At 42.7% G+C, this 144,179-nt stretch overlaps 1 protein-coding gene and 1 long non-coding RNA gene across 2 annotated transcripts; both read left to right on the top strand.

The window, feature by feature from the left end:
* The first annotated feature begins 11,287 nt into the window (after positions 1-11,287).
* LOC126459685 (uncharacterized) lies at positions 11,288-23,374 on the top strand. Its single transcript, XR_007585924.1, has 3 exons — positions 11,288-11,424; positions 13,628-13,744; positions 23,224-23,374. It is a non-coding gene; the product is annotated as an uncharacterized LOC126459685 (long non-coding RNA).
* A 23,156-nt stretch (positions 23,375-46,530) lies between these two features.
* Positions 46,531-91,326, top strand: LOC126456323 (trypsin delta-like). The gene is made up of 6 exons (XM_050092076.1): positions 46,531-46,683; positions 56,739-56,827; positions 67,397-67,532; positions 75,967-76,083; positions 79,522-79,677; positions 91,177-91,326. Exons 1-6 carry the CDS (start codon positions 46,531-46,533, stop codon positions 91,324-91,326), a joined length of 801 nt encoding a protein of 266 aa, XP_049948033.1.
* The last annotated feature ends 52,853 nt before the right edge of the window (positions 91,327-144,179 follow it).

The following is a 144,179-nucleotide window of genomic DNA, read 5'->3' as shown; positions in this document are numbered from 1 at the left end:
GTGTAAAAGCGCAGTGCATTGACGGATCAATCATTTGTACTCAGGTGATACATGTAAAAAGGTTTTCCACATAATTATGACCGCACGACGGCAATTAACAGACTGAACGCGGAATAGTAGTTGCAGCTAGACATATGGGATGCTCCATTTCGAAAATCGATGGAGAATTCAATATTCCGAGATGCGGAGCGTCAAGAATGTTCCGAGTGTCAAAACTCTATGCATTACCTACCACCAAGGACTACCAAGATGGCTGACTGGTTAATTTGAGGAGCAGACCAAGCAGCGAGGTCATTGGTCCTATCGGAGTAGGGAAGGACGGGGAAGGAAGTCGGCCTTGCCCTTTTCAGAGGAACCATCCCGCGCATTTGCCTGAAGCGATTTAGGGGAATCACGTAAAACCTAAATCAGGATGGCCAGACACGGATTTGAACCGTCGTGGTCCCGAATGCCAGTCAAGTGTCCTAACCACTTCGCCAGTAACGACCGAGTGTATCTGTTGTGACGTGGCAAGACAGCCAAGCCACTAGGAGATAGCCGAAAGGCACGCGTTTAAGCTCACGCAGGCTGGCGTGAGGTCGGCAACTGTTAAAGGAGTTGAGTCTAGTAAAAAAAGTACGTAGCTTCTGGAATACTTCATTTTAATCCATAATTGGTGAACATCGGTCTGACGGTACATGCATCACAAGATTAATAGCAAATGATAATGGCGCCTTGCTAGGTCGTAGCAAACGACGTAGCTGAAGGCTATGCTAAACTATCGTCTCGGCAAATGAGAGCGCATTTTGTCAGTGAACCATCGCTAGCAAAGTCGGCTGTACAACTGGGGAGAGTGCTAGGAAGTGTCTCTAGACCTGCCGTGTGGCGGCGCTCGGTCTGCAATCACTGACAGTGGCGACACGCGGGTCCGACGTATACTAACGGACCGCGGCCGATTTAAAGGCTACCACCTAGCAAGTGTGGTGTCTGACGGTGACACCACAGTATCTGCGTTTGCATAAAGTTGCCAGTGCTAACAGACGAGCAACACTCTGTGAAACAATCTTAGAAATGAATGTGAGACGTACGACGAACGTATTCGTTAGGACAATGCGACGAAATTTGGTGGTGATGGGATATGGCTACAGACGACCTATGCGTGTGCCCTTTCTAACAGCACAACATCGCCTGCAGTGTCTCTCCTGCTCTCATCACCATTTAGATTGGACCCTAGACGTCTGGAAAACCGTGGTCTGGTCAGATGAGTCAAGATTTCAGTTGGTAAAAGCTGATTTTAGGGTTCGAGTATGGCGAAGACGCCACGAAGCTATGGACCCAAGTTGTCAACAACACACTGCGCAAGCTGGTGGTGGCTCCATAATGGTGTGGTCTGTCTTTACTTGGAATGTACTGAGTCCGCTGGTCCAATTCAATCGTTCGTTGACTGAAAATGATTATGTTAGGCTGGTTGGAGACCATCTGTAGCCATTCATGTAGGTCATGTTCCCAAACGAGCATGTAATTTTTATCGTTGATAATGCCCCTTGTGAGAGGACTGCAGTTGTTCGCGATTGATTTTAAGAACATTCTGGACAATTCTAGGGAATGGTCTGACCACCCAGATTACCCGAAATGGAACCCATCGAACAAAATTGGTTCAAATGGCTCTGAGCACTATGGGACTCAACTGCTGTGGTTATCAGTCCCCTAGAACTTAGAACTACTTAAACCTAACTAACCTAAGGACATCACACACATCCATGCCCGAGGCAGGATTCGAACCTGCGACCGTAGCAGTCGCACGGTTCCGGACTGAAGCAACTAGAACCGCGAGACCACCGCGGCCGGCGAACCCATCGAACATTTATGGGACATAATCGAGTGGTCAAATCGAGTACAAAATCCTGCACAGGCACCGCTTGAGCTATTATGAAGGGCTGTAGAGGCAGCATGGCTCAATATTTCTTCAGGAGCGTCCAACGACTTGTTGAATCCATGCCACGTGGAGTTGCTTCAGTCGGCGGAGCAAAAGGAGGTTCGACACAACAGTAGGAGTGATCCCACAACTTTTGTCACTCCAGTGTAAAGTGAGTGGCTCACGGATATAGATGAAGATTTTGAACAAAGTTGGATTCCGATGATCGTGAATATGTCCAGATATCTTACTATGTGGAGCACTGAAAGCAGCGCCTGGGGAAGAACTCTTAAATGGCAGTCTCACTACCGGGACATAGTAATCTATACAAATATACACTTAAATAACGCAGAATAAATATCCAGCGTTTGTAATGTACATAAGCGGGCGTGATATCATTGTACGAAACACACATAGTAAATGTACGATCTGTTGCAGGTGGCGCAGAGCAGCGGAAGGTTTCGGTGCTTCAGGGACGCATAGTCAATGGCGAAGAAGCAGAACCGGGCGAGTTCCCTCATATGGAGAGTACTGGTACCTAAATAGCCAGAAAAATACATAACGGATGTCAACTAAACGCACTAAAAGAGGAAGTCCACATGGTGCCGACCAGGTATCCATTACATTACAAAATTGCTATTGCTACTAATAATTATTTTAATACGTTACAACTTACCGGAAACACTCTACTCACTAAGCCGGCCGAAGTGGCCGTGCGGTTAAAGGCGCTGCAGTCTGGAACCGCAAGACCGCTACGGTCGCAGGTTCGAATCCTGCCTCGGGCATGGATGTTTGTGATGTCCTTAGGTTAGTTAGGTTTAACTAGTTCTAAGTTCTAGGGGACTAATGACCTCAGCAGTTGAGTCCCATAGTGCTCAGAGCCATTTGAACCATTTTTGAACTACTCACTAATTTGTCATAAAGGAATAAACGAGTCTTCAGATACCTGTAGCTATAAGTGTTTAACAGCAAAACTTCTTTGTAACTTCAATATCTGTCGCCATGTTTGTGTGCGCTGAAGAAGGGAACCGACTGTGTGTAGCAAAATAACTGGAAATCATCGGTAAAGACTGATATCGAACACAATCGAATCACGGTAAGCCAAAGTTCAAGGGACCAGAAATTATGCCTAGCTTACAGAAGTTTCTCACATATAGAGCTTCAGAAGGAGCTTCTATTACTTTTAGAGATTTTTGTTAAAATAGAACTCCCAGCTACTTGTCTCTTGGGGAGAGTTAAGAAGAGAACAAGTATGGAAAGAGTATGCGAGGAATTGAGAAATTGTGTACACTGCTACACCATCGGACGGCCGAGGTCCTATTATTTGCTCGACAGAATCTCTTGGACTTAATGTAAGTGAAACTAATAATGGCGATTCAGCTAACAGATGGAGATGCTAAGTGTGGTGTCACCGCCAGACACCACACTTGCTAGGTGGTAGCCTTTAAATCGCCCGCGGTCCGTTAGTATACGTCGGACCCGCGTGTCGCCACTGTCAGTGATTGCAGACCGAGCGCCACCACACGGCAGGTCTCGAGAGACGTTCTAGCACTCGCCCCAGTTGTACAGCCGACGTTAATAGCAATGGTTCACTGACAAATTACGCTCTCATTTGCCGAGACGATAGTTAGCATAGCCTTCAGCTACGTCATTTGGTACGACCTAGCAAGGCGCCATTACCAGTTAATATTGAAATTATAAAACACGTACCGTCAAGAGCGATGTTCTCCAATTATGGATTAAAGTTAAGTATTATATCAACTACGTACTTTATTTGCTACTATTAATTCCCTTAACTGTTCCAGACCTCGCGCCAGCCTGCGTGAGCTTAAGCGCGTGCCTTTCGGCTACCTCCGAGTGGCTTGGCTGTCTTGCCACGCCACTACACTAAGCACAAAAACGCCGTTAGTGTCAGGGTATATAGCAGCAAGATGGAACAAACGCCAACTAGGATCATCCAAATGACAGAGAGGCACACATCACGCTTCGTAACAGGTCAGTGGAAGGCCTGGCCAAGAAGCCACTAGTCGCGCAGCGTTCCAGAGAAAACGTCGAGTGTAACATAAATAAATCTGCTAACCACTCTGATGCAACAGGACGACCTATAAAGTGGAAGAGTCATGCGATTAACACTGGCGAGAGTGATGTGAGATTATACTGAAAATATTGTAAGAAAATTACTCAGAGGAGCTGGAGAACTTACTCTTGAGGACAACATTTCGAATTCGCTATCGTGGAGTAGGGAACCAGTGACCAATAGGCTGTGATAACATCACTGACTACAGGTGATTTGTAGAGGTCTAGGGCGTGCCTTGCAGTATGACTTGCAGTTCACTACCCTTAGTATGGTTGCGGGTTTAAGATGGTGACCCAGCATGGAAACAATACTGGTTGAATAATCCCTTTACTTCATAATAAGGAGGATAGAGAAGAAAATACTGGGAAGCGGACAGTTCCCTTTGTGACTTAGGCGGCCTCTGCCAGTGAGGTGTGCGAAGTATTGTTTACTAATACGTAGATGGTATTACTTAAACTACTTTGATAAGTGACGTAGGTTAAATTTTAAATAAGACAAATCCAGACAAAAATGGCATTATCTAATAATAACTAAGAAAGCTAACGTCCCATACTATTATGTCAACAAACGTGTTATAAGACAAATTTATACTTCACTATACTAACCAGTGGCACATAGGCCTAACACTCATGTAATTTAGATGATAGAGCGACATGAATAACAAAGTTAATAGAAAAATATCACATATGGGTATTTACTGTCCTATAAAAGGTCCACTCGAAATATTTTATTCAACCATCACATACGGGAAATCTCCTACATTAAGGGACAGTTGGTAACCCTGTTACTGGCTTCGTTTGGTAAACCCAAAAGCTTTACGCACACGAACAACAAACTTCAGTTGCAGACGTTACACACAGATTTTTAATATTTAAATTCCGCTAGCGAACGTTCCATATAAGTCGGGCAACATTACACATCTTCCCACATTTGTCCCGCGAAATGACGACAAGGAAGAAATCAGAGAAAGCTCATTGTCCTCAGTCATCAGACTTCTTACTTGTCTGATGCCACGCACTACGAATTCCTCACCAGTGCCAATCTTTTAATCTCATTGTCAGAGTAGCATCTGTAACTGACGTCCACAATTATTTTCTAGATGTACTCCAATCTCTGTCTTCCTCTACAGTTGTACCTTCAAAGCTTCCTCTAGTGGCATGGAAGTTATTCCTGATATCATAACAGATGTTCAGTCATCCTGTTCATTCCTGTTGTCAGTGTTTTCCACATATTCCTTTCTCCGTCGATTCTGCAGAAAACCTCCTCATTCCTTACCTGATCAGTTCACCTAATATTCAACGTTCTTCTGAAGCACCACATCTCATATGTTTAGATTCTCTTCTGTTCTGGTTTTCCCACAGACCATGTTTCAATACCATACAATGCTGTCCGCCAAACGCAATTTCTCAGAAATTTCTTTCTCAAGTTGAAGCCTATTTGTGACACTTTAGATTTCTCTTGGTCAGGAATGCCCTTTCTGTCAGTGATAGTCTGCTTTTGATGTCCTCCTACGCTCCGTCCTTCATTGGTTATTTTACTGCCTAGGTAACAGAATTCCAGTTTCTCGCTGTTTTCGTTTCTGCTATTTCTCATTAGTTTCGTCTTTCTTCGATTTACTGTGTCCATATTCCGTACTCAGTCCACTGTTCATTCCAATCAACAAATCTTAGAATTCTTCTTCACGTTCACTGAACATAACAATGTCATCAACTAATCTTATAATCGCTATCCTTTCACCTTGAATTTTACTTCGACTCTTAAAAATTCCTTTAATTTCCACCACTGCTTTTTCGATGTATAGATTGAATAGTAAGAGCGAAAGACTATATACTTATCATTAGACTCTTCTTAATCCGAGCACTTCGTTCTTGTTCTTCCATTCTTATTGGTCCCTCTTGGTTCTTGTACATCCCTTTAACTTAACCTGTTTTCCCAGAATTTCGAACATCTTGCACTGTTTTACATTTTCGAAGGCTTTTCCCAGTTCAACAAATCCTATGAATGTGTCTTGATTTTTTTGTAGTCTCACTTCAGCTATCAACAGCAACATCGGAATTGCGTCTCTGATGCCTTTATCTTTCTTGAGGCCAAACTGATCATTTTTTAACGGGTCCTCAATTTACTTTTGCATTCTTCAGTATATTATTGTTGTCGGAAATTTCGATACATTAACTGTTTAGCTGATTGTGAGTCAGTTCTCACAATTGTCATCTCTTGCAGTCTTCGGAATTCTGTGGATGATGTTTTTCCTAAAGTCTGATGATATATCGCTAGTCTCATAACTTCTACACAACAAAGTGAATTGTCGTTTTGTTGCCACTTCCCCAAATGATTTTAGAAATTTCGATGGAATGTTATCTATTCGTTTTGCATTGTTTGAGCTTAGGCGTCCCAAAGCTCTTTTGCATTCTATTTTGATTACTGGATCTCATATCTCCTACTAGTGGATTCCTGTTCCTTTTTCTATTACGACATCGAACAAGCCTTCGCTCTCATAGGAGCTTTCAGTGTACTCTCTCCATCTATCCGCTCTGTCCTCTGCATTAAACAGTGAATCACCATTGTACTCTTAATGCAACCTCCCTTGCTTTTAATTTCACCGAAGGTTGTTTTGACTTTACTACAGTTAGTCCTTCTAACAATAATTTCTTTTCCGATTTTTTGCATTTTTGATCTAGTCATTTCACCTTAGCTTCGATGCACTTCCTATTCATTTCATTCTTAACTGACGTGTATATGTGTATTTCTAAATTTTCCTTAACATTTTTGTACTTCCGTCTTTGGTCAATCAACGCAGGTATTTCTTCTGTTACCCCTGGTTTCGTAACAGGTACGTTCCTTATACCTATGTTTTCCTTTCCAACTTCCGTGTTTACCGTTTTTAGAGATTTTCATTCCTCTTCAACTTAACTAGCTACTGAGCTATTCATTATCGCAGTATCTATACCATCAGATAATTTTCAGTGTATATCGTCAACACCTAGTACTACCGTATCCCACTTCATTGCATTTTGATTTTTCCTGAGTAATCTCTTAAACTTCAGCCTATTCTTCGTCGCTACCGCATTGTGATCTGAGTCTATCTGCTGCTGGGCACGCCTTACAATCCAGTATCTCATTTCCGAATCTCTGTCTGACCATGTTGTAATCTAACTGAAATCTTCCCGTAGCACTCGGCCTTTTCAAAGTATACCTCCTCCTCTTGTGATTCTTGAACAGAGTATTCGCTATAGCTAGCTGAAATTTGTTACAGAACTCTACTAGTCTTTCTCGTCTCTCCTTCCTTGTCCAAAGTCCATATTCCCCTGTAACCTCTTCTTCAACTCCTGTCCCTACATCTGCATTCTAGTCCCCCATGACTATAAGATTTTCCTCCCCCTTTACATACTGTATTACCCTTTCAATGTCCTCATACACTTTCTCTATCTCTTCATCTTAAGCTTGCGGCGTCGGCATGTATAGCTGAACTATCGTTGACGGTGTTGGTTTGCTATCGATTCTGATAAGAACAACCCTGTCACTGAACTGTTCACAGTAACACACTCTCTGTCCTACCTTCCTATTCACAACGAATCCCACTATTGCTATAACATTTTCTGCTGCTGTTGATATTACCCTATACTCATCTGACCAGAAATCCTTGTGTTCTTTCTATTTCACTTCACTGACCCCTACTATATCTAGACTGAACCTTTGCATTTCCCTTTTCAGATTTTCTAGCTTCTCTACCAAGTTAAAGCTTCTGACATTCCACGCCCTGACTCGTAGAACGTTATCCTTCCGTTGATTATTCAGTGTTTTTCTCAAGGTAACCTCCCTCTTGGCAGTCCCCTTCCGGAGATCCGAATGGCGGACTATTCCGGGATCTTTTGCTAATGGAGAGATCATCATGACACTTCTTCAATTACAGGCCACATGTGCTGTAGACACACGTTACGTGTCTTTAATGCAGTGGTTTCCATTGCCTTCTGCATCCTCATGGCGCTGATCACCTCTGATTCTCCCACCTTTAGGGGCAGTTTCCCACCCCTAGGACAAGGGAGTGCCCTGAACCTCTGTCCGCTCCTCCGCCCTCTTTGACAAGGCCGTTGGCAGAATGAGGGTGGCCTCTTATGCCGGAAGTCTTCGGCCGCTAATGCTGATTATTTATCACAATTTAACCAGGGACCGAAAACGTGTTTGATCATGAATCAAAGACGTTACCCCTAGACTACCAGTGCAAATACATCTATGTATCGACAAAAAGTATAGAGTGAGCAACACAAAATTAATGAAACTGAAAAGTCTTACCAATGCAGTAGCTAGAAAAGGTGAAACGTTTAACGACAGAATCCAGAAAGTTGAGCTACATATTGATCGAAAAACCAAAAAAGATCAGAAAACCAAAAAAAGTCTTTGCAACGCTAATGGATAATCTCAGTTATAACAGTGCAATAGATGTGGCTGTTGTGTCCCATCGCCAACAGTAGTTTCAGCATATATGTAAATCGTCTACTGTTTCAAACCTCGTTTAGTTAATGACAACATGACGATAAAAAATAAAGTTATCAAGACATGGAAGGCTATTCTCCATAAATTACAGTTGCTGAAATAAGGACATTGCAACGAGATCATTTTGTCTTGGAAATATTGAAACCAGTAACTGAAAGTCTGAAAAAGTTCTTACACGCCACAGATTAAAGCAGAAGAGGTGGAGAAGAAGATGAAGGAAGCATTACTACCAATTCTTTTAACCATCACAGTGATGGTGAGCTAGACAGAACGTATAGGTTCAGCAAGGATAAACCATATGTCTTAGGTAAGCACCTTATATGTTTCAATGTGCATCCAATGCAGGCTGGGAGTAAGAAATCTGAAAGAAAACCTGGTTTTTTTAATCTAATATTGTTAAAAAATGCGAACCGAACCAAGTGTTCAACGAAAGAGATAAAAATGTATGATGAAGGATATACGAATAAAAAGCTCAAAGAATTTATATTAATTTTTGCGGATAGCACATTATACTTTAGATACCTATTCTGTTCTTTTTTTTTTTTTCATTGTCACCTCCCCCTTAGCAGTCTCATCCCAGAGATCCGGCAGTTTCTCACCCCAAGGGCAACAGAGTGTCCTTAACGTGTTTCCGCGCCTCCTGCCTCTTTGACAAGGTCGTTGGTAGAATGATGTTGACTTCTTAGGTTGAAAGTCTTCGGCCGCCATTGCTGCGATGTTCAAACACGGGACAAGGTCGTTTAGATTACTAGTCAAAGACGCTGCCCCTCGCCCAGGAGTGGATCTTGAACTCATTCGGAGATTTATTCACGGTCGTTCCTCCAACACACTAGCTATGAAAAGAACAGGGAAGTTACAAGTGATGGTTTCAAAGGAAGTTCCCTACGCCACTTACCGTAACCTGGATTGCCTGGTATATATGTAGATGCTGAAGACATCCGTCTACAACCTGCACAATAAATCTGTTCCTAGCGACAAAGTGGTGGCTATTGAAATTTAACACGATTATTTATTCGATGTTTCTTATGTCTGTAGCAACTGGGAGGGACCGCAATACTTTGCGTTTCAGGTGCTGCTGCAGTGGAATGGCGCTAAGCGGTGCGGCGCCTCCATCTTGAACGAGCAGTGGGCACTCACGTCAGCTAGCTGCGTTTACGTGTGAGTAGCTCCGTGTGTGACAGACGTTCTAATGACCGAATCGTGAAGGGATTGACAAAGAAAAAATTAATCAGACGTCTTGGTAAGTATTTTGACAAGTAGAGCCTGGGAATCTGGATGGAGACACACAGCGCTTGACACTTTCGCCAGACCAATATGAGGTCGCGGGCATCAAGGTACTGCTGATTTCAAGTTGGCTGATTCCGAACTGTGTGTAAAAAAGCGACGCGGTCACGTACCATCTGCAAGCAGGAAGCCCCAGCGCAATATAAGGAGGTCACCAATTGACAAGCAGAGCAAAGTTTAACAGTTCGAGAGCTCCTGCTAGGAGACGAGCCTCGGTTGTCCAGAAAATATGTGAGTGATAGAATCTATCCAAGTAAGCTTTTGCACTAAGAAAGAGTTGCATTCTTGCTGCACGTACCTCTGGACAGTGGGTGGTTAGTCTATCATGGCGTAGTTGTACCTATAACTGATTGTCACAGTGAGACGTGCAACGGAACCTGAGGGTTGCATCTGAGCAATAAGAAACTGGCTCCTTTTGATGATTCAAGTCAAACTGATGGGCCAGGGAAGCAATTTGTTCTACCAATTTGAGTATCTAGTAAGCCTCGTCAATAATCTACCCTTATTGAAATTATTTGAGCAATAAGGAACTGGCTCCTTTTCGTGATTCTATTCAAAGTTATAAGCTAGGGAAGCTATTTGTTCTAGTAATTTGAGTATCTGGTAAGCGTCGTCTATCACAACGTACGCTCATGGAAATTATGACCCAGTGTCTGTGCCCTTCGACATGTTCATGTAAATTGGGGAAGAAGCAATAAAATCAGACCAAGGTACCTACCCAGATGCTCGTTTCTCCATTTCTACAGCTACGTCTACATGGATACTCTGCAAATCACACTTAAGTGACTGGCAGAGGGTTCATCGAACCACCTTTACAATGCTCTATTATTTCAATCTCGTATACCGCGCGTAGAAAACGAACACCTATATCGTTCCGTTGCGAGCTTTGTTTCCCTTATTTTATTGTTATGTTCTTTCTGCCTATGTAGGTCGGTGTCAACATGCCGTGCACCCATGTTTTCTATCTTCTATGCAGTTTTCTGGGGCATTTATGTCCCACTACATACTAATTATGTAGCCAGAAGAATAACTGAGGTGTGTAGAAATGATTCAAAACAATGTCTATGATGATTTACCTTAAACTTAGGCACTGTGACACCTATAGATACACACCGCCCCATTTGATTTCTCACAGCCTTCTAAATACCCACCCAATGATCCGTAATACTCTCTCCAAGTTCAAAAAGGCAACTCGGTAAATGCCAGCACTAGACAGATATGAGATACAGACGTCCCATCGCCCAAAAGTGCACATTATTTCAGTGGGACACACGTATCTCATAAACCACGCAAGAGTCAATGTTAACAGGCGTAGGAAGGCGAGACCACATCAACTCCAATATGACCAAACCGAGCTAAAAATAATCTGTGTTGTTCAAACGAGCATTCGCGTTACAGACAGCTTAACTTTTAGTTACTGCCTAATATAACACATCTCTCTAAGCACTGTCCACCTGAAAATAGTCCTAGCTAACTGTAACAGTTGGCACCTAGTTCTCTTCTGCAAAGATGTGACGCAACCTTGATTTCTTTTGGCAGCACCTACGGCACCTATGAAGCGTTGTCTGGTACCATCAACCTGAACGAGGGGGGCACGAGACACGCGGTGACGGAGATTCATAGTCATCTGGGCTACAGTCCTGATGATTCCTGGCTCAACGACATCGCTGTTTTCAAGGTAAGCATAAAAAGTCTTTGGTAGTCTGCTTACATATCGAGAGAGGTCAGTAATATTGGACAACACTTCAACTGCACAGATTTAAAAATTAAATACACAAATAAGACCGGGATTTATGGAAAACTGAGAAAGCGGCGTTCACATACCATTGGAAACAGCTGACAGGAGGACAGTGGAACTATTGAAAGGACTCCAGAAAAACGGAAGACATAAGAAACAGCCTCGAGCAGGGTTGAAAATACACCAACATAATGAAACTGATAGTAGTAACACCATACTTATACGACTTTCCTTCCCGATAATCCGCTTCACGTGTTCATAATATGACGTGCAAGAACTTTCGACACAGTACGGTCAAATTGCGCAACTCCCTTATGTGAAATAGTTAGTGAGATCCTTGAAGTCACTGGGAGAGAAAGAAAGAGTAGTAAGGAGAAGTTGCCTATAGGATCTCAAGAGGGCCGCAGCGAATAATGTCCCTCCACATATACAGAAATCAGTAACTGCAAAACTAAAAGCCTTGTGACCTGGCCGGCCGGTGTGGCCAAGCGGTTAAAGGCGCTACAGTCTGGAACCGCGTGGCCGCTACGGTCGCAGGTTCGAATCCTGCCTCGGGCATGGATGTGTGTGATGTCCTTAGGTTAGTTAGGTTAACGTAGTTCTAAGTTCTAGGGGACTGATGACCTTAGAAGTTAAGTCCCATAGTGTTCAGAGCCATTTGAACCATTTTGAACCTTGTGACCTGGCGAAACTCCCACACTTCACATAAAAGGTGACATACATAACATTCTGACAGAGAAACGCCAGATTACGGGAAAGATTCTAGGTTCCAAACAGATTGGATGATGGCTTCAGACTAAAACCCCAAAAAGAACAGGAAAATTATGTAACCACATTTAGGTATCCGAAAAATATTATTAAATCTTTATAGACATATCCGTAGACTTCCATCAGCAGGACCTACGTAAAAAGTATTAACATGCACTGAACGACTGAAAGTTATAATCTAAACGAAACTGGACTGTAGCTGCCTGAAGGCTTATATGTGGTCCAATGACTTTAAATTGTACCTCTTTTAAATTTATGCAAATAAGGTAAGTTCATCAAGGGCCCAATGCGGCTCTTAACACACAACATATGAAGGATGTATTTCACACTGGTGGTGGTTCTGTAATATTTGGGTGGCGTTTCTCTCACCATGACTTGGATCACTCATTCAGATTACTGTGTATATCAGCATTCTCAGTGAGAGAGTGATACTCTTTCTCCCACATTTCATGTTGAGTAATCTATGGACTCTTCCGTTTGCAAAGACATTCTTGCTTTGACAAACTCGCAGGTATTACATTGCAAATCGGAAGGTCCGTCAAATCACTCAGTTTTACTCCAACAGAAAGTGTATGAAACTATTTTGAACTGGTGAACAATAGCAATCAACAGCCAAGTGATTTCTTAGCTCTACAGAATCTTTTCATGAATGAGTGGTTTCAGCTGACTATGGAGTGGATTGCGGATCCTAATCTTAACCAGACTAAGGTGTGAACAGTGCTTGTCAGGATTTGTTTCTTTCTTTTCCTGTTGCTAAAGTGTTAGTGACCAACCAGGTAGTTATTCTAACTTCGGCAGTACAATAGGAAAACTACAAGGATCTACTTCTACAATTTTTACCCTCCCCCACTTGCATCCAGTACTGAGCTAGTGATCTTTTGGTATCTCAGAATGGGTCATATCATCAGATACCTCCTTTTAGTCAAGTTTTGCCACGCACTTCCGCCTCAATTATATTCAGTACCTCTTCATTAGAGACCAGATCCTACCATCCAATGTGGAACATTGTTCTGTTGCTGCACTTTTCAAAAGCCTGTATTTTATTCTTCGCTGTAAGGTTTACTGTCCAAGTTCCATTTGTGTAAAAGGCTACACAAGACAAATACTTCTTCCTAGCAGTTAAATTTATGATAGATTAACAAGAAATTTTTCTTTTTCAGAAACGTCTTTCTTGCTTTTGCCAGTCCACATATAATACACTTTTATTCCGCAGTCGTCAGTTCTGCCCAAATAGAAAAACTCTTCTGCTACTCTTAGTGTCTAATTTTCTAATCTAGTTCTCTAAGAATCCTCTGACTTAATTCGACTGTAATCCCCTATACTTGTTTACAAAGAAACCCTTTTCAACAAACCAGATATGTTCATGCCTTTACAGGTGAGCCCAGAATTTCCAATAGATGGAGTCAACGTGGCACCCATACAGCTGCCAGAGCCGGCAGAGGAGGTTCCAGATGGAGTCAACGTCACCGTCATAGGTTGGGGAGATCTGTGGGTAAGAAACGTCTGACTAACTTCTAATTGCTGCAGCCACCTACTCACAAAGGCAAATATTCTCTACGTTTAAATTGTCGCCGGCCATAGTGGTCGAGCGGTTCTAGATGCTTCAGTCTGGAACAGCGCGACTGCTACGGTCGCAGGTTCGAATCCTGCCTCGGGCATGGATGTGTGTGATGTCCTTAGGTTAGTTAGGTTTAAGTAGTTCTAAGTTCTAGGGGACTGATGACCTGAGATGTTAAGTCCCATAGTGCTCAGAACCATTTGAACCATTTAAATTGTCAGTTTGAAGGTGTGGTTCAAAACAGTGGTTCTACAGTTTAGATACCTGTGCCATTTTTCAGACGGAAGATGCAGGTGAACAGGCACAAACTGGTTTGTAGATTAACGAAAATTGTTAGACAATCCCACCTAATAACCAACATACAATCACTCTGAGGTATGCTTAGATACGATTTTGGTTCGACTAATACCACTCACCTCTGTATATGACGCCGGATGTTGATCAGAAATCCGTGCAACGCAAGGAAACGCAATAGGACCTTTAATTTTCTGTGATCAGAAAGAGAACGCTCTGGACAAAGAAAAGGAAAGTGATGGTGTTCGATTACACGATTAGTGGTAAGCTTCTTGAGTTTATCACCTCATAATTGCAGCAGCTGGTATATTTTGTGATCTCTCAAAGGCATTTGACTGTGTAAAACACAATAGCCTTTTAAGTAAATTAGAATATTATGGTGTAACAGGAAATGCTGCAAAATGTTTCAAATCTTATATCTCTGGCAGGAAACAAAGGGTGTTATTAGGAGAGAGACATGTATTAAGCTATCAGGCATCATCCAACTGAGAACTAATTACATGTGGGGTCCCACAAGGTCCCATCTTAGGGCCCTTACCTTTTCTTGTGTATATCAATGACTTTTCATCAATAACATTACCAGATGCCAAGTTTGTTTCGTTTGCCAGTGATACAAACATTGCAACACACTACATGCATTTCAGAACTTGTAAGGGGTCTCCCACGAGTATATGCCTAACATACGATGACAAGCAGATAGAAGAAGTGGACAGTGTTTAAGTCTTTGGATTACAGCCTAATAATAAATTCAACTGGGAGGAGCACACCACAGAACTGCTGAAGCGTCTTAAAAAATCTCTATTTGCAATGCGAATTGTGTCAGGCATAGGAGATATAAAAATGAAAAAGCTTACATGGATTAAAGGTATTCTTTACACTTATTATGCAGCATCTAGCTGTTACACATCTAGGTTATTATATCGTAAAACGACAGTTTCATTTTAATTTTGAACGCATCTCTGGAAAAGTATGTATTAATTTCTGATGCATGACACGTACGCTTCGATATTTAGATCGTAACACAACTTTTCATTTTCATTTACAACAGCTGCGTGTAAAAGAACATATTAAAAGTGAATGTAAAACAAAAATCCGTTGTCTCCTACACTCTCTGCTGAATTTTTAGGCCATAAAAGAAAAGTTATTTTCCTTGTGTTCCTTTCTGTTGTCTTATAGAAGAACGTGTTAACACAATGCAATTGTAAGTTTATTTTATCCGCTGCCGTACCCCAAGTACGATTCAGGAACCATTTTACATCCTGATTGAGCGCGACTGGACCGCTGACGCGTCCTTCAGGACAACTAATAGCAGAGTACGGAAACAGCTCACAGCACTCCCACCCAAAACGGCAATTGTGAAGTGATCGGGTAATAGTTATAAAACATGTTTTTCTTTGGGGGGAGGGGGCGCATATAAGATGATGTGCCTTGGGATGTAAAATTTTTAAATCCACCACTGAATTTCACAGGCTTTCTTTTTGTACCTATCGGGTGGAATTTTTATTCGCAAATTTAAACCCAGGAATCTAGTTTTATTTGGAAATCTACAGAGATTGTACGATTTTTCAGAATGTAAAATTCAGTGCTCTAACAATCTATTTATGTATACTATTTAAAAGAACCACACAAAATTACGTGCTTTCGTGTGATAAATAGTAAAATGCTGCTGGCTTTCCTTAGTGCAATAAAATAAACTAGAAGCATTTTAAAAATACTTAAATAATTGTAAAAATAAATGTTATATGGCATAAATTAAAAATTTCAAATGATTTTCGCCTTATATTTCGGTTTAAACGTTGGGTCCCAGAGACTCTACGTCGTGATATATGATACAGAAAAGTCACCTCGCAAGTTAAGGGTGAATCTGCCAGGAAGATTCATTGTAATGAAATATTTACCTTCGTTTCACATATCAAAGTGAGTGTGCCTTTCACCTGTCAAGATGCCTAGGTGACATGGACAGCATATGTGTGATGGGTGTATAAATAATATCTCAGATATAAAAAATGATTTGGTGGACTCCCCATGAAGAAATCTGGAAAGGCTGTAGAAAGGAACTACTTTGTAATGACACGATTATGATGGCTCAGTGACTGGGACTAGCGTCACATTAAGTCGCATAGTGCTCAGAGCCATTTGAACCATTTGAACTAGCGTCACAGAAGAAGCAGGAAGTAACGGATGTTAAAATATTGCTGTCAAAACATCCACGAAGTTATAAACATATGAAATGATGAAGGATTAGACATTCATTCCCATTCAGGAACTTCAACCATGGAAACTTACTCGCCGTGAAAGCAGAGCAGCTGACAATCTCAGAAGCAGCTGCTCTCGAAGTAATATCGTGGGCAGGTTACAGCATATTACCATTAGGAACAAATGGTATTTTTCAAACTGCAAGATTGCCGCGCGGGATTAGCCGAGCGGTGGGAGGCGCTGCAGTCATGGACTGTGAGGCTGGTCCCGGCGGAGGTTCGAGTCCTCCCTCGAGCATGGGTGTGTGTGTTTGTCCTTAGGACAATTTAGGTTAAGTAGTATGTAAGCTTAGGGACTGATGACCTTAGCAGTTAAGTCCCATAAGATTTCACACACATTTGAACATTTGAACAAACTGCAAGATTGACGGGTACGGCTGCAGCTGGTGTTGCGTGGTTACGTTAGTCAAACTTCTTGGTACATCATGCAGATGGTTCTAAGACATGCTGTCACACTGTTTTGACATGGTCCCGTAGCGAAAATATACACAATGACGAATATTCTTCTGTCCTACGATTATTACTGAAGACGACTGATCAATTCCCCACTAGTGTTACAACTTCTTTTGTCTTCAGCTACATTACAGTTTTATTCAAATTAGTTGACAGTTGGCAGCGAGAGGGATGAACTGCTCCGCCAACAATGCACCAACAGCAGCTGCGCTGGCATTGTCGGCTCCTGCTATGTTGGCATTTCCTCTGTGCAAAGCCCTGTGCCTGCCACCTGTCAAGTACGACACTTTCCGGAATCCGATACGAAACATCAGACAGATCTCTCGCAGAGCGGATATTTTGGAACTCAATGAGAATAAACATTTCAGTGAGTTCAATAGTTTTTGAGATTCTGACGCGATAAGTTTTCAATAGTTGCCTGTTGGGAAAATTTCCTTGCCTTTCAATAACAGTAACCTAACTATTGTCCTGATGAAAGTTAGGAAAAGGTTTGGGCATTATTAGCGATTTTCTGTCCTACTCTGCGTAGGTAGAAACACAGTTTATGACTACTTTCACCCATGCTAACGGGAGACCGGTGGGACGAAACAGGCGGTTCCGGTGGTGACTGACTGCGGAGATGAATTAATAACCAACCAATGTCCAGAGCGTAGCCGAGTCTTCTAAGCATATAATCCATGGAAAAATCCAAATCACAAAACTTTGACCAGACAAGAAGAAAATACTCTACTATCCAATGACCCATACTTAATGAACGAGTGCTAGCGACGGAGTGACAGTAACCGCCTGGCTGTGGTATAACGATAAACGCTCGTCAGAGACATAAAATATATACGAGTATATCCAGTGCAGCCCACTGTGCATGTTCTCAACGTCAAGCCCGGCTAGTCACATGATTTTGGGACCACGCTGCTTGTCTACAATTTTTGGTAGCAGCGTAAGTTGAATATTACGTATATTCACGTTTTATGTTCGTTTCTGCGCGTTTGAGTTTTAGCAGTTGCAATGACGCAGTATCTTCGTAGCTACAGATGCTGAAAAATATCGAGGCTCGGTATTACAAAATCTTGTATTGCAGAGATGATTTCTACTGTATTATGGAATATACTTATGAGACAAGTGCTAGATATATTTGCAAGTGTGTCTGAGTAAACTGGCATTCAGTGTATATGTATACACTGTATATTAGTGCTATGTTCATATACAGATAAAATTTCTACATGACAGTCTAATTAATTTCCTCCGATTTTTGCTAGTTCTCAAACCTTTATGGGTATCTAAGTATTTCTGCATGACACAGCAGTGTCACTGTACTGTGGTTAATTAGAACAGATTCGACAATGTAATCAGTGTAATAGAAAACGTGAAAAAATATTGTTGGCTGTTACTTCTTTCATTATTTCAGAATTGGAGCATTGTATTTTTATTTTTATTTTTTGTGCGTAGTATATGGTTTTACTTTTCTGATGAGATGGCGAAAAAATGATAGGGATATTTTACTTGAATATAAATAGCAGAGGGGTGAATGAAGAAAAACTAAAAGCAATAATAGACAATCAGGTGGTGCAAATCGCTTATTGTGTTAAATTTAACAATTTCATAGTTCCAAATGCGTTGTTCTTTCTGTGACACTTCGGCGCCGTATACGATGTCATTCTAACGTAAATAAGTGGGACAGAAATTTGATAATACAAATATCTACAACAGAGAGGTTAAGAAATTACTGTGAGCTGTAAGTTCTTATTCCTTTATCAAAAAAAGTAAATAAGGTGGACTCTAAGCTATGGCAATGCGGCGAAAAAAGCAGTATACTGTTGCTCTTCACATCTTGAAGCCAGCGTCTGTTCCTGGCATTAAATTGTTAAGATGTGTGAAAAACATGTTGCACAGTACTCCTGAATGTGAGCAAAGTAACAACACTCAAAATACTCTACGCGCTATACGGTCTCAAATGTGCTGTCCCAAAATCACATGACTTGCGCTGCAGCAGATATTGCGGACAGAATCCTCGGTCAGCGCATACGAGTGCTCACTCCATAGATATTTATAGTCTTTGGTCAGAGGACCGGCGCCACCTCACGTGCTTGCAACGGTCGCTGCGCCCCGTGCGGGCTCGAGCCGCAACTGTGTCTCTGACGCGTTCTCTCCACCGATACCATGGCTAGGTATGCAATCCGAATCACACTCGGACACACACACAAAAGAAAAACACTGCGGATGAGCAGCACTACATACGCGTGTTGCAGATTGTGTACGTGATTCTTGTAGAGATTTAAAATCCATTTTTTATTGCTGTGGGGAGTGGTGCGCTTCAGTGGTTGCCTGCAGACAGTACTTGCAGCGACAATATTGCAACTACAGACCTTAAATGCCAATGACATCTAATTACAATTAGACTATAATTCATCAGTGTCTTTATTATTTCTTTCTGTAGCATGTTAAAATTTGTGGCACATTTAATATAGATGCCGTTGCAGGTGGTTCATATCATAGACAGTGATTGGACAATAAAGTGGAAACTCCATACAAATACAGGGGATAAGCAAAATAATATGAACACCTGTACTTACTTGAGAAAGGTTTATTAATAAGGGGTTCGACCCCCATTTGCCCGTAATACAGCTGCGATTCTTCTTGGAATACTGGTATATAATGAATGTACATTCCCCAGTGGAATGTCATGCCACTCTACGGTCAGAACCTTTTCTAACATCTGTAGTGACGAGGAAGGAGGAAATCTGCACCGGAATCTGATCTCCAATACCGCCCACAAGGGTTCGGTAAAGTTCAAGTCCGGGGGACTGTGATGGCCAGAGAAGACGATGCAGTTCAGTTGTGTGTTTCTCATACCACGATTGGACTGCCCTGGTTGTGTGAGTGAGTGCACTATCATCCTCAAATATCGCATCATTGTTGGGAAACAAACGTCTGAATCAAGTGGTGCACCTGATCATCTACAATGTTCGCATAATCGTTGACTATAACACGGACTTTGAGAGCGATGATGGTACCAGCAGAATACCATGATATGGGTGCTCGCACCATCACACACACACCTCCACGCTTTACCGTTGGAATCAAGTAATCAGGATTGTAGGCTTCTTTTGGCGTTCTCCAGACGTAAACCTGGCCCGATGTTGGAAATAACGAAATCGTTGAGTCGTCGGACCATATGACGTGTTTCCACTGATCAGCCGTCCAGGATTTATGCTCCTGACACCATGTTTTACGGTTCTTTGCGTTGATTGTCGTCACTAATGGTTTCGGTATAGCAGCTCGTCCATGACTATTCGGTTTCGGCGGACAGTGCCGATAGATACGGGGTCTCGAACACGGCTATTGAGCTCTGCAGTCACTTTAGCCGCCGAAGTTTCGTGTTTTTCGTCACAATTCGTGTTCGCGTACGGCGATATCTGTCATTTAGTTTCGATTTGTGCCAACTATTACGTTTACACGATGGTGTCTTTCCCTGTTTTGAGTAGGCTGTTATGACTGTTGAAACAGTTGCTCTTGAAACATTCAATAAGTTGGCAGTCTTGGTTACTGATGCTCCAGCTAATCGGGCCGCCACAATCTGCCCTCTTTGGCACTCTGTTAGATCTTTCATTGCACGTCGATGTCGGCCTCTGAATGCAAATACGAAGTGTGCGCTACTCGTAAACAACCTGCACTGTTGGCTAGTCCGTACTGAACACTCACAGTCCAGTTCGACACGTGCCTTACCTGCGTTGTTGATCTTCAAACACAACCATCCCATTACCACCACTGTTCATATTATTTTTCCTACCCCTTGTACATGCTTGAACGTAACTGCAGAAGATGCAGTGGCCAGTTGCCCGGATGTTTAATATCTCCCATACAAAGTGATCGACCTTGCGCCTTGTTGATATTCGCGAATGCTAAGCTGCATGAGAAACTGCAGCCGCTTTAAATCTAAGGACATATTTGAATCGATGGCTGTCAAGGGAATTCGGCGAATGAATACGTCTTCACGTGCATGAAAAGGTGATTATTTGTGCCGTCTGTTGATACATTTTGTGATAAGTATCACATTTTGTGTTTGAAAAATTCGTCTTCTATTGTTCCAGCACAGTTTTCACTGTTTCATGTAGGGCTGTGTTTGAGCGCGACGCGAACAATTCGAATAGTTTATGTCACAGTCTGGTAAATCTCGGGATTTGTTCGGTCTTTTGATGGCCCTGCGATCTGCTGACAACCTTTCACCTTTTTATATTTCATGCATGAGTGTTTCAAATCGTAATACGAAATATTAAATAGACAGCGATCTTCCTCTTCTCTTGAAGGTAAAGTGTGCAAATTTTCACAGAGATCGTAATAAAACTGTAGATTTGTATGAATTACAAAACAGTAAACTAACAATCAGACTCTCTTCTTTACATACATAGAGCACAGACAATTTATCATGCTGAAATAATTTTGTTGACACTGTAAAATGCTTCTGTTATTTTTATCCATTGCCGCCATGTTTTTCCAAGCATTTTTCGTAACAAGTTTTTCCAAACCAGCTGTACTTGGCTGGGTGCTCGCAACCAGTTCTTCGCTGATGACGTCACTTCATCATCGATGTGCTCACTTCCAACGTGACCTCTGAGTTCGGGGATCATGCCATGGTTCAAATGGTTCAAATGGCTCTGAGCACTATGGTACGTAACATTTATGGTCATCAGTTCCCTAGAACTTAGAACTATTAAGACCTAACTAACCTAAGAACATCACACAACACCCAGTCATCACGAGGCAGAGAAAATCCCTGACCCCGCCGGCAGATGATGTGAAAACCACTTGTGGGAAGATCTCGCATCACAACATGTCGCTATAGAGATCCTCCTTGTGTGCTCTTCGTCAGCACATCTGCACACCCTTCCACAAATTCACAAACCTTCCCTATAGGCAGAAGTTAATTCCCGATCGATATCGATAACGGTCAGTTTTTTATGAATGACAGAGCACAGCCCACAAACGCAAGCATTTTTTAGTCCTAACTCCATGCTAATTTGCGCCGTACTGTCAAGATTCTTCGGTCTGCAACGTTAGTCAGCGTGGGCGCTGTCAATACATATCAGTCGAACTCGCCAGCCCCCACATATCAGGAACACAGTTTAGTTTGCAGAAAAATAAAATAGGGAAACTTACTTGTTGGACGGCGCTCGAATATGACCATGAACAGCACCTGTGCAATGTCCTTGCCCGTGTCAGTCACATAAAAACAGTGTTATTTGTAACTGTGAATGCCTTATGGCTCAGCTAAGTGAATTCTTACGTCCACAAATTGCTGGTGTTCGTACGGTGGATTCGTCCGTACCCAAGGTGGCTGAAGTGTTTGGCATTTCAAGAGGCACCATACCGAAGATTTGCACCGTATACAGGGAAAACGGGGAAACATTATCCGTTATATCACAACGCAGACGAAAGTGCCTCTTGTATGATCACGACGGACGGTCATTGTAGCAGCTTGTGACGGAAAATAATATGACGACATTTGCAAAAGCCTCTACAAATCTGGTTACTGCAGTCACAAACCCTTTCAGAACCAAAACAATACGAAAGGAACTCCATTAGCTGCGAATTACAGGTCGATCTGGAACTGCAAAACCACTCGTCAGTGGTGCAAACGGAAATGCCGAAAAAACGGGGTTCTGAAGCTATCAAACTTGGACTACGGAGCAATGGAAGGATGTAGATTGTTCGGACGAATACTGTTCCACATTTTATCCGAGTTATGCCCAAGTGTACTTCCCAATACCGAAACATGGCAGCGGTTAGATGATGATTTGTGCAACCGTATCATGGTATTTCGTGGGCCCCATGGCTACTCCACAAAGTCAGATTATTGCCAAGGATTATGTGACTATTTTGGCTGATTAAGCCTATCCCATGGATCATTATTTGCTCCACAAAGGTGAAACCGTCTTCCAAGACGACAAGCTCGTATCGTCCAGGACTGGTTTTCTGAGACGAGGAGGAATTGTTGCATCTCCCCTGACCACCACGGTCACCTGATCTCTGTATTAATGAGTCCTTGTAGTCTATGTTGGAGAGAAGGGTGCTTGATCGTTACACACCTCCAGCACTGTTATCTTAACACTCCAGTGTTTTGCAGGAAGAATGGTATAAGATTATCTTGAAAACCACTCATGACCTCTATCTTTCCATTCCGTTACGACTGGAAGCTGCTTCGAATGGCAACGGTTTTACTATACCGTTTAGGCAAGGCAATGTGTTGTGTTTTTGATGTTTATATGTTTTTGTCAACACACTCTATTTCTTAGGAGAAGAAAATACTTCTTAGCCAAGATCGCAATAAAACACTGTATCGTGGATGACTGGCTTTGAAAATTTGCAGCGTATTAGCGTAGTTGTGGTATAAGAAAAGGTTGTTATTTTTCACAGTATGGAGGACCGCAGCCAGACAACCTGCGCAAAGTGGACTTGGGAGTAGTAAACCAAGAGGAATGCCAAGCGGTGTGGGGCGAAGATGGCTACGCCATCTATCCTACGCAGATCTGCGCTGCTCGCTTCGAGGAGAAAAACTACGACTCCTGCTACGTAAGTATAGAAAAAATTGGTGGGCAAAAGTCTGTCTCGACGAGGAACACACCTAAGACAGCTCATGGGCCGATTTGGAAATATGCCGTCATGTCTGTGTTGCTTGACTTCTTACTGAATTGCCGTTAGATTCAGTCAAGGCGTTTAAATGAGTTCACTGGACAAAATAATAGTAACCATACCTAAAAGAGCTCTCTGGTCGCTTTGGAGCTCTGTAGGTGGCATAGAACTGGTACCAGATGGTCGCGTGTCACTCTTCCGTTAACGTAAGTCGTTTCAATGAATCGGTAACGAGACAGAATTGCAGAAACCAGCTGTTGTATTTGGACGGGCCTGTGATCACATGGCGAATGAAAGTATCTGATTTGTTTGCGGTTTACTTGTGCTGTACAATGTGACTCCAAGGAATGGTGTAACACTAGAAGCTAGTGTTACATACCGTAAGAGCAATGCTTATGAATGGATCCTAACCGACAAGGAATGGAGTCAACTGCTCTCAAATTTGACAGGAATTGCTGCTGTAACTGAACGCAGGTCCCTCTTGACGGGTTTCCGATCAACACTGGGAAGGTAACTGTATGCTATAATCATTTGGGAAAGTCGCTGTAGGGCGTTGACCACAGTAGTGGACGAAGGTACGCTTCTTCAGTGGGCCAAACAATTTTGCCTCGGCTCAAATTACGCTAGGCGGCGGGTGCGGTGAGGCTCTTAACCCACAGAGTGCGTCGGGTGTAAATCACATCGGAGGTGGTCCTATGATATTTTGGTGGTGTTTTCCTTACCACGACTTCGCTCACTCAGCCAGGCTACAGTTAACATCAACGACAATCTTTTATTTTTATTCTGGGTGAAGACGTGTTCCCCTTTGTTTTCCAACTTAATGATGAGCATGCTGTGGATGCAGGCCATGGTTTGGTGAACACCCAGATGCTCCATCGAACATCGACAGCAAGTAGTTAACATTCCTGTACTTTGTTAGCTCTACAGGATCTCGCATCAACCAGTGGGTTCACCTGGAGATGTCATGCATGAAGAAACATGTGAATTACATTCCTCATTGAATTGAGGGCATTATATAGGTGACAAGTCTTGTTACACTGTAGTAATGGAAAGTCCCCAGAGCTGGGAGGATTAATCCGTCTGCCGTGTGCTTACGTGTACGTAACGTTACGTGGCGACATGAGACAAACAGTTGTTGATGTCATGTTATCCATGACGGATCTTCTTGAACTATATGGCTGTTGAGGAAGATCAACAAATACCTTTAAAAAGTCTCATTTTGTTGTCATTTCATTTAGGAGTTTCATTTTCATGAAAAGAAAGGTCTGGAAATATACATTCACACCCTCACTTCACCTCAACAAATTGTCAGTTAGTAACATTTCCTATCAACCAGTTTCTGCAGCTTGTCCTTGAGCTGTTCGCTCCAGTGGAATGGTTGGTTGGTTGGTTGGTTTGGGGAAGGAGACCAAACAGCGAGGTCATCGGTCTCATCGGATTAGGGAAGGACGGGGAAGGAAGTCGGCCGTGCCCTTTCAAAGGAACCATCCCGGCATTTGCCTGGAGCGATATACCAGTGGAATGTAATGTCCACTTATTGACGGTTGAATTCCTAGTAAGCGCATCTTTATTTTACGAAAAAGCATGTACTCCCTCCATAGCACCAGCAGTGCTTAACATCCCAATACTCTCCACAGGAGGAACTGAACATAGATGATACCGACATCAACACACTAGTCAGGGACTCTTAAAAGCCTAATAACATTTATTTCTACTTTTCAAACTTCCTATGATATACACATTGCACTCTCATCTTTGTAACATGTGTACCACACGAAATCGTACATATTCTATTTCAAGCTGGATTATTTGGTAATAACAAAAGATACACATCATTAATAGCAACACACTTTTTCAAACATACACCAATATAAGACAATTACTGCCGACCTTCTAAAGTTAAATCATAGCTTCTGGGTGTCCTTATTAATTACCACACTTAAACTGACTTCGCATATTTATAATCCCTTCTGTTCGATGTTTGGTCTCTCCACTCACATGCCTCGTTCCTCTAAACAGCTGAGCGGTCGCTATCTCTCCTTCCACTGGTCATCATTCATTCCTTGCGACTACAGTTTCTGCGAAAACGCTCTGCCGTCTCTGAAATATAACGTCTATAGCATCTTCTATCTCCAAGGTTCCCTCATCTTTCTATTCGCAGGATTCCCTCTCCCTGCCTCTCATCTCTATTTTCATGATTCCTTGACCAAACTCTAGTGCTTCCTTGGAGCAACAAAGCGATCTCCATGGGCACCATTCTTTCATGGGCGTAACTATAACAACTAAACACGCACATAAAAAGCCTTGCGATCCCTTGGTGCGACTAAATCATCATGCCCCTCAACAGACTGTTCTTTAAACCTAATGTGAAATATTCTCGAGTTCACCACTAAACGAGAAAGGCAATTTTTAAAATCCAACCTACACATACATATCTATTCCTTTTACCAGACTGAACCCAATTCTACTGAAGTTGCACGTTTCTCACTTCTGAAACACTGAGGACAAACATAAGGGCTTGCCGGTGTTCTACTCTCTGAACGATTTAACATTCAAGCTGTAATGTAATCTGTATGATTCGATCTTCTGATTAATTATCTCCTCTGTATTATTTCTCATTTCCTTAATCTGTTGTTGAGGATCAATATACACCTGGTAATCTTTGTGATAATACTCCTCTGAATTAACCAATTTCACTTCACATTTTCTCTTGTCTTTAGTACCGGTTAAAGTGCCAAAATCATCAACTTTACGAACATCCTGATCGTCACACAATAGGTTCGTCGAAGTCAGTGATGGCAATACTCCATTGGAAGGGGCAAGGAGTAAGTGCAGAGGCCAGGAGTGAGCAACCTCTATGGTGCTGGAACTGGACTGCTAGTGGTGAGGACAGCCTGTAGATCGCTATCATGGACTTGGCTGTGGGGTTGCAGCGCTTGTTGTCTGACATTCCATCATGGAAACAATACCGTCAAAAGAATCTCATTATTGAAGAATAAAGTACATCAGTGATGATGGTTCTGGGATGCGGGTAGTGCCCTCCAGGATGCAGGCTGTTTCCATCCAGTGGAAGTGTGCTCATGACAGCAGTGGTCCATCGCCAAGGACAGTGGAAGTGTGCTCATGACAGCAGTGGTCCATCGCCAAGGACAGTGCAATACTTCCCATTCAGACAGTGGTAGCGGCTGTAGAAATGCTGTGAACAGCATGGGACCCATAGTAGCTTACTCAAAACCCGGGTTGGGCTACATCCAATGGACAGTGCATTGCACCCATAGCATCTGTCTTGATCACACTGCTCAGCACGAAGAGCTCTGCAATGGACTAGACAGGACTGCAGTCCCCAGTGCAAATGGCAGCTCTTAGCAGTGATGTGTGCCTGCACATGTAGTAGTAAACAGTGGTAGCATTTTCCCACACGTGGGCATCAAATGGGTGGTGACGGCTGGGAAGCTAGAAGGCCCACAAATGAATCCGGTCCACCATGATAGGCGACCAGCAGAGGTCGCAACTTGGCCGGCAGATGGCCCGACTGTCAGAAGGTGTACATCAGCAGCAAGAAGACTTAGCACAGGCAGTACACCCACAGTCAGTGAAGACAGAGTCCATCAGTGAGAGCAGGTAGATACATATAGACTCATCTCGACACATATACTGTCACGGACCTCATACCTAGCTGCTGACGCTCGCTGTTATGCCTGTTTAAATGTGGGGCTGTACATGCAAGCCTGGTTGCTGTTGTTTCTGAAACGGTAGCGTTTCTGACCTCTAAGTCCCAACAGGAGCGAGATGCTGACATGCCCATTGAACAACGTCAACATCATTTCTCTGACTTTCCCATTGTGTAAGCAACTTTATACCCTTGGCGGTTTGGTAACATTGTGTTAATAGCGTGGCAGTCTCTCCTTTCATAAGACTTAGGTGGCGACTTCTGCATTGTCAGCATGCTGAATTCGCCTCCTTTCGCTATAACATCTACCACTAAGGTTCCTTGCGTGATTCTTCTTATGACGCCTTTTTGGTGAGACAGTCATTGGAGCTTGCCACTACAGCAGATGTAACCATGTCATAACAATCGAAAAGAAGAGAATATTTCTCATAGAGGAGATACCCTGTTTATTGTGGCATCAAAAACTTAAGATGTGTTTGACAATTCGTATTTGGTGAAAATGCTACAATTCACGACAAATCCTAGAGAGCACCATGTATGTCATTGTAGAAGTATTTTTTAAATATCATTTGTTGTTGAAAAATGTGAACATATCGAGTCTAGTAAATTAGGACAGATGGAAACTCACAGAGACGATAAATGGTATAAATCCTGGGACATTAATGTGGGAGGGGAATACTACACGAGATACGTTTGTGTGAAGTAGTTCAGTTGGTTTGGGTGATTGTTTAACCATGTTGATAAAGTATTTGTAGTGAGATTTGGTAAATTCATGAATTGAAATTTCGGAGGAATTTGGTGTTTGACATTTCATGAGCAAGAAACTTCCTGGCAGATTAAAACTGTGTGCGGACCGAGACTCGAACTCGGGACCTTTGCCTTCGGCAGGCAAGTGCTCTGCCAACTGAGATACCCAAACACGACTCACGCCCCGTCCTCATAGCTCTACTTCTGACAGTACCTCGTCTCCCACCTTCCAAACTTAACAGAAGCTCTCCTGCAGACCTTGCAGAACTAGCACTCCTGAAAGAAAGGATATTGCGGAGACATGGCTTAGCCACAGCCTGGGGGATGTTTCCAGAATGAGATTTTCACTCTGCAGCGGAGTGCGCGCTGCTCTAAGAGCTATATATACCGACTGTGATATGCAAAGCACGAAGTACTTTTCTGGAACTGAAGATATTAAACACAGTAACTGCACTATCAACTAGCGTTCTTTCTTCGACATGGGAAGACATCACTTTCAGTTTTCTTTAATTCTCTGAACCTTTGTCTCATAATTCTTTCTTCTGTTCTGTATCACAGTGAACAGTAGATTCATATGATAACCACAATCATTAGAAACGGCAAATAAGCTATGTCTGAATGACTCAGACATAACATCATTAACCCAGGCACAAAAAAGGAAGTATGCCAGTTACAATATAGCATATACAGCATTACATATCTGTGTCTCCATGTCTCCATTATTGTGTATATCAGGTTGAAATCTCCTCCAGAAGTTTGATAAACGTAATGACGTGTAGAAAAAAATTCATTTTTAATTCCATGTTTTACTTGTTTTTAGACCACCTCAGTTACTCAGGATTGAAAGAAGCCTTAGATCAATTACGCTATATGAGTTTAACAAATACCTTGAGCAATGTTAAAAAATAACAGACCACATTACATATAATTACTTATTAGATACTTTTACACATCGGAGCAAATATTTCAGGAGGCCTTTCTTATATACACTAATTGAGAGGTCAGTTACTTGATAGAGGTTCCTAATGGGAGACAAAAACACCAAAACATTCTAAAACATGAAATAAAATAATGATCTGTCACAGCAAATATGATAAACTTTATTTGGAAATGAATTTTAGCAGAAGTAAGCTCAAATAAAATTAAGAATGCACAGATTAGCAGTATTATTCGAACTATTAATATTACCTGCTTATATCTATGTGACCATACAATTTTTGATATCATTGTGTAAAATGCCGATTTATTAAATACAGTGATTAAAATATTGACATTTTATATTTGAGGATAGGAATTACAGTTGAGTCTGATATTTTTAAGTTAACTTGAAGAAAACTGAATTAGTTTAAGAATGGTCAAGAAATAACTTTCCATAAGCTGATTTTCTGCACATACCACAAGTAATTTTTTCCAATGATCTTTGCAGGGTGATTCAGGTGGTCCACTGCTCTACGAGGGAAAGATTGTAGGGATTGCATCATGGGGATACGAGTGTGCTATCCCTCCATATCCCTCAGTCGCCACCCGTGTCTCCATGTACATAAACTGGATCATTGAGAACACGAACGGAACATTGGTGCCGCACTAGCATTATTGGATTTGTGTTTGATTCAATTTTTAAATATTAATAAAAGATAATGTTATTACATTACGTTATCAATGTCAACATCTGTCTACCAAGTGACAATAAAATTTTGTTTTGCGGTAATCTTGTACTCAGTCTGTGACAGCATCAGGTTGACTTTTAGTCCGAAATCATACCCTTACATTATAGTATTTGTCATTCAATGCTCACCTTACACAGCAAGATGAGAAGATGCAATTGCTAGGGTCAGTCATCTAGTTTCAATGATTACCTCGAAAGAATGAAGCTGTGACTCTGAAAAGTGGTATCCCTCTCTCTGCACATATTCACCCTTCAGTGTGATACATTTTCTTCAACTATCGATGAGATGGCCAACACCTAAGTTGTAAAAGTTTGTGTGTGGACTGTACAGGAAACGTTTCACATCGAAAATCATACGCGTTGTCATTGTAGGAGTAACTGACACGTAATTTTTTCTCTGTCTGAGTAATGATAAGAAGGTCACTCGATACCTTGTTAAGAGAATACGGGACAAGGTCTGAGAAAAAAAATTGATAGCAAAAAAAAAAAAAAACAGCATGTTTGACTGTGCCCTGAGTAGAATAGGATTAGTCGCTGTTGTGGAGAGAAAACATCTTCTCTGAAAGGATTCCTCCACTCTTCACCCGGACAAACACCCGGAACTTCGTCAGGAGACTCGATAGAATACTCTTGTAATGGATCACGAGCATAATTCTGTAGCGCCAAACAATGACAGTCAAAAAAAATCATTATCACCTTCCTCTATGATGAGTGAGTACTCCCACCGACTCAGCGAGTATTATATCAGCATTGTTCGCCTCGAAATACAGAAAATGCTTTCCGCACCATACCTCACTTCATTATTCGGATCCGCCACTTTGTTTTGGATCCTCTAACAGCGTGATGCGGTACTTCGGCTCGGGGGTTCCGGAGTGTAGCAGAACTACCGACATATAAGCGCAAACAAAGAAAAAATTTGTTAATTACCTAGCCTTATTATTTTCTAGGTGGTAATTGAAACTTTATGACTATCTGCCATACCAGAAGTAGCATCATCCTTGGAATACATGTTGTTCTTTAAATTTATTACCTTGAATAATTGTACCAGTTTACTGAAACGCCGTGAAATTATATAAAAAATCCTTTATTGTATTTAAGTACATCTTTATATAGTTGCATATCTTCAATCTTAGCTGGCAAACGCTATAACATATACATACTTTACGGTAGCTGATGGCTGCTTGCAAAGAACAAGAATGTTGCTCATGATAAAAAGGAAGCAAGGAGAACGTAGGCCTTCCATATTTATTTCCCAATGTGCATAATAATAATTGTGCATAACAGTGAGTCGTCCACATATGACTATTACATACTGGAAAAATTCAGTGAATAACAAAAGCCAATATATTATTCAAGCAGTCGAATAATTAGAATGTTCATGTGGGACCACATTGTCACTCAATGGCTTCTGTTTCGTTCATGGTTACATACTCTCGGACGAGGATTGTTATTTTGTATAGTCTTTGAATGTGGGATTTTTATAAAACTTTAACGCAAGACTTAATGCTAGAAAAAAGAAAACACCAAAAATGTGGATAAGAAAATTAATTTTATTGTAAGAAACATTGCATATATCCAGTGGAACGGATAAGTAATTACATCATTAGAATTATTCAAGCACCTAGAAACATGGAATGGAACGATTCGGCCAACATTTAAACGAAGAATTAGTGTCTCACTAGACTCTTTGTTTCTGATATAATAATAACGTACAGTAATAACTTCAGTAAGAGCTGTACAACTTGTAATAGGCATTGCACACCACACAGTAACCCGTTGAGGGTGAAGAGACTTCTCGATTGTGAAATGCGGATTCTCAGTACCCAGATGCGCCAATTTTGCTTATTGACGAACCCATCCAAATGAAAGTAGCTTCATCGCATGTACATACTAACTCCCATCATGCCTCTTGGCCATCCGCGCCATTTGAAAGTCCTAGCGCAAAGCGTTCAGAAGGTATGATGATTTTATTTCACATAGTTCAATAAATGTCACACTGTGCATCATTTTACAACACAACACTCCATACAACTAGGAAAAATTTGATGGAAATTGACTCAGGGCACGAAAGCCTACAAACATACAATTATAACATAATTTCTCTGAAGGGATCAACTTTCATCTGTAAAATATACCTCTTTCGTATAGAGTACGTGTGTAAAAGTCGGCAGATAAAACTGCACGCGATGTGTGAAGCCAGAGACATGACGATGATCAATATTTGAATTCGGGTTTGTATTCTGTCTGTATACTCTTGTTAATTAGCAAGCGAGGTGGCGCTGTGGTTAGAACAGTGGAATCGCTTTCGGATTTTATCTGAATACCCGTCCGGGTATTCAGATATAGGTTTTTCGCGATTTCCCGAAATCGCTGCAAGCAAATGCCGAAATTCTTCCTTTCGCAGAGGGCACCCCCTATTTCCTTCCCCATTTTCTAAAATGTGAGAAATTAAGTGTTAAGTCTGTTGAAAGTCACTAAGTGCTCTCATTCTCATATACTGGATGAATACAGTGTGGGTAATTTGTGAGGTGCGTTGGTTCAAGACATGTACACAAGTTCTAGCTGTACGAGCTGCCTTTCTGTGTTAAACTTTTAACATACGACTACACGTCTTAATGAGTGGATTAAAATTTTTAAATTCAGTCAGTAACTATAAGAAATGCTGAAAATTAAATTTCTGTTTCCCCTGGAAAACGGTAGACAGGTAACATGCAACTCGGACCTTGCACCATGAGCCATGAACAGAGTCAGTCCTTTAGTGATAGAGTAGATATCTCGGTCAAGTCGGGAACTTCGATAGGCGCGACCGAATAAGAGGCTGCCAAAATGTAATTGTGCCGACATCCTCTGGAAGAGCAAGCTTTGCGCAGCTTCTGGAACTTGCATTAGAGTGTTATAGACGACCTGGTGAATAGTGGTGGCGTTTCGGTGTTGCAGCTTGCTGCTTGGTGCAACTGGATTACATTCCTGTGTGCTGTAGGCCTACGTCCTGCAATTCATAACCACATTCTGGTCATAGCTCTTGCTTTTCAAGTACACTGATCGAAAAAAAATCTAAACACCAAAAAATAATTAATGTGAGAATAATGAAATTCTGGAATTTACTTGTCTAGGTAGCGTATGTAGTTGATTAACATTGCAAGACCACAGGTTAATGTAAGCGCGAGATAAGCCATTGAAAATGTGAGATGCTGGTACATCAATACCCGGCGTAACTGCTACAACATTGGATGCAAGCATGGAAACGTCCAAGCATTGTGTTGCACAGGTGCCTGATGTCAGTTTCTGGGATGGAGTTCCCGGCGTGTTACACTTGGCTAGTCAACACAGGAATGGTTAATGTTGGTTGTGGATGACCCTGGAGTTATCATCTGATGCTGTCTCATATGTGCTCGACTGGAGACAGATCCGGTGAACGAGCAGGCCAAGTTAACATGTCTACACTCTGCAGAGCATTTTGGGCTATAACAGCGGTATGTGGGCGAGCGGTATCCTGTTTGAAAACACTGGGGAATGCTGTTGATGAATGGTAACACTACAGGTCGAATCACCAGATTGACGTACAGATTATGGGATAACCATGTGAGTGCTCCTGCAGTCATACGAAAGCGCATCTGAGAACATAAAACCAGGGGTAGGTCCAGTGTGATTAACACACAGACAGGTTAGTTGCACGTCCTCAACTAGTCTCCTTCTAAGCAGTACCTCACTGGTACCGAGGCGGAACCAGCTTCTATAAGAAAACACAGCGTACCTCCACCCTGCGCTCCGACAAGCTATCGCTTGACACCACTGAAGTTGGAAATTGAGCCGTGTTGCGGCTCGCGTTGGTGCCGTTGGTAGGTTGGCATCGTGTAATAGGGATAGTGGTGCCTCGTTTTCTTCGTCTGTATACTCGCACCACTATTAGCGTTGTCTGTCCGCGAGTGGCAGCGGCAGCGGTTATCGGTATCTATTACAGTGGTACTATCTTTGGAGGAACATCAAGTGTTTTCCGGGTAGTTCGACTGGGACGGAGCAGCAGTGAGGTACTGCAGCGTGAGGACATGCCAGGACCGCTGGCGGCACGCAGGCACTGCCAGATCGGGGGACTGTAGTAGTGATGGCCACAACCTCGTTGTCCACCGGACTCAGGACGTTTGAATTGAGCGAACATTAACCGAGTAGTGAAACCTCCACTATTTCCGCCGTTCGTTCGTGCTTTGCTGCTCGCAGGGTCACTGAAACGAAGAGCAATGAGTGGAGTGCTTCATCTACATCTACGTCTACATGATTACTCTGCAATTCACATTTAAGTGCTTGGCAGAGGGTTCATCGAACCACAATCATACTGTCTCTCTACCATTCCACTCCCGAACAGTACGCGGGAAAAACGAACACCTAAACTGTTCGAACTCTGATTTCTCTTATTTTACTTTGATGATCATTCCTACCTATGTAGGTTGGGCTCAACAAAATATTTTCGCATTGGGAAGAGAAAGTTAGTGACTGAAATTTCGTAAATACACTCCTGGAAATTGAAATAAGAACACCGTGAATTCATTGTCCCAGGAAGGGGAAACTTTATTGACACATTCCTGGGGTCAGATACATCACATGATCACACTGACAGAACCACAGGCACATAGACACAGGCAACAGAGCATGCACAATGTCGGCACTAGTACAGTGTATATCCACCTTTCGCAGCAATGCAGGCTGCTATTCTCCCATGGAGACGATCGTAGAGATGCTGGATGTAGTCCTGTGGAACGGCTTGCCACGCCATTTCCACCTGGCGCCTCAGTTGGACCAGCGTTCGTGCTGGACGTGCAGACCGCGTGAGACGACGCTTCATCCAGTCCCAAACATGCTCACTGGGGGACAGATCCGGAGATCTTGCTGGCCAGGGTAGTTGACTTACACCTTCTAGAGCACGTTGGGTGGCACGGGATACATGCAGACGTGCATTGTCCTGTTGGAACAGCAAGTTCCCTTGCCGGTCTAGGAATGGTAGAACGATGGGTTCGATGACGGTTTGGATGTACCGTGCACTATTCAGTGTCCCCTCGACGATCACCAGTGGTGTACGGCCAGTGTAGGAGATCGCTCCCCACACCATGATGCCGGGTGTTGGCCCTGTGTGCCTCGGTCGTATGCAGTCCTGATTGTGGCGCTCACCTGCACGGCGCCAAACACGCATACGACCATCATTGGCACCAAGGCAGAAGCGACTCTCATCGCTAAAGACGACACGTCTCCATTCGTCCCTCCATTCACGCCTGTCCGGACACCACTGGAGGCGGGCTGCACGATGTTGGGGCGTGAGCGGAAGACGGCCTAACGGTGTGCGGGACCGTAGCCCAGCTTCATGGAGACGGTTGCGAATGGTCCTCGCCGATACCCCAGGAGCAACAGTGTCCCTAATTTGCTGGGAAGTGGCGGTGCGGTCCCCTACGGCACTGCGTAGGATCCTACGGTCTTGGCGTGCATCCGTGCGTCGCTGCGGTCCGGTCCCAGGTCGACGGGCACGTGCACCTTCCGCCGACCACTGGCGACAACATCGATGTACTGTGGAGACCTCACGCCCCACGTGTTGAGCAATTCGGCGGTACGTCCACCCGGCCTCCCGCATGCCCACTATACGCCCTCGCTCAAAGTCCGTCAACTGCACATACGGTTCACGTCCACGCTGTCGCGGCATGCTACCAGTGTTAAAGACTGCGATGGAGCTCCGTATGCCACGGCAAACTGGCTGACACTGACGGCGGCGGTGCACAAATGCTGCGCAGCTAGCGCCATTCGACGGCCAACAACGCGGTTCCTGGTGTGTCCGCTGTGCCGTGCGTGTGATCATTGCTTGTACAGCCCTCCCGCAGTGTCCGGAGCAAGTATGGTGGGTCTGACACACCGGTGTCAATGTGTTGTTTTTTCCATTTCCAGGAGTGTAGATCTCGCCGCGACGAAAAACGTCTTTGCTTTAATGACTTCCATCCCAACTCGGGTATCATATCTGCCACACTTTCTCCCCTATTACGTGATAATACAAAACGAGCTGCCCTTTTTTGCACCCTTTCGATGTCCTCCGTCAATCCCACCTGGTAAGGATCCCACACCGCGCAGCAATATTCTAACAGAGGACGAATGAGTGTAGTGTAAGCTGTCTCTTTAGTGGACTTGTTGCATCTTCTAAGTGTCCTGCCAATGAAACGCAACCTTTGGCTCGCCTTCCCCACAATATTATCTATGTGGTCTTTCCAACTGAAGTTGTTCGTAATTTTAACACCCAGGTACTTAGTGGAATTGACAGCCTTGAGAATTGTACTATTTATCGAGTAATCGAATTCCAACGGATTTCTTTTGGAACTCATGTGGATCACCTCACACTTTTCGTTATTTAGCGTCAACTGCCACCTGCCACACCATACAGCAATCTTTTCTAAATCGCTTTGCAACTGATAGTGGTCTTCGGATGACCTTACTAGACGGTAAATTACAGCATTGTCTGCGAACAACCTAAGAGAACTGCTCAGATTCTCACCCAGGTCATTTATATAGATCAGGAACAGCAGAGGTCCCAGGACGCTTCGCTGGGGAACACCTGATATCACTTCAGTTTTACTCGATGATTTGCCGTCTATTACTACGAACTGCGACCTTCCTGACAGGAAATCACGAATCCAGTCGCACAACTGAGACGATACCCCATAGGCCCGCAGCTTGATTAGAAGTCGCTTGTGAGGAACGGTGTCAAAAGCTTTCCAGAAATCTAGAAATACGGAATCAACTTGAGATCCCCTGTCGATAGCGGCCATTAGTTCGTGCGAATAAAAAGCTAGCTGCGTTGCACAAGAACGATGTTTTCTGAAACCATGCTGATTACGTATCAATAGATCGTTCCCTTAAGGTGATTCATAATGTTTGAATACAGTATATGCTCCAAAACCCTACTGCAAACCGACGTCAATGATATAGCTCTGTAGTTCGACGGATTACTCCTTTGGAGTTGGCAAAACTAATTAGCCATCTCCACTTCTTATTATTAATTATTGAATTCCTTGTGTTTATTCATGAAGTTCAACCAGAGGTATTTTTCTGCCTAGTGGCCGCTACGCCCCAGTTACCTGCCCTGGAAGTTAGCTTATTTTCGCGGCAGTGTACTTTTCCTCGCCTTGCCACTGATGTCTGGTAAGGCGTGTAGTTCGACAGCCTCCTTGATTGTGGCTTGGATATTTTGTTCTTCTGGACTACCTTGGTCGTAGTGGTTCCTTCTGTTTGTGGATGTTCTAAACATCGGATACTGAACACGCAGTGCTGTCCGCCGATTCCGCCTTGCCTGGGTTATTCCATCGTTGTATTGGTTACCACACGTTAGGCAGATTTCGGAAGAGTGTTGGTCTGCGTTTAAACTGTCACTAGTTTGAGTTGCCATCCGTTAAGTGAATACAACTCTTGGCTGCCTGTCTCGTCAGTTACGAAGTTGAGCGACCCTTCCCAGGCCGATCCTTGGAGCACTGTCTGAGGCCCACTTCTCTCTTGGTTTGATCAGATTGTGTTTTTTTTTTAAAGAAAAAAAGAATGATTGTGTTTTTCTGTTTAAAAAATGTTTTAATATCTCTTGGAGAAATTCAACCTTTTAAGAATTTGCTATCCAGGCCTTCAGCTGTTGAATTGTTTTGGAGTTATTACTATCGGGGCCTTTAGCCAACAAATAATTTGAAAGTCTGGTCAATAAGGCCTTCAGCTATGAGTGCAAATTGCTTGAGAGCTTTTCTTAGACATTGTGTCTTAATAGGCGAATTTGATAATTGTTCCTTATTGTCAGCCTCATTTGCAATTGGTTCCTTCCCAAAGTCCCACGTCTCAGAAATGATGGTAGTTTGAGGTCAGTGGAATTAACGTAACAGGGCGTGTGGCTCGAAGCTCTCACTGAAGCAAACGATTTTCAGTGGTTAGTTATGTCACTGTGTTGGCAAATGTCCCTCAGATTGCTGCTGCAGTTGCGGTAGAATGCGACAAAGCCGTATGCCGAACACGATGGTCTTCCCTCTCGGTAGTGCCATGTAGTCATCTAGATCCCGGTCTTCTTGCGACTGTACATTCTCGTGACCACCACTGCCGGCAATGATGTATAGTGGCTGAATTCCTGCCGAGTCTTTCTGCAGTATCGCAGAAGGAACACCCAGCATCTCGTACCCCTATTACACGACCTCGTTCAAACTCAGTGAGATCCTGACAACGGCGTTAATGCCGCCTTATAGACACTCCCAACATCAACTCACCACGTCCAATCTAAAAGGTGACTCCCGGCTGTTACAGCCTGCATTTAAAACAAACCTGATTTGCGTCATCATAGCGGCTCTATTAGACCCACTCTATGCAACTGGCACGAAATTTGAACAGACGCCATCTTTCAGATGTAGAAACACGCCTACCAATATTCGCTTACGTTGCACATCTCCTTCTTGGAGCTGCGATATTTTTTTCAGTCAGTGTATATTGTCAAATATTATTTATTGAGAACAGCTTCTCATGCCACATGCTTGTCCATTTGAAATGGGATTCAGTATGCCTTTGTGAATTGTTAGAACCAACGTCCACATGTGGGTGGTACTATTCATTTACTTTATTCCATCTGTAAATATAAATATGTAGCGACATCTCTCTTTCTCTCTCTCTCTCTCTCTACGTCTCCTTTAATGAGCAGGTGAAATGTTTATTAGCTTTCATTAAGTGTTTCTTCAATTGATTATGTGACTTGCATGTTCGTGTATCACTTGCACTGATTATTTATGTTGTCGATGTAGAGCTACCACTTCTGCCCTATTATTCCTAAAAAATAACATTCATTTATCTCAGTTTTCATATACATATTTACTGCATTATAGTACTGCTTTTGTCCGTATACGTACCCATGTAGCTTTGTCCTTTGATATTGATACTACAGCGACACATGGGACCATTACTGTGTGTTGCTCGTGTCATAAATATAACAATGCGCCTTAAAGCTGAATTTTAATATTTACCTTTTCATACACAGGACCCAGGACCCACGTTCCTGAATTCCTGCCGTCTTTCTGTATTATCGCAGAAGGAACACCCGATTTATACTGACACACCTGTCAGATGTGAGTTACTCCAGATTTAGTATTTACGTGTATGTTAATATTATAATAAATTTTTTCTGTTATACGAAGGCATGCTGAATAGAAATGACTTAGAATTTTTTGATTCTGTACTCAAGATCAGCTGAGGTATTACAATTTCTACATATTACTTGGCAAATTTTCCCGCCTCGCTGACGCAAGCTACAATCCTCTGCCACCAGAGCATTGGTTCCCAACGTTTCTTAGACCATTACCCATGTGTGTGTGGTGGGTGGTTTCTGGTGCGTGTGTATGTGTGTGTGTGTATCTGGTAGAGTGAACGAAGAAGGATTTGGTGGTGCATCACAAGTGCTACTCATAACTCCTTTCCAGATAAGAAATCTATCTATCCACAATAAGTGTAGACACTTGTTACAAGACATGCTTCCCCTGCAATACTCCTCTCCAGTGCGACACTTGATTGACCTGCACACTGCAACCCCATTTAAAATCAATTGGTTGCAGCACTCCTTACTTCTGAACCAGCAGAAGTACGAAGACTTCAAGCTGTTAATGCTTTGTGTCAGACCACAGCCGCTAATAGTAATAGTAATAGCAACAACAATAATAATAGTACTGTGTACAGCACTATAGTAGCCTTATGTAGTTACTTGTGTGTCGTGCTGTCAATTAATTCATTTATCTGTCTCGAAGTGAGTAATGAAGCAATTTCTGGACTACTGCAGGTACTCTCTACAACATCGAGAAGACATTTTCTTTAGAAGTATAAAATTTGTTACGTACTAGTATGTGTCACCTTTACCATCAACGATGTACGGGACAAAGCACAACGTATGTATGTAGACGTTGGACTATGTGAGGAACATGTAACCTCCATCACGTTAATACTACTAATTGAGACAATGTAAATATCGATAACTTACATAATCAATAATAGGGTCTCACAAAATTACGATATTACACACATCAAAAATGGTTTTGCGTCGCCACGATTCCGAGAGTTCCGGAACCTGTACAGAAAATAGGAATAGAGATCAACGTATACATAATTTCCGCCCTTTTTATTGCTCATGAAAACCACACATCGCATGTTGTACCACCACACAGTGAGACCTTCAGAGGTGGTGGTCGCGACTGCTGTACACACCGGTACCTCAAATACCAAGTAGCACATGCTCTTTCATTGATGTATGCCTGTATTCGGCGTGGCATACTATCCAGAAGCTCATAAAGGCACTGTTGGTCCAGAATGTTCCAATCCTCAACTGCTATTCGGCGTAGATCCATCGGAGTAGTTGGTGATTCACGTCATCCATAAACAGTCCTTTTCACTCCATCCCAGGCATGTTCGATAGGGTTCATGTCTGAAGAACATGCTGGCCACTCTAGTCGAGCGATGTCGTTATCCTAAAGGAAGTCATTCACAACATGTGCACGATGAGGGCTTGAATTATCGTCCATGAAGACCAATGTCTCGCCAATATGCTGCCGATATGGTTGCACTATCGGTCGGCGGATGGCTTTCACATATCGTACAGCCATTACGGCGCCTTCTATGACCACCAGCGGCGTACGTCGGCCCCACGTAATGCCACTCCAAAAAGCAGGGAACCTGCACCTTCCTGCACTCGCTGGACAGTGTGTCTAAGGCGTTCAGACTGACCGGGTTACCTCCAAACACGTCTCCGACGATTGTCTGGTTGAAGGCATGTGCGACACTCATCGGTGAAGAGAACGTGATGCCAATACTGAGCAGTCCATTCGGCATGTTGTTGGGCACATCTGTACCGCGCTGCATGGCGTCGTGGTTTCAAAGATGTACCTCTCCATGGACGTCGGGAGTGAAGTTGCGCATCACGCAGCCTATTGTGCACAGTTTGAGTCGTAACGCGACGTCCTGTGGCTGCACCAAAAGCATTATTTCTGTCAGGATTCCCCCAAGCCATAATCCGTAGGTAGCGGTCATCCACTGCAGTAGTAGTCCTTGGGCGGCCTGAGCGAGGCATGTCATCGACAGTTCCTGTCTGTCTCTATGTCCTCCATGTCCGAACAACATCGCTTTAGTTCACTCCGAGACGCCTGGACACTTCCCTAGTTGAGAGCACTTCCTGGCACAAAGTAACATTTCGGACGCGATCGAACAGCGGTATTGACCGTCTAGGCATGGTTGAACTACAGACAACACGAGCCATGTACCTCGTTCCTGGTAGAATGACTGGAACTGATCGTCTGTCGGACCCCCTCCGTCCAATAGGCGCTGCTCATGCATTGTTGTTTACATCTTTGGACGGGTTTAGTGACATCTCTGAACAGTCAAACGAACTGTGTCCCTGATATAATATCCACAGTCAACGTCTATCTTCAGGCGTTAGGGGAACTGGGGGGATGCAAAATGTTTTTTGATGTATGTAGTAATGATTTTATGAAAATAATTTAGTTTCGTGACTGACACAGACGCGAATCGTTTAATTTTTACCCCTCAGAATATTTCATTTTCTCCCTCTGTAGGTAATTACGACGAGACTGCGAACCACAGCACCGGAGGGCTCCGAATAATAGCAAGTAACATGGCGGGGCGTAACGTAACTATGTCGGTATACTGCGGCACCCTCAGAAAACTGAAAGCACGAATTCGAAGATTTCGTCCCATATGGAGCAATCTCTTCTTTAGCATGATAGCGCCAGACCACACAACAGCGCTGCGACATGTGCAACAACCCGACACCTCAGGTTCAATGTCATCAGTCATCCTCCACACAGTACCGACTTGGCCCATCCGATTTTCATCTGTTTCTAAGACTTAAAGAAGAACTTCGAGGACCTCATTTTGACAGCGATGAAGCGATGTAAGCAGAGGTGAGATTGTGCCTGCATCAACAAAACAGATGTTCTACAGTGACGATATCAACGAAGTGGTCTCTCAGTGGGGGAAATGTGTTCGTCGCCAGGGTGACCATGTTGAAGAAAGATATGTAGACGTGAAGAATAAAGATACAGAATATAAACAACGTTTGTTTTATTTATAAAGTTTTACGAGATTTCACATAAAAAATCGGAGGCATTACCTTTCAAGACGCCTTCATATACGAAGCGTCGATTACAGTGTATAGCAGAAACTGAGAGCAGTGGAAGTATACGATCACAGAAGCAAATTTTTGTGCCGAATTAGATGTTTCTGTTAACAGATACTTTCATCCGTGTAAGTTTTCAGGACATATTATGATACCTCCTAGATATTAATATTGATATCCAAATGGCCGCTTGTGCCGCCTGGCCCTTGATAAGTTTTCCATGTCTCTTATAAAGTTAAGTTCTTACGGCATGCAACGTAGCAAGATTCAACAACACCGTTACATAAGAAATGGCAATGTGTGTCCACCACCTGCCTCGTCTCAAGAGAAATTTCTGCTGATGTCCATGAGTCGCTACCCACGGATGAAAGCAGATACGTCATTCTTGGATCCATAAAGTTGAGTGTGACCGGACTTAATGTTAAGGGCCCGAAGTCGCCAAAAATTTTACCGAATCAGATATATGGAGCCTAATAATCAGTAAAGCGTAAAAGCATATGTGCAACGCAATGTTTGTGTCCTCATAACTGTAATCATGTTAAAGCAGTATAAGCTCATACAGTTAGATGCCTTACCAGATACGATTACAAACATCCAGACAGAAGTGAAAAAGAAACAAAAATATCTGAGAATCTTCTTGGCTTAGGTTCAGCTTTACAATTATTAAAAGACTAGGATTAGACTGAATGCAGTTACTTTATTGGTGGAGTCTGCCTTCGACTCCGCACGTGGGTGTTTCTCAAGTAATCTGGGATGTGTTATCGAAAGACAAGTGAATGCTAGTCAGATAGCGAGGAATTAAGATATTGTTGTCGGATTAGGGGAGATGTGTGCTTCGGTATGTTCTCGCTATAAGAAGTACTCGTGTGCACAGACATTCAGAGACATCATGCTGAGGTCGGTGTGCCTACTGCTTTTCGCGACTGTGGCAGGAGTGTTCTGCACCGCAGGTGAGACCTACATATACATGTATATTCTGAAAGCCAGTGTGAGGTGGCTTCCTTCAATTACGATCGTGTATAGCGCTATGATTTGTCTGTCGTTTGCCCAGTTCCTGCAAAAGCGATACGTATCGTATGTACAGTTCGGCTTTAGAAGTCGTTTAACAACTGAAAATGCTATATTCTCTTTTCTCTGTGAGGTACTGGATGGGGTAAACAAAAAGTTTCGAACGCTTGACGTATTTTTTGATTTAACCAAGGCATTTGATTGTGTTGATCACAAAATATTCCTCCAGAAGTTGGACCATTACGGAATACGGGGAGTAGCTCACAATTGGTTCACCTCTTACTTTAGCAACAGGCAGAAAAAGGTCATTATTCACAATGTTGATAACGGCTGTGATGTGGGATCTGAGTGGGGTACTGTCATGTCGGGGGTGCCCCAGGGTTCACTGTTGGGACCGCTCCAGTTCCTTATTTATATACACTCCTGGAAATGGAAAAAAGAACACATTGACACCGGTGTGTCAGACCCACCATACTTGCTCCGGACACTGCGAGAGGGCTGTACAAGCAATGATCACACGCACGGCACAGCGGACACACCAGGAACCGCGGTGTTGGCCGTCGAATGGCGCTAGCTGCGCAGCATTTGTGCACCGCCGCCGTCAGTGTCAGCCAGTTTGCCGTGGCATACGGAGCTCCATCGCAGTCTTTAACACTGGTAGCATGCCGCGACAGCGTGGACGTGAACCGTATGTGCAGTTGACGGACTTTGAGCGAGGGCGTATAGTGGGCATGCGGGAGGGAGGGTGGACGTACCGCCTAATTGCTCAACACGTGGGGCGTGAGGTCTCCACAGTACATCGATGTTGTCGCCAGTGGTCGGCGGAAGGTGCACGTGCCCGTCGACCTGGGACCGGACCGCAGCGACGCACGGATGCACGCCAAGACCGTAGGATCCTACGCAGTGCCGTAGGGGACCGCACCGCCACTTCCCAGCAAATTAGGGACACTGTTGCTCCTGGGGTATCGGCGAGGACCATTCGCAACCGTCTTCATGAAGCTGGGCTACGGTCCCGCACACCGTTAGGCCGTCTTCCGCTCACGCCCCAACATCGTGCAGCCCGCCTCCAGTGGTGTCGCGACAGGCGTGAATGGAGGGACGAATGGAGACGTGTCGTCTTCAGCGATGAGAGTCGCTTCTGCCTTGGTGCCAGTGATGGTCGTATGCGTGTTTGGCGCCGTGCAGGTGAGCGCCACAATCAGGACTGCATACGACAGAGGCACACAGGGCCAACACCCGGCATCATGGTGTGGGGAGCGATCTCCTACACTGGCCGTACACCACTGGTGATCGTCGAGGGGACACTGAATAGTGCACGGTACATCCAAACCGTCATCGAACCCATCGTTCTACCATTCCTAGACCGGCAAGGGAACTTGCTGTTCCAACAGGACAATGCACGTCCGCATGTATCCCGTGCCACCCAACGTGCTCTAGAAGGTGCAAGTCAACTACCCTGGCCAGCAAGATCTCCGGATCTGTCCCCCATTGAGCATGTTTGGGACTGGATGAAGCGTCGTCTCACGCGGTCTGCACGTCCAACACGAACGCTGGTCCAACTGAGGCGCCAGGTGGAAATGGCATGGCAAGCCGTTCCACAGGACTACATCCAGCATCTCTACGATCGTCTCCATGGGAGAATAGCAGCCTGCATTGCTGCGAAAGGTGGATATACACTGTACTAGTGCCGACATTGTGCATGCTCTGTTGCCTGTGCCTATGTGCCTGTGGTTCTGTCAGTGTGATCATGTGATGTATCTGACCCCAGGAATGTGTCAATAAAGTTTCCCCTTCCTGGGACAATGAATTCACGGTGTTCTTATTTCAATTTCCAGGAGTGTAAATGATATGCCCTCTAGTATTAAGGGTAACTCTAAAATATTTCTGTTTGCTGATGACACTAGCTTCGTAGTAAAGGATGTTGTGTGGAACATTGACTCGGTTTCAAATAGTGCAGTACATGACCTCAGTTCATGGCTTGTAGAAAATAAACTAACGTTAAATCATAGTAAGACTCAGTTTTTACAGTTTCTAACACACAATTCAACAAAACCTGACGTTTTAATTTCACAGAACGGCATATGATTAGTGAAACTGAACAGTTCAAATTTCTAGGTGTTCAGATAGATAGTAAACTGTCGTGGAAAGCCCACGTTCAGGATCTTGTTCAAACACTTAATACTGCCATTTTTACTATTCGAACGGTATTAAATGTGAGTGATACTTCGACACGAAAAATAATCTGCTTTGCTTATTTTCATTCACTTATGTCGTATGGTATTATATTTTGGGGTCACTCTTCCCATTCTACAAGGATATTTTTGGCTCAGAAACGGGCGGTTCGGGCAATAAGTGGTGTGAGTTCACAGACCTCTTGTCGAACTCTGTTCACGAGTCTGGGTGTTTTGACATTGCTCTCTCAATATATATATTCCTTATTGTCGTTTCTTGTTGCCAATATTAGTTTATTCCAAAGAATAAGCAGCTTTCACTCGGTTAATACTCGGCAGAAATCAAACCTGCATTTGGATCGGACTTCCTTAAATCTTGTGCAAAAAGGTGTGCAGTATACTGCTGCAATCATCTTCAATAAGGTGCCAATCGAATTCAAAAATCTTAGCAGCAATCCACGCGCTTTCAAATCTAAACTGAACAGTTTCCTCATGGGTCACTCCTTCTATTCTGTCTAGGAGTTCCTTGAAAAATTAAGCTGATTATTATTGTATTCCTGATAGCGTTTACTTGAACTTATGGACTGATATTTTTTCAGGTTCATGAACATTTATTTTTATCTGTTATTACTTTTATGTTGTAATTTGATGTACTGATACGTTCCATGACCTTGGAGATTTGCTCCTCAATTTGGTCCTATGGAACTTGACGTGTAAATAAATAAGCAAATAAATGTATGAACGCGTGGGTGTTCGTTCTTTTGCACATGTCCGAAAGCACAGACACCACGCATTCATATAATTGATACGCCTAGCTGGGCTATGGATCCATCATTTTCAGTGCGCATTCACAAATACGTCCGACCTCTTTTGAGAATCTCAGAGTAGCGAACGTGGAGTCAGTGGACAGGGACTGCAGATTGTTGGCGCTCGGTGGGGATGTGGGTCGGCCGTGAGTCCGCGCAGCTACGATACGGCGGTGGCTCGGATGGCGCAGTTGTTAACGCACCTGACTAGCAATCAGGAAACCGCGTGTTCGAATCCCGATCCGGTGCACATTTTCACTCTTCGCAGTTTATACCTTACAGTAGACTATTTTCCTTATAATCCTTGTTTCCCTTTTCTGTAGTTTATACAACTCGCAACACAGTACTACGCATCCACTTGTGTATGGACATTATGGTTTCACCAATACGTTTTAGTGCTTTACGAATGCATTTTTTGGTTGTATAGCTTCCTCGTGATTCCACAAACGTTTCCTGTTTGCACACACTTTCCTCTAAAGTACTTGTTTTTGCAGAATTAGCTTGAAACATTACTCTCAAAAACAGAAATTTTATCACCTTTTCTATTTGACCCAAATCACTTACTGAAATTTTTAAAGAAGTTTTAATGTCCATGAGGAATTAGATTTCTTGTACATATACTCTTCAATTTGTTTTGATGTCTGATATCTTCAAGCGATAGACTTGCATCAGTTTATTTATTAAATTTCCAAAATGCTAGTAAATATCAGGTAATCAAGTACAACACCTTTGTCCTCTCTGCAGATTGTTATTGGTACATTTTTTTTAAAGAGATTTCATTAGTCATTTAATTCACTGTAACTTACGTGCACACCAGAACACTCAAGACGGCAGCTCAAGGAGTATCACCTGCTTCATCCTCGGGAATGTCGATGTTGACGTATGAAATGAGGACAGCGGACGAAGTGGACATTTCGATTGTTTCAGGCCGTACGGCGCGCCACGGCCCTTCAGTGTCGGTGGTCAATGGGCGAATCATCAACGGCGTGGACGCCGCTCCTGGGGAATTCCCTGCACAGGTGAGTTCCTTTGCAAGGGGCTGCACGATGTGAGTCACGTGCTTGACAAGTTTTTACTAATCGTCTCCTAGTCGTATTTTTCCCACGATTCTATATCTCATTCCTTTTGCCGGGTTCCTTGACAGAAGTTAAATAGCAGCATTCTGCTTATGTCAGACACAACCCAATTGAACAAAATTAGTAGTCACTCCCTTAAGCCAGTGGCACCTCATGACGAGTTGTACTCTCACAGTAAAAGCAAGTGAAATTGCCTGACAATGAAAGAAGTGTGGTGTCTACATTCAGAAGACTGTTTACAAGTTTACCACATCTAATAGTCATACTAGCCGAAGCGTAGGTCATATTAGCTGATACGTATTAAATCTGATTTCACAGCAACTAGTAAGATATTAAAACGTGATGTCGTAGTCCGTGTGGAGCGGTGTAGATGGTGCAGAACTGATACCAACAGGTCACGTAACCCTCCGTTGCTAATGTAAATCGAAGCAAATATGTTGTGTGTATTTGCCAGATGGTTGTATGTGCAGAGGTCCGGAAACACGCGTGACGAAGCGAAGCGATCCGTTGCAAGTAGACTTGTAAAATTGCTGTAGGCTACTGTAGATCATCGTAACTAAGCGTAGACTACAGTAGTTCTCCAAGTAGCTTTGGTCAGTTAAGAATGTAACCGTGTTACCTGTACGTTAGGTGTGTTGCGTACCTGTTGATCGTTACCTCATTTAGGACGCATTGTTTGCGTGCGCAGTCAGTGTCTTGCTAGATTCCCCTAGAAACTGAAGCGGAGAACCGTCAAGAAACTGAATGAAATATACAAAGGGCCGCGTAGACTACGGAACGTTTTGATTCTACACAGTTGTCCTCCTGTCTGTTACTTAAAAATAAGCCGGCCGGTGTGGCCGTGCGGTTAAAGGCGCTTCAGTCTGGAACCGCGTGACCGCTACGGTCGCAGGTTCGAATCCTGCCTCGGGCATGGATGTGTGTGATGTCCTTAGGTTAGTTAGGTTTAATTAGTTCTAAGTTCTAGGCGACTGATGACCTCAGAAGTTAAGTCGCATAGTGCTCAGAGCCATTTTTGAACTTAAAAATAAACAGTTACTGCCAATGCTTAATTGAGATTTTATTTGATGATTTCTAGCGAAACCGCTAAACAAATTTCGCAATTATCAGTGATAAGAGGAAACTCTTGCCTTTGATCGTGATGAAGAAAGTTCTAGTGAGTACAAAAGAACAAGAATAATTATACAGGATGGAGAAAAATTGTGTCACGAAATTTTAACCCTCTTCAGCTGATGCCAGAAGGAACCAAAATTATTAATTTTGTGTAGGTCGACAACGCACAATTTTTAAACTACGGAAAGTTGGTGCCACGCGCTCCGATTGGCCGCGGGATTTCCCTGTTTCCGGATGCTCTGGCCAACGCATGACTGCGAATGCTTTGCCTGTCTGAAATGGAGTTGCATCCAAGGCACGCTCGGTGGCAGCGCGCCAGCCTTCCACTCTGGGGGCCTGGGAGCGAATCCACTGGGGTCCCGACACATCCTTTCTAGTTTCATGATAAGACATTCCGGGAAGAAACGCGTCAACAGCTGTTAGTTCGCGTACAGAAAGTCTTTTACAACTTGTGTCGGCCCTGAAGAAGGTTTCTTTTTGGTAGCTACGACATCGTTTACTTATAGCAGGTGCTCCAACTGGCGGCCCTCTGACGCGACACAAGCTTGGTAACGTCGCACGTTGTTTTGCCGGACTCTTTCAAAGATTCCTGGCATTACCCTGATGTGATTGGCGGCATATTGAATGCGATCCATTAATTCCTCCTCGTTTCTTGGTGGTTTGCGTCCGAGTGGGCGAACTACAACCTTGAAGAATCCCCACAGGAAAAAGTCCGGTGGCGTGAGGTCTGGTGATCGTGGGGGTCATGTCCTACGAGCACCTCTGCCAATTACCCGGCCGACGAAGAGTTCATTTAAATATCCGCGCACAGCACCACTGTTATGTGCGGGTGCCCCCTCGTGTTGCAACCACATGTGTAGTCGTGTGTCCAGGTGAACATCTTCCAGCAGTCCGAGTACAGTTTCTTACAAAAAGTGAAGGTAATTTTCCCCGATAAGTCGAGGAGGTAGACGGACCGTCCCAACCACCCACAATGCCTGCCAAAATGTGGAGCGAAGATAGTTCCTGATGTACGTCGACGAACGTGAAGTTAGGATTTCCCCTGACCCAGTAATGAATGTTTCGAGTGTTGTAAAGGCCATTCCGATGGAAGGTGCACTCGTCGGTGAACAACACAACAGCAGGGACGGCGGGATCTCGCGCAACACGTCGCAGAAACCACCGGCAAAACCGTAGCCTGCGCTCATAGTTCGTCACAGGATTTATGTCTCGGGCAGAGTGGAAACTAAATGCATACTGGCCGTCATCCCTCAAAACTTCCCTGATCAACCGATGAGTGACCCCCATATCGTGTCCAACAGCTCGATTACTTGTAGGTGCTTCCTCGAAGCGCTCGAGAACAGCCTCTTCAAATGAAGCACCCTGTCGTGTTGGAGGTCTTCCAGCATCACCATGATATCCCGCAAACGAGCCTGTTCCGCCAGGTCGCCAGTGAATTGCTGTAAACGTTTGCAGGCGTGGGTGGCGTCTTGCTGGGTTCCGTTCTTCATGAAATCGTCGAGCTTCATGCGCACTACCGTCGGCTAGACCACAAACAAAAACCATATCTCGTTGTTCTTCAAACTGTGCCGCCATGCTTACTATACGACTAAATCGCAGGTGGCGTGTGTTTGCTCCGAAGCGAAGCTTATGTGTGAATGCCTCTGACGTGAGGTGGAGACAAACAGCAAGGCCTATTCGACACGTGCGCGTATCATGTTGGAGCAGTGACGGGGCTAGGGACGTTTGTACGTGTGAAGCGACAACCATAGCGCTGCCCGCCAAAAGACGAAAAGCAACAGGGCAATCCCACGGCCAATCGGAGAGCGTGGCGCCAAGTTTCTGTAGTTTAAAAACGGTGCGTTGTCAGCCTACAAAACATTGGTAATTTTGGTTCCTACTGGCATCAGCTATCTATGGTTAAAATTTCGTGACACTATTTTTCTCCATCCTGTAGAGGTTTTTTATTACTTTTTTTTTTACGCCTGTACACGTAAATTGCGCTTGCACCAAAAGTAACTGCTTTCATTACATAAAAGTGCAGACATTACGCGATGAACTAATTTTTATTACTTATAAAATGCGGTTTACATTTTGTAAGGATATATAATACAAACTAAAGCTGAATGATGTGCGATTCTAATTATGCGCAAAACAAACAAACAAACAAGAAACGAAGAGAAATCGTCGGCTCCCAGTTCATTTCTCACACATTCATGTATGCTGCTGCGCTGCCAATGCTACCGGTAATCCTACCATTTACTACGTCGTTCATGTATTGTCTCAAAACTACCGAACCTTAGTTTTTAGTTCTGTGCAACTGTAATTGCGGTCTGCAGTTGGTCGCTCGTCTTCACATAGCCACGCACAGTCACAAACGTTCACTGCATTGTAAACCACTTTCGTTCGGTCACAAAAGAAATTTTCGATGTCACCTTATGTTCTGATTTACAGCATTCGAAAACAAATACACGTTTTGCAAAGTACATGATTGTACCATGAGAGAGGAAGTCAACCATAATAACCACTTCAGAATCCCAGATGACCGTCACCGTGACTTCACTGGCTGAGGGCCCGGCTTTGAACATTTTCTTCCGACGAGAACTGGTGGAGGAGTGTTTCAGTCCTACCAGTAGAGACGTCCAGTTGAGCAGCGAGGCGTTTGATTGTGAACCGTCTAGCACCTCAGAGTGTCTGGACGTTCCAACATCGCTGAAGTCACAGCTGTGTGCGACCGGCCAGCACGCAGAAGATCGGGCAGGTTTGAGGGACCTCGTTGCGATGATGACACGTGCCTCGCCCAACGACTCACCGTGCTCTTGTTCACTGCCGCGTCTCCGTAGACATTCTACAAGCGCCAATGAATATCTGCGGTGTTCTGGTTTTCTAACAAAAGAAACTCAATGACAACTCTCTGCTTGGAACGCACCTTCGTTACAGACGCAATTTTGAAGGCTACGAATAGTACCACCAGCTATCGGAACTTCATGAAACCACAGGGGCCGAAGTGGTAGTATTCCACGATGTCTCACAACAAATTTAATTTTTTTTGAACTGAAATTTGCCGAAAAAGAAAAATGTGTTGCATTACGTATTGAACGTTCCTCTTACAAGCAGATAAAGCTGCACGTCTCCAATGGGCCAAACACAGAAAGCGGACATTAGCTGGCTAGAGGTGGGTAGTGTGGTGCGACGAGTTGCGATGAAGCCTCTTTCCAAATGATGCCAGCGACTGAATGCACCGACGGCTACATGAGGCGTTTAATACGACGTGTATGGAGGATTCATTTCAGGCCAGACTTGGTTCTGTGACGTTTTACCGATGTTTTTCGTACCGTGACTTGGGCCCACTCGTGCAAAATGCCGTGTACATGAACCACACACCTTTTAAGCATTCTTGATGACGAAGGGATGTCTTTTCCTCTACATCTTCGTGGCCATGTGCTCGGACACTCGTCTTCCAAGATGTTCGACAGAGCTGCATGCATACTTTCCTTATTTGACGAATACGTAAACACTATTCCGCACAAGGACTGACCCGCTACGTCATCCTAATCTTAATATAGTAGAAAATGTCTGGGACTACTTGGAAGAGCGGATGAAACATAGTAGTCAATATCCCAGCAACTTGGCAGCACTCTGGAATCCAGTCACCAGTAAGTGGCTTCCTCTGAAGAAAACTTGTGGACTGTCTTCCTCGCCAAGCTGAGAGCGTTATAACGGCTACAGGCTGTGTTACAATGTATTAGCGTCATGTCGTTAGCTTTTTGTTCGGTTCTCTTACGTGTCTTACAATGAAAAAGGACAATCAATTTTTTGTTGTATGAGAACAATGCGGAGAATGAAGAAATTCACATTTCTTTTTAGGCTCTCCAAACCTGTGGCTTGGAAAGTCAAAATACGAAGCTTCTCTGACAGTAATACGCTTGGAAACACAATAGGTTTGCCATCCGTCCCGTTTATGTACGGATCGTCTCTACTTTTAGATAATTGTTTCCTGTCCCCATATGCTTATTACGGGACGCCCTCTAGTCCCCACTCTTTCGGTTTATGTATGAAGATAGTAATTGTTCTCGAATGTTGATGACCGTGCATAGAGGTATATCAACAACACCTGTCGGCAGCTGAGGGTTTCAAAAAATAGTTCAAATGGCTCTGAGCACTATGGGACTTAACATCTGATGTCATCAGTCCCCTAGAAGTTAGAACTACTTAAACCTAACTAACCTAAGGACATCGCACACATCCATGCCCGAGGCAGGATTCGAACCTGCGACCGTAGCGGTCGCACGGTTCCAGCTGAGGGTTTCAATTAATTATCATTTATTCTAGAAAAGCTGCACAGTCAATAATGGTATCTGTTCTTTCGAGAACAGTTACTGTCTTCGTACATATAGTTAAAAAGGCTACCTAGCCATTGACCTTTGTCTGTGCGAATGCGCACAGGTTGCCCTAACTCTTATGGGAATAGCCACCTTAGTGTGCGAGAGTAATGAGTGGGTGGACGAATATCTATCAGGTACATTACGTATGTTGATGTGGACAATTGGGAGTGTGGGTCACACGGGAAGCGTGCAAGGGATAAGTCCCTTCAGTCGCACTGTTCATCTGTGTCCTCGGTATGCCGGCACGGTAGCTCAGCGTGTTCGGTCAGATGGTTAGCTGCCCTCTGTAATAAAAAAACTGAGTTAATCGATCAACGACGAACTTAAAACGGGTGTTTTACAACGTCCGCCCCGAGCAGATGCAACGAACGAAAACGAATAAGATGAGATTAAAAAAAATGGATAGAGCGTCTTCCGTGTAAGCAGAAGATCCTGGGTTCGAGTCCTGGTCGGGGCACACATTTTCAGCTCTCCCCATCGAGGTATATCAACAACACTTGTCGGCAGCTGAGGATTTCAATTAACTATCTTTTGGTTTATTTTAACAGTTTTACTTTTCTTCATATTGCATAATTTTTCTTGCATACTCTTACGTTTATCGTTTCACTGTTGTTAGCCAAAGCCAGTACGTGCAAAATACACAAGAGAACAACAAAACTAGGGGTATAAAATTTAATTGTTTCACCGTTGCGTTTGCATAACAGTGTTGAAGAGGCGGTGGTATTTTTTGGAATGATCGAGTGAAGGAGTATTGGGGTGTATCGTATAACTCAATAAATTGTATTCCACGTAACGTGTAAACGTGTAACGAATAGCAGAGAGCTGCAATTACGAATGAAATCCTTTAATATGAATTTGCAATTTGTAAGTTCTGAAAACAGCGATGACTGTTTCTACACCTGATAAGAGAGCTACCAAATCGTCTGTCCTATAATGTGGAAGCCTAACGTACTTTTTCCTAGTGAATCCACAAATGTTTTCAATTTCTCGACAGGTGGATCAGTCACGATGATCGACAGATATGATCTTGTAACGTTATCCAACATGGCTTACATATAGTAATACTGCTAAAGGCTGAAACCAAGTGGAAACTGCAACCGTTATTTTTTCCATGAGTGTACACCTCTGCTGTGTGGTCAAATAACGATGTCACACTGCTGGGTAAAATATTCCAGGCAGGGACTACTCAGAAAGACGTTGTCGTCAGCAATATTATAACTGACGTTCTACGCAGTGGGACATTTAATGTTAGGGCCCTTAATCGGGTAGGTAGGCTAGCGAATTTTAAAAGGTATATTGGTCGGTTGAAGTTACATAGAGAAGGCAATATAAAGTACAGTGCCAGGAAGAACAGGACTTTTGATCAGGTTAGTACTGGGTTATAGGGATAAAGTAGAAGTAGGTATAATAACGAATAAGAAAACAGGAATGATTCAATGAACAACATAGTGAAGTTTTTCTAGACGAAAATGAGTTGGGAGATGTGATACTGCTATAAGAAATTGACATAGCACTGAAAGAACTAAGCTGAAATAATGTCAATGAAGTAGACAACATTCCCTCAGAATTTGTGATATCCTTGGGAGAGTCAGATGTGACAAAATCACACGATCTGTCGTGTAAGATAGACCACACAAGAAGACTTTAAGAAGAAAGTAATGATTCGAGTTCCAAAGAAGACAACTGCTGCAAGTATGAGTGATACTGAACTTTCAGTTTAGTCACATGTAATCGTAAAATACTGACACGGACTATTTAGAGAAAAATGACAAAAATGGTATAATCTGATCTCGGGGATGGTCAGTTTGGGTTCTGGAGAAATGTAGCAACATGCGAAGACATACTGGCCTTATGACTAGCCTTAGAAAACCGGTGTAAGAAACTTCCTAGCAGATTAAAACTGTTTGCAGACCGAGACTCGAACTCGGGACCTTTGCCTTTCGCGAGCAGGTGCTCTACCATCTGAGCTACCCAAACACGACTCACGACCGACCCTCACAGCTTCAATTCTGCCAATACCTTGTCTCCTACCTTCCAAACTTCACAGAAAATAGGCAAACAAATGCTCGTAGAAATTGTAGTCATATACACACATCAAAAAAGTTTTTCATCATCCCAGTTCCCAGAACTCCTAAAGATAGACGTTGATTGTGGATATAGTGTCACAGATACAGTGTCTTTGACTGTTCAGTCACTAAACCCGTCCAAATATGTACACAACCATGCATGAGCAGCGCCCATTCGACGGAGGGGGTCCGACAGCCGATCAGTTCCAGTCATTTCCCCAAGAAGGAGGTACACGACTCGTGTTGTCTATAGTTCAACCATGCACAGACGATCAATATCGCGGTTCGGTCACGTCCACATTGTTACTTTGTGCCATAGGACGTCGTGTTACGACTCAAACTGTGCGCAATATGCTGCATGATGCGCAACTTCACTCCCGACGTCCATGGCGAAGTCCATCTTTGCAACCACGACACCATGCAGAGCGGTACAGAAAAGGCCCAACAGCATGCTGAATAGACCTCTCGGGATTGGCAACATGTTCTCTTCATCGATGAGTGTAGTATATGCCTTGAACCAGACAATCGTCGCAGACGTGTTTGGAGGCAGCCCGGTCAGGCTGAACGCCTTAGACACACCGTCCAGCGAGCGCAGCAAGGTGTAGGTTCCTTGCTGTTTTAGGGTGGCATTATGTGGGGCCGACATATGCCGCTGGTGGTCATGGAAGGCATCGTAACTGCTGTATGATACGTGAATTCCTTCCTCCGAGCGACAGTGCAACCATATCGGAAGCATAGTGGCGAGACATTCGTCTTCATGGACGACAATTCGCGCACCCATCGTACACATCTTGTGAATGACTTCCTTCAGGATAAAGACATCGCTCGACTAGAGTGGCCAGCATCTTCTCCAGGCATGAACCATCTCGAACTTGCCTTGGATAGGTTGAAAAAGGCTATTTATGGACAACCTAACTCACCAACCACTCTGAGAGTTCGACGCCGAATCGCAGTTGAGGAGTAGGACAATCTGCACCAACAGTACCTTGATGGACTTGTGGATAGTATGCCACGACGAATGCAGACATTCATCAATGCAAGAGGACATACTAGAGGTACTGGTGTCTACAGCAATCTGGACCACCCCCTCTGAAGGTCTCGCTACATGGTGGTACAACATGCAATGTGTGGTTTTCGTGAGCAATAAAAAAGTGGGAAATAATGTTGATGTTGATCTCTATTCCAATTTTCTGTACAGGTTCCGGAACCCTCGGAACCGAGGTAATGCAAAACATTTTTTGATGTGTATAGAAAACTAATGAAAATTTTGAATGGAATACATTATTTGAAATACACAAAATAGCAAGGGTAAAATACATCGAGTAAAAGCTTATTTACAATTAGTACAGAAACCAGAGTGCAGTTATAAGAGTCGAGAGGCATGATAGGGAAGCAGTGGTTGCGAAGGGTGTGAGACAGACCTATAGCATGTTATTCAATCTGCACATTGAGCAAGGAGTAAAGGAAACCAATGAAAAATTTGGAGAGGAAATTAAATTTCGGGGACAAGGAATAAAACTTTGAGATTTGTCGATGACATTATACTTCTGTCAGAGACAGTAAGACCAGCTGAATGAAATTAATAGTATCTTGAGATGTTATGAATTTGAACAAAAACGAAACAAGAGTAATGGAATGTTAAATCAAATGGCTGTGAAGGAATTCGGTTACGAAATGACACAGTGAAATTAGTAGATGAGCTTTGCTATTTGGTCAGCAAAATAACTGATGATGCGCGAAATAGAGAGGATGTGAAATTTAGACAGGCAACAGCAAGAAAAGTGTTTCTGGAAAAGAGGAATTTATTAACATTTAATGTAAATTTAAATGCCAGGAAATTTCTTCTCAACGCATTTGTCTAGATTGTAAATTTCTATGGAAGTGAAGTGTTGACGATAAACAGTTATGACAAGACGAGAATAGAAGCTGTCGAAATGTGCAGCTCCAAAAAAAATTCTGAAGATTGAATGGAAAGATCGATTAACTAATGACGAATTACTGAATCTAAATGGAGGAAAACGAAATTTATAGCAAAATTTGACTAAAATAAGGGATCGGTTGTTGCGACACATCCTGAAGCTTGAGGGGGTTGTTAATTTTGTAGTGTAGGAATTAGGTGGGGGGGGGGGGGGGTAAATATTGTATAGGGAGAACAGGAGACCAACGGATGAGTACCGTGATCAGGTTGCAATGAATTTCAGTTGCAAGTTGCGGAGATGAAAACGTTTGCACAGGATACGGTTGCACGGAGAGTCGCATCATACCAATATTTGGGCTGAAGACCACAACAACAAGGACTTGAATGGGTAAATAGCCAGCAGCTATCTAGCTAGATACCACGTGCTTTATGTGTGGTCTCGCTTTTGGATTAGAAGTGGAATGTCCCTGATTTTGTTTTATAAAAATGCTTTCTTCCAGTATGTAACTTTCCTAATATACGTTCATGGTGTTCCAGCTGTCCATGCAGACTGATGGGCGGCACTTCTGTGGAGCGTCCATCCTGAACGAGAACTGGGCCATAACTGCGGCGCATTGCTTCGACAAGTGAGTATGGTTGCAGTATAAAGAGCTTTACTAGCGCATTCACTAGTTTGTATTATCGTACAGGCACGATATCCATATTTCATACCAGTGCCTTGTTCCTCAAGCATGCACATCTATGAGGAAAAGTTAAGGTAAATATCATGTCCCAGATCGCTGTGAGATCTACATATATTTCGTTGTTTCCTCATAAAAGGCGCGCCCCCATCAGTAATTTCTTAAATCAAGAACACATTTGGATATATTCATGCTGATTTTGATTTGTATGGCCAGGATTGCAGATCCACGGTTTCACTTGTCTGAATGATACGAAATGCTTGAAACAAACAAGAACCTAGCATAATATTGTTTATCATCATTCAGCACAAAAAAGCATATTGCTGAAAGATGGCGCTATCAGTGTTATCACCACAGTATTTAATAGAATCGGATCATGTGAAACCGTTGCTCATGTTACTCTGCTAGTAACTTGACAAGCTCACTGAAAACTGTGCAGAACTTCCCACCTTCAGTGAGTGGCCGTGCTGGTTTGCGACGTCATTCTACCCTTCGTCAGGATTACAAACTCTCTAAGGAATTAATGATCACTTTCCAATTTCCAGTTTTAACTATAATTCAGTGGATCAAATTAGATTTCTCATTTTTTGTATCTGAATCATGTTTATAATACCTACATTAGTAAACAGCTAAAACAGTTCTTCGATGCCACATGCTTGTGCCTTTCTAACAGCTGTGAGTATTTCACATATTTATTGACTGAAAGTTAAACTGATGTCATAATCCACTTCTTAAGAAATGCAGCTACTTATTTCGTAAAACTTTCCCGCATGCTGCAGTGGCTCAGTCTCTTTTAGCCGAACTCTGCAGATACACCGCCGCAACAGAAGTGAAGCACCTACAATGCATGGTCAAATGTCAGCATAATCTCTTACAGCCGGCCGGGGTGACCGAGCGGTTCTAGGCGCTACAATCTGGAACCGCGCGACTGCTACGGTCGCAGGTTCGAATCCTGCCTCGGGCATGGATGTGTGTGATGTCCTTAGGTTAGTTAGGTTTAAGTAGTTCTAAGTTCTAGGGGACTGATGAACTCAGAAGTTAAGTTCCATAGTGCTCAGAACCATTTGAACCATAATCTCTTACATCTAAATAACACGTTCGCAGCACCTTTGCAACAGTCAGTATGTGCCCAAGGTTGTACCTCATCCTGAATGTAGTATCCATAGGAAAAAGTGACTTTCAATTAAATATATCACAGGTTTTAGCAACATTGCGTGTTTATTGTGTGATACTTACATAACATGACGAGCGACAAGCGGAACTTTACCAAAACCATTCACTTTTTGATTAACAAACTTATGCCGAACTTACCAGCAGATACACTGCCTGACAAAAGAAATGAAGGACCCACAGTAAATGGTTGGATGTCAATGTAACTTCTTAAACGTACACAACTCTGGTGGGAATGTAAATAAATAGAGTTGCAATTATCTGTGACAGGTTGAACGGCCATCAGGGAGCAATAGCGTTGTTACAAAACCTGACAGACTATATAAGGACCTTGAACGCTGTCACTTGGCGAGTGATCATTGTGAAGGAGACGGTGATTGCATCTACTCGTCTGAGACAGCGCAGTTAGAGACTGACAGAGCTTAAAATGGCCTCATTATTTGGTCTCCATTTGGCCAAAAAGTGCAGTACCCAGATTAGTGGGGCATTCGGCTGTGGCAGTGACCGGATGTGGACGCCTTCGGAACGTGAGAGCAGGCCTACCCGTCCTATCGATCACGTATGACTACGACAAGGAAGTATCGCCGTATTGTGTACTCAGCACACCTTAATCCCTCACATCTGCGCCTGACAACTCAGAACAAAAGTGACTCCCTTCAGTATTCTGTCATCCCACACCATTGTTGGGACACTAGCGGAACCGGACCAAAGGAACTACAGTCCCGTGTGTAGACAGCTGATAACACCAAAACACAAACGGCTACGTCTTGAGTGGTGTTGTGACCAGGAAGCATGGATTCCTGACGAATGGCGATGCATTGTCTTTAGCGATATATCGCAGCCATACTACCCTGGATGATCACTATCAGTGAGCACAGCGGTGACCTGGGAAGAAGTTCCTTTTTTAAAGGCAAGGCCCTTTTTACTCCTGGTGTTTGGATGCATGGAGCTACCCGGTATGACTTCACGTGACGGATGGTAGTGACTGAGGAAACTCTGACGTCAGAGAGGAACGTCACGTATACCCTGTGTCGTCATGTGTTGCCTTTCACGCAACAGTGTTGCAGTGCCATATTTCAACAGGATAATGCTCGTCCACTCATGGATCATGTACCTATGAACTGTCTGCGTGAAGTTGAGGTACTCCAGTGGCCGTCAAGATTCCTAGATATGTACCCAATAGAACATGGATGGGACCAGCTCCGACGTCAACACTATCGCAGTTCCAGCAATGAGGATATCAAGGAGCAGTTACAACAGTTGTGGGCCAGACAACCTTGTAGGTTGTTTTACGTATATGTTAGTTGTATGTTATATGTCATTATATGTTGCTATACGTTATGTTAAAAGTTGTTTTAGTTACGTGTTCGCCTGGAAATACGGCTTTTAGTGTCACGAAGCCTTCAATAATGAAGGACTAAATACAGCTGAAGCGGTTTATTAATGTCCAACATGAATTGTGGGCCAATGTGCCTCAGGAGAAGTACAACGTCTTTATGATATCATTCCCAACAGAATAAGTTCTTGCACAAGGCCTGAAGCGGCGCAACGTCTTACGGATAAGTGTGAACATTTGCCAGTGTCTTTGTTAATTTGACTTGATCTGGTAATCTGAAATAACTCTCAAACCGTGACGATTGATTTCGTTTTCTCCTCCACTTTTGGATGCAACTCTTTTTCTGGTAAGCGGAGTAGGTTTCAATTTATTGCCTCTAACTAAGGAACTTTCATAGCTTTTCTATTCCAACAGGCGTCGTTAGGAAAAATATGTTCAAAAATGGTTCAAATGGCTCTGAGCACTATGGGACTCAACTGCTGAGGTCATCAGTCCCCTAGAACTTAGAACCACTTAAACCTAACTAACCTAAGGACATCACACACATCCATGCCCGAGGCAGGAATCGAACCTGCGACCGTAGCAGTCGCGCGGTTCCAGACTGTAGCTCCTAGAACCGCTCGGCCACTCCGGCCGGCGAAAAATATGTAAAGAGGGCCTTTCTGAATCTGGGAAATACGAATTCAGTAACGATTATTAATACAAAGAGTATATTCCTATTTCAAACGAAGACACTCATGGCTCTAATACAGATTTATGAGCATTTTCTTTTCCATTTCTTGAAAAACATTTATGTTTCATTACAGTATATGAGAAATCAGGGAATTGATAGCAGATCTCAGGAAACCAGTTTTTGGTCGCTTGTACAGTAGTTACTCACAAACGGAGTCAGCTGTCTCTTGGTCTGTAGCTGTAATTACATAGGTACTAAGAACCGATGACGCTTCTGCTTCAAAGTATCTCACCTGCTGTTTGAACCAACACTTTAGTGGCAGTATACAAGCGAAACGCAGAGTTCCAACGAAGTCAGCGGATTTTTGTAAGTAATGTGGTCCATGCCAAGTCCGCCGGAGAGGCGGATGTAGGTAAGAGTACGACAAGAGAAGCCTAATTGGACTTAAACTGAAAGTCCCCCTATAACTTGCTGGATACATCTTTTGTAAGGTCAGAGGAACGCAATAGTATTCCACGTTTCATAGGACCATACCTACTGAAGTATTGCGGTGTTCGTAGTAGTTTTTGAGATGAGGACGTACAATGTGTTCAAAAACACGTGTCAGAAACTTTAAGGATTTGTTTTTGACATCAAAATGTTACTGAAAGTTCATGTGAACATGGGTTCAAAAATTTTTTGCTAGGTTTTCTGGAAGAATTTAATATTCATCCCACGAAAATTATTTATTTACGTAACTCTTTTACGTGTATGAATGGATTTATTATTAATGACACAAGAATGACATATTTGACAACACATTTATTAGACAGAAATTGCTCGAAGTGACCACCTTCTGCTTCCATGCAATCTCTGTGACTGCGGTCCATATTTTGTCATATAGTGTGGAAACCGCACGGTGTGTTCCGTATTTGCTCACCCTTTTTCGCTACACTGCCGTAGAACATCTACTTTCATTGCGGTAGTCGAATACACAAAGAATTTTAATTAACCCAAAGGAAAAAAATTTATTGCTTTCAAAGGTGGCAGGACAGGTCAGGCAATGGATCTTCCTCAACCAATACGCCGGTTCGGAAACTGGTTATCAAGTCATTGGCAAACCATCCGTATAAAGTGAGGTGGAGCACTATCATTCATAAACCATATTTGAAGAATTACGTCCAGAGATATTGTTGTTGTTGTGGTCTTCAGTCCTGAGACTGGTTTGATGCAGCTCTCCATGCTACTCTATCCTGTGCAAGCTTCTTCATCTCCCAGTACCTACTGCAACCTACATCCTTCTGAATCTGTTTAGTGTATTCATCTCTTGGTCTCCCCCTACGATTTTTACCCTCCACGCTGCCCTCCAATGCTAAATTTGTAATCCCTTGATGCCTCAGAACTGTCCTACCAACCGGTCCCTTCTTCTTGTCAAGTTGTGCCACAAACTCCCCCTTCTCCCCATTTCTATTCAATACCTCCTCATTAGTTATGTGGTCTACCCATCTAATCTTCAGCACTCTTCTGTAGCACCACATTTCGAAAGCTTCTATTCTCTTCTTGTCCAAAGTATTTATCGTCCATGTTTCACTTCCATACACGGCTACACTCCATACAAATACTTTCAGAAACGACTTCCTGACACTTAAATCTATACTCGATGTTAACAAATTCCTCTTCTTTAGAAACGCTTTCCTTGCCATTGCCAGTCTACATTTTATATCTTCTCTACCTCGACCACCATCAGTTATTTTGCTCCCCAAATAGCAAAACTCCTTTACTACTTTAAGTGTCTCATTTCCTGATCTAATTCCCTCAGCATCACCCGACTTAATTCGACTACATTCCATTATCCTCGTTTTGCTTTTGTTGATGTTCATATTATATCCACCTTTCAAGACACTGTTAATTCCTTTCAACTGTTCTTCCAAGTCCTTTGCTGTCTCTGACAGAATTACAATGTCATGGGCGAACCTCAAAATTTTTAGCACATGAAGGGACTCGTATCTAAGAAGCTGTAAATATATATTGGTTCGGTAAGACCTTCTGGGGGAAATGGGGGACAAATGAGATGATCATGAATCATTCAGTCCCACACGTTGAAGCTGAGTCTCTGTTGATGTATGTCAACTCGCACTTCACGAGTGAACTTAAAAACCCATACGCCAAGAAGTGATTATTACGGTAATTTTAAACCGCGTTAAGCGAAAAGTCAGCCTCAAGCAGTGAATAAGGTACCTGTTAAGAACTACACACTGCCGTAACATGCGTTGACTGAAAGTTATTCTTGGGTCGGAGTCTGCCTAGTTTAATCTTTGCACCCGTTGAAGGTTTTTCGAGTGTACAAAGAAGAGTTTCATGAAGAATTTTCGAAATCTTCATGTGATATATGCTTTCCCTTCTTGCGATTCTTCTTGACGAAGTTTCATCTACACGGCGAAGAACCTGTTCTTCAAGCCCACGCATTCGTTATCCGCGTTGCCTCCCACCATCTGAAACGGGATCCACTAGAAATATGGGCCTCCGCAATGAACTTCTGACGTCACACTAAACGTCTTGTCAGCCACACTTCGCGAACGCTCTGCTCCGTGCAGTAACCACAGGAAATCAGTACGTAACTGAAAAGGTACCCATCAAAGATCTTCTCTTTGTCGTGTGTTATCGAGAGCTTGCATGAATTAAAGAGCACAGTCAAGAATTATTAAACACATCTGACATAGTTACTCACTCCCCCTCCGGAGACTGCTGCTGGCACTCGTAAGAACTGCAGTGTCACGTGCTGAGACGTACGCGCAACAGCCAGTCTTTATCGTGGTCCTCGATCTGCAACTCTCTTCTCAAATGAGCCTGTCTCTCGCAAGCGCTGGAGGAGTCGTACAAACGTTCTTGCAAAAGGCAGCTGCTTCTCAGGGTAACGTTCAGCATGAAGTTGACATGCTGCGTCCACATTCCCACCTACTTCGCTGTATATACACTGAAGCGCCAAACGAACTGACAAGCGTATTCAGATCCATAGATATGTAAACAGGCAGAATACGGCGCTGCCGTAGGCAGCGCCTATGTATGACCAGAAGTGTCTGGCGCGATTGTTAGCTCGTTTACTGCTGCTACAATGGCGGGTTAACTAGATTAAAGTTAGTTTTATGTGGTACCGATGGGATGGGGATTATCCAATACCGCCATTTCACGAGCGTACCGTCACTATCAGGAATCCGGTAAAATATCCAATCTCCGACAACGCTGCGGCCCGAAAAAGATCCTGCAAGAACGCGGCCAAGGAGGACTGAAGAGAATCGTTCACAGAAGTGCACTCCTTTCGCAAATTGATGCCATTTCAGTTCTGGGCCATCAACAAGTGTCAGACTTCGAACTATTCAACGAAACATCATCGATACGAGCTTTCGGAACCAAAGGCCCACTCGTCTACCCTTGATGACTGCACGACACAAAGCTTTACGCCTCGCCTGGGCTCATCAACACCAATATTGGACTGTTGATGACTGGAAACATGTTGCCTGGTTGGACGAGTGTCGTTTCAAATTGTACCGATGGGATGGACGTGTACAGATATGGAGATAACCTCATGAATCCATGGACCCTGGATGGCAGCAAGGAACTGTTGGATCTGGTGGAGGCACTGTTATGGGTGGGGGCGTGTGCAGTTGCAGTGATATGAGACGCTTGATACATCTAGATACGACTCTGACAGGTAAGCATCCTGTCTGATCATGTACATCCATTCATGTCCATTGTGCATTCCGACGGACTTTGGCAATTCCTGCGGGACAATGCGACACCCCACAGATCTACAATTGCTACAGAGTGGCTCCAGGAACACTCTTCTGAGTTTAAGGATACAGGGCCCTTATATATAGTGGAAAAATCGAAATTTTTATGACTTTATTAGATTCCTGATTACACTGATATATACACTATAGGGTTTCAAATGAAAAACGACCTATATATACCAACTTTTAAAGTTACGGTCATGTATGTCGACACGCCCCCTTTATTTCTGATACAGAAACCAATATTATTTCGAAAAGAACTGTGAACTTTCTGTTTACAGCGATTAACACACGATACATTGAATATGTTGGTAACAGTGCAGGTCTGTAAATGATTATCTTTACCAGTATTTAGTTTTGTTTCGCTGAAGCAGTTTGTTCACGTGTTACTGAATGTGTCTTGCCCAAGTGCTACATAAATTTGTAGAAGTACATATCCTTTAGTATGCAATAAATACGACCTATGCCACGCAAGAAATTCAGTAGAAGTAAATTCCGTGGTAACCAGTTCACAAACAAAGCAATCCACACTGTTGAATGTAACCTATGTATCTTTTCTTCAGGGAAGAAACTCCCACATGGCACGCCTCCTTGTGATTCAAAGATTTGTGTTGACAATGACGCTTTTTGCAGTGGATTTGTTGTTGTTGATGTTGGAGAAATATAAACAATGTGATGGTGTAGGCTGTCTGGAAATAACTGAACAACAAAGTAGCAGGAAGGGTTTAGCGTCAAAATTAGTTGTTGCGTGCAGATCCTGCAATAAATTTACCTCGAAAATGACTTCGAACATTGTGCATAAGTCACATGATGTGAATTTGAAGTTAGTGTATGCAATGCGTGCAATAGGAAAAGGAAAAAAGGCTGCTCAAACGTTTTGTGGTTTGATGGACCTTCCTCTTCCTCCCTGTAGGTTCAGCAAGTACATAAAAATACTTTTAGATGCCTTGACGGTTGTGTCTAAAGCGTCTATGAAACGTGCAGTAGAAGAAACTGTAAAAATTAGTGGAACCAGGGACACTGATGTTGCACTTGATGGGACATGGCAACGTCGAGCACACCGTTCCTTGAATGGTGTTGTACGCGCTACTTCTCTGGAGTATGGAAAAGTTGTTGATGTTGAGTGCTTATCTAAGTTTGCCACACCTGACATGGTAACACTGAAGAACATATTGAACATCAGTGTTCTAAGATTTATGATGGTTACAGTGGAGGTATGGAGTGTGATGGATCTCTAAAAATATTTCAGAGGTGGTGCAGGGATGAAATAGTGAAGGCAGCAGAGGATCAAGTATGTATAAAGACGAGGACTAGTAGAAATCCTTGGGTAACAGAAGACATATTGAATTTAATTAATGAAAGGAGAAAATATAAAAATGCAGTAAATGAAGCAGGTAAAAAGGAATACAAACGTCTCAAAAATGAGATCGACAGAAAGTGCAAAATGGCGAAGAAGGATGGCTAGAGGACAAATGTAAGGATGTAGAGGCATATCTCACTAGGGGTAAGACAGATACTGCCTACAGGAAAATTAAAGAGACTTTTGGAGAAAAGAGAACCACTTGTATGGATATCAAGAGCTCAGATGGAAACACAGTTCTAAGCAAAGGAGGGAAAGCAGAAAGGTGGAAGGAGTATTTAGCGGGTCTGTACAAGGGTGATGTACTTGAGGACAATATTATGGAAATGGAAGAGGATGTAGATGAAGATGAAATGGGAGATATGATACTGCGTGAAGAGTTTGACAGTGCACTGAAAGACCTAAGCCGAAACAAGGCCCCGGGAGTAGACAAAATTCCATTAGAGCTGCTGATAGCCTTGGGAGAGCCAGCCCTGACAAAACTCTACCATCTGGTAAGAAAGATGTATGGGACAGGCGAAATACCCTCAGACTTCAAGAAGAATATAATAATTGCAATCCCAAAGAAAGCAGGTGTTGACAGATGTCTAATAAGTCACGGCTGCAAAATAGTAACATGAATTCTTTACAGATGAACAGAAAAACTGGCAGAAGCTGACCTCGGGGAAAATCAGTTTGGATTCCATAGAAATACTGGGACACTTGAGGCAATACTGACCCTACGACTTATCTTAGAAAATAGATTAATGATAGGCAAGCCTACGTTTCTAGCATTTGTAGACTTAGAGAAAGCTATTGACAATGTTGACTGGAATACTCTCTTTCAAATTCTGAAAGTGGCAGGGTAAAATGCAGGGAGCGAAAGGCTATTTACAATTTGTACAGAAACCAGATGGCAGTTATAAGAGTCGAGGGACATGAGAGGGAAGCAGTGGTTGGGAAGGGAGTGAGACAGGGTTGTAGCCTCTCCCCGATGTTATTTAATCTGTATATTGAGCAAGCAGTAAAGGAAATAAGGTTCGCCGATGACATTGTAATTCTGTCAGAGACAGCAAAGGACTTGGAAGAACAGTTGAAAGGAATTAACAGTGTCTTGAAAGGTGGATATAAGATTAACATCAACAAAAGCAAAACGAGGATAATGGAATGTAGTCGAATTAAATCTGGTGATGCTGAGGAAATTAGATTAGGAAATGAGACGTTTAAAGTAGTAAAGGAGTTTTGCTATTTGGGAAGCAAAATAACTGATGATGGTCGAAGTAGAGAAGATATCAAATGTAGGAAGGAAAGCGTTTCTGAAGAAGAGAAATTTGTTAACATCGAGTATAGATCTAAGCGTCAGGAAGTCGTTTCTGAAAGTATTTGTATGGAGTGTGGCCATGTATGGAAGTGAAATGTAGACGATAAATAGTTTGGACAAGAAGAGAATAGAAGTTTTGAAATGTGGTGCTACAGAAGAATGCTGAAGATTAGATGGGTAAATCACATAAATAATGAGGAGGTATTGATTAGAGTCGGGGAGAAGTGAAATTTGTGGCACAACTTGACTAGAAGAACGGATCGGTTGGTAGGACATCTTCTGAGGCATCAAGGGATCACTAATTTAGTATCAGAGGGCAGCGTGGAGAGTAAAATTCGTAGAGGGAGACCAAGACATGAATACACTAAGCAGATTCAGAAGGGTGTAGGTTGCAATAGGCACTGGGAGATGAAGAAGCTTGCACAGGATAGAGTAGCATGGAGAGCTGCATCAAACCAGTCTCTGGACTGAAGACCACAACAAACAACAACAATCCGTCATTCAGGCACTGAATTCACGCACTGAATGTGTTGTGACGGAAATTACTCTAAAACAGAACAAGCGTCATTCCGACAAAACAAAAATACTATGACCATCTGTGAACAAGAAAGTGAATAACAATGCACATTTGAGGGACATTAAACTAGGCGGAGTCACTACACGGAATTTTTTTCACACCTGTGTAACTAAGAATTCCCGGCCCCCTGTTCATACGTAGTTTTTCTAATATTTTGATGTAAAGAATAAATTCCTAAATTTTCTGACACCTTTTTTTGTAATTACCACATTTAAACACTTTTTGAAGGCATAAGGTAGGGTTTAAAAATACTTTACCCACATCGGGATTAAGCCAGTCACATGTGATGTTCGTAATATTTTTGTAGTCGCATTGGACCTCTCTCTGTGCAGCGGTGGTTCCGTGGAAGTTCTGGCGGGCACCACCAAGTTCGATTCGGGTGGAACTCGCCACAGCGTGGAGTTCGTCGAGGTCCACCCAAAGTACAACAGTTCAGACTCCTGGGTGAATGACGTCGCCGTCATGAGGGTAAGCTCTGCTTCCTCTTTCTGTAACTCAGAGGCATTCACACCATCGTTCCCCTAAGGATCCTACGCTTCAGTGCATGCAACGGTTATGTCAAGCTGACTTTTAAGTGTTTTAAGAACATTACAGTGGTTGGCTTTCGATCAAAAGATTTATGTAAAGCTGATTAACTTACAGAAGAGGAAATAGTTCGTGGAGCATGACAGAAGTGCGTGTAACTTAAAAGTATCTGCGATCTTTTTCGTCTTATTTAATCTGGGTTACCCATTTGAGCAATGCGATTCTGTCGTAGTGTCCCAAATACGCTTTATAGAGCGGCATGATACCACTGGATGTGTAGATTAACTGGGAGTTTTAAGCAGCCACACAGTGGCTAGAGCGGTGAGTTCTCAGAAGCTCAGTGTCTGCTGCAGAGAGGTTAGGTTGCATCAGTTCTGAAAGTTTGAAATAGAAGTCATAACAGATTACTTCAAATCACTTACACAAAAAAGGTTCGTAATACAAAGCTGCTTATTCTGTTTAACGAGATTACTGCGAGTGAAAGGATTAGTTTATTACCTTCATTTGTAATATGAAAAATATGAGACAAATTTTTTATTGTGTGGAACATTTCCTCTCTTTGTCGACGTGGTAATTCTATGGACATTTTACTGAGAAAATAAGTGAAAGTTTACAATTCCCAATCTCATGTAATATTATGGCCAAGAAGGAACAAGGATAAATTTAGGCAAAACTGTATGATGAATTGCAAACTGAAGAAGTTTTATGTACTAACATTTTCATGATATCTAGGTGTGTAGAATATTTGTCACTTTCCAGGTTATTTTATTTATTTACCACTCAGTTTTATTGTCCATAACTGACAAAATAAATGCTATGTTCTCATGAAGTACTTTGGCATTTTTTAAGCACAAACTACACTTTTTCGTGATGACTGCATTCACTTTTCAAATACAGCTGAGATTTTTTTCTTTTTCGGTTACATTTCCATTAATGTACGTTAATGTTTCCTTAATATACACAGTTATTGTCATATTTGCGTGTAAGAAAGACACTGCGCGAAATTCTAAGAAGGTTGCAACGAAAAATAGGCGTCGCTATGATTTCGCGTTTGGTGCGTATTACTTAATATGTTGCTGCGTATCAAATTTAGCTAAGATATTGAATTTTCCTTTAGACTTGGATGGAGAGCCATTCGTCATCAATCTCGAGGAAATTGATCTGATGTAACAGACTCATTTGCGATCACGCACACCAGCGATAAAGCCAGGGTGAAATATTCACAACATTCCTCATATTTCATAAACGATATCATGAGATATCATGAGATATCGAAATTGGATTTGGCAAATGATAGCCCGCAAACAGGAGAGCATTTTGACATATGGTTATAATGAAAAACTTCATTGCTTACCATGTTCTTCTGCTAACTACAGACACTCTCGGTGAAAGACTGTAATTTTTAAGAGCCTTTGATAGCTGATGCAACGAGAACTACTACGGTTTTTGGAATAAGATAAGTGAAGACATTAAAGCTTTATTTTTATTCGAAGGGTGCGCTTTATCAGCAACTATTGAAGCTACTTTTCCTCAGTTCCTCACTTAATAAACGCAACAAACCATTGTTTCAGAATTCTCTCGCAATTGCTTCTGCACAACATGTTAGTGAGGTGAGACTGTGTAAACTCCGTTGTGTTTTCGCAAAACAAAGATTTTAATATGGAAACAAGAGAAATGTAGGCTTTGTTCAAAACTGGCCGCTCATGACGATTCTCTGGAAGTTCCAAATGGTTAAGAGGCGAAAATAAATCTCTGCTTTGGTTGCTGTCCAAAGCAGAGGTGACAGATCTTTTTGAATGGTCACCATGAAAATGTGAGTGTGGAGGGCTTGTAACGTGCGCTTGGGGCACACAATACTCATTAAAGCCTGTACTATGGTAAGTGAGTGGGGTTTACCTTACGAGACAGGATTTTGGTATAGATATTGACCGCGTGTACCTGAATGGTGGCAAATCAGACTTACACCCACTCTGTAATAACAATGATACGTCAAGTAAGTCCGAAATGCAACTATACGTCAGGACGGACAAAACGCAACACAGAAGATGCTACCAATTTGTTAAGAATACGGTCGCCAGCCTAATTAGGCAATAACTGAGTTTCTTCCCTGTACAAGTTGGTGTATATTCATGCAAAACAACACGTAGTAACACTGCATAATATAGTAAATTTTAGAACCAGAAAATCTATTGAACTGATAGTTTCGCTTTCTGTACTGATATGGAAAAACAATGAATACATAACACTACACTATAATGTATACTACAAAACTTCGTATTGTCTAGTGATCTGATTAAAATCGGGCATAGGTTACCCTAGAAATAGCACTTTCGAGCCACGCACAAAATGTCAATTTTGATAAAGATAAAACACTGATAAATTATGACTTATATATTGACTTTAACTTTTGCTGGTCAAACCAATGTGGAACACTTCAGAATTCAAATGAATAAAAAGGGGGAGGGGGGGGACCCTGAAACTGTTATGATTACTATATTAAAAAATTGATTACTGAAATTATCATGCGTTCAAGATTTCCAGTATATGAGTTACTACTCTTTTTATCTTATTTACTGCTCTCGAAACAATTAAACTTCATTACTATATCAATATTAAAGTTATCTTTCAACTTGGTTAGACCTTCATTATTCATTTGCTGGTTCATTAACAAAACAGTTCTTTAAACACCATTCTAACATAGTTAGGTCTGCAAGTAATTATTATTAACACAAAATTTAATTTTTCATTTCGGGACACTCGGATTGCACAACATTTGGAAAGGACCCTATCTAGGTTAGTTGTGAGGATAAATAAATGATAGGAAAGTTCTGGTAAAATTTAAGTTGTTATTGAATAGTTCACTCTCTGGTCCATACGAATACAGTACTAAAAGTTTCAACCTGCTTGTATCGATGCGGCGGTCGGCAGGCGGCGAGATGGCGAGGTACAGAGCACACATACAACCCCAGCTATGGCTCTTAACGTATCGGCACTTTAATTCTTCTTAGCGTCGCAATACTTTTCCATTTAGTGCCTATGGAATTTTGCCATGCTGTGTGGGCGTTGGAACGGCATACCCGAGGCTCAATGAAACTACGTCTTCCAGCAGAGCCTCCTCTCTCCAGAAGGTGTTGCTCAGACCAATGCCAAACTCCAACTACTACTGCTGAGCCCGTTGTGCCGTGCAGCGCCCGTGCGCATTTTCCCGCGCTCGCCTGCCATCCACCTTTTACCGCTCCCTTACAGACAGGGTATTCACCCGAGGTTTTGCATTCTACATATCCTAACACATTGCCTACGTATGGACCAGACGCACAGTTACAATTTTAAACATCTTACAACAGTCTCAACATTTGTTACATTTCAATTCAATCACAATACTACTTGACATTTGACATAAACATTAATTTTCACATTGAAACTCGTTTACAGTTTTCTTAACACAATGGCATGAAACAAAAAAGAAATGAAAGCAGAACATCAATTACTCAAGTTTATCGAAAAATCAGAAGAAAAAAAATTACTTATTTGTACAATAGTACAGCATTGTTGTTGTTACAGGCTCCACTTAATATTTGCAATAAATGCGAGAATAGGCGTTAGTTTAGAACAGTACTTCCACTCTAGCACTCGGCATTTCCCCTACAGTGCCTGTCCACAACCCCCACCACTACTGCTCTCCCTATGTGCCCTGCTGACTGCACATCTACCAGCCACGCTATTCTGAACGCATTCTACTGACCGTGACTAGCAGCAGCGAGTGAGTGAGCAGAGCCACAGCTGACAGCGACATGGTCCTAATGACGCAAGATGGGTGGTCCGCTCTATAGTGTGGCAGCTCTACTTACAGCAGGACTGGTGTACACTGCCCGTGCCCCAAGGCAGCTGGCAGGAGCAAGGAGGGCCCCGAGTCGAACCTGGGACTCTCGGAGGCTGGCATGAGTGTCTGGCTATGGCCACAATGGCTGCCCTCGCCTCAGCGGATCCAGATCGTAGCCCAGAAACATCAGGACCAGCTGACAGTTCATGGACCAGCAGCTTCATCTAGCCGATTGTATTGCTCAGTGAGGCTGTAGCTGCTGACTGGTGACTGGCTTGTAGACTAGGCCAGACGATGCAGAGCGCCGACGGCATTCCTGGCAGCAGCTGAGCTGGGAGTATTTACACTCACTCTTTCCAGGTGTGTTACGACAGAAGGTTACTTTCCAGCATATAGATGTCTGCGACGGAATTTTTTTTGCAACCAGACTTCCACATGTCGTCGTTTCTGCGTCACAACCTTTACTCGTGCACACAGTATCTAATTCGCACACAGGGGAGGACATTTTAATTGACAGTCGCATTGTATCGATCTTCTTAACAACACAAGCACTACAATAACATATTTTTCTGCCGATGGCAGACATTACATCGTTCTTCTTAACAACACATACATGTATAGCAACACGCTGAAAACATTCATGTCAATTAGTACCAAAATCTGTATGTGTACATACCAAATATTTGCATGGTACATTTCAGGGACTTTACTAAATTTCAGCTTTACGTTTGTAGCTTATATCCAGTACTAATCAAACTGTTCATTGAGTAAGGAGAAAAGTAACCAAGGAGAAATTTGGGAAGAGAATTAAAGTTCAGGGAAAATAAATAAAATTTTTGAAGTTTGCCACTTTCACTGTAAGTCTTTCAGAGACAAAAAAAGAACTTGTGAGAGCAGTTGCACGGAATGTATAGTCTTCTGATAAGGGGTTATAAGATGAACATCGACAGACGTCAAACAAGGTTCTTGGAATTAAATCAGGTAATGCTGAGGGAATCACACTAGGAAAAGTGACACTAAAATTAATGGATTAATGTTGCTATTTGGATAGCAAAATAAATAATTATGGCCAAACTACAGAGGATAAAAATGCAGACTTACATTAGCAACAAAGGTAATTCTGAAAAAAATGGGAATTTCTTAATATCGACTAAAGGAATTAATTGTTAACAAGTATTTTCTGAACGTATTTGTTCGGAATGTATCCCCATACAGAAGTGGAATATGGACGATAAACAGTTACGACACGACGAAAATAGGAGCTTTTGAAATGTGATGCTGCAGAAAAATGTTGACGATTGGAAGATAAATCGAAAAAGAAATGAAGGAATACTGATGCGAAATGGGGAGAAAAGGAATGCATTGCGCAATTTTACTAGAAGAAGGAATCGTTTGATAGAACACTTTATGAGCCAGGAAAGAAGTTTCAGTTTCCTAGTGCAGGGAAGTGGAGGGAGTGGAAGTGGAGGGAGTGGACGAAATAAAAATTGTAGAGGGGAGGCCAGAATGTGGTACGCACATTGAAATGGATGTAGCTACTCAGAGATGGAAAGCCCTGCTGAAAATAGATTAGTGTTGAGAGGTGTATTAAACCAGTCTTCAGACTGCAGACCACAACAACTGCAACTTGTATTTATGCTTCCTCCTGTTTATTTCTTGGACTAAGAGTGAATAGAATGATTGCTATATGAGTGCTTGGACATCACGGTCTGTATTTTTTGCTAATATTTTGAAATATAACAACACAAAAGCTTTAAAATGTATTAAAACGAAAGTTAAATCAAATAATTAGTATATTGTGACCACTATGAGACACTGAGAAAGGTATTTAAATGCTACTGAATTCATAATTGAGCAGATAATTGATTTTTGTATTGAAAACTGAATTATGTATAATTTTTATTTTAGGTACACTGTAGTTTCACAGGCTATTGCAAATAAAGAGGTCAAAAATATTTTTATTCTGTTCAATATTATGTTGTTAAAAAAATAAAACACAAATTTTTACCAGTTTTTTGTACTATCTACTTAAAAAATTATCTTAGAAGTCTATATTTTCTCCTAGTAATTTAAGAACATATGATATGCTCCAGCTTAAAATATTTAATGCATTGTTGTATAATCTAGTTCACTGTGTAGGCAAGCAGTGTATTACCATACATGTAAAATTTTCTTACTGTAGCTTTAATATTGGATGATATAATCATACCTAAGTATGCAAAACCGTTTATGACGAGAAACTGAAACTAAATATTTCTATGTCAGTTTCTTCTCAATTATAACTTTTCAAAATGTTACAGCTCTATAATATAGTTGATTCTGTGTGTCATTTACACCATCTTTAGTCTTCTTTCTTTTTGTAATTCTGGCCTCCTTTGTCACTCTGGCAGCAGCTTTTACAGCTTCGATGACACGTTCTCTATCTGTTCATAGGAACCCCATTTTCTATGTTGTCCCAAGCTCTGATGCCTGTTCCGCAAATGGCTTTTAATCTGCTTGCTACTCCATCTTTAAAATATAGTATGGCATCCATCGAACCAATCTGAAAAGCTGACATGCCAACAAAAACAGTTTTTAGCAAGTGCTCCCAGATGCAGCTATTGAAACATTCATTTCGATTCTACATTTTGGCATTTGCATTCTACATTTAGCAAACATTTTTCCGGGAGTTGAGAATTTGAACGAGCTCTATACCTTCGCTTTAGTTCTACTATATTATTTTCTAGCATGGTGTCTCCACGTGAATGTTTTTGTCCATTTTGTTCACACCCATTGCACTTCCACTACGAAGTACATCCTTCTGGGTACAGGCCATGCTGTGGATGCTCATCCGTAGGTATTCTACGACACAGAATGACCCAGATATCTTTTCTCATCTCACTGTCTTTTTCATTGTTTTCCTATTCTATGAGGTTTTCTATTTCTGATTTGATGAGTCTGTCTTGTACACCAGTTGCTTTCCCACTGGAAAGTTCCTTTCCAGATATATTCCGGCAGTGTTTCCTTCGTTTTGGGCCCATTCGCTTCCGATAGTGCCCTGTACACTACGTATTCTTTAAATTCAGTTTCACCACATTGCGTAGCAGCCACAACTGCCTTTAGAGGCACCATCACCATGGCACCGAGTGTATGATGTGCCGTGTCTAGCAAATGATATATTTATTTAGAGACTGCCAACTTGCTTTCCATTCCACCACTGGAACCTTCAAAGTTCTTGTCATATTTGTGTCCATTTACGTTCTAGACACAACTTTGGCAGTGTTTTGTCAGACGCTCACAGTCTAGCGCCTTGCTGGGGTAACTGCAACAACTACACTGCCAGATGTATGGCCCCGTTTCTGTCAGAAACCGCCCAATGCAACAACAACGTCAGTATATTGACAAATGTCTACAGTTTCGTTTGCTGCCCTCTGCATAGAAGAGTCACTGACTTCTGACTTCTGTTACGGGATTATGCAAACGTTTATAATACCTCTCAAGTTTGACATGTGACGATAGAGAATTCATCATGTCAGAGAATACCTGAGCTACTTTTCTTCCCTTTCCAATACACCTCATGAAACAAGCGAGGCGGATATTCACTTCACAATATTCTGTGTTCATTACATGAGACGTCATTGCAGTTAACGTAACTTCACACATTTAGCATTCCACTTCAAACTGACCGGTTTTTCACTATTACAGCATACATTTAGCAACAGACAGTAGCAGTTCTGGAAGTTTGCCATTATTGTCACTGTTTTCAGCGACAGCATCTTGTTAATTTTCGGTAAGATGTTTCAACTTGTGTTTCGAAGCACTGCCTGGAGACCTTCCAGGCCTAATCTCACTTCACTATAGCGTAACAATTTCTTCATTGTTAATACGATTTCCAACAACATGCTTGTGCTATTTACCGTAAAATTTACGATTGTAATTAATTTGGTTTTCGGGATTTTGCAATGCAGAATTGTTGAAATACATCACAACAACAAGTTCACAAAACGTACGTGCGCGATTAACGTGAGTAAACTGAAGTAAACGTATTGACGAAAAGATCGACTGCCATAAATCTCTGCTCGCATTACAGTCCATAGGGTCTTTACGGATATTACACATACAAGTAGCTATGAAAGTATAGGTGACAAAATTTAATAGAGAGACATTTTAGGCAAGGCTTTGTGTTTGGCAATAGTGTGACAGCTAGACAGTTGAAAAGAACGATCCACATCTGCTTTAAAAAGCCATTTAAACACGAAAATCATGTAATACGAAGAAGAATCACGGAACTGTATTAAAAAATTTTCTGAGTGCTCATGACGCCCATGTCCTCTTAATAACTGTGTACGAATTTTAATTGATTTAATGTAGACTTCACACTATGAATAGCACGGTAATTAGTTTTTTTTGTAACAAACTAACATTAAAGCCAGTATGAAACCGACAGGAAAGTCAGATTCATTTAGTACAGAGATATTGACAAGCATGAAACGCACGGATGTGTTCTTTGGAGTTTGGGGAAATGTACATACACAACTTGAACTGTGATGTGTTATTTTGTCGGTTTCATGGTTGCAGGTGTCGCCTCCATTCCAAATAGATAACGTGACCGTGGCGCGAATACAGCTGCCTGCCGAGGGAGAGGAGACGCCAGCTGGAACCAACGTCACGGTGATCGGGTGGGGACGCCTCTCGGTATGTACCACACATTCACTTTACTTCCCCTCTCAGCGTCTCCTGCAAGTGTTTCATATTACGCTGCTGCGGCCTTTTCTGTCTCAGAGAGCTGGTTCCTTGCACAGTATAGTTTTGTGTCTGCATTGCCGATACTGGCAGCGAGTGAAAGAAGAATGTAGTCGGCGCATCGTACAAGGCCAGCCACCGTGTACGATTTCCCTGTCCAACAGGTGGAGCGCCAGTAGTTCAAATGTCTCTAAGCACTGTGGGACATAACATCTGAGGTCATCAGTCCCCTAGACGTAGAACTACCTAAACCTAACTAACCTAAGGACACTACAAACATCCATTCCCGAGGCAGGATTCGAACGTGCGACCAGCGCAGCAACGCGGTTCCGGACAGAAACGCCTAGAACCGCTCGGCCACAGCGGCGGGCAGCGTCAGTAACAGATGTTATGCCTTCATTCCGTGCGACACTGCTTGCTGACCTGTTATTTCGCCTAAAATATTGGCAACTTCTTTCTTTTTTTTTAAGAAAAGGCTTTCAAAAGGCTAAGGCTTGTCTCTGCAGTCACAGCTTCCTCTTTTGAGCAGCCCTCTTCATCTCCGTGTGTGAAAAACATCTAATCTCACTGACCATATTGTCTTAAGTAGAATGTTTCCAGCCATCCCCTCGGTTACTTCCCTAAGATCAGGTTGGCTTCGGGGGACCAACGAGTTTCACTTTGCGTTGGCATATAAGTTTCAGTAATTATTTCTTCTCTCCTACTTCTCGTAAGGGAGAAGAAATGAAAACCTCGAGTTTTTCCGATGACATTGTAACACTGTCGGAGACAGGAAAAGACTTGGAAGAGCAGCTGAACGGAATGGACAGTATCTTGAAAGGAGGATATAAGGTAAACATTAATAAAGGCAAGACGAGGGTAATGGAATAGTCGAATTAAATCTGCTGATGCTGAGAGAATACGATTAAGAAACGAGACACTTAAGGTAGTAGATAGGTTTTGTTGTTTGGGCAGCAAAATAGCTGATGATGGTCGAAGTAGAAGGGATATAAAATGTTGACTGGCAATGGCTAAAAAAAAGCGTTTCTGAAGAACAGAAATTTGTCAGCATCTAATATAGACTTAAGTTTAGATTAAAATCAACAGCCTAAATCGCAATAATATTTGTTTATTTACGGGTGGCGGTAGTAAGTTCCTATGGGACCAAACTGCTGAGGTCATCGGTCCCTAGGCTTACACACTACTTAATCTAACTTCAACTAACTTACACTAAGGACCACACTCACACCCATGCTCGAGGGAGGACTCGAACCTCCGACGAGGGGAGCTGCACGAAGCGTTTCGGACTCTGGTGCTGGCAACTCACCGGTTTCTCACGTGATACGGCGATCGTACGCCGTATACGATCGTGGTATCACGGGAAAACCGAGCAGCCGCCAGCACGAGCCGTAGTGGGCCAAAAATTCTGAGGATGGCTTCAACATAATCCGAAATCTGTAAATAAACAAACTGTTGATTTTAACCTAAATACACTCCTGGAAATTGAAATAAGAACACCGTGAATTCATTGTCCCAGGAAGGGGAAACTTTATTGACACATTCGTGGGGTCAGATACATCACATGATCACACTGACAGAACCACAGGCACATAGACACAGGCAACAGAGCATGCACAATGTCGGCACTAGTACAGTGTATATCCACCTTTCGCAGCAATGCAGGCTGCTATTCTCCCATGGAGACGATCGTAGAGATGCTGGATGTAGTCCTGTGGAACGGCTTGCCATGCCATTTCCACCTGGCGCCTCAGTTGGACCAGCGTTCGTGCTGGACGTGCAGACCGCGTGAGACGACGCTTCATCCAGTCCCAAACATGCTCAATGGGGGACAGATCCGGAGATCTTGCTGGCCAGGGTAGTTGACTTACACCTTCTAGAGCACGTTGGGTGGCACGGGATACATGCGGACGTGCATTGTCCTGTTGGAACAGCAAGTTCCCTTGCCGGTCTAGGAATGGTAGAACGATGGGTTCGATGACGGTTTGGATGTACCGTGGACTATTCAGTGTCCCCTCGACGATCACCAGTGGTGTACGGCCAGTGTAGGAGATCGCTCCCCACATCATGATGCCGGGTGTTGGCCCTGTGTGCCTCGGTCGTATGCAGTCCTGATTGTGGCGCTCACCTGCACGGCGCCAAACACGCATACGACCATCATTGGCACCAAGGCAGAAGCGACTCTCATCGCTGAAGACGACACGTCTCCATTCGTCCCTCCATTCACGCCTGTCGCGACACCACTGGAGGCGGACTGCACGATGTTGGGGCGTGAGCGGAAGACGGCCTAACGGTGTGCGAGACCGTAGCCCAACTTCATGGAGACGGTTGCGAATGGTCCTCGCCGATACCCCAGGAGCAACAGTGTCCGTAATCTGCTGGGAAGTGGCGGTGCGGTCCCCTACGGCACTGCGTAGGATCCTACGGTCTTGGCGTGCATCCGTGCGTCGCTGCGGTCCGGTCCCAGGTCGACGGGCACGTGCACCTTCCGCCGACCACTGGCGACAAAATCGATGTACTGTGGAGACCTCACGCCCCACGTGTTGAGCAATTCGGCGGTACGTCCACCCGGCCTCCCGCATGCCCACTATACGCCCTCGCTCAAAGTCCATCAACTGCACATACGGTTCACGTCCACACTGTCGCGGCATGCTACCAGTGTTAAAGACTGCGATGAAGCTCCGTATGCCACGGCAAACTGGCTGACACTGACGGCGGCGGTGCACAAATGCTGCGCAGCTAGCACCATTCGACGGCCAACACCGCGGTTCCTGGTGTGTCCGCTGTGCCGTGCGTGTGATCATTGCTTGTACAGCCCTCTCGCAGTGTCCGGAGCAAGTATGGTGGGTCTGACACACCGGTGTCAATGTGTTCTTTTTTCCATTTCCAGGAGTGTATAACAGTAGATAGCTACACTCCACAGACAATTTTGTCTAAATTTATGATAGACTTAAGTGCTAGGAAATCATTTCAGAAGGTATAGGAGTGTAGCCATGTATAGAAATGAAACACGGACGATAAAGAGTATAGAGAAGAAGAAAATAGAAGTTTTTGAAATATAGTGCTACAGAAGAATGCCGATGATTAGACGGGTAGATGATGTAACTAATAAGGAGGTACTGAATAGAACTGGGAAGAGAGTTTCAGTATAAGTCATATGTTTCCCTGTCTGGAGTGTGGTTCTCGAGATATTTTGATTTCTAACTTCAGTGACCTGTAGTGTGTATGAATATTTGCTCAAATATTGAGTCCCAACAGCTTAACTCTCTAATGGCATCATTAAGTACTGAACTGCTTGTAACAAGGAATATCAACTACTAACATTTCGACTGCGACGGCGGCTCCTCCTGCTGATCCGTTGCACTCTCACTAAATGTCGCTCCACTTCCACAGTACGGAGGGGCACGCCCAAACGACCTGCAGAAGGTTGACGTGCAGGTGTGGGACCAGCAGCTGTGCGCCACGCTGTTCTGGGACGGCTTCGAGAACACCGTCTACCCAACCATGCTGTGTGCCGCAGGCGTCGAGGAGCAGGCGTCTTCGTGCAGCGTAAGTATTTTGAACGAACGCATGAATTTATCCAAGAGGATAGGAAGGCGTCAAGCGAATTTTTATCTGCTTTCTTAAGTAGATGTACACTGTAAGACACACATACACACACACACACAGACACACACACACACACACACACACACACACACGCATTAACGCACTGTGAAGGACTATCGTGCCCAATTCTGTCGAATTGGCGGGTTAATTCGTCAAACTCCCAATCCGATTGGAGGGCGCTGTTCATGATGCACCAAATATTCCCAGTTTGGACGATATCCGGCAACCTTTCTGGACAAGATAGGGTTTGGCAAGCAGGAAGACAAACAGTAGAAACTCTTGCCGTGTGCTGACGGGCACTACCTTGGTGAAATGTAAGCCCAGGACGGCTAGCCATGAAGGGCAACAAAACGGGGATTAAACTATCGTAGATATACCGTTATGCCGTAAGGGCGCCGCTGATGACAAACAAAGGGGTCCTGCTGTGAAAAGAAATGGCACCCCAGACCAATACTCCTGGCTGCCGGGCCGTATGGCCGGCGACAGTCAGGTTGGTGTTCGACCGCTACCTGGGTCGTCTCTAGAGACGTCTTCACTGGTCATTGGGGCTCAGTTCGAAGCGCGACATGACACTGAAGACAATTCTACTCCAGTCAATGAGATTCCAGGCCGAAGACGTATTTGGAGACGCCAGAGAGAGTGGTAGGACACCAACGTGACAGTAGCCCTCCATATGACCCCACAACCATGGGTGATGGTCTGAGATGACATTTCTTTTGATAAATGGGCACCTTTGGTTGTCATCTGTGGGACCTTTACAGCACAGCAGTATATCGACGATATTCCAGGTCCCGTTTTGTTGCCCTTTATGACAAGGTATCTTGGGCTTACATTTCAGCAAGGTAATACCCACTCACACACAGTGAGAGTTTCTAATTCCCGTCTTCGTGTTAGCCAAACTCTTCCTTGGCCAGCAAGATCGCCGCCCTCTTCCCAAACGAGTACGTTTGGAGCATTATGGGCAGGGCCCTCCAACCAGCTCGGAATTTTGACGATATAATCACAAGAAAAAAAGTTTTGCATCATCTCGGTTCCGAGAGTTTCGGAACCTGTACAGAAAATTGGAATAGAGACTAACATAAACATCATTCCCGCCCTTTTTATTGCTCGTGAAAACCACACATTGCATGTTGTACCACCATACAGCGAGACCTTCAGAGGTGGTGGTCCAGATTTCTGTACACACCGGTACGTCTAATAACCAGTAGCAAGTCATCTTGCACAGATGCTTGCCTGTTTTCGTCGTGGCATACTATCCACTAGCTCATCAAGGCACTGTTGGTCCAGATTGTCCCACTCCTCAACTGCGATTCGGCGTAAATCCCTCAGACTGGTTGGTGGGTCACGTCGTCCATAAATAGCCCTTTTCAATATATCCCAGGCATGTTCGATAGGGTTCATGTCTGGAGAACATGCTGGCCACTCTAGTCGAGCGATGTCACTATCGTGAAGGAAGTTATTCACAAGATGTGCACGATGAGGGAGCGAATTGTCGTCGATGAAGACGAATGCCCCGCCAGTATGCTGCCGATATGGTTGCACTATCGGCTGGACGATGGCATTCACGTATTGTACAGCCGTTACGGTGCCTTCCATGACCATTAGCGGTGTACGTTGGCCCCACGTAATGCCACCCCAAAACATCAGGGAACCTCCACCTTACTGCACTCACTGGACAGTATGTCTAAGGTGTTCAGTCTGACTGGGTTGCCTGCAAACAAGTCCCCGACGATTGTCTGGTTGAAGGAATATGCGACACTCATCGGTGAAGAGAATGTGATGCCAATCCTGAGCCCATCCTGAGCCAATCCTGGGCCCATCTGTACCACGCTGCATGGTGTCGTGGTTGCAAAGATGGACTTCGCCATGGACGTCGCGAGTGAAGTTGCGCATCTTGTAGCCTATTGTGCAGAGTTTTAGTTGTAACACGACGTCCTGTGGCAGCACGAAAAGCATTATTCAATATGGTGGCGTTGCTGTCAGGGTTCCCCCGAGCCATAATGCGTAGGTAGCGTCATCTTCTGCAGTAGTAGCCCTTGTGCGGCCTGAGCGAGGCATGTCTTCGACAGTCCCTGTCTTTCTGTATCTCTTCCATATCCGAACAACATCACTTTGGTTCATTCTGAGACGCCTAGAAACTTCCCTTGTTGAGAGCTCTTCCTGACACAAAGTAAGAATGCGGTCACAGTTGAACTGCTGTATTGACCTTCTAGGTATGGTTGAACTAAGGACAACACGTGCCATGTATCTCCTTCCTGGTGGAATGACTGGTACTGATCGGCTGTCGGACCCCCTCCGTCTAATAGACGCTGCTCATGCAGGGTTGTTCACATCTTTGGGGGGGGGGGGGGGGGTTTAGTGACGTCTCTGAACAGTCAAAGGACTGTCCCTGTGATACAATATCCACAGTCAACGTCTATCTTCAGGAGTTCTGGGAACTGGGGTGGAGCAAAACTTTTTTTGAAGTGTGTAATTGCGCCAGTTGAATAGAATTTGTCATGATAATTCCCAGGAGGACATCCGACGATTCTATCAGTCAGAGGGGGATAAACACGTTATTGACTTGCTCAATTTGTGAAGCTCTTTCTCTTGAATAAATCAGCCATTTTTTCTGAAATTGTGATCATTTATTTCGCAGCATATGTACATCACATCTACAGATTTCTGTACTCATTCGGATAATTTTTTAGTGTTGCGCCGTTTGTTATTTTTTTCTTGTCTTCGAGTGTATTTAAGTGGTGTTCGACTAAGGAGTACTTGGAAAGAGTTTGGAACCATGTTTACATTATATGAGCCCGCTATACAGGTCGTATAGAGAGGTGTGAAATGTTTCATGGCACAAAAGCGATACGTTCAACACATTTACATATAGGACAGTACTTATTATTCATGACACACAAAAGGTAAATTTATCTACACATTTACACAGAAATTATTCAAAGCGACCACCTCTTGCTTTCATGCTTCCCCTAAGCCTGCGTTCAGTACATTGTTGAAAACTGCTTCCATATTTGGTGAAACTCGTTTGGGATACATTCTCTCTGAACATCGAAACTGGTTATGAGAGTAGAATACACCAAGGGTTTTAAATGGCCACAAAGAGAAGGATCCATTGGGTTCAAAACTGGCAATCGGGCAGGCCATACTATGTGTCCCTTTTCACCAATCAACCTGTTGAGAAACTGATTGTCCAGATACTGGCGAACTACAACTACACTTAGAGTGTGAAGCGGACCATCATAGAAACTACAACCCACTTGAAGATATCCTCTGCGTATACGGACGAAGCTTTAGGTTTCTCCAAGAAATTTATTTCGTTCCAATGGATCAGGGGCTTACAAATGTTCATTGTAGTTTCACTCGTAAATATTGCCATCCGTTTATGTGACAATTTTATTAAATAGCCGCATTTTACGAGTAAATGACAGCAGTTATATTAAAGGTGCTACATAGTATAAAAACGTTAACACATCTATTTCTTAGAAGACGTTATTTCCTTATATAGTACAGAGAACAACGTCACTTGCTTTTTGCTGATTTTCTAGAGCGTTGCAGTAGGACACATGCTGCATGTGCCTAGAGGAAATAAATTTTCATCGGCAACACACATAGAAAGTACGACTTTTGCTGCCGGTCACACAATGTTTCCCTATATTTTTCCATTTGGTGACAGATATGCCATATAACCAACCAAAGTCTGATTTACCCGTCTGCAACATTAGGTCACCATAGAGGTTGTCCTTAGGAACACGTTTTACGTTAACACCCAATGTTTCACGTACAAATAAGTCTCCTTTCGTTGGATTTGAGAAGACTGAAACAGAATTCAAAATACAAAACCTCTCAAAAAATAAATAATTGCCTTGGTTTTGATAATCTTGTTACAGTTCTGAAGTCATTATTTTCCACATTCCCACTTCATCATCACATTTGTTGTCCCGTTCATAAACTTGAAGTCCAACACACCGAGGGTCGTCCACAAAGTACGTTCCGTTTCTATTTCTATCCGCGGCAGCGCTACAATCGCAGTTACGAGCATGCGTGGCAGTTACTCTGACTCAAGGAGAAGACATGCACGCCATTTTCAGATCGCTGCAGCCGACGTGCGCTTTGTAGTGCTTCTTTATAATGTCAGCCATAATAGAAAATGCCGCCGCTTGTGAAATCAGATCTGTGTTCGTTTTCTAAATACAAAGAAACTTAAACCAAAGGAAATTCATCGGCAAATCTGCGAGGTTTACAGACAAAATGCTACGAGTGATTCAATGGTTAGAAGATGGATCAGACTGTTCAATGAAGGACGTGATCAAGTGCTCGATGAAGAACGAAGTGGACGCCCGTCTGAAGTTACTGATGAACTGATTCACACAATTGAAGAGAAGATTAAGCAGAAACTTAAGTTTACACTTAGTGCCTTTGCTATTTAAAATCTGTCCTTGGTGGTCAACATTTCAACGGTGATGACGAGCTGAAAGAACATGTTACCACATTGTTGAATACACAGGCGGCAACCTTCTATGAAGAAGGTATACAAAAACTTGTGCCATGCTATGAAAAGTGCCTACACAATTTCGGAAGCTATGTAGAAAAGTAGTTTAACAGTTGTAGATTTTTGTACAATAAATATTTTTTCTGTATCTGTACACGTTTGTTTTATGTAACCAAACGGAACATACTTTGTGGACGACCCTAGTATATATCCATTAACCAACGCATTGTTCAAACTGTGAATCATCTCTTGGTTGGTTTTTGTGGCGTACACTGCTTCAGAGAGCTTCTATCTTTGAAAGTCATCGTGCTCTAACAGACCGCGAGGAATTGAGCGGACCACCAAAAGCTTTAGCTAATAGGTCTAGGTTTTGCGTTTGAGTGAGTCTCAAACGCAATCACTCTGATAATTTTGGAGTGGTCTCTCTCTTCAGTCGAATTCCTCTACCTGATTCGTTGTAGTTAACTGAGCTGGGTTTGATGTTGAATTAACTAATCTATTTCGGCATGTGTTGACCTTCACCTTCTTTTTAATTAACGGCCACTTCTATAAACAGACAGATGGAATTGCGATGGGAAGCCCTTTGTCAGCTATTAGTGACGAGTCGTTTGTGGAAGTTTCCGAGGAACTTGCCTTGTAATCGGTGCCATTGAAACATGCGCGCTCTTTAGAGATACAGACGATAGTTTCGTTGTTTGACCTGACAACATAGATAATTTATACAGCTTTTTAGAATATCTGAATTCAATCCACCCGAATATTCGCTTCTAGATGGAGATGGAAAGGGACGGTTGCCTTTCCTTCCTTGACGTATTGGTGAGGAGGAAACGTGATTGTATATTGGGACATGCCCTTTTTAGGAGGCCTCAGACTGTATCTTCAGCCCTAGAATGTCACTGACTGGAGTAGAATTGTCTTCGGTGATGAGTCCCGCTTGGAACTGAGTCCCGATGACCAGGGAAGACTTGTCTGGAGACGCCCCGGACGGCGGTGGGATACAAACCTGAGTGTCGCCCCCCATACGGACCGACAACCGTCACTGGGTGCCATTCCTCTCCGCAGCAGGAGCCCTTGGGTTGTCATCCGCGGCGCCGTCCCAGCATATCGCTACGTTTTCGACATTCTGCACCCCGTTTTGTTGACCTTCATGGCAAGCCATCCTGGACTTACGTTTCAGCAAGGTAATGCCCTCCCGCACACGGGGATAGTTTCTACTGCTTGCCCTCGTGCTTGCCCTCCTCAACTGAGCGCTCCAACCATCCCGGTAATTTGACGATCTAATGCGCGAATTGGGCAGAACTCGACACGATATTTCTTAAGAGGACATCCATCAAGTCTGTCACTCAATGTAAGTCCAAATGACAGCTTGCATAAGAGCCAGAGATGGACCAAAGCGTTATTGACTTGCTCAATTTGTAAAGCTTTTCCTCTTCAATAGGTCATCCAATTTTTCTGAAATTGTAATCATTTGTTTGTCTGTATTTGTATGTCACATCGTGCCATTGGGTAATTCCTTCGTTGTGCATCTTTTTTTCCCATTCGGTAATTCCTTCGTTCTGCATTTTTTTTTCTCATCTGCTCTGTTTATCAGACATTCTGATGACGGCTGTCGCCGAAACGCGTTAAGGGTGTATATTTTTGAAAATTAAAAATACAAATACCGAACAAGACGGACAATTATACCGAGAAGCAAAAACATTCAAGTAAACGCGGGTGCACAAACGAGCTGTTTGCGAGACAAATGATAGTATACAGTTCTTCCCGATCCATAGCGTGTCTGTTACAGAAACCGTAGATAATACTTCGAAATAAAAACTGTCTAGGTTGCAGGGTACACAACACTTTCATTCACGCATTTCGCCCTTCTTGTGGATCATAAGAAAGCTTTAATATGCACAGATATGACGAACGCAAATTTTGCTGTGTACTGAAATTTTCTCACGATGACAAGAAGGGCGAAAAGCGTCAGTAAAAGTATTGTTTACCGTGCTACCACAACATTTTTTTCTTTGGGAACTGGTAATTTGTGGGTACTAGCCGCCACCGACTTCAGTCTGAAATATTATCTTACAAATGTACTTGGAATATAGCCTTTTCGATTAAGTCTCCATTAAAGGGGGCAAAAAATTTCACCCGTGGCCCATGGTTGGGGAATGTGGTACATGTATGATCGTCTCGCTGATGATGTAAGACGACATGTATCATGGCAATATGGAGCGGGGTGTAAAAACTTTGAATGCTTGGTGCTCCGAAGCTTTCAGATGTTTTTCAGCTTCTATGCACCATGAGCTGCACTAGAAATGTTTTATTTGCCATTCTGGTTTTCTGACATCTGATACAGAGGATCAAACTATTGTATGTGCATCGATTTCTATAAAATGATAACTGTACACATATAGGAGTACTAAAAATTTAGTTACATTTTGCACCTCATAGCAATGACATGCTTGTCAGTTGATACGGCAGGATCGGAAATACGTCCTGCAACGTAGTAAACAGTTTCTCATGTATGTTACTGCTGTCAAATTTTAGGCAGTGCCAATTCTTGATAATGTTTGACGTAACTGTCAGATAGAGTAAATATGGAACTGACAGGTCAAGGAGTCTACGTTACGTGTCTTTTGTTATATCCAAGATCGTATCTATATATATCTGAGACATACATTCATATAATTATGTAAATTCCAATTTTTGACAATTGGAATGTGAAATCGGAATATGCAAAACGTAGAAGACTGCAAAATAAGCCAACGTATCACGTCAAATTAGACAATTTTACATGCAGAACATAGACTCCAAACGAAAATTATTCGGTTGAAACACTGTTGAAATTTTGAATATACATCTAACTCGGTAGCTCGGTTCGTTCATTAAGTATTTTGTCTGGTTGTTTTTTATATGGGTGTATATTTCAATTTCTTCTATAATCTTTCATATTCTGCCTTTTTCTACTCTGTGGAGAATGGTGATGTTTTTCTTAATGTCATCAGCAAAATTCTTGTACTCTCATAATCGAGCACTGAATGCTGAAGGACTGGCTTCACTAACATTAGTATGTTCTCGTTTTGCAGTTTCTCCCTGTTTGCGCAACATAAAATTTATCATATTCGCTACATGTTACTTTATACAGCCTTGAATGTTATATATTTGGCTCTTATCGATATTGCGAATAAGAACTGATCTTCTATTGTTCTCTGTCCTGAATCCGATTTGCGGTTTTGTTCTTCGAAGCAAATGATTTATTTACTCGGAAACGTGACTCCAAGATGTTAAGGTTATAAACTTATCTTCTCTTACTTGCTTGCTCATTTCTGATCTGATTTCTACTTTTAATACGTTCTTTCTGTATGTGTAATAAGTTTTGGGTCATAACCATTTTGAGATGGTTCCCTCTCCAGTGTATGATGTAATTCATCATTAATACTCGCCTTGTTTAAACGGTATTTGATTAACCTCGCAATCTCTGAGAGGAAATATGTCTCTTTATTGGAACATGGATGGCAAGAAATTCTCCAGAATATGTTGAAAAGGTAGGTATCTCCTTCTCTTTTGACTGCCACATCCAAGAAGTTAATACTCCCATTGGCTCCATGTTCTGTGATGAAGGTGATGTTACAATGTAACTGATTACATAGTTGGTAGTCTGTATTAGCTTCGTCAAGAGTTATTTTACAGTCATATACTTTTTTTATATTCTGCCTTCAGAAGCCATGTGTCAAAAATTGTATTTCACGTAACTATATGAAAGCATGTCACAGATATATATAAATATAATCTCAGATATAACAAAAGACAGGTAATGTAGACCCCTTGACCTGTCAATTCGATGTTTATTCTATAGGGTAATTCTTGTTTCACAACCGCTCCCTTGAACGTGACTCATTTTGACGTCACGTGCAATATCGACAGCCTCGTGATCGGTTAACGACTTTGTGACAAGAAAGAATATGAATATTATTGCTTCTCGATTCACTCGCAGCAATTTAAGCTGTCCTCTTAGGTTCATACCTAACCACATACTCGGAAATCGATAAATATTTATTTCATGCTTCTTTCTGAGATCACCGGGAGAGCGGTGTGCTGACCAGACGCCCCCCCCTATCCACATCCTCATCTGAGGATGACACGGTGGTCGGATCGTCCCGATGGGCCACTTCCGGCCTGAAGACGGAGTGCTTCTGAGATCAGAATGAAAGTAAATAACATTCAGTACTGCAGATAAAACTTCTGTTACACTCATAAGAAAGTAAGAGAACATTTTAACAACGCTAACATGAATAAAATCGCATGCAACGGGATACGAACCAACAACTTTGTACTCTAGAAACCACGAACTTTTTATTTTATTTTTTTCTGATTCATTTTGTTCGCTATTGTTCGTTGAGAACATCTCATTACACCTGTTCAAGTTCATCGTCGATTCGTTCACTCAGTTTTTTTATTACACAGGGCAGCTAACCCTCTGACCGAACACGCTGAACTACTGTGCCGGCAATTCATTAACCGCGTGACCTTTAGATCCAATCTTGGGTTGTCGTGTTCCATCTTGAAGCCTTTATCGTTGATGGGTTCTTAAATGACATTTAATGGTAATAATGCTGTGTTTGTGATAAATTTTCCGTGCTTCGTTACAGTGAAGCGGCATATTGCCAACTATAAATCATGTGTGTTACCTTCATAATTTGTAAATTATTGACGATAATAACTCACTCCTAAGGGAGCACTCTTATATGAAGGCATTAACTACTGATAAATCATTACGTGATTTTTTATCGTAGCAATACTTATAACAAATCATTCCAAGAATGATGTGTTCTTTGTGAATTTCCGGTACGTGCTCTTGAAATCATGTGACAGGCCCGTATCGAATGCTAACGAAAGTCGATAGCTGATCATACGATCGTCGATATTGGCTGGGACGTCAATATGACGTCACGTTTGCAGGCATTGTTGTGAATCGAAAGTTACCCATTATATATGACAGTTATGTCAAATATTGGCTTGAATTGTCACTGATTAAAATTTGCCAGCAGTTATATACATGACGAATTGTGTACCACGTTATATTGCATATTTCAGATCCACCCCCATTGAATGACAAGCATGTCGTGGCTATAGAAGTGCATAATCTAAGTAGACTATAGAGGGTGTTACAAAAAGGGACAGCAAAACTTTCAGGAAACATTCCTGACACACAAATAAAGAAAAGATGCTATGTGGACATGTGTCCGGAAACGCTTAATTTCCATGCTAGAGATCATTTTAGTTTCTTCCACCTACGCTCAATGGAGCACGTTATCATGATTTCATACGGGATACTCTACCTGTGCTCTAGAACATGTGCCTTTACAAGTACGACTCAACATGTGGTTCATGCACGATGGAGCTCCTGCACATTTCAGTCGAAGTGTTCGTACGCTTCTCAACAACAGATTCGGTGACCGATGGATTGGTAGAGGCGGACCAATTCCATGGCCTCCACGCTCTCCCGACCTCAACCCTCTTGACTTTCATTTATGGGGGCATTTGAAAGCTCTTGTCTACGCAACCCCGGTACCAAATGTAGAGACTCTTCGTGCTCGTATTGTGGACGGCTGTGATACAATACGCCATTCTCCAGGGCTGCATCAGCGCATCAGGGATTCCATGCGACGGAGGGTGGATGCATGTATCCTCGCTAACGGAGGACATTTTGAACATTTCCTGAAACAAAGTGTTTGAAGTCACGCTGGTACGTTCTGTTGCTGTGTGTTTCCATTCCATGATTAATGTGATTTGAAGAGAAGTAATAAAATGAGCTCTAACATGGAAAGTAAGCGTTTCCGGACACATGTCCACATAACATATTTTCTTTCTTTGTGTGTGAGGAATGTTTCCTGAAAGTTTGGCCGTACCTTTTTGTAACACCCTGTATTACTGTCATATATGTACTGTTATTATTTTGTAGGACTCGATTAACATCCCGTTGTTTGTTCCTCTGTATCACATGCTACTGATGATTGGTTAAAGACCCAAAAACCGATTTTGGAAAATAAAACATTTCTATTGCAGCTATGGTGTATAGAAGATCACTTTTAATAAATGGACGAAGACAGACGGCTGTAACAGTGATTGTACTTTAACCTCCAATATCACCTGACCTCAAATCCTGCGGATATTTCTGTGATATGGCTGAAGATTTATAGCAGCGAGTTATAGTCTTGTCAAGACCTGCGAAATAATCCAAGGGCTCTGAGACAGTCTGTAAGTCAGTGCAGAGATAATGCGTTATTGAATCCAAATTCGAGGTTAACACCTGGAGCAGTTCCATAAACAGTTTCATGTGTACAGCTAATTGCAGCTTGTAACGTGGCCATGTAGTATTGGAGTGCTTGATTAGGTAGGACATGGCTGAAGTTGAGTGACCAACTTCGTTGGCTCAAAAATGGTTCAAATGGCTCTGAGCACTATGAGACTTAACGTCTGAGGTCATCAGTCCCTTAGAACTTAGAACTACTTAAACCTAACTAACCTAAGGACATCACACATATCCATGCCCGAGGCAGGATTCGAACCTGCGACCATATCGGTCGCGCGGTTCCAGACTAGCGCCTGGAACCGCTCGGCCACCCCGGCATGCCTAAGTTTGTTGAAAAGTTCACATTTCAAATATATTGATGCTAACTAAGCGAATATTCCATTCTGAAGCCAGTGTCTTCTCGTAACTATATACTCGCTATTACCTTGTAAATGAGACGTTCTGTACACGTGCTTGTTACAACGCTTTTATTTCTGTTAAAATATATGTTAATCTGTGGAATTTTTCGCTGTTAACTATGAGGCGTCATTTAGTTTTATGTCTTGTCTGAGACCTTACACAACTTAGCGTAACAACTAAGAATGTCTTCACTGTATCGAGGTGTTTTGCGTGCTTTACTGTGACAGCGACACGCGTGTTGTTTTGTTTCCAGGGTGACTCCGGCGGCCCGCTGCTGCGCGATGGTGTGATGGTGGAAATCGTGTCGTGGTCGTTCCAGTGCGCCACCCCACCGTACCCCACGGTCTACACCCGCGTCTCCAGTTACTTGGACTGGATCAGGGAGAACGCCGGTTCCTGGTAGGGATGCCAGAATGACTGCACGGGTGAGTACGTGTTTGATTTCTTTATATCCTCATAACAGACAGAGGTTGGACAAAAATATGGGAAGAGGACGAGAAATACATGTTTGAACATGACTGCAGATTCTACACAAGCCAGCATATTGCGCTGTTGTATCTGATCACGACCGGCGCCTGTGCGTTTCTCCAATACGTTGCAAGTGTCTTTCGTCGTCAGATTAGCGTTCTTTGTAGCTGTGAATGTATTATGTCGGACATAAGTGAATTCTAACGTGAGAACTTTGTTGATACTCGTATGGTTGATGCTTTCGTAACCCAGGCAGTTGAAGTGACTGGATATCGAAGACTTGTACCGGCAGAGCGGAGAAGCATCATCCCATAAGTGACAACGCAGACAAAATCGCTTGTTAAGTGACCGTGACGGACGTTCATTGAAGAAGATTGTGGCGAAAAACAAGAGAACGAAGTCACAGCAGAACTTAATGTCGCACTCGCGAATCATGTCAGCACCAAAACGACAGGAATGGACGCACATAATATGGCAATTACGGGGCGAGCAGGTACTGGTTGGTTTGGTGATTTGATTTGTGGGAGAGGACCAGCCAGCGAAGTCATTAGCCCCCTCGGATTGGGGAAGGATGACGAAGGAAAGGCAGCCGTGCCTTTTCAAAGGAATCGTCTCGGTATTTGCCTGAAGCGATTTAGGGAAACCACAGGAAACCTAAATAAGGATGGCCTGACATGGGTTTGAACCGTCGTCCTCCCGAATGAGAGTCCAATGTGTTAACCACTGCGCCACGTCCCTCGGTGAGCAGTAATTGCAAAACAACTCGTCAGAGATGCAAATGCCAGTAGTAAGAAAACGTGGTGCCGAAGCAATAAAATCTGAATTGCAAAGCAATGGAAAACGTTATTTGATCGGAACAAGACTGATCAGTCTTGTTCCACACTGTTTTCAAGTTATGATCAAGTTCACGTCCCAAGAGTGAAAACGGTGGGGGTTCGGTGGCCATTTGGGATCCCACATCGTGGTATTGCTGGGGGCCCATGTGTGTTCTGCACGGTCTCATTACTTCCAACCATTATGTAACCATTTTGACTGGTTAGGTCCACCACATGGTACACTGTTTCTTCTCCAATGGGGATAATGTGTTCAAAGCCAACTGGGCCCGTGGTCACACAGCTCGCATCGCCTCGAGCTACTTTTCTGAAAGCGAGGATGAATTGTCGCATCTCCCTTGAGCACTACAGTCAACAGTTCTAGCTATACTGCACCTTTGTGGTTGAATACGGAGTAAAGGGAGCGTTATCGCTGGGCATGACTACCTGAACTTGATGCTATTTTGCAGGAATAAAAGCATAAGATTCCTCTGGAAACAACACAGCACCTTTATTTACATATTCCGAGACGACTGGAAGGTGTTTAGAATGCCATACACCGTAATAGGCATAGTAATGTGTTCTGTTTCTAGTGTTTCGATATTTCTGTCCACCCCCCCCCCCCCCCCCCCCCCGCTTCCCGCCCTGTACACCTCACCTAATGGTAAGTTTCCGAGGATGATGGATGATTGTATGAGATGACAGCCTATCATCATGCAAGTATGATGTTTCATTGAAATTTGACGTGTCATCTTTAGATTTTACGAAATATTTTTACTGAACCATAAGGCTGTAGTTTTGATTAACGTCATGTAATAGAAATACATGGTTCAGATGGCTCGAAGCACTATGCGACTTAACTTCTGACGTCATCAGTCGCCTAGAACTTAGAACTAGTTAAACCTAACTAACCTAAGGACATCACACACATCCATGCCCGAGGCAGGATTCGAACCTGCGACCGTAGCGGTCGATCGGCTCCAGACTGTAGCGCCTAGAACCGCACGGCCACTCCGGCCGGTCAATAGAAATATATATTTATAGTGTAATGTCAACACATGTTCGACGATGTCTCAGATGAGAGAACTAATTCTTTGATATATCAGTATAAAGTCAATTTATTTCTCGTCAAATTATACTCTTGTGCAATTTATTTACAAAATAGTAAACATATATAACGGCGCTAGCCTGGGCTCAAAAGATCGGTTCATCATTGCATAAACTTAAAATAGATTTATAAGCATTTCTTTCAAAATTTATCTTGCATGATAAAGAATTTATGTAATTTCGTTTACTGACTTGCCACTTTTCAAGTTTTTTTTCTGTATTTCAGGACAGACGGCCATGCGAGTCACAAATGCCAGAATAAAGCAGTCTTCATAATAAACTTTTTGGGGGTAATATTGTACTGAGCGTCGACTAATGTTGTAGCTAATGTGCAGGACTGTCAACGAAGCTATGAAAAATGTTCCGATTTGAATTATTACGTTCATGGTTCTTTTGTAATCAGCAGTCAGTTATACATTCAATATTGAACTTAGTTTTCGTCACGTCTGCGGGACAGTTCGCGCCAGTTATGATCAATAATTAAATGCGATTTCTGAGGTAAACAGAAAATTGTAACAATTATTAATTACACGGTGACCATTAAATGAGATGTTAGCAGTTAATTTATTTGTCCCTACACTGAATGCAATTAGCTGACACTGATATTGCAAGTGCTAGACCAGTTAATTTCCACAAATAATCTGTGGTCGTGTCCTATGCACGAAGATATGACCCACGGCAGTCGTAGTTCACGAATTTGATTCTGTTTTCCTATAGTAAATTACAGCTTTTGGACCAAACATTTAAGTTTTAATGTGTTACAGTTTAGTTTATATATTGTTTACATAGACTTGAGTCAAATATCATCAGCGAGCGCAAAAAGAAGTTATGGAACTCCGTTAAAATATTTCCTTGCCATAACTATTTCTATTCTCTGCAGAAATTCCTCATTGGGGTTTAATTTCGTAGATCATAGTTAATTATGCAAACTTGAAAACTGTAATAATATCTGACACCTTAATAGAAAAGTTTACTTTTGACAGAAGTGTAATTAATTCTCCAATAAAGTAAGACGCACATAAAATATGCAATGGTCTTGCAACTGCTGCGCCCAAAATTGTTAAATTCTACATCACTTATTCTGTGAACTAGCGAGCAGGTTGTTTTCTTATTATCGGGTTGTGTGGCTGTAGGTAAGTGACAGCAGTCAGTCAACAATAATCCATGGTTTCTCCCAAAACTTTTTGACTCTGCTTAAGTATAATCGACTGACTACTCTCATCAACTGACTAAAAAATTTTAAAAAAATTTACGTTGCCACGAATTAATGTGAAAACGTTTTCCACGGAAAGATAAGATGTTCGAGGTCGGACGTAAAAGAAACGAGACCGATGCTGCTAATTTGAGTACTTGGCAGATACCTTAAATTTTTCGGGACTGACTTCAAACCAGGACATATTTGAGTCCACGCAAAGATGTCTGTACAGGAACACAACTGATTTTAATACTGTAGCGGAGTGCGAGAATGCGTCTTCTCGTCTACTGTCACCTTCTGTTGCGGCCTGAGCTTCGGGCAGGCCTTCGCAGCCAGACAGGTGGCTTGCAGGCCAGCCGCCACGTCATTCTCCAGCACAACTTGGCGTTTCCACTGAGGACTACGTGACGAAAGTTCACTTCGTGTCCTGACACACCTGGCCAGAGGGAGAGTATGAAATAACACTCACAACTCATGCGGTAGCACTATTCTTTCGATGTCGTCACCGTGTCAGCCATTGGTCGAATGTACGGCTGAGCTAATCTAGCCTCGTCGAGCAGCGTCACTAACTAGGCGAGGCCACTGGGCTACGAGCAGTCAGCTACCGCTGATGGTTCGGGGAGATAAATTCATCTAAACGGAAGACTGCAGTTCAAGGCTGAAAAACAGTCACGTATTAATACACATCACGAAAAATGGTTCCTCATTAATGTGAAAATTCTCATTTCCTTTGTCATTCCATGTACTTTAGACTCTAATCAAGGTACTGAAAATTACTATTAGTGTTACTTCCTTAAACAATTTTTTTATGTCTGAAATTTCATAGGCGTAAGAAATCCTTACACTGTGTACATCATTCTCTTCCTTCGGGAAAAAAAAATATATTTTCCAAGTAGCTGAATTTTATAAGAAATAGAATTTATGAAACGACTAGAAATTCAGCCCATCTTCGAATCCATCCACTTCGAAATTAAGAGTCCCATGTTTCAGATGGTATCTTGCTCTTCACTCGTATAATGAGCAATTGTTTTGTATCGGAATTCAGTTTTTTTCCTTAAAAAATCAGATTCTAGTTTAATGATGTAACATTGTTTAACAAATTATTCCTTGCATGTCTTTTACACTGTAAATATGCGATCACATTTTTACATCAGTATTATAAGTAATTCTTTTGTACTACATCCCACAATCGTCGATATTTCTACATTAGAGCAAAAAGTCTGTATTCTAGTCATTGCTGGTCCATTGTCATCTGTCTCATGAGCAGTTTTACAGAAAATGTTCTTAAGGTTTTATCTTTATATGTATAGCATTTTGTGGTGATTCTGGTACCAACCTACAGGTAACAGATTAACTTCAGGTCTGATATTTAATAACGCAGTAGTACATTAGGATCTGCTGGAAAAAACACTTAACTGAATTACAGGATCGAAAACGTCAATTGAAATAAAATATTAGTACTTGAAAAATTTTGTGGTAGTCTTACGTATTAAATGAGACATTCAACATGTTACACAGGTATTTTAAAAGGTAAGTAATGTAGAATTGATACATCTTGCTTACTCATCTCATTAATAGTACTATTGGTAGTAAACATCAGACTGTATTGTTTTCTGTTTGGAAAATATCGTCAAGTGATACCAAAGATCAAACGGTCTGACGCCCCATGTAGCTTTAGGAGGTTGCTACAGATGTCAATCCAAGATGCTGTTTTCAGTTTTTTATACGGAATGATCAAACTAGGAAAACGTTTGGCTCCTATGTTGGCGTCAAATTGGCCCATTTGCAATTTCAACCAATAGTGTGGACTACCAACTTTCTGCACTGGCTAAGACACAGTGATACCTCACTTCATCATCTTCGTTGGCATAGTGAAGATGATGAGGTCCCATATTCCGAGAAAAGTAAGGGACGATGCGGGAGACCCGCACCGCCGACTAGGCAAGGTCCTAGTGGAGGTGGTTTGCCATTGCCTTCCTCCGACCGTAATAGGGATGAATGATGATGACGAAGACGACACAACATCCACTCATCTCGAGGCAGGGAAAATCCCTGACGCCGCTGGAAATCGAACCCGGGACCCCGTGTTCGGGAAGTGAGAACGCTATCGCAAGACCACGAGCTACGGACCGTTGGCATAGCGTTAATATAAAATCTCACTGACTTGGTTTCTCCATCATTTTAAAGCCCTCGCTCATTCATAGGCACTTTTGATCTAGATTTTCATCTATTACTGTGTTTTAACAACATTCTGTCTCCATTAACAGAATATTTTTGCTTGGTAGAAAAGGACTGAAACGTAGACAAAAAGCTTTAAGTTTTCTTATCACATGTAGCCTTTACTGCATTACGTACAAAGCACGAACACGTAAAAATCTGCCTTTAGCCGTAAGATTAAGTATTTTATTACATTATACAACACATTTCAGTAAAAATATTATTACCAACCTATGTATTTTAACATTCCAGTAGCTCGAGTTCGTCATTTGAAACGTTTCAATTACGAAAGCCTTGAAAAATATTAATAGTAAAATTCGAAAGACAAGGAAAAGCAAATAAGTAAATTATTACGCAGTTTCCCGAAACACTTCACTTGACGCAATGCCCTCGTTCACATACGGAACCAATAATGTTTGTAGGTATAACTAGTGTACTACACCAACGACTAGATAATGTGCACGACAAGAATTTCGAGAATATTTGAATTGTTAGCCGCCTATAAAAAACTTTACAGGTATTTCTGGAGCAGGTTTAATTGATATTGATGTGCATCCAATTTCTCTGACGTCTTCCTTTATCGAAGTTTATCATCAGTAACATTGATAGCCCTTTGTTACACTCAGTCCTGAAATCTTGTTTTGGCTTTGCTTAACTAGTTGGATAGAACTGACAAAGAGTACTCAAGAAATTTATGAACTTGCAGCAGTAATATACATTTAATCCCTACTACAAAGATGCTACCTTCTTTTGAGCTTTAACGGATCCGTTACCAAGGCCAACTGATTGCATTCATGTGAAAGGTAAATATTCTTATCTATAACCAGCCGCAATTAAATGATTTATTTCTATTTCTTTACAGATTCTCTAGACTGTCACCGTGTGAGATAGGCTGAATGATAAAGACACTAGGACCATCGTTCGGGGTTTGGGCGTGGTTCAAATTCGTATTCATGTGGTCGAGTTTTTGTGGATTTTTCCAAACCATTCCAGCTGATGCCGTGGGGATTCTCTCAAGAATACCGCCATCGTTTTTCTTCACTACTTACTATCAGTATCAACTGACCTCAGTATTTGTTCATTTGCGGCATAAACAGTAGAAACAATAATATCTGTAGCCTAAAAGAGCGACTGTTTCTATTTCTTTGAGAAGAGTAGTATAAGCCTAAAAATATTTATGCTGGTAGATTTAGACAGCAAGAGAACCGATGGGAGCGAGAGAGGTTGCTGAAGTTCGTGGGGTGGTAGGACGCGTACAGTGTCGAGACGAGGAGAACATATCATGTGACGCAGTGGAAATAACAAGTGAAAGTGTAAGAAAAACTGGGTATTTTCTTCACCAACAACTGATTCGTCTTTCGACAATATTTTTTAAAACCATCAAGACGATAAAAGGGAGTGTTTCTGTTTTGTCACAAATGCAGCATGTTAATGACCTGCGCGTGGAGTGCAAGATAGCACTTTCCGAAGGCAAACAGCACCGGTTGTTGACGTGTTTGAGAATGATCCTGTTGAATGGGTGTGGCTTGAATATCAGGTACTTGTGATATTGTGTTACGATAATGATGAGAGGATGGGAACCAAGCTTGTAAGGTGTCAGGCAAATACAACACCTTCCATGAAAACCCTGACATGATAGCAAATCCGGCAGTATGTCACATAGCTCCGAATAAATCCTGACATTAAATTAACCAAAGTAATACGATCAACGATGAAGCAAATGGAATACCACAGACTAACACAAGAACGCCTAAATGCATGTCATATCTTCCCACCGTGAAACAGACGCAGTTCCGAGGGGAGAAACGAGAACAGAAGCCGAGAGCAGAGTCGTGTAAGCTAGAAGGCCCTACGATAAAGAACACCCACATCGCCAGCCAACCCCCAAGAGCAGCCCCCAGCCCATGTTAAAAGATAGAGCCCTCCAGAAGAACAGTTTAGATCTCACGATAACACTAAAAGGGCCACACCAGCTGCAAGTTTTAGCGTGATACTATACGCGTCTCTGTTACGTTGCAAACATTAAAAACATTGCCGCAGGTATAACGTTTCTCATTGGATAGGCAGAATTTTTGTAGGCGGAGCTTAAGGTTAACATTGAGACCCTGATTAGTCAGTTGAATACACAGCCAGATAGCTTTTCTAAAAGCAACTTCGGGAAATTGTAGTAAAGAGAAGTTAGAGAGAGTTGCTTCCAAGACAGCGAGGTGTGTGGAGCTGCATCGCCCGCCGCCCCCTGACGCTGCCTAACCACCTACAAGGTAATGAACGCACGCGGTGCCGCCATAAGGCTTCACTCAGAACTCCAGAAGTCTCATCTGTTACATCCCCCTTTTACGTAAGACTAGTGTCGATCGTCAATTAAACTTCGTGGTATTCACATTTGCTATTAGAAGTTAAAAATCTGAAACGCGATGATTTTTCTGTTATATGATTATTGAGAAGCCACGTCAGCCACTGTAATTTATGACAAGTTCAATAAGTAATTAAAGATAATTGGGGGTCACTGTAGACCATTTTGATAGTTTTATCTTTTATGAAACTTAACTTAAACCTAGATTATAGATGTGATATGGCATAGGTCTTCCTTCGATCCATTATAGAACTTGGAAACCCATTCAGGGAATATTCATTCACATTTTTGTTGAATGCAGTTGGTTTTTATCATCCTGTATTAAAATATTTCCTTTTATCAACAGTGCAATTTATAAACAATGTTTTGTGAGTAGAATAAAAATTCCAATGGTAAACTTAACTACTTTCTCGACGTTATTTTACCAGCTAACTAATAACAGGAAAGCCTTGAACCCCTTCCATTAAATATAGTTAGTATTAAGATTCTTTTACAGGGAGTGCAGTGGAGCTGACGCTGAAATCATTAAGTATTTGATTATATCATCGCTAGTCTCACTGAACTCTACATGTCATGTGTGGTCTGGCGTCTCCTTACCAGCAACAGGTCCCAGGTTCAAACTAGTCAATTCACTAAAAAACACCCTCAGAGTGTCGTTGCGCTAAAGTGGTAGGGAGACATGACTTAGGACAAACAGACACCACGCAGAATGTTAGAAGCTGGGATACTGGCATTGCGAAACGGGCCGATGTTACAGGCGTGACGTACACAAACAATCATACTTAGTTCTAAGTGTCAGGAGTATTCACTACTCGTGCCCTGTTGAATTACATCGCAATAGCGGAAGTAGGTCAGAGCAACTGACAGCACGAGTTCGTACTCTTTGGAAATATGTTCTGTTGTTTCTGGAGAAGATCAGTTTGGATTTCGGAGAAATGCAGGAAGACGAGAGGCAGTATTGACGCTATGACGTATCTTAGAATACAGGCTAAGGAAACGCAAACCTGCGTTTATAGTATTTGTGGACTGATGTTAGAGAAAGCATTGACAATGTTGACTGGTATACTCTCATTGAAATTCTGAAGGTAGCAGGGGAAAATGCAGGGAGTGAAAGGCTGTTTACAACTTGTATGGAAACGAGACGGCAGCTGTAAGAGTCAAGGGGCATGAAACGGAAGAAGTGGTCGAGAAGGGAGGATGAGACAGGTTTGTAACCTACCCCAGATGTTGTTCCATCTGTATATAGACCAAGCAGTAATGGAAACCAAGAAAAATTTGGATTAGGAATTAAAGTTCAGGGAGAAGAAATCAAAATTTGGAGCTCGAACAGTCCACGGGTAAACTGCCGGTTCACAGTGTCCAACGGGCACAATATTTCGGCGATCAGACATGTCGCCATCGTCAGGTGCGCTGACGAGCTGAGCTCCTGTGGGCGGGTGGCCGATTTAAATCCCCTCCCCCCGCGGGCCGCTCTCTTCAACGTCCGGCGGTCGCGAAGACCTGGGCGTCGGCCCCCCGCCCTCTGAGCTCAGTTCGTCAGCGCACCTGACGATGGCGACATGTCTGATCACCGAAATATTGTGCCCGTTGCACACTATGAACCGGCAGTATACCCGTGGACTGTTCGAGCAACAAATACGCCGGGAGAAACTGAAGAATCACAAAAACTTGGAGGTTTGCCGATGACGTTGTAATTCTGTCAGAGACAGCGAAGTACTTGGAAGAGCAGTTGAAAGGATGGACAGTGTTTCGAAAGGAAGATATAAGATGAACATCAACAAAAGTAATACAAAGATAATGATTTGTAGTCAAATTAAATCAGGTGATGTTGAGTAAGTTAGATTAGGAAACGAGACACTTAAAGTAATAGATACAGTAGGTCATGCTATTTGGTCTGAAAAATAACTGATGATGTCCGAAGTGGAGAGAATATAAAATGTAGACTGGCAATGCCAAGAAAAGCGACTTGGAAGATCAGTTTTTTTAACACTGAGTGTATACTTAAGTGTTAAGAAGTCTTTTCTGAAGGTATTTATCTGTAATGTATCTGTAGTGTATGGAACAAGGACGATAAAAGTTTACAGAAGAAGAGAACAGAAACATTTGAAATTTGATGCTACAGAATAATGCTGAAGATTAGATAGGTAGTGATGTAACTAATGAAGACGAACTGAATAAGGTTGGGGAAACAAGAAATTTGTGGCACAATTTGACTAAACTAAGGGATTGATTGATGGGACACATCCTGAGACATCAAGGGATCACCAGTTTAGTACTGGAGGGAAGTGTGGGGAGTAAAAATCGTAGAGGCAGGCAAAGAGATGAATACAGTAAGCAGATTCAAAGGATGTAGGTTGCAGTAGTTATTCGGAGATGAAGAGGCATGCACCGGATAGAGTAGCATAGAGAGCAGCATCAAACTAATCTTCGGACTGAAGACCAGAACAGCAACATTTCTGGAGGAGAGAGATACAAGCGGAAGCGTCCGTGCACGTTTTTTTCTCTCCAGTCGGTATTCTCGTTCTACCTAAGTGACATGCAGCTTCTTGACCTTATTCTAGTATTGTACTGGTGTACCTCCGGGAAGGGTAGCGTACAACTGTGCTACTGATGAACTTCTGACGAGATACTAAAATTACCTGAGGCTCTTTGAAAAGTTTCAGGGCCGGGCTTTGTGCCTAGCTGATTACTAAAGACACTCAGGACGATCTCCAAGTCCGTCACACGAGTAAAGCTAGATGTCGTCAGCATAAAAATATTATTTAATGGATGACAGTGCCGATTAGATGCCACTGATGTACTGACCGCTGTGCCACATCTGAGAGAACTTACTTCTTGGACGACATCTGATTCGCACAGACCTAACGCTGCTCAAGTAGATTTCAAATTACTCCATCGAACTGTTTGCAAATATCAGTTATCGCTGATAGCAAGCAGTATGTCGAAGTCGACGACATGAGATGCTTAGCCGATATTTAGTAATGGGCGTATTGTAGTCTCGTAAATGTTTGTGGCGTAATTCATATCGTCAGTTGGCCTTCGTTAGTGCAGTGTGCTTGAGCCAGACATATTTGTCACGTGACGTGAATGTGACAAACGTAGTCAGTTACAGACGATGTTCCAAATACAGTCATCTGATTCTCAAGACAACAACATTACAGCGCGAAAGTGCAGTAACAATATGTACGAAAAGGTCATAACTGTGGTTTGGAGAGTGCCCGGTTCCGTTTTGAGCTGGGAACATTGATTAAGAAATTTTGGTTCTGCCTGGACCAGGGGCCATTTGCACAGCCACTCGAACACCTGTCTTACTACTATCTATTTTTCCGGTATATTAAGCTAGTTTTGAACGACGAATCGGAGGTGGCGCCCAGTCAAATTGTGCGAATTAATTAATTTTCTAAGATTCGGAATACCATTTCTCTGAATCAAAGCAGATACAATAACAATACTGTGTGCGTCATTGTAGCAGCCATTATTGTGTGCTGTAGCGGGAGATGATACTGGTAAGTGACGAAAAAATAACGAGTGGTGATATCCAGGTTTACGGAAGTGATATGTGTGAGGGGGCCGGCCGTTGTGGCCGTGCGGTTCTAGGCGCTTCAGTCTGGAACCGCACGACCGCTACGGTCGCAGGTTCGAATCCTGCCTCGGGCATGGATGTGTGTGATGTCCTTAGGTTAGTTAGGTTTAAGCAGTTCTAAGTTCTAGGAGACTGATGACCTCAGAAGTTAAGTACCATAGTGCTCAGAGCCATCTGAACCATCACAACCAACATTTCACAGTCTAGCAAAGAAACTGACACGACTTTATAGGTAATCTACCGTTGACTAAGTCATGTCTTTCGTGTTTTAATCAGGGTGTAATGAATTCTAAGCAACAAACTGCCTTGTTTCAATTTCCTACCTAAACAATTACACACGCTTCAGTCTGACACAAATTCAGAAAGAGAAACGTGTAGTTACTATGTAGATACATCATCGTATCCCACTTTGTACTCAAATTAATTATAACGTGTCTGTTGATTGAGTCGTGAGACATCCATTCTACGCAGGAGGAAAACAAATCGCAACGGCGAAATATTATTAATACAGAATAATGAAATTTCGGGAATACATTAGTCTAGGTAACACTTTTCAGTGATCACGGATTAATGTAAGTGCGAGATAGCCAGTGCAAATGTGAAATGCTCCTACTTTAATAACCAGTGTAAAAGCCATAATGTTGAATGTACAGGTGCCGGATGTCGGTTTGTGCGATGGAGTTCTATGTCTGTTGCACTTGGTCGGCAATACAGGAACGGTTAATGCTGTTTTTGGATGACGCTGGCGCTGCCGTCCGATGATGATGCCCACATGTGCTCGATTGGAGACACATCTGATCGAGCCAAGCGACATGTCTTCACACTTTAGAGCATGTCGGGTTACAACAGCGGTACGTGGGCGACCGGTATGGCAGAACAACAGGTCGAATCACCAGGCTGACGCACAAATTTCCAGACAGGGTGTGTGGATGACCACGGGAGTGCTACTGCCGTCATACGAAATCTCACCCCAAGCGTAACTCCAGGTGTAAATCCAGTATGTGTAGCACGCAGACAGGTTGTAACACTATTATCGATTGTAAGTAGTTTATACAATGTAATTATGTGTATGTAACTGTGAAGTAGTTGTTCTTTACTGATTAAGCTCATTGAGTTGTGAAAGGAAAGTTGATATGTGTAATATATGTAATATAAAAACTTAAAAGATGTTTAAAAACAATGAAATTTTGTAAATTATGCCTGTTTATAAAGGAGAATTTGTAAGTTGAATACTGGTTCATATTTAGGGAAATTGTGTGATGTAACTCAAAAGACGTGGGGAGCCCTCTTCGCTACGGAAGGGGCTTGGCGTGTGGGAAAAGGTGGATTTGGCGGTCGATCTGGGCGGCAAGAGAGAGAGCACATTACGCAGTCAGTGGCCAGCAGTTGTACAGTCGACACCGCGGGTGCCAATTGAGGCATTTGGAAGCCAGTTCATGTTGAAATTGTATCGGATGTGGTTTTGGCTGTCGTATGGTGTTCTTGTTGTCATGGAATGGCTCTGAAATGAAGGAAATACGTCGCCAAGAAGGATTTACAAAGAGCATTCAACTCCAAGAGCATGAGACCACTTAGCCGCCATGTGCTTGCCACCAATATTGCTCCACTGCTCCACCAACTGCAGGTATTGAGATACGTATCACAGCAACACACATGTAATGATGTTAACACAAAGAAGAAAGCAGTGCAATCGTCTAAGAAGCAAATCTGATTGACGCAGATGCAAAAGACTCCGAACTCCACAAATTAATTTTTTCCAAACGTGGTCCACGATGGTTTCTGCGAACATTCAGTGACTCAAACTTCATATGTCTAAATATCACGCGTAGCTACAAAAATACTGTGAGCAAAATATTCCTGATAAATCGACGTCAAGAAAAAACTGTTTAGAATTCTTCCATCAGGAAGTTCTGAAAATTGTGCGGCACGATATAAGTAACAAATCGCTGAAGAAGGACACAGCAGTTGACCAGAAGTAAAAAATTTCATAGACCAAGAAAGTGTAGTACGTGGGTCGCTCTACAAAGAACGAATGCAGAACCTAGTGTTGTCGCCTGATTCTATTCTAACAAGGTGAGGTACCCATTTTGTAACTGTCGGTTTTTATAATGAACATTTTCCAGACGTGAAACCTGTAGTTGACTCATTTCCCAGAGACATTCAGTGTAATTACGATGGATACAAAATACTTTCAATAAACCTAAAAGCTAAAATTCTGTAGCATACTTCGATAACAACTTTGGCTTCTTTCGCAGAGGCATTAATGAATTTGAATCTGTCGGGTTGGCTTTTCAGTAATTGTTAGAAATTGTTATGAATTTCAAATAAACCGACTGACATCAAAGGTGATATTGGGTAGAGGGTACTGAACAGTCTGGCGCTGTTTTTGGAAGAACTTCAGTCTACTCGACTTTGCTGCTAGCTGCATTATATTCGGTGAAGAAGTCGCTACACTGGATATATCTTATGGAATATTTCAGCTCCTAAAGTCTGCACTATCGTTTCGTACGAAGTGCATTTCCCTCCTACAAAAATATTATTTTTGAAGGTAAGGTACTACTAGAGCACCTTAATAACTCCAATGCAGATTGACGTTTTAGTACCCTGATGTCACCGAAAATAATAAAAAAAATAAGTAATGTAAAATTATCTTCTTAATATGCTTTTCGTGTTTCTGGAACTTGTAAAAACATATTAAGATTATATAGTAGGCTATATCCAGAACCTGACTGCAGTTCAAATTGCTTTGTCTCACTCATTTTATAAAATATTTTCCTAATATACGTGTTTTCTTAAATATTTCAATCATTTTCATTACAAAAGTATCTAAATATTTTTCTTGACGATATTACATAAAAATCCGGGCCCTAGTGATAACGTTCTGTCCCGTTTCATAATATAGGGTGGGTCACTTTCCAACTATTGCACGTAACGGTAGTTTTCTTAGACGATAATATCACATTAATCGAAAAATACGCACTTGATCGAGACACGGCGTCTGGAAACTGTGGCGAAAAGCACGGTGGACTGAATCTCACTATTCCATTCGCCGTGCGCCTGCGCTGCATCTGTAAAGCTACAACTGCTTGTTCTATTGGTATAAATGAGAGAAAAGGAGCTTCAAGTTACAGAATAAAAGGTAGATGCGACGTTCAAAATCAGTCGAAAAGGATATTGTATTGAGGAAGATTTAAAGTATTGTGCTAAATGAACGCAGGTGAAAACCGGAAGGACGTCTTCCCGTAAATAAAACTATTAAACGCATCTGGTTGTTGAGCTTCATCAGGTAATATCTTTGAAACGTCGAAAAATTCTTAAATTGACGCATTCGAAGCAAAACACTGTAGATCTCTCGAAATTATCGCTAACCAAACGTATCCGGACACCTGACTTAAAATCACTTACAAGTTCCTGGCGCCCTCCATCGGTAATGCTGAAATTCAGTATGGTGTTGGCCCTCCCTTGTCCTTGATGACAGCTTCCACTCTTGCAGGTACACGTTCAGTCAGATTCTGGAAGATTTCTTGGGGAATGGCAGCCCATTCTTCACGGAGTGCTGCACTGAGGAAAGGTATCGATGTCGCTCGGTGAGGCCTGGCACGAAGTCGGCGTTCCAAAACATTCCAAAGGTGTTCTATAGGATTCAGGTCAGGACTCTGTGCCGGTCAGTCCATTAGAGGGATGTTATTGTCGTGTAACCACTCCGCCACAGGCCGTGCATTAAGAACAGGTGCTCGCTCGTGTTGAAAGATGTTCTTCAACAGTGGGAAGCAACAAGGTGCTTAAAACATCAATGTAGGCCTGTGCTGTGATAGTGCTACGCAAAACAACAACAGGTGCAAGCCCCCTCCATGAAAAACACGACCACACCATAACACCACCGCCTCCGAATTTTACTGTTGGCGCTACACACGCTGGCAGATGACGTTCAGCGGGCATTCGCCATACCTACACCCTGCCATCGGAATGCCACACTGTGTACCGTGATTTGTCACTCCACACAACGTTTTTCCGCTGTTCAATCATCTAATGTTTACGCTCCTTACAGCACGCGAGGCGTCGTTTGGCATTTATCGGCGTGATGTGTGGCTTATGAGCGGCCGCTCGACCATGAAATCCAAGTTTTCTCACCTCTCGTCTGACTGTCATAGTACTTGCAGCGGACCCTGCTGCAGTTTGTAATTTCTGTGTGCTGGTCTGGGCAGATGTGTGCCTATTACACATTACGACCCTCTTCAACTGTCGGCGGTCTCTGTCAGTCAACAGACGAGGTCGGCATGTACGCGTTTGCGCTGCACGTGTCTCTTAACGTTTCCACTTCACTATCACAGTGGACCTGGAGATGTCTAGTAGTGTGGAAATCTCGCGTACAGACGTATGGCACGAGTGACACCCAATCACCTGACCACGTGAGTTCCGCGACGCGCCCCATTCTGCTCTCTTACGATATCTAATGACTACTGAGATCGCTGATATGGAGTACCTGACAGTAGATGGCAGCACAATGCACCTAATATGAAAAACGTATGTTTTTGGGGGGTGTCCGGATACTTTTAATCACATAGTGTAGGTTAAGTAGATGAGGACGCAAAGAAATCGAACATAGTACTTTTCTACAGTCATAACAAAAGTGGGAGTCGATGTATTTGGTTTACTGTGCCACAATAAGACAACGACACTGAAAAGCAGGCGCTGTCCTATACGATATAGGCGTCTAGATGCGTCAAGGACAAGCGCCCCTCTTGCATTATGGGGATAGCGGTACAATCGGTCGAAGCAGTTTTCTCGTCATTGGCGTCTGGGATTGTCGAAGAAGAAAAGAAAGACTGGCTCATGAAAAAAAAACTGCCCAAACACCTTCGTATAACGATGGAACAGATTTTGGCACATTATTTGTCCGACATTCCAGGTTCAGCAACACAAGCAGAATCAACCTCAAAAAAAAGGGGGGGGGGGGGGGCTGGGCGATGCTTTGTTTGCCGTCGAAAGGAAAATCAAAACCGTTCCTATGAATGCTGTGTCTGTTCGAAAACAGGGTGCAAAAACCATCGCGAAAATATTTGTCAAAATGGCCAAATAGGTTGGTTTAAAAATGTTTTATATATTCAAGAATTCATCAAATTAATTTATAAAATCTTAATTCCTTTTTTTCGTTAGCTTCATATTTTTATCAATATACGTAATATTTGTCATACTGTGCTAAATAATACTTGTTTGTTGCAATGAATCTTCTTCCGTTATATGTAACAGCAACAGTCTACTGTATGTCGTAATGTTATAATAATAAGATTAACTGAATACACAACATAAGTACAGTCACATATTTATATACCACGACAATGATGTCTTGAAATATGCTGATAATAAAGTACGTTGATATTATGATTTTTATTGGTTTTGTCACATTGTAAAATATTAACAGCACTTTGTAATCAATGTTTCATATTGTTTGTTTATTAATTTATATAACTTCAGGACCTTTATTTTAAAGAAGATAATTTATAAAAAGGTGGACTACATTTTTATCCCACCTTGTTATTTATGTCTCGGAACTCGCACCTAGTTATTCAAGGGTTAAAAAATTGTGAGAACTTCCTTTGAGGTCAGCAACCACCTTCCCCCTTCGCATATATACACTCTCTCTCTCCATCCCTCTCTCTCTTTCTTTCTCTCAACCAAGGACATACACATACATATGTACGCACGTCCCAGTCTGCCACTTCCCCGTGTATTGATTCCAGTTAGATCGTGAAGATAAAAGTTTTGATAGTAATGTTTGGCAGGGAAGCATAGGAGCACTCATTCTTCACAGGCTGGTATCCAGTGTCCGCTTCTCGGGGATGGGAGGACAGTTTGTTACTATCCTCCCTCCTCCCTCCCCTCCCCTCCCCTGCGTCCTCCACCCAAATATATCTTCCCTCTACCATAAATTTTAATGTAACACCTAGGCCTCTAATTTTAATAACAATAACAATAAAATATACAAACTGCTTTCATATAATATTAATAATTTATGTTGATTTCAGTTTAGCACCTTGCTTTAATATTAGTTCCCAAAAATTGCAATTCTGAGAAACATATAATTTTAAAAAGCGTTGGTCTCAAAAACTGAAATCTACACGTGTCACGCAAGTGATTTAAAAACTCTGACAGCAACAATCTCTCACATCTTGGACACCTTCATGGCTTACAAGATATAACATCGTACTGTGACGTCATTACTATTAGTATATCCCTAAGCTCTACGATAGTGGACACAGATCTTCATTCCACAGCTAAGCGAGTGTGTAAGAGGAAACGCTATTGCTTACCGTCTTTTATATCTATGCTAGAGAAAACCAGTCTTCGTCACTTTTTCCTGAGTTTGCTATGATTTTGGTGGTTCTACCTGTGGGCTTAGGAAGCGTATCGGGTTTCTTACTGGCAGCAAGTGCAGCCGCGTCAACCTTTGGCAGTGCGCTAGGGACGGCGATTGTCGCTGAAGCAACCGGTCTTCAGTTACATCGGTTTTTTTTCCACGGCATTTTAACCTGACTGTTAAAACTGCTCAAAATAACAGGTTTCTGAAATAAGTGGTTTTCGGATGTTTGTTCCTATTATTTCCACTGAGAAAGGTACAAATAGAACAAAGATCGAAAAATTATGACTCAGTTTCAAGCTTCATAAAATCAAAAAATTAAATCCAATAGGCTAATAAAAGAAAGTTTATTCCAGCCACCGGTCGTTTCTTTTCTTGAAAAGTGATAAGTGGTTGACTAGCTAAAAAAAATCACCAATATTCACCTATTGACTGCAATTTCTTGAACTCTGCTCAAAAATCGTACTGTAATAGGGGGTCGAAACACTATTTGGGCATTATGAATAATCGATGCTAAAGTGTGAAAACTGTTGTTGAAGACATCTATTTTCCGTGTTAATTAGTGCGTTTTCAAAGGCTACAAGCAGATAAACCATATTACGTAGGCACAGGCATCAGATCAGCTACTTGCTATTTTTATCATATGGTATGACTGAATTGTTAAGTTTTTCACTTATTACTGTTACCATAATTACCTCTCCCTTTTATCCTTTCGCAGAAATGACAGACACGTCTTCAGTATTTTAAAGCAAATGAAGCATTGTACTTCATCGCTACGTCACTTCGCAAAAATATTTCCGTGCTAGGATTGGTACAATACTTCAATACAACGGATGTCCACCTACGACAGTGAGAATTACCATGTATACCAAGTGGGGGCACGACTTCCACACTGCACTTACATGCGAACTGTAAGGCATGACATATATAAACTATGTGGAAGACAATCTGAGCAGCCGTCTGAGGTTCTTTGCAGCTGACGCTGTCGTTTATCGACTAAAAAAGTCATCAGAAGATTAAAAAAATTACAAAACGATTTAGAAAAAATATCTGAATGGTGTGAAAATTGGCAGTTTGTGGGGCGGCGGGTGGAATTAATACTTGTTAATAATGTTGGTTTGTAGTGTAGAAAAGATGCATTTCCCGGCCGATGCACCATATGTGGGGCGGCGGGTGGAATTTTTGTTGTTTAAATATAATGTTTGGTTTGTAATGTAGAAAAGATGCATTTCCCGACCGATGTACCATATGTGGGGTGGCTGGTGGAAATTAATTGTTTATAAAAATGTTTGGTTTGTAATGTAGAAAAGATGCATTTCCCGGCCGATTAACCATATGTGGGGCGGTGGGTGGAATTAATTGTTATATAAATGTTCCTATTATTTATGCTGTCTTTTGCCGTTCTCAACACTGGCTCTCTGACTACAATATTGGCAACCAGAAAGTGATTAGCAAAACGGCCGCCGTGGCCGAGCGGTTCTAGGCGCTCAGTCCGGAACCGCGCGACTGCTACGGTCACAGGTTCGAATCCTGCCTCGGGCATGGATGTGTGTGATGTCCTTAGGTTAGTTAGGTTTAAGTAGTTCTAAGTTCTAGGGGACTGATGACTACAGATGTTACGTCCCATAGTGCTCAGAGCCATTTGAACCATTTAATTAATTTAATTACACTACATGCAGTAGACAAGCACTGAACTTGCCCTTTGGAGATACGCTATCGCTATAGTTTTATAGTTATTCAATTGAAACTTCTCACATCTTTATGATTATAGCGGATCTCCCTTCAACTTAAATTTAAACATCCTAGCCTTATTTATTAGTCTACTTAATCTATCTTGCTTCCTTAATTTTTAAGACAAAAATCAGAAAATTATGAATTTCAGCTAAAATTTTAATTTGTGAGATCCAGAAGACTGTTTCTACTAAATTATTATGAAAAAGGAATCTAAATATAAATTTTTAAGTCTCTAGCTCTTTTCTGTTGCGCCAATGATTTTTACAGAGAAACATCCAAATTTCGAAAATGGTTAAAGTTATTGAACTGACATTCAACACATATTGATTTAGTATTATTCCTGACATGCTAGAAACATTTCAGGTTATTTACTTGATTTTTAAAGTATTGCGCAACATTTATGACGTCAGAGCTAGTTACAGCGGACTAGGCTGGCACACAATGGAAAGACTGATGAGAATTTTATAAGCGTGAGTAGGCTGCTTCCCTACAAGTTGACCCTAAAGAACGAAAAGTGTGAGGTCATCCATATGAGTGCTAAAATGAATTTGTTAAACTTCGGTTACATGATAAATCAGTCTAATCTAAAGGCCGTCAATTCAACTAAATATCTAGGAATTACAATTACGAACAACTCAAATTGGAAAAAACACATAAAAAAGTTGTGGGGAAGGCTACCCAAAGACTGTGTTTTATTGGCAAGATACTTAGAAAATGTAACAGACTTACTGAGGGGTCTGCCTACGCTGCGCTTGTCCCTCTTCTTTTAGAATACTGCTGCGCCGTGTGGCATCCTTACCAGATAGGACTGACGCAGTACTTCGAAAAAGTTCAAAGAAGGGCAGCACGTTTTGTATTATCGCGAAATAAGGGTGAGACTGTCACTGAAATGATCCAGGATTTGGCCTGGACATCATCAAAAGAAATTCATTTTTCATTGCGATGGAATCTTCTCACGAAATTCCAATCACCAACTTTCCCCTCCGAATGCGAAAATATTTTGTTGACACCGACCTACATAGGGAGGAACGATTACCACGATAAAATAAGGGAAACCAGAGCTCGTACGGAAAGATATAGGTGTTCATTCTTTCCGCGCGCTATACGAGATTGGAATAATAGAGAATTGTGAAGGTGGTTCAATAAACCCTCTGTCACGCATTTAAATATGATTTGCAGAGTATCCACGTAGATGTAGATTTACGGCAACAGGGACATTACTGTCTCAACAGTGCTATACCAGTTCTTATGCCATTGTTTGTTGCTCTTTTCTGTCGGAATTGCCGACCGGTGTGGCCGTGCGGTTCTAGGCGCTACAGTCTGGAGCCGAGCGACCGCTACGGTCGCAGGTTCGAATCCTGCCTCGGGCATGGATGTGTGTGATGTCCTTAGGATAGTTACGTTTAATTAGTTCTAAGTTCTAAGCGACTGATGACCTCAGAAGTTAAGTCGCATAGTGCTCAGAGCCATTTTTTGTCGGCATTGTTTTTACAACAGCGCTGATCGCTTCTCCCATTTTCTGTAACAGAACATTTCAAAGCAATGCAATTTTACGAATAAGAATTACTCCGTTTCTAAAAAATGTATTTAAAAACGAAATATTTTAGTACTGCTGATAAGGCTAATTGATATTTCGGTTTTTTACTCTGTTATAGCCGCGCGGAGTGGCCGCGCGGTTTGAGGCGTCATGTCACTGACCGCGCGGCCCCTCCGGCCGGAGGTTCGAATCCTCCTTCGGGCGTGGGTGTATGTGTGTTGTTCTTAGCATAGGTTAATTTAAGTAGTGTGTAAGCCTAGGGACCGATGACCTCTGCAGTTTGGTCCCTTAAGAGTTCACACACATTTAAACATTTTTTACGATGTTATGACCAAAAAAAAACCCTGCTATAACCGAGAGCAAACAAATTCCGAAAAATATCGGTCATTCAGAAGTAAAATACCGGTATCGATTTGAACAAATCGATCTCTTCCATCCCTCGTGCGCGCCAACACACGGCTGGGAGGTTTTCGCCAGTTGCTCAGACCGCAAGCCCGTCCTCATGAGCAGACTCTCAGGCGAGCTGCTGGACAGGTTGAACATGACCTGTGATCTACTAGTTTCCTCGTATTTTTCCAGATTTTCACTTTTCACAGTACTTTATTCTCCGAAAACTGCGTAAGAATTTTGTAAATTGATACGCATAAAAATATAAACGTCTAGACTTAAATTTCTTTTCTTTTTCGGTAGGAATGGGAGTGTGGGAGGGGGGAGAGGGGTTGATGGCGTGGAACCATGACCTCCATGCCTCGTACCCCCTTTCTTGGCTCGGCGTCTAATTATGTTGCATACACAGAGGTGGCATAAGTCATGTGATAGCGTTATGCACGTATCCATATGGCGGTAGTATCGCGTACGCAAGGTGTAAAGGGTCAGTGCACTGGCGGAGCTGTCCTTTGTACTCAAGTAATTCATGTGGAAAGTTTCCGACGTGATTGTGGCTGCACAACAGGAATTAACAGACTTTCAACGTCGAATGGTAATGGGAGCTAGAAGCATGGAACATTCCATTTCAGAAATCGTTAGGGAGTTTAATATTCCGAGATCCACATTGTCAAGAGTGTGCCGAGAATACCAGATTTCAAGCATTAGCTCATCGCGAACCGCCTGGTGACCGAAGGCCTTAGCCGACCGAAGTGGCCGTGCGGTTCTAGGCGCTGCAGTCTGGAACCGCGAGACCGCTACGGTCGCAGGTTCGAATCCTGCATCGGGCATGGATGTGTGTGATGTCCTTAGGTTAGTTAGGTTTAAGTAGTTCTAAGTTCTAGGGGACTGATGACCTCAGAAGTTGAGTCCCATAGCGCTCAGAGCCATTTGAACCGAAGGCCTTCACTTAACTACCGAGAGCAGCGGCCCTTGCATAGAGCTGCCAGTGCTAACAGACAAGCAACACCGCGTGAAATAACCGCATACATTAATGTGTGGCGTGCGATCAACATTTCCGACAGGGCAGTGCTGTGGAAATTTTGTTTAATGGGCTAGTGGCTGCAGACGTCCGACGAGAGTGCCTTTGCCAACAGCACATCATCGCACGCAGCGCCTCTCTTGGGCGACTGAAGAACTTTGTCCTAGTCAGATGAGTCTCGATTCCTGTTGGTAACGTAGGGTTCGAATGAGGCACGGACCCCATGAAACCATAGACCCAAGTTTTCAAGAATGCCCTGTGAGAGGTGGTGGTGACGCCATAATGGTGTGGGCTGTGTTTACAAGGAATGGTCTGGGTACTCTGCTCCAACTGAAATGATCATTGACTGGAAATGATTGCTTTCAGCTACTTCGAGAACCATTCATGGACTTCATGTCCCCGAAGATGTCACCGGGCCGCAATTGTTCTCGATTGGTTTGGAGAACATTCTAAACAGTTCGAGCAAATTGTTTGGCCATCCATATCGTCCGACATGAACGCCATCGACCATTTTTCGGACATAATCCAGAGGTCGGTTAATTCACAACACCTGCACCAGCAACACTCTCGCAGTTATGAACGGCGGTGGAGGCAGCATGGCTCAATATTATTTTCAGCCACAATGGCTATGTTTGTGAACCCTGATGTGTGGGATAATTGTTTCTAGTTCCTGCTACCAGTTACTTTTTTATTTTATGTTTAATCTAAAATATTACAAAGCGTTTCGAACATGTTCTGTTCATCTTCAGGCGTTTATACATACATACATACAGAGAAATGTTGCTTAAAAGTAAACAGTCTTAAACTAGATTAATCTAGAACTCTTTGTCCATTGTTTGTTATTGTAGCGGCTCGTGTTCCATTTGGGGGGGGAGAAGGGGGGGGGGGGCAATGTTTCACTAGACATCGAAATCAGTGATGTCTTCTGCTGGTTTTCTTCCTTGTGGTTGACTTTGTATGATATCACAGCCTGTATAGGATGCAGATAGATTTGCATCAGTTATGTGTTACTGCCATATAAAAGCCTTTCACACTATTTTCGTAACACATAACTGATGTAAATCTATCTGCATCCTATACAGGCTGTGATATCATACAAAGTCAACCACAAAGAAGAAAACCAGCAGAAGACATCACTGATTTAGATTTCTAGCTATCCACAGCCCCCCTCCTCCTCCCCCCCCCCCCCCCAAACGCCACGCCAGCCACTACAGTAACAAACAATGGACAAAGAGTTCTAGATTAATCTAGTTTAAGACGGTTTATTTTTAAACAACACTTCTCTGTATGTATATGTATATATAAACGCATGAAGACGAACAGAACATGTTCGGAACGCATTGTATTATCTTAGATTAAACATAAAATAAAAAGTGACAGGTAGCAGAAACTAGAAATTAATAATCGCTCAATATGTCTGCAGGAGCTTCCAGCGACTTGTTGAGTCTACGCCACTTCGCCAGTCAAAATGAGGTCCGACATGATATTAGGAGGTGTCCCATGAATTTTGTCGCCTCAGTGTAGGACCTGTAGCGTAATGTGTCAGCGAAGCGCTGCTGTCTGACGTTAATTTTTATTGCTTCAGTTTCACTATGTATCTATTTCGGCTAAGCGGCCATTATCGAGTGACGCATGTATTGTCTACATGGACTGACATACATACAGAATCGTTGGCAACAGTAATTTGACTGTCGTTCTATATTTATTGAGTTAAGGCAGTTCAAAAAACGTGTGTGATATCTTATGGGACTTAACTGCTAAGGTCATCCATCAGTCCCTAAGCTTACTCACTACTTAACCTAACTAATCCCAACGACAAACACAAACACCAATGCCCGAGGGAGGGCTCGAACCTCCGGCGAGACCAGCCGCACAGTGCATGACTGCAGCCCCATTAGACCGCTCGGCTAATCCCACGCGGCAATTAAGGTAGTAATTAGTCTGTTATGACAGCGTAGCTCCATAGCTTTTAAATTACTCTCATAACAAATTAATTTCTACCTTAATTCAACAAATATTGTCAAAATACAATTGCCAGTGATATATGTATGTCAGTCCATCTGGACAATATGCGTGCCACTCGATAATGACAGTTTAGCAGAAATACACTACTGGCCATTAAAATTGCTACACCACGAAGATGACATGCTACAGACGCGAAATTTAACCGACAGGAAGAAGATGCTGTGATATGCAGATTTGCTTTTCAGAGCATTCACACAAGGTTCGTGCCGGTGGCGACACCTATAACGTGCTGACATGAGGAAAGTTTCTAACCGATTTCTCATACACAAACAACAGTAGACCGGCGTTGCCTAGTGAAACGTTGTTGTGATGCCTCGTGTAAGGAGGAGAAATGTGTACCATCACGTTTCCGACTTTGATAAAGGTCGGATTGTAGCCTATCGCGATTGCGGTTTATCGTATCACGACATTGCTGCTCGCGTTGGTCGAGATCCAATGACTGTTAGCAGAATATGGAATCGGTGGGTTCAGGAGGGTAATACGGAACGCCGTGCTGGATCCCAACGGCCTCGTATCACTAGCAGTCGAGATGACAGGCATCTTACCCGCATGGATGTAGCGGATCCTGCAGCCACGTCTCGATCCCTGAGTCAACAGATGGGGATGGTTTCAAGGCAACAACCATCTGCACGAACAGTTCGACGACGTTTGCAGCAGCATGGACTATAAGCTTGGAGACCACTGCTGCGGCTACCCTTGACGCTGCATCACAGACCGGAGAGCCTGCGATGGTGTACTCAACGACGAACTTCGGTGCACGAATGGCAAAACGTCATTTTTTCGGATGACTCCAGGTTCTGTTTACAGCATCATGATGGTCGCATCGGTGTTTGGCGACATCGCGGTGAACGCACATTGGAAGCGTGTATTCGTCATCGCCATACTGGCGTATCACCCGGTGTGATGGTAAGGAGTGCCATTCGTTACACGTCTCGGTCACCTCTTTTTCGCATTGACGGCACTTTGAACAGTGGAAGTTACATTTCAGATGTGTTACGACCCGTGGCTCTACCCTTTATTCGCCCGCATCTCGTGGTCGTGCGGTAGCGTTCTCGCTTCCCACGCCCGGGTTCCCGGGTTCGATTCCCGGCGGGGTCAGGGATTTTCTCTGCCTCGTGATGGCTGGGTGTTGTGTGCTGTCCTTAGGTTAGTTAGGTTTAAGTAGTTCTTAGTTGTAGGGGACTGATGACCATAGATATTAAGTCCCATAGTGCTCAGAGCCATTACCCTTTATTCGGTCCCTGCGAAACACTACATTTCAGCAGGATAATGTACGACCGCGTGTTGCAGATCCTGTACGGGCCTTTCTGGATACAGAAAATGTTCGACTGCTGCCCTGGCCAGCACATTCTACAGATCTCTCACCAACTGGAAACGTCTGGTCAATGGTGGCCGAGGAACTGGCTCGTCACAATACGCCAGTCACTACTCTGGATGCACTGTGGTATCGTGTTCTACATTTACATCTACATCCATACTCCGCAAGCCACCTGACGGTGTGTGGCGGAGGGTACCTTGAGTACCTCTATCGGTTCTCCCTTCTATTCCAGTCTCGTATTGTTCGTGGAAAGAAGGATTGTCGGTATGTCTCTGTGTGGGCTCTAATGTCTCTGATTTTATCCTCACGGTCTCCTCGCGAGATATACGTAGGAGGGAGCAATATACTGCTTGACTCTTCGGTGAAGGTATGTTCTCGAAACTTCAACAAAAACCCGTACCGAGGTACTGAGCGTCTCTCCTGCATAGTCTTCCACTGGAGTTTATCTATCAACTCCGTAATGCTTTCGCGATTACTAAATGATCCTGTAACGAAGCGCGCTGCTCTCCGTTGGATCTTCTCTATCTCTTCTATCAACCCTATCTGGTACGGACCCCATACTGCTGAGCAGTATTCAAGCAGCGGGCGAACAAGCATACTGTAACCTACTTCCTTTGTTTTCGGATTGCATTTCCTTAGGATTCTTCCAATGAATCTCAGTGTGGCATCCGCTTTACCGACGATCAACTTTATATGATCATTCCATTTTAAATCACTCCTAATGCGTACTCCCAGATAATTTATGGAATTAACTGCTTCCAGTTGCTAACCTGCTATTTTGTAGATAAATGATAAGGGATCTATCTTTCTATGTATTCGCAGCACATTACACTTGTCTACATTGAGATTCAATTGCCATTCCCTGCACCGTGCATCAATTCGCTGCAGATCCTCCTGCATTTCAGTACAATTTTCCATTGTTATAACCTCTCGATATACCACAGCATCATCCGCAAAAAGCCTCAGTGAACTTCCGATGTCATCCACAAGGTCATTTATGTATATTGTGAATAGCAACGGTCCTACGACACTCCCCTGCGGCACACCTGAAATCACTCTTACTTCGGAAGACTTCTCTCCATTGAGAATGACATTATGCGTTCTGTTATCGAGGAACTCTTCAATCCAATCACACAATTGGTCTGATAGTCCATATGCTCTTACTTTGTTCATTAAACGACTGTGGGGAACGCCTTGCGGAAGTCAAGAAACACGGCATTTACCTGTGAACCCGTGCCTATGGTCCTCTGAGTCTCGTGGACGAATAGCGCGAGCTGTGTTTCACACGACCGTCTCTTTCGAAACCCTTGCTGATTCCTACAGAGTAGATTTCTAGTCTCCAGAAAAGTCATTATACTCGAACATAATACGTGTTCCAAAATTCTACAACTGATCGACGTTAGAGATATAGGTCTATAGTTCTGCACATCTGTCCGACGTCCCTTCTTGAAAACGGAGATGACCTGTGCTCTTTTCCAATGTTGAAGCTGCATGGGCAGCTGTACCTGTACATACCATCCAAGCTCTGTTTGACTCAATGGTTCAAATGGCTCTGAGCACTATGGGACTTAACTTCTGGGGTCATCCGTCCCTTAGAACTTAGAACGACTTAAACCTAACTAACCTAAGGACATCACACACATCCATGCCCGAGGCAGGATTCGAACCTGCGACCGTAGCGGTTGCGCTTAGAACCGCTCGGCCACATCGGCCGGCTTGACTCAATGCCCGGGCTTATCAAGGCCGTTATTACGGCCAGAGGTGGTTGTTCTGGGTAGTGATTTCTCAGGATCTATACACCCAAATTGAGTGAAAATGTAATCACATGTCAGTTCTAGTATAATATATCTGCATTTCTTCTTGGTGTAGCAATTTTAATGGCCAGCAGTGTATATGTATGTCAGTCCATCTACTTAATTATGTGTGCCACTCGATAATAACAGTTTAGCCAAAATAGATATATAGTGAAGCGGAAAGAAATAAAAATTAACATCATACAGCAGGTGGTTAGGATACTCCTTATAAATATGGAGTCTGATTCTTCATGCCTCATGCATAAGTCATAGGAATTATAACGAGTGGTAGAATAAAGAATCGATGCCCTAACACACAATAAGAGTGCATCTCACAGTGTGGATACGCATGCAAACGGATGCAGTTCTCACCTTGGGCGCACCGCACGGTCGCTGCTAACAAGGGAACCTCCCCATCGCACCCCCCTCAGATTTAGTTATAAGTTGGCACAGTGGATAGGCCTTGAAAAACTGAACACAGATCAATTGAGAAAACAGGAAGAAGTTGTGTAGAACTGTGAAAAAATAAGCAAAATATACAAACTGAGTAGTTGAAGGGAAGATAAGTAATGATATTGAGAATGGGAGCGCATGAGCGTCGTGGTCTCGTGGTAACGTGAGCAGCTGCGGAACGAAAGGTCCTAGGTTCAAATCTTCCATCGCGTGTAAATTTTAATTTTTTATTTTCCGTTTATGTGACAAACTCTTATGTTTTCATCACTTTTTTGGGAGTGATTATCACATCCACAAGAAAACCTAAATCGGGCAAGGTAGAAGAATCTTTTTACCCATTCGCCAAGTATACAAGTTAGGTGGGTCGACAACATATTCCTGTCATGCGACGCACATGCCGTCACCAGTGTCGTATAGAATATATCAGATGTGTTTTCCTGTGGAGGAATCGGTTGACCTATGACCTTACGATCAAATGTTTTCTGTTCCCATTGCAGAGGCACGTCCTTTCGTCTACTAATCGCAAGGTTTTGCAGTGCGATCGCAAAACACAGACACTAAACGTATTACAGTGAACAGAGATGTCAATGAACGAACGGACGGATAATAACTATGCAAAAATAAAGAAAGTAAAATTTTCAGTCGAGGGAAGATTTGAACTAAGGATCTCGCGTGCAGTAGCTGCTCACGCTACCACGGGACCACGGCGCTTCTAAGCACACTTATTCCATGATGTTGCTTATGTGGCCCATGGACTACTCAGTTTGTATAATTTGCTTATTTTTTCACAGTTCCACACAACTTCTTCCTGTTTTCTCAATTGATCTGTGTTCAGTTTATCAAGGCCTATCCACTGTGCCAACTTATAACTAAATCTGAGGGGGGTGCGATGGGGAGGTTCCCTTGTAAGAGCAACAGAAGCAACGCTATCTGCTGCATGGTGTCCTTAATGCGCGTACACCACACATACAGCGTCTTTTATAACGACAACCATCCCAACTGGATAGCAGCTTATGACGATTCTGCAGCAGTAGGTGTCTTATCATCGTTAAATGGTTGTTACAAGAGCGTAACAAAATTCCCGTCGATCAACATACCACCTAATTACATTCTCTAAGAACTAAATTTTCATCATGAGATAACATATCAATGTCCATGGGTCGGAAACTGCCTTCATCGTTTTGTTTGTTATCAGATCATTCATTTGCACAGACAGCCTGCGATTCCCCTTTTCCATGTTTTCCTGAGTTACAGCGTACCGTCCACGTAACACTTGTCTGCGTTTCAGCTGTTGTCGACAAATGGCACAGTCCACGACTGATTACGGAGGATATAATCCCTTGAGAACGCCAGCCGCTGGTGCTGCAGAAATGTCACATTGACCATCAAACATCTACCGGTTGAAGAATTTGGAACGGGCATTCCAAAGCAATTGGTCGAGAAGTGGTGTCCAAAGTCTGATCGTTTATTTAAGTCGATACAGTGTCTGTCGAAGCAGAAAACCAAAAGCGGGTAATGCACACAAACGTTTTTATTGGAATCCAGTGACGATGCCGCTTGAAACACACATCTCATTCCCAAACCACTTAGTTGTTACCCATAAACTTACTTCAGTCAAGTTGAGGGGCTTCTTGTCGTTTTGTCTCTTGCGCCACTCTCTTCATTTCACAGAGTAACTGCGAGATCAGACTGCCAGTGCAGAAGTACTGTTTGAAGTGTTTAGTTGTTTCTTTCAGCACAGTTCACTATCAGAAGATCCTTCTTTTCTGAATTAGTGATTTGTTTATAGGTGGCTGGGACATCTAATGCTCACGTAGTTTGCATTTGATCCTGTCACTGTTTTTTTTAATTTGCAGGTGTTTCATGGCATACTTTTTGTGTGTTCAGTTCCCTGTTACTACAGTGTACTTGTTTAAATATATTAAAAGGTTTTTAACCATGAGTGCTAATTGTCGTAAGTTAGTTAGTTGTGGGCTGTATTATGAGTTTCTTGACTAGCAAATGGTTTCGCCACACTGAATGTAGCAGAGAAGCTGGTGACGTGTCTAGAGAGGCAATCTCGTGGTACTCCTGTATACGCTGTAGGAATAGGCTAATAGTGGAAAGGAGGTGGGACTAAGTGCCATCAGACACAGTTAGAGGATGCTAGACAGAACTCGAGAGGTTACGGAAGGAGAGAGTGGACTGTTGGGAACTGGCAGTTGCCGGATGACACTAAAGTCTTTAGGAATAAAATGCGCTTCTTTAATTTCATATTGAACGCTGAGAATAGGTTTATCCAGCTGTCAGAGTCGTTTGGAGAGGAGCTTCCAGTAGTTGTAGAAGCAGGAAAGATCCAACAGACACCCAACATTATTAGGAAGCCTGAGGTAGGTAGCGACATCAGGAGGAAGAAGATTCTGCTGCTAGGCAGCAGTCATGGGGGCAGTGTAAGCCCACAGCTGATAGACATTAGGTAAGGAGTACGAGGTTTCTCACCCGCGCTCCTGTGAAAGTGAAATTTTAGAGGCCGAATGTCGACCATTTTAATTATTCGGAACCAGTGGAGGCCGGTTATCGTGTGTTAATGTGTTACAGCACACCGAAAATATGAACAGACCTTATGCCATTTCTCTTCGCATACGATATGGAAAGCGCACTAAAACTACACTACTGGCCATTAAAATTGCTACACCACGAAGATAACGTGCTACAGACGCGGAATTTAACCGACGGGTAGAATGCTGTAATATGCAAATGATTAGATTTTCATAGCATTCACACAACGTTGGCGCCCGTGGAGACACCTACAACGTGCTGACGAGAGGAAAGTTTCCAACCGATTTCTCATACACAAACAGCAGTTGACCGGCATTGCCTGGTGAAACGTTGTTGTGATGCCTCGTGTAAGGAGGAGAAATGCGTACCATCACGTTTCCGACTTTGATAAAAGTCGGATTGCAGCCTATCGCGATTGCGGTTTATCGTATCGCGACATCGCTGCTCGCGTTGGTCGAGATGATTCAATGACTGTTGGCAGAATATGGAATCGGAGGGTTCAGGAGGGTAATACGGAACGACGTACTGGATCCCAACGGCCTCGTATCACTAGCAGTCGAGATGACACGCATCTTATCCGCGTGGCTGTAACGGTTCGTGCAGCCACGTCTCGATCCCAGAGCCAACAGATGGGGACGTTTGCAATACAACAACCATCTGCACGAACAGTTCGACGACGTTTGCAGCAGCATGGACTATCAGCTCGGAGACCATGCTTGCGGTTACCCTTGACGCTGCATCACAGACAGGAGCGCCTGCGATGGTGTAATCACCGACGAACCTGGGTGCACGAATGGCAAAACGCCATTTTTTCGGATGAGTCCAGGTTTTGTTTACAACATCATGATGGTCGCATCGGTGTTTGGCGACATCGCGGTGAACGCACATTCGAAGCGTGTATTCGTCATCGTCATACTGGCGTATCACCCGGCGTGATGGTATGGGGCGCCATTGGTTACACATCTCCGTCACCTCTTGTTCGCATTGACGGCACTTTGAACAGTGGATGTTACATTTCAGATTTGTTACGACCCGTGGCTGTACCCTTCATTCGATCCCTGCGAAACCTCACATTTGAGCAGGATAATGCACGACCGTATGTTGCAGGTCCTGTACGGGCCTTTCTGGATACGGAAAATGTTCGACTGCTGCCCTGGCCAGCACATTCTCGAGATCTCTCACCAATTGAAAACGTCTGGTCAATGGTGGCCGAGCAACTGGCTCGTCACAATACGTCAGTCACTACTCTTGATGAACTGTGGTATCGTGTTGAAGCTGCATGGGCAGCTGTACCTGTACACGCCATCCAAGCTGTGTTTGACATAATTCCCAGGCGTATCAAGGCCGTTGTTACGGCCAGAGGTGGTTATTCTGGGTACTGGTTTCTCAGGATCTATGCACCCAAACCGCGTGAAAATGTAATCACATGTCAGTTCTAGTATAATTTATTTGTCCAATGAATACCCGTTTATCATCTGCATTTCTTCTTGATGAAGCAATTTTAATGGCCAGTAGTGTAAGTCATTTCTCTTCATATGAGTGCTGCCAGGTAAATGAAATGGATGAAAACTTATTTTATGGCGCTTTCTCTGTACCAGCTAGAAATTAGTGTCGACTGCTGAAATGGTGGCCTACCGCACTACGATCAGCTCACACAATGAACGCAGTGTACGTGTGACGTCATCCCTTCTGGAACTATGAGTGCTACGTTAGTCACAGCACCAGTTCTACATTCACATCTACAAGGACACTCTGAAAATCAGATGTAAATGCCTGGTAGAGACTTCACCGAACCATCTTCACGATAATTCTCTATTGTTACAATCTCGAGCAGTGCGGGGATAAAACGAACTCGTATATGTTTCCTTCCGAGATCTGATTACCCTTATTCTATTATAATGATCGTTTCTCCATTGTAGGTCGGTGTCAACAAAATATTCTCGCATTCGGAGGAGAAGGTGGGTGACTGGAATTTCGTGAGAAAATTCCGCAGCAACGAAAAACACCTTTGTTTTAACTATGTTCACCCCAGATTCTGTATCATGTCAGTGGCACTCTCTCCCCTATTTCACAATAATAGAAAATGTGATGCCCTTCTTTTACCTTTCTCGATGTATTCCGTTAATTCTACCTGGCAATGATCCCAGACCGTGCAGCAGCACTCAAAATCAGAGCAGACGAGCGTAGTGCAAGCAGTCTCCTTAGTAGATCTGCTACATTTTCTAAGTGTTCTGCCAGTAAAACGGAATCTTTCGTTTGCCTTCCCCACAACATTTTCTATGTGTTAAATCCAATTTAAGGCGTTCGTAACTGTAATTCCTAGGTAATTAGTTGCATTTGTGGCCTTTAGGTTTGATTGATTTATCGTGTAGCCGAAGTTTGACGGATTCCTTTTAGCACTCACGTGGATGACCTCACACTTTTCGTTTTTAGGGTCAGTTACCAATTTTCGTACCATACAGATATCTTTTCTAAATCATTTTGCAATATGTTTTGATCTTCTGATGACTTCACTACTCGATAAACGGCAGCATCATCAGCAAACAAGCAAAGACGGCTGCTCAGGTTGTCTGCTAAATCGTTTGTATAGATAAAGAGTATTTTACTTTGAAACTGAGTGCAGCTTATTGAGTAACCTCAGAATATGAGGGATTCTTGCAGAGCAGTTGTCGTTTCGCCGCCTTGGCCGATAAATCTGACGCAAAGACTGCAAATTCGTCGGCTCAGTTAATTTTTTTTGCATGTTGAACTATGAATTATAAAATTTAAATACATTTAAACTGTTGAGTTTATGTAACTAAAATTAATGAATTCCATTTAGTTGATATTACTACCCTTGTAAGTCAAAAAGCTATAGGTCACAACATTGTAGCACACTCGTATAATTTTGCACAAGCCACCTCTGAGTAGGACTGAGGGTGGATGGAAGCTTCTCTTGGAAGTACCACATTCAAAGTCTTGAGCTGAAACTGAATGCTGTCGTATGCAACCATAGACGTCCGCAGTCATTTTCACTCTTAATAAAATTCTGCAGGATATGGAATCACCTTGCCAATACGTAAAATACTCCAACATTTTGGCCATTGTAGCGAAGTGGCTTCCTATGGGCGCTGAAGTGACTGTCGGCTGCTATCTAATAGGGATCACCGCTGTCTTTCACACTGACACACAAAGGCTAGTTTCCTATGCCTGTTTTCACTGCGTTATCCCATGTGGTTTTCACGTTTCGGGGTATCTCTGTTCACCTACCGAAAATATTCTTAGGTGACAAACGGGCAGTCAGACTGACCTCGGTTGTCAGCTGTTCATGTAGACCGTTATTCAAATGTCTTGGAATTCTAACTCTACCATCTCTGTACACCCGTTCCGTCAAGGTATTTGTTGTTGATAACATTGACCCATGTAGGTCACTAGCTATTTTTCATCACCACAAGGCAGCCACGTCATGAGGATGGCTATCCTTATGCCGAAGCCAAAGTAGCCCCTGAGGGCCGCCAACCCATATTACACCACAGAGGACGATGTTGTCTATGTCCAAGGCGTACCAAAAGCACCATGCTAAACACTGGCTATTTACATACAAGATAATGGAAACAGACATTCCGAGCACTACTTCCTACAGGGGGAGCTCGAGCCACTGCCTGCAGGAAGTATCACTACGCCAAAACCTGATTGGCTGGAGACGGCTATTTAGGGGCCAGAAGCAGACCCGAAGTTCAGTTCACTCCGGATGTCGACGTCGTGTACTTCGACCACTGAAGATTACGACTTCGTCTCTGAATTGTATTCCTACTAGTGTGTGTGTTACCACGAACCTTTGTGGAAAATTAGAAGTGAACTTTTGTTTGCGTCAATTAGGAGACTTTTACTGGCATCGTTATTTTCACCTTTTCGTTTGTTGTTCAGTAATCAAACTTGTGAACTTACCTCAATAAAAGTTGTGTTTGTGAAAAATTGCGAATTGTCAGTCACAACAGCTGTCTAGTTGGGCGAATGAATGGTAGATGGAGCAGAGCTACTTCTTTTACAGAGTCAAAGTTGTAAGAACAAATACAATGCCTAATTAAACTCAACATATTATTCTCAGTGTTCGCTTTTGGGTAATAAATATTTTCTTTCTTAGTGATGAGCCACTGATGATACTGTCCAGTAAGACGCAGATTACTCGACATAATGCAGAATACGTTAAAATGTTCATGTGTTTCTTTTTAAACGTAATAATTATGCAAAGAGAAAAAGTTATGGAACGCAGCTGTTTGAAGATCCAATAATATGTTTCTCAATTTCAGATCTATGTCATTTAACTAATACACTAAGGAAAAAATAGCAGCACAAGAAACAATTAATGTACAGTAATGAAATTTTGGGAATACATTTGTATATGTAACATATTTAAGTGATTAACATTGCATGACCACAGGTTAATGTAAGCGTGAGATTTACCAGTGCAAATGTGAAATGTTGCTGCATTAATAACCGGTGTAACAGCCATAATGTTAAATGAAATAGCGCAAACGTGCATACATTGTGTTGTATAGGTGCCGGATGTCAGTTATCAGGATGGAGTTCCATGCCCAGAATACTTGGTCGGTCAGTACAGAGACGGTTAATGCTGGTTGTTGGCGACTTCCTATGCGTGCTCAGCTGAAGACAGAGTTGGCGATAGAGCAACCCACGGCAGCATGTCGACACTCTGTAGAACATGTTGGGTTACAATAGCGGTATGTAGGCAAGCATTATCCTGTTGGAAAACAACACCTGGAATGCTATTCTTGAATGGCAGCATGATAGGTCGAATCACTAGAGTGATAACCACGAGAGTGATCCTGCTGTCATGCTAAAGCCTCACCCCAGACCACAACTCCAGGTGTAGATCCAGTGTGTCTAGCATACAGGGTGAGTCACCTAACGTTACCGCTAGATATATTTCGTAAACCACATCAAATACTGACGAATCGAGTCCACAGACCGAACGTGAGGAGAGGGGCTAGTGTAATTGGTTAATACAAACCATACAAAAATGCACGGAAGTATGTTTTTTAACACAAACCTACGTTTTTTTAAATGGAACCCCGTTACTTTTGTTAGCACATCTGAACATATAAACAAATACGTAATCAGTGCGTTTGTTGCATTGTAAATTGTTAATTACATCCGGAGATATTGTAACCTAAAGTTGACGCTTGAGTACCACTCCTCCGCTGTTCGATCGTGTGTATCGGAGAGCACCGAATTACGTAGGGATCCAAAGGGAACGGTGATGGACCTTAGGTACAGAAGAGACTGGAACAGCACATTACGTCCACATGCTAACACCTTTTTATTGGTCTTTTTCACTGACGCACATGTACATTACCATGAGGGGTGAGGTAAACGTACACACGTGGTTTTCGTTTTCAATTACGGAGTGGAATAGAGTGTGTCCCGACATGTCAGGCCAATAGATGTTCAATGTGGTGGCCATCATTTGCTGCACACAATTGCAATCTCTGGCGTAATGAATGTCGTACACGCCGCAGTACATCTGGTGTAATGTCGCCGCAGGCTGCCACAATACGTTGTTTCATATCCCCTGTGGTTGTCGGCACATCACGGTACACATTCTCCTTTAACGTACCCCACAGAAAGAAGTCCAGAGGTGTAAGATCAGGAGAACGGGCTGGCCAATTTATGTGTCCTCCACGTCCTATGAAACGCCCGTCGAACATCCTGTCAAGGGTCAGCCTAGTGTTAATTGCGGAATGTGCAGGTGCACCATCATGCTGATACCACATACGTCGACGCGTTTCCAGTGGGACATTTTCGAGCAACGTTGGCAGATCATTCTGTAGAAACGCGATGTATGTTGCAGCTGTTTGGGCCCTTGCAATGAAGTGAGGACCAATGAGGTGGTCGCCAATGATTCCGCACCATCCATTTACAGTCCAAGGTCGCTGTCGCTCTACCTGTCTGAGCCAGCGAGGATTGTCCACGGACCAGTAATGCATGTTCCGTAGATTCACTGCCCCGTGGTTTGTGAAACCCGCTTCATCGGTAAACAGGTAGAACAGCAACGCATTCTCTGTTAATGCTAAATTGACAGAATTGCACTCGATGATTAAAGTCATCACCATGTAATTGCTGATGTAGCGACACATGAAACGGGTGAAAGCGGTGACGATGCAGTATGCGCATGACACTACTTTGACTCAGTCCACCGGCTCTCGCAATGTCCCGTGTACTCATGTGTGGGTTCATGGCAACAGCAGCTAACACACCAACTGCACCCGCTTCTCCTGTGACGGGCCTGTTACGGACCCGTTTGCGTGCTACGACCATACCTATTGCATACAATTGGCGGTAGATGTTTTGCAATGTGCGGCTCGTTCGATGCTCTCTGTCCGGGTACCGTTCTGCATACATCCTGCAGGCTTCAGCTGCATTTCGTCGACACTCGCCATAGATGAGTATCATCTCCGCCTTTTCAGAGTTCGAATACACCATGGTCACAGTTCCTACAACACTACACTATCACAGACGTCTGGTAACACGGTGTACTACAGTTGGTCTGCGTGCGGAGACGAATGCAGAATGACAATAGCAGCAAGCGCTACATACGGACACTGCGACAGATAGACCAAACCACAACAGTGCACTAAGCCACACTCGTAAACACGGTCGTCATCGTAAACATGTCCCTGCAGATGCTGCTCGCCGACCGTCGCCCGTGTTTGTTACAACACGCAACTGAACGTCGGAGGTTTCAAGCGTCAACTTTTTGTTACAATATCTCCGGATGTAATTAATATTTTACAATGCAACAAACGGTACTGATTACGTATTTGTTTATATGTTCAAATGTGCTAACAAAACATTTTTAAAAAGGTAGGTTTGTGTTAAAAAACATACTTCCGTGCATTTTTGTATGGTTTGTATTAAACAATTACACTAGCCCCTCTCCTCACGTTCGGTCTGTGGAATCGGTTCGTCAGTATTTTATGTGGTTTACGAAATATATCCAGCGGTAACGTTAGATGACTCACCCTGTATACAGGGTGTTACAAAAAGGTACGGCCAAACTTTCAGGAAACATTCTTCACACACAAATAAAGTAAAGATGTTATGTGGACATGTGTCCGGAAACGCTTAATTTCCATGTTAGAGCTCATTTTAGTTTCGTCAGTATGTACTCCAACGTGATCAAATTGTAAATTTTCACAATCAACATGTGTGGGCTGACGAGAATCCGCACGCAATTGTGCAATCACGTCATCAACACAGATTTTCTGTGAACGTTTGGGCAGGCATTGTTGGTGATGTCTTGATTGGGCCCCATGTTCTTCCACCTACGCTCAATGGAGCACGTTATCGTGATTTCATACGGGATACTCTACCTGTGCTGCTAGAACATGTGCCTTTACAAGTACGACACAACATGTGGTTCATGCACGATGGAGCTCCTACACATTTCAGTCGAAGTGTTCGTACGCATCTCAACAACAGATTCGGTAACCGATGGATTGGTAGAGGCTGACCAATTCCATGGCCTCCACTCTCTCCTGACCTCAACCCTCTTGACTTTCATTTATGGGGGCATTTGAAAGCTCTTGTCTACGCAACCCCGGTACCAAATGTAGAGACTCTTCGTGCTCGTATTGTGGACGGCTGTGATGCAATACGCCATTCTCCAGGGCTGTATCAGCGCATCAGGGATTCCATGCGACGGAGGGTGGATGCATGTATCCTCGCTAACGGAGGACATTTTGAACTTTACCTGTAACAAAGTGTTTGAAGGCACGCTGGTACGTTCTGTTGCTGTGTGTTCCCATTCCAGGATTAATGTGATTTGAAGAGAAGTAATAAAATGAGCTGTAACATGGAAAGTAAGCGTTTCCGGGCACATGTCCACATAACATATTTTCTTTCTTTGTGTGTGAGGAATGTTTCCTGAAAATTTGGCCGTACCTTTTTGTAACACCCTGTAGACAGGTTGGCTGCAGATCATCGACTGGCCTACACCTAACTAACACACGGCCAGCACTGTCATAGACGTAGAACCGGCTTCCGTCACAAAACACGACGGATCTCCATCGTGTCCTCCAGTGAGCTCTCTCTTGACACCACTGAAGTCGCAAATGGTGGTGGTTTAGGGTTAGTGGAACCCACGCTGCAGGGAGTCTGACTCGAAGCTGTGCTTTAAGTAACCGATCTGTACCAGTTCGTTGTGTCACTGTGGTGCCAACTGCTGCTAAAATTTCTGCTGCAGGTGCAATACGATGCACCAGAGTCATGCACCGAAAACCCCGGTCTTCCCTCTCGGTTGTGCCACATGCCGTCTGGACCGCGATCTTCTTGCGACCGTATACTCTCGTGACTACCGCTGCCAGCAATCGTGTGCACTGGCTACATTCTTGCCAAGTCGTCCTGCAATATCGCAGAAGGAACATTCAGCTTCTCATAGCTCAATTACACAACCTCGTTCAAACTCAGTGAGGTGTTGAGAAAAGCGTCTTTGTCACCTTGGAAGACGTTCTTGACCAACATTAACTCACCACGTCCAATCTCAAAGGCAACTAACTTTCACGACCGTTACAGCTTGTATTTAAAGCAAACCTGATTTGAATCCTCATAGTGGCGCTACTAGTGCGACTCTAATGCGACTACTGCGAAATTTGAATAGACTTCATCTTTCAGATGTGGAACTACGCCTACCAACTATTGTTTATGTCGCAAAACTCCTTCTTGGTGTTGAGATTTTTTTCCGTCAGTGTGATATAAGGTACAACAAGAATTTCAGTTAAATGAATTTATTTATAGTTTTCCAATTTTTTCAAAAACTGTCCATGACATTCACTCATTATAGATATCTGAAGAAATATTAGCATCAGAATCACATTTTCCGTACTTGCTATTAGGGCACGCAACATGTAATCTACGGGTCTTCACTGTTAATCGAAACGACAACCTTACAACGATGATTGCTGATTTCATCGAGGCCCTGAGTCCGAGTTGTTATGCAGAATCACTACACACTGAAGAACATTGTAATGAGTATCATGTTACTCACTGGCTGATATCAGACTTAAATTCCAACATGATATAAATCACTTACCTACTACGAACCTCAAGAAAATGACTCTGATAACAACATTAATTAAGGTTACTGATTACGTCAATTCCTTACTGTTATCGCCGGCGAAGTATTCTAATGTGTTTTTGGCCCACAACTTTGTTATCTTAAGAGAAGCTCATAATCTTACAAACAGGAAATTGATAGGATGTATTTTGAGCAAATGTCGTAAATAAAATCTCTTGCATGTTACTGCTGGATGTAACTTCGTGATATAGTCCTCTTTCTTGCAGTTGAGCAAGCTTTTCCCATCTTCATATTTCGCGGAGCGTAAATTCATGCGGCTGCAAGCCCGAAATGATATGAAACAAGTTTTTCCAAGATTGACAGGAAATGTTATTCTTTAGAAGGAACAACTGCCACCCTCCTCCCTCTCCCTCCCCTCAAATTGTTATTTGCTGTATGAAATCACCTTTGCAGTAACAAAAGATAATATAACGAAAATTTTCGCTCAGTTCATTCAACCGAGTGCTTCTCTCGTCCATTGTCTGGAGTACACACATTCATTCAGGTCTGGGCCAGACAATCTAATTCAGATCATAATCTGTTACGTACGTGCATTTTCATGCTTTTTTTTTACCTTTTGCATTCCCAGTTCGTGAGAGCAGGGCAGGCTGTTGTACGACTTCGTCCTTGTCAGCCAAATATTCCAAAAATCTGGGAGTGGGCAGGAGAGAATCCAGACTCACCATCTCTGGAAGGGAATGTCCAGTTCAGGCTTTCGCGTGATGACAAGGGGAAAGTTTCCAGAAAACGTGTTTCGACTGTGGGATTACAACAATTTTGGTTTCTTTCTGGGACGATGTTGTCCATTCTCCCACAGAAAAATCAAAAATCTGTTTATTTTTAAGTATGTTTGTATATGTATGCGTGTGTATGTACGTGAGGGTCTGAGCTGCGTGTTTAGGTTTCCAAAATAATTGTTCTACTGATTCTCACTGCTTTTCGCTAGATCTAAAAATACTTAATTTTCCACAGAAGTATTTCATATTTTGAAGTTGGGGCGTAGCAGACTACATTCAGTCCCCATACCTTCCTATCAAGAATATTTTTGTCACAATTTATTAATTTATTTTGTGTCTGAAGCACATAAAGGTACTATCTATTATTGTATCACGATAATAAAGTACCTGATGGTTACTTGTTTACAAGATACCTGCCATACCACTATCATTATTATTATCTTCTTCTTCTTTCGTTTCACCCTACGTTGTGGTACATTAAATCAATCAATTTTTAACGTTCTGTGCTTTTATAATAGTCAATTATTGTTCCACTCTTTGTGATCTTGCTTTCCCTTCTTCAGGGAGTTTGGTTGTTCGTATGGTTTTCATTTTAACTTGAAACCTCTCTTTCCCGTGTTTGCCTTTTTCCAGTTTTATCTACGTGCATATTTCCTGTGCTCTGGAGTTCTCTAAGTCCTTCTCCATTCCCATAAACCAAATTGGCTGGTTTTTTTTGTGTTGTGGAAGCACTCAAAAAGATTATTTGTTAATTTATTTCGTTTCATTCTGAGGATGTGTCCACGAAAAAATTCTTTTTTTCCTCTTTGCGTCTGAGAGTGTTTCGGTAGTTCGGTAAAGGGTTTCACTTTCATGCGAATTAATTTGTTGTTGTGGAGTCTGGGAAAATAAATGTTCTTACTATATTCCATTTTTTGATCTCTAGCCTTTCAGCTGGGCCGTGGTTGGTGACGGACAATGTTTCGATTGCATACAGGTGTTCAGGTATGATTACTGTATTGTACTCTCTTATTTTTGCTTTCCGTGAGAGGGACTTTTTGTTATGTGTTTTTTTGGTGAGTTGAAAGCCCAGTGCAACTTTACTTCTTCTAGATACCATTGCCCTTTTCCTCGTGGGCTTTCCAGATGATACATTCTCAAAGGTATTTGAATCCTTGAACATCTCTATTTTTTGTTCTCTCGTTTTAAAATGTTTTGGTGTTTTTTTATTTTTGTCATTTTCTTTTCAATTGAGACTTTGAGACCTATTTTTGCAGCTTGTTTTTGCAATTCGAGGGTTGGCTTCATCCCAGGTCTCGCCTAGTAGGACCATATCATCTGCAAAGGCTGGACAATTGACTTTGATACCTTTGTTTTTTTCTTTCCAGTGGGATTCCACCATGGACCTTCGTGTTCCACCCTCTGACTACTTTTTCTAAGGTGCAATTAAATAGTAACAGGAAGAGTCCACCTCCCTGTCACAGACCAGTTCTTATCTCAAAAGGGTTCTCCCATAAATTTGACTTTGGAGCACGTGTTTGTAAGTGTTTCTCTGATTAGGTTTGCGGTTTTGTTGTCTAAGTTTTAATCTTTTATTAGAGAGATGCGAGATTCCTGGTCTATAGGGTCAAGTGCTTTCTGAAAGCCAATGACAGTGATATCATTTGATTTTGCTCTTGTTTTTTGATAGTCGTGAGATTTTTGATGTTTAGTATTTGTTCTGGGCAGCATCTCCCTTTCCTGAAACGCTCTTGGTATTCTCCATGTTGTTGTGGATGCCAGGAGCTACTGTATTAAAACTCGGCGAGAACTTTCCAAATGATTTATTTGTTTCCACTAGAGTGCTCCGTTCACCTCGGTCTGCGTCACAGGGCCCTGAGGCCCTGAGGAAGCACCCCACTTGCATGTGCAATGCAGCACTGTGTCGTGCCGGCCTTGGCCGGCCCACTGTGTTCCGATGATGTCAGGGTGGCTGCGTCACCAGCCGACTCATCGCTGCTCGGTGTGAGCCACGGGCAGCCAGCTGCATCCTTCTCCTCGCCGGCGTCGCTGAGATCACGGCGAAGAGCAAGCGCCCACTATCCGGCATCCGAATCTGCGGCCCTCGCCTCGGGAAGTCTCCGATGTGTGTCTGGAGCCAAGACGAGTGCCCGCAACAGCGAGCCCAAGAGTGGCTCGCCGCTGGCTGGCTGCAGACTCCACGTCAGCCTCAGAGGGTCGAACCAATGACCCGCCATGGACTGGGATGCTGGCGCCCTGTCTGTTGCTGCATCTAGCCCGGAGGTGTGATATGCCTCGCCGTCCAGGAGAGCTGCCACACTTGAATGAATCTTGTTAGAAAATGGCACCTATTTGTACTCAGCTGTGTGCCTCTGTTTTGCCAAGGGTGCCGCTTCACGGGGTTCGCAGCTGCTGGTATGCCTAACTTACTGCAATCCGGCCTGCACCTGGCTGTAATTCGTGCTCCGAATATGGCACAAAACTAACATTCCCTGTATAAACGGTGGTGCCGCTACATTATTCTCCTCTTTGGAAAGACCCGGTCTCCAGGTCAACCCTTAACTAACTCTTAAATTTGTTTGGATTGGCACTTATGACATACTTACTTACTATTAGAAAACTTAGACGTGGTCTAGTGCTCCTAGGCACATGACATTAAACAAAACGTAAAAATTCCTTACTGGACCACCACTGCTCGATCAACCCTTTAACTAGTCGCCTCACACCCTCGGTATCGAAACCACTGGGACTTGAACTACCCTTGGATCCCTCTAGGAATTGGCTCTCCTCCTGATCATAAAGAAAACAACACATAACAAAGCTAAGGCTCCGATGACACTTGGCACAGAGGTGCTCAAAATGATCGTTACTTGCCGTTGCCTTTCCCTTTACTGAGCGTCATGTTGCACAAGCTACTCGGCTGATATGCGCCCCTCTTGCTCTAAAATGCACTGATTTATGGATCTCAACAGACCTGACTCCAGAGTTTGATTTAACAAGGTCAGATTCTGCCATGACAAAAACTCTAAAGTGGTTTCTGGCCAGTACAGCTGTGGCTGTGTAACATTCAATTGCGTGACTCCGGAAATTGACTGGCAGGTTACACTTAGTTCCATAGATTAAAATTCTACCCCCCCTCGAGCTCTACACGTTTTGCTTGCGTAAACATTCCTTGCTCAAAACAACTTGCTACTACTACCAAATTCTCGTAGGTAGAGAAGATCCAATGCATTCCGACCTGTTGCAAGCTCAATTTTGGCTCCTCTATGTCCCTTGGATAGTCTGTCACTTTCCCCTTGGCTAAAAACAACTGCACCGTGCATGTGTACGACATTTGTAGCTTCACAGATTTTCCTCCAACATTCACTATTTTTTATTCAAACTCAACACCGATTGTGTCATTACTTTCATCCTTAAATTTACGGTATATGAACTGGTGCGATAAACACGACTCTCCTGACCCAGCGCTGTCGATAACTAAAAATTTAAACAAGAGCTCGTAGGACTTTGACATCGTTCAACACATTTATTACGGCTTTACCGCAAAATGTACTCCGACGCATTTCTTTCTCCATAACTGCGTTCGATTTCTCCTCCAACAACACTCCACATACGTCAGACGCTACACTTCCCTTTTCAGTAACCTCCGGATAGGGATCACCATCACCCTTCCTCCCTCTTCAAAAAAGACTGCTGCCCCTAGCAGGCTCACAATACTCGAAAACACATAAAATACAATGCCCAATTACTCTACGCCAACCCAATGATACATGACACGAAAACAAAACAAAAACAAAAAGAAACTACAAATACTCTACTACTTTCTGGATCGCAAAGCATACGGTACTTCATGCGGTACTCTATCTTCCTGGTTTTCTCCGCGCTTTGCACCTTTCTTCACTCTCTCTTTCTTCCTCTTTCCTTCCTGTGACACGCCTGGAATCACATCCGGGCAACCCTTAAATGGCCGTAACCGCCCAGTGCTTACTATCGTCGTTCTAGTTGGCAGGTGAAGCTTAACATTAACGGGAGATGTGGTTTCAACAACTTGGTATGGCCCTTGATACCTCGTGAGGAACTTCTTCGTTTTCCCTTTTTGCGTATAGCGGCTGGACAGCGGTAAACTTCCTTTCCGCTTCACTGAGTCTTCCTGCCTTTCCAAAGCCTTCGTATCCGCCTTTTGTAACCCGTTTCCAAACATCCCGAATTGTTCTTGCGAATTGACGTACAGATTCACCGGTCCTTCCTTTCTGTAGCTTCAATAAATCAAACTGTGACGGCATTTTTCGCCCGTACACTACCTCATATGGAGACAAACTGGTATTTGTATGGACTTTTGCATTGCATGCGCATACAATATGCCTCAAATACTCGTCCCACTGATGGTGATGAGAATCCACATAAAAACTCATCATCTTCGCGATTGTTCTGTGTACCTGTTCTGTCCTTCTGTCCTTCCGTTTACGCAGCTCCTTCATTAAATCCGACATGAAGTTGGTCCCTTGGTCAGTAATTATTGTCTGTGGCACACCAAATTTCAAAATCCAGTTATTTACTAACGCTTGTGCGACCATTGCTGCCTGTTGATTTGGCATAGCCACCATCTCCACATACCTTGAGAAATGGTCTATCATTGTCAGAACGAATCCCGATGGTGTGCGCCTAAAAGGTCCTATGACATCAATCTCGAGCAAAGAAAATGGACATGTCGCTTCGGGTAATCGTTGTAGCTGTATCTGTTTCCGACTCAAATCTGTTCTCTGCGCACATGGTATACAATTCTTGACATACTGATCCACATCTCCTTTCCTACCTCTCCACCAATATTTCTGCGCCACTCTCCTGTTCGTCGCTCTACACCCTCCATGACCAAATAACACGCGATAATGTGCTTCCTTTGAAACCTCACTCCACAACTTCTGATGGTGGTGGTGGTTAGTGTTTAACGTCCCGTCGACAACGAGGGCATTAGAGACGGAGCGCAAGCTTGGGTTAGGGAAGGATTGGGAAGGAAATCGGCCGTGCGCTTTCAAAGGAACCATCCCGGCATTTGCCTGAAACGATTTAGGTAAATCGCGGAAAACCTAAATCAGGATGGCTGGAGACGGGATTGAACCGTCGTCCTCCCGAATGCGAGTCCAGTTTGCTAACCACTGCGCCACCTCGCTCGGTCCACAACTTCTCTGGCTCTACTACCCTTGGACCTAACTTCGTTTGCCTGCACAGAAGACCATCGTACATATTAAATTGTGGCTGTGTCCGATATAATTTACAATCGTTGTCTGAGTCCTGTAATTTTTGGCGTACTGCTAGGTCATAACCTATGACCTCTGCTTTTGCCACCTCCCTACTCAGTGCATCCGCATTACCGTGCTTCTTCCCAGGCTTGTGCACCACCTCGTAGTCGAATTCACTGAGCCTCACAGCCCACCTAGCGAGTCTAGTGGACGGATCCTTCAACCCCAACCACCACTTCAACGCAGTATGATCTGTCACTACCCGAAATCTTCTCCCACATAAATAACATTTAGAATATATGGTTCCATAGATTCCTCTAAGCATCTCCCTCTCTGTTGTTGAGTAATTCTTGTCTGCTGCATTCAACTGCCTAGACGCATAGGCTACAGGATGTTCTTTCCCATCAATTTCCTGACTAAGAACGCACCCTAATGCTTGATTCGATGCATCGCATGTTAGTATATACTCCTTTTCAAAATCTGGAAACACAAGAACCGGACTTGATGTTAACACCTCTTTCAGTTTGTCAAACGCTTTCTGACACTCTTCTATCCACTCAGATTTCACACCCTTCCTTAACAATCGCGTCAATGGCTGTGCTAAATATGCAAAACCCTTCACGGACTTTCGATGAAAATTGCAAAGTCCGATGAATGACTGCACCTCCTTAACTGTTTTCGGTTTCCGAAAATCCCTTACAGCCTGTACCAACCTCGGATCTATTCGCACTCCATCCGTACAGATAATATGACTCAAATATTTTACTTCTTCTAATGCGAAATGACACTTCTCCAGGCCCAGCGTCAAGCGAGTTGTTCTTAACCTCATAAAGACTTCCCTTAACCGCTGTCTATGTTGCTCCATACTACTTGAAAACACTGTAATGTCATCCAAATAGACAAGCCACTGCTGTAGCTTCAAACCCCTCAAGACACTGTCTAGCAACCTCTGAAACGTTGCCGGAGCGTTTTTCAAATCGAATGGCATTCTAATGTACTGGTAATGGCCTCCAGGTGTAGAGAAAGCAGTTTTTGGACTATCCTCTGGAGCCACCTCTAACTGATGATAACCACATCTCAAATCCATCGTAGAAAAGTACTGGCACTGTCCTAAGTGATGCAAAGTCTCCGATATGTTTGGAATTCCCACAATAATTCTTCCATATGCTCTCTTTCTCCTCCTTTCTAATGCTTAACTTTGTCACGCAATGCAGTTCTATCGGCAGTTAGTGGTTGGTCGTTTCGGCTACCTCTCGAACACCATCTTCATCATCTGGCACATCCAAATTTGCTACTACAACTACAAATTCGCTTCTACAGCGCTAAAATTATCCACGTGCATGGGAACTACTCACCCGTCGTTCCCCTCCTGTACGCGTACAACACTACGTTTGACAAAACAACCCAGTGAACCCAAAACTTCATTATCGTGCAATGGTTCAATAACACATAATGTACCCACAGGTAGATTCGACTCCACACTTACCCAAAGCGACTTCCCGGTGCCACTAGACACACACTAATTCGAATTAAGCCTTAATGCTAATGTACGCTACTCAATTGGTTTGTTCATTACGTTGAACGCCCCTCGCGACAGCTCTGCATTGACAACAGTTTCCCCTAGCGGAAGTAACGTGCCACCAAGTTCCACAGTTCGTTGTCCAAGGTCAATTTTGGCATGATGTTGATGCAAGAAATCTACTCCGAAGATCATGTCATAGCCTTCGCTTACCCTTGATACTACCTCCATGCATGCATTAAATCGGAGAGTCTTTCAGATTGTAATTCAAAGTTGATAATGAAGTCCAAAACATTTTTGTTTATTATGAAGCCAGTGCCAAAGTTCGGTGTGTTGTTCATAAATTGTTTTACGTACCTTTCGGTTTTATATTGTGAATCATCTAGAAACAAAATTTTCTTCAATGAATCTGATTTCTTGTAGGGCCGCTATGACAGTTTTGTGATTCTTGAGGGTGTCTGTAATTTTTCAGTTTTTTAGAAGAGAATTTACGTTGATAGTAGCGATGAAACTTCGTTTTTATATACTTCACCTCGCTTGAGGCTCCAAAACGCTCCGACTCGTTTCTGTGTAACGCTGCAGACTCCTCATAATCGGACTGTCTGCCTGCGCATTTTGGTGCGGTGGTCTGTCCATCTTGGGTAATATGTTTCACATTACACTCTTTCATGATTGATAATATTATGTATGGGATGGGTTTTATTGTTAGAACCACTTGTTGTCAGCCACGGTTGTTAGACCTGTAGGTTTTTCCCAGCCGCCCCTAACCTGGGCAACAGACGCCGATCAAAGGTCGACCGATTTCGGGATTTTGATTTCTGTGTTGGTTTTCGGTTAGTATTTTATTTCCCACCTACCCTGCATATCTGCAGAGCCTTACCTTATCCGCCACCTGGAGGCGCGGTCGTTAGGGATACGGAAGCACCCCGGGAATTATTTTTACCATTACTGTTATTATGAAGATCCGATAGGGAATGGCACAGGATCTCCGATCTGCCACCTGCTGGACGGCCGCACACAGCTGTGACTCCTGCAGTATCAGGACGTGCGGTCGCTTTCATTCGAGATGATCGTCAAATCACAATCAAACACCTCGCTGCACAAATTGATGTCTCTGTTGGTAGTGCTGATACACAGCAATTGGGGTAGTCAAAGCCGTGTGCCTGCTGGGTTCCTCGACCATAAAGAGCAGCGAGGTACCATCTGTGCGGAATGACTTGCGTATTACGAGCAGACATATTGTCGAACATCCCTTCATCACTTCGAACCGGAAACACAACGGCAATCGACAAAGTGGCACCACAGAACCTCCACTCCGAAGAAAAAGTTAAAACTGCCTGTGGGCTTCTGTCTCGAGTTTGTTTGTCAACAAGTTGCCACGAAAGTCTTAACAAAAATTCAAAGCCGCACTCTCTGATGGTAAAATCATGGCGATGATATGGTACTGTGTTGTACAACTATGCAAATCTTTACTTTTTCACCAAGGTGAAGAACGAGCAAAAGACGTACAGACGTAAGTACAGGCAGAAGTGAGCTACTTTATAAATGCATATGATGACATGTTTGACATGGACATGAGTAATGTTTGACCAGTTGAATACCGCCAAGAAAGCGATAATGGAAGGTCTCTTTATGTTTGTGTAAATATGCCAGGTTTATGTTCAAGGTATCTTGCAAGGTTCATGCAGGTGATGAAAGACATTTTGATTTTTTATATATTTTCTTCATTTATTATCAGATGAGAATGTGCTAGAAAGTGTATGAAATTAATAGATCATTCGAAAGAAATAAAACTGTATGAAGGCTTTTAAGTAAAGTGTTAGACCACTGATAATGACCATGAGCTCAACTCTTGTCCAGTAAATACAAAACTATAAGAAAACAACCATCCTTGTTTTTATGTGTAAAAATAAAAATGTCTTTCAACAACTATGCGTATCATTTTCTGCAATTTATCAGATTCGGAGATGTCACAATAACAAGAGAATGTACAGATGTGGTACGACGTGACTGGCTTGAATTTTCTTAGAAAATGGTAGTAGACTACGTTTTTGGGTAAAATGTTTCTATAAATGTAGACATAGCATTATTGATGAAAGCGATGTAGTGTATCAGCACTAGCCAATGCACTAGGCGACTGCATCTGTGAATTTTGTGTAAGAGAGAGTTAGTTAATACTGTTAGAATGTAGTAGTTTGGTAGTATTAATAGCAGAAGTAACCTAGGTGTATAATATTTCTTTTTCCTTAGCTCTGCATGAGCTTTTCTCTCTCGTATTACAAGATCGTGTAAATATGGCTTTAAATACATGGGAGCCGGCCGCAGTGGTCGAGCGGTTAAAGGCGCTACAGTCTGGAACCGCACGACCGCTACGGTCGCAGGTTCGAATCCTGCCTCGGGCATGGATGTGTGTGATGTCCTTAGGTTAGTTAGGTTTAAGTAGTTCTAAGTTCTAGGGGACTTATGACCACAGCAGTTGAGTCCCATAGTGCTCAGAGCCATTTGAACCATTTTAAATACATGGATGTATGAATATAACAAATGTAATAAGTGTTAAAATGGTGCCATTCATCGTTTGTGAAAGTCAGTGAGAGTCACCTACGAAAATGTTAATGGTCATGGGCAGTGTTGTGAAGGTAATAGATGCACTCAGGTGTTGAAAGGTTTTGATGAGTGGACTGGTGGAAGACCATGGAAAGACTGTGTTCAGAATTTTGAAGTAGCCCTTGTTGAACTGCTAGGCAACACCTTCCACCAACCTGCATCAGTGCATGCCTGTCTTTCAAGTTGCTTCCAGAAGAAACATTCACTCCCACGAAGACCCACTGAACAGTCCCTTCACAACATGTCACATTGTTTATCATAGTGCGTTATATACCATTTCTGCCCATTGAATCATGACACTGGATTAGATATAGTTTGCGTTCCAATTGATCTATGGTGAGAAGGTCCTATGGGATATGGAACATGTCAGAAAATAAGGTTACACAACAAATATTTAGAAAATTAGAACAGATATGCTAAAGCCCCATCCAAAGATCCCAAATGAAGCTGCCCTTGTGGATGTGGAATCATAAAAAAAACTTAAGCATATTTACATTTAAAAGGTCATTTGTAGCCACAAATCATCAAATAAAATAAAATAAAACATTTTATAGCACTTATTTACAATGATCGCATTATTCCACAAAATTTGTACAGAAGTCAGATTGTATGCGATATACGAATTATGTGATATTATTAATAACATACGCACATGAATCGGTTTTGCCAAGAAATTCATCTACTGAGCAGAAGGCGTTGGCCACCAATAATCCTTTAGGCTCTCCTAAAACTGATCTTTATTATTAGTTAAACTTTTTATGGCTGCTAGCATGTTATTGATACTGTGGACGCCTTTCTGAACCAAAGAATGTGACTTTCAATCTCTGTCAAATTTATTTGATTCCATGAACTGAGGTGTTGGTTTGAAAAAAAGATTTGTTTCAATGACAAGTTTCACCAAGGAATAAATATATTGGTAAGCAGTAGTTAGTATCCCCAGTTCATTAAACAGCTGCCTGTAGGACAGTCTTGAATTCACACCACAAATAATTCGTATTGGCTTGGAAAACTTTAGCTTGCCTTAGTGAATTACCCCTGAAAATAATCCTGTCCGAGATTATAGAATGGAAGTAAGCATAGCACACTAGCATTTTTTTATGTCACCTGTATCTGACAACATTCTCATAACAAATAAAAATTTATTTGTAGGCATTTCAGCGATTGTGTGGTATGCTCCTCCAGTTACATTTATTATCAATTTGTAATCTCAAGAATTTAACATTATCATCATCTATGTGCTGGTAGTCATATTTTATGCATATACTGGCAGGACACCGTTTACAAGTTCTGAACAGCACAAGCATTTTTTGCTTTCGCGATTTAGTGGCAGAGAATTGGCTAGGAGCCATTATTTTACTAATGTCCATGAAAATTTCACTTGGCCCTTCTGTGGCATTACCTTGTTTACTATGTATTAGAATGTTTGTATTGTCTACGAACAAAGCATATTTGGCATCTGATAATGTTACTGCTGAAAGGTCATTGATATGTACAAGAAAAAGTAAAGGCCCTAAGATGGAAACTTGGGTGGCACCACATGTTATTTGCTATCGGTTTGATGATGCCTGATAGCTTAATACACATCTATTTCCTATTCACATCCTTTGTTTTCTGCCAGAGATATAGGATTTTAACCATTTTGCAGCATTTCTTGTTACACAGTAACATTCTAATGTACTTAAAACGATATTGTGATTTACACCGGCAAATGTCCTTGACAGATCACAGTAGCCTGTAATGTATTGTCCAACGCATTAAGTACATTGTCACTGTATGTGCAGATACGCTTCTCAATATCAGAATCCTTTAGAAATCCGATTGTGACTTGGATAATATTTTATTTGTGGTCAGATGATTAAGAAGGTGACTGTAAACTACCTAAAATTTTTGAGAAAGTGGGCAAAAGGGAATTTAGATGGAAGTTTGATGGTATTTCTTTATCGTTTTTCTTGTACAAAGGCTTCACTTCAGCATATTTCAACCAGTCAGGAAATGTTCTACCGATAAAAGACTAGTTACAAAAGTAACTTTAAATATTTCTAAGCTCAGAGGCACAGTGTTCAATGAATTTTGTTTATATATTATCATAGAGGTATACAGTTAATATAATGTACATAAGTGTATTCATTAAGGAACCCCTGACATTTATCACGTGTTCTTTAAGTTCTTGTACATGTCTAAAATGACGATGAATTTTCTATAAATGTTTCTGCAGTAACCCATATCATGTTATTTGAACTATCATGTTTCTCTTTTCCATCTGTAAAGTTTCGCAGACAACATTTCCGCAGCGCTTTGTTGAGCAGTAACTAAGAAACGTGGCAAGATATTGCGTTGGAGCAACTTTATTTTATTTTAGTCTTAGCAAAATGCCCTGAATAATATTGCAAGCTACCCACACAAATTTGTATCTCTACTCCTCGAGCTGCCGTCATCCTTCACGGTATGATGGTGAGCCATGTACACTATTCAACAGGGCCAACGCAGTATTGGCCGAAGAAATTCTGTCAAGGGAACCCAGCCACCTTAAGAGTGCATGTTTTGAAGAAATACGGATGCATCCAGAGACAAATCCGACGTACTTTCAGGCAGAAGATACAGCCCCGGCAAATATAACGCAATGATGCGGATAAGACTGGAGTATTTGGCGTATGACAGCGAAGTGTCACTGAAAATCAGCAGAATCTTTCCTAAAAGTAACATTAACTGCATTTTCTGTGCACTTCCGTAAGATGGTGCAATATTAGGTTGGAGGCATGATTATTTGGGGCTCTGCTAACCAGATGTTTACTGTATTCCACGAAAATGAGGTAAGGCGTATGTCAGCCAGACTGTGGACGATCGAAGAAAGGTGTCAGAAACACAGGAGTCATATCGAACCCAAGCAACCAACAAAATCTGTGGTTGCGAAGCGCTGCAGAACTACAGGAGAATCAATTAAGTATGAACAAATGGAAGTGATAAGAAAGACTTTGTCATTTTTGGACTGTGATTTAAAGGAGGCTGTTGAAATACGTGTGCCTGGCGGTCTGATCAATAGGGCCAATGGCTTCACTCTCAGTGCTCAGTCAACTGAAATCACAGAGTCATAGGAAAGCGAATTTCTTTCCCAAATATGACAGTAGAAGCACTGATGCATGGGATATCTGAGTTGCGCTAAGTATTCAGT

The sequence above is a fragment of the Schistocerca serialis genome, chromosome 1, assembly GCF_023864345.2.
Source record: "Schistocerca serialis cubense isolate TAMUIC-IGC-003099 chromosome 1, iqSchSeri2.2, whole genome shotgun sequence".
Lineage (NCBI taxonomy): Eukaryota > Metazoa > Arthropoda > Insecta > Orthoptera > Acrididae > Schistocerca > Schistocerca serialis.
The sequence above is the reverse complement of the archived record's forward strand: the minus strand, read 5'-3'. Positions and strand labels throughout refer to the sequence as shown.

Bases quoted from the DNA above. Each gene is read 5' to 3' on its own strand.
- LOC126456323 (XM_050092076.1), top strand. From the start codon at position 46,531: ATGTCGATGTTGACGTATGAAATGAGGACAGCGGACGAAGTGGACATT. The intron at 46,684-56,738 runs GTGAGTTCCTTT...ATGGTGTTCCAG, and splicing joins CTGGGGAATTCCCTGCACAG to CTGTCCATGCAGACTGATGG. The intron at 67,533-75,966 runs GTAAGCTCTGCT...TCATGGTTGCAG, and splicing joins ATGACGTCGCCGTCATGAGG to GTGTCGCCTCCATTCCAAAT.